The sequence below is a fragment of the Talpa europaea genome, assembly GCF_964194135.1.
Source record: "Talpa europaea genome assembly, chromosome: 1".
Lineage (NCBI taxonomy): Eukaryota > Metazoa > Chordata > Mammalia > Eulipotyphla > Talpidae > Talpa > Talpa europaea.
This window is the reverse complement of record NC_140073.1, coordinates 7,652,839-7,797,017: the sequence shown is the minus strand read 5'-3', so window position 1 is coordinate 7,797,017 and position 144,179 is coordinate 7,652,839. Positions and strand designations below refer to the sequence as shown.

The 144,179-nt window shown below is 45.4% G+C and overlaps 7 protein-coding genes and 1 pseudogene across 8 annotated transcripts; 5 read left to right on the top strand and 3 right to left on the bottom strand.

Annotated features, from left to right (window-relative positions):
* Positions 1 to 5,986: 5,986 nt before the first annotated feature.
* Positions 5,987 to 6,952, bottom strand: LOC311184522 (olfactory receptor 5A2-like; the record flags this gene model as incomplete). Its single annotated transcript, XM_084254612.1, has 1 exon — positions 5,987 to 6,952. One exon carries the CDS (start codon positions 6,950 to 6,952, stop codon positions 5,987 to 5,989), a length of 966 nt encoding a protein of 321 aa, XP_084110738.1.
* Positions 6,953 to 19,354: 12,402 nt separating this feature from the next.
* LOC311184515 (olfactory receptor 5A1-like) lies at positions 19,355 to 20,302 on the top strand (the record flags this gene model as incomplete). Its single annotated transcript, XM_084254598.1, has 1 exon — positions 19,355 to 20,302. One exon carries the CDS (start codon positions 19,355 to 19,357, stop codon positions 20,300 to 20,302), a length of 948 nt encoding a protein of 315 aa, XP_084110724.1.
* Positions 20,303 to 26,446: 6,144 nt separating this feature from the next.
* Positions 26,447 to 27,678, top strand: LOC311184510 (olfactory receptor 4D6-like; the record flags this gene model as incomplete). Its single annotated transcript, XM_084254583.1, has 2 exons — positions 26,447 to 27,387; positions 27,498 to 27,678. The coding sequence occupies 2 exons, from the start codon at positions 26,447 to 26,449 to the stop codon at positions 27,676 to 27,678; spliced, it is 1,122 nt and encodes a 373-aa protein (XP_084110709.1).
* A 5,510-nt stretch (positions 27,679 to 33,188) lies between these two features.
* Positions 33,189 to 33,989, top strand: LOC311184501 (olfactory receptor 4D9-like; the record flags this gene model as incomplete). Its single annotated transcript, XM_084254572.1, has 1 exon — positions 33,189 to 33,989. The coding sequence occupies one exon, from the start codon at positions 33,189 to 33,191 to the stop codon at positions 33,987 to 33,989; it is 801 nt and encodes a 266-aa protein (XP_084110698.1).
* A 6,108-nt stretch (positions 33,990 to 40,097) lies between these two features.
* Positions 40,098 to 41,032, top strand: LOC311184492 (olfactory receptor 4D10-like; annotated as a pseudogene). Its single transcript has one exon. The product of its transcript is annotated as an olfactory receptor 4D10-like (transcript).
* Positions 41,033 to 47,537: 6,505 nt separating this feature from the next.
* Positions 47,538 to 48,473, top strand: LOC311171185 (olfactory receptor 4D11-like; the record flags this gene model as incomplete). Its single annotated transcript, XM_084233857.1, has 1 exon — positions 47,538 to 48,473. The coding sequence occupies one exon, from the start codon at positions 47,538 to 47,540 to the stop codon at positions 48,471 to 48,473; it is 936 nt and encodes a 311-aa protein (XP_084089983.1).
* A 19,706-nt stretch (positions 48,474 to 68,179) lies between these two features.
* OSBP (oxysterol binding protein) lies at positions 68,180 to 97,076 on the bottom strand (the record flags this gene model as incomplete). Its single annotated transcript, XM_084232440.1, has 14 exons — positions 68,180 to 68,322; positions 68,413 to 68,633; positions 69,392 to 69,573; positions 70,266 to 70,361; positions 71,342 to 71,445; positions 77,753 to 77,873; positions 78,137 to 78,382; positions 83,234 to 83,365; positions 83,551 to 83,605; positions 83,902 to 84,004; positions 84,247 to 84,445; positions 89,665 to 89,915; positions 91,903 to 92,111; positions 96,715 to 97,076. 14 exons carry the CDS (start codon positions 97,074 to 97,076, stop codon positions 68,180 to 68,182), a joined length of 2,424 nt encoding a protein of 807 aa, XP_084088566.1.
* A 14,071-nt stretch (positions 97,077 to 111,147) lies between these two features.
* PATL1 (PAT1 homolog 1, processing body mRNA decay factor) lies at positions 111,148 to 140,680 on the bottom strand (the record flags this gene model as incomplete). Its single annotated transcript, XM_084232489.1, has 19 exons — positions 111,148 to 111,169; positions 111,485 to 111,634; positions 111,719 to 111,810; positions 114,361 to 114,516; positions 118,647 to 118,806; positions 120,093 to 120,241; positions 120,745 to 120,804; positions 121,676 to 121,773; positions 122,200 to 122,323; positions 123,092 to 123,272; positions 126,379 to 126,468; positions 127,870 to 128,087; positions 128,267 to 128,356; positions 128,812 to 128,913; positions 129,844 to 130,038; positions 130,572 to 130,652; positions 131,237 to 131,454; positions 138,380 to 138,491; positions 140,666 to 140,680. The coding sequence occupies 19 exons, from the start codon at positions 140,678 to 140,680 to the stop codon at positions 111,148 to 111,150; spliced, it is 2,313 nt and encodes a 770-aa protein (XP_084088615.1).
* Positions 140,681 to 144,179: the final 3,499 nt, after the last annotated feature.

Here is a 144,179-nt window from a genome sequence, read left to right as displayed (position 1 = left end):
TATTTGAAAATGGAAAATCCTCCTGCCAGATTCCTCTCCCCATTCTTCATGGCCCTCTATCTACTGACCACACCATGGATATTCGGGGGGAAGAAGAGATATTTTAGGAAAAAGAAGTCCCCAGGACGACCTATTCTCACAGGTAATAGAGCAACCACCTGTCACTTGGTGCTTAGTATGTCCTGGGAACCAAGGCATTTAGTTACACTCATTGCAGCACAGTAATACAGCCCCACCCTGTATTTTGGATGAGGAATTGAGTCCCAGAAGATTAGCTAGACCTGCCAGCCTCACAGGAAGTGAGGGCAGATCTCCATCCCAAACCAGGCCACTCAGATCCCAGGCTAACTGCTCTGCCTTCCACCTTCAACAACAAACAGCCCTGAAGCTGAACAGCCATCTAACCCTATTACTAGCATGTGGCAGGTCCAGAGCAATACACTAAGTAAAGCCAAGGTCAATTACTGGAAACTGATGTCTAATCCTTTAACACTTTCTCCAACATAACCCTGCTGGACTCCCTCCCCGGCCACTAAATAATCTGCCAAATAAAAACTGAAGGACACTGCCCTTTGCAGCCATTTCTCTTTCAGCTGTGTAGGACCTTCAGAATGTGGGGTCCTTGTACCAATCAGGACTTCTCTTAGTCTCAGTCTCCTGAACTTCCTGCTTAGTGTTGCCCTTGATCTTGGCCACACCAGTCACTCACCACTTCAGTCCCCCTGCATTTCATGGTCAACCTCTCCTGGATCACCACACACTTCCCTCCAGCTCTCTTCTGTCTGAATCAATTGCTCCTATAAAACCCTAGTTTCTCCATCTGAACGGAGTAGCCACTACTACCCCATACAGAGTATTATTTTCCATTGTCTCAGAGAGATTTATCCCTGGATATCATGTGCAAGTCATCACCCCTGCATGGATTGGAGGGCGCCTAGAATGGAGCTGTCCCACATGGTCGTTTCTGCTAAACTTACTCTCAAAGTCAGTGGCCCCTCCCCTTCCAACACACTCACTTTTCCATTAGAGCCGGTCTGTTGGCCATGCAAATAAAAAAAATTTTAATTGATTTCTTCATTCAGGTAAGTAGATGAACTATTTCCCTCATATCTGGACGGTCATAAACCACAGGGGAGGAGAGAACTCTATCTTAGATCTGAGCTCTCAGCCTCCTATGATGGATAGATGGATAGATGGAGAGATGATAGATAGATGGATAAATAGATAGATAGATGATGGACACACAGATGGAATACTAAACCCACATCACCCTAAAAAAAAACCTTCATTTGAACTTTCATATCTTCATTTTTTTCTATATTTCTGTATTTAGCATGAGTCAGCATGAAGTCATGACATACAACACATCCATTCCCAAGAGTCCCCATTCTTTAAATGCCCCTTTAAATGTGCACTCACACTGTGCCCACAACTACATATAAGCTTTCTCAAATTTTTATTGCCTCACCATTGGCTTACAGTGCTCCAAGTTTTGGGGGAGTACAGCTTCACACCTCAAATATAAACTTTATGTACATCCTCTGAACTGGAAGCCTCAATAGCCCCACCAGAAAGACAATAAAATCTCAAGTGAGCAACAGAAACTGAGCTCAAATACAGCAATACAGCATCATGGTAACCGTAAGATGCAAACAAGCAAATGGCAGTTGGAACAAGAAGCAAACACCATCTTAGTATCCAAAGTCCCCTGAACACTAAACTAGTCTCTTTCCATCCCTTTCTGCCAACACGGAGGCCAGGGCAAGGCTGGGCTTCCACCAACCTCCCTTCCCTCTCTCCTTCACTCAGGATCCAGCTTGCATCATGGTCTGACCTCAATCCCAATCTTCCCCTACTCTCTCCATATTTCTCCTCACAGAAATTGCCTTTACTAAAACCTTTGCATATTCAATCCTGTCTTGGTGTCTGCTTCTTGAAATGCCTGGCCTCACACAAATGCATTCTTCATAAACTTCCAAAGAATAAACAATATAAATGTCTATCAAGATGTGGATGAGCAAAGGAGCTATATTCTGCAATGGGCTGGCAGAGTGATAAGTATAACAAATCATAGCTACAAGCAACCGAATGGATTGGCCTTACAAGCATAATGTTCAGCAAAAGATGTCAGACACAAAATAATGGCAATAATGTGGTCTCATGCAAATGAAGTTCAAATCAGGCAACGTACCTATGTTTTTTATGGATGCATAAGTGGTTAAAATATTTTTAAAAGCCAGGGGTGAGCATAAAAGTTGAATTGTGGTTAACTTTAGTGGTCAAAGGACTAGGTGGTCAGGATTTAATGCTCCAGGGCTTCTGAAGTGCTAGCAACATTTTCCTTTCTTCATTTTAGTGATGGTTACACAAAATTGTTCTTCAACTATCACTTACTTTGCTGAAAGTGAGTTTCCATTTACAATGAAAGTTTTCTTGGGGCCTCCCTGGTGGCACTTCATCACACTTCATTACACTTCATCATACTATGAAACAATCCACAGCCTCTGCAGCACAAGTTCAATACCCGGCTGGCCAGGGAGAAACCCACAGGGCACAGCAGACCTCTCCCGTCTTGCCCGCTGCTCCCCTAAGCAGTGTATTTCATCAGTCTGCCTGTTCTGTTCCCTGCTCTGTCTCTGGTGAATCCTCTCACCCTCCGGCGCATCTGGCCTGTTCCCTGGCTCTTGAAAAAATAAAAAAATAAATCTTAAAAATACATATTTTAGCACACCTTTGTCCATTGTAGCATTATTTATAGTAGCTAAGATATTGAAACAACCTAAGCTTCCACTGATAGATGAATGAATAAAGAAGATGTAGTATTCTTGTGCCATGGAATACTATGAAGTCATAAAAAAGAATAACATAAAGCCATTTGCAACACAGGGATGGACCTGGAGGATATTATGCTAAGTGAAATGAGTCAACTGGAAAACTAAAAATTCCATATGATTTATCCATAATTGGAGTCTAAAAACACTAACCAAATAACAGAAATTAAACAAAACTCTTAGATAAAGAGAATAAATTGATTGTTACCAAGGGGAGGGGATGGGAGTAGAGGGCTCGGTGAAATGGTTATTTCATTAACTTCTATAACCTACTGATTACACACAACCATATTTGTAAATGTTTCTAAATTCTTATAATAAATATTTATATGTATAAAATTATATACAGTCAAAATTAATAAAAGCACATTTTGCTTTTATTCCAAAGCTGTACTTACAGCCCAGTTTAAAAATTCAGCCTCACACACAGCAGGGAGGGGAAGAGAGGGTCCATACTGGGGTGGGAAGAACACAGGGGCTGTGGGGGTGGGTCATAGGGGCTGTGAGGGTGGGGGAACTACGGGGACCATGCCTGAGGAGAGAGATCAGATACTGTCCAAAAATGAACAGCAATGTAGAAAATTTAAAAAGTTCAATCAATCAATAAGCAAATAAATAAAATTCAGCCTAAGTATGTAAGAGATGCCTGAAAATCCATACATACACAGAATCCAAAATAAACAGCTTTCCTGATACATTTTAATTTATCTCAAATCTAAATAACTCAGAGAGAAAGAGAAGGAAAGAAATTGGTGAATGTTTCCTACCAGTTCTGCTGAGCTGGAACCCCAACAGCACGCTGAAAACTGGCCAAATGCCAAGAGAGCCCCCAAGGCCCATGTGTCTGGTTATATACCAAACCTGGCTTCTCCACGCCATCTCACTTCCCAGCAACCCTCCCTTCGGTGATGATGACATGATGGTGTTTGTAGTCCTTAGTACTTGGATCTCTTTGGTCTGGAGTCGGCATAGAATCCATGAAACCTGTTTGTGGAGTTCCTTCAGGGCATCGTTTCCCCCTAACACTTTACTTGTAGAAGAGAGGACTCTCATACCTGCACAGTCCCAAGAGCAGTATTACATGTGGAAGGTCTTGGCCAACATTAGAAAGGGAGAGGGAGCATGAGAAGGGAGGATACACTGGCAAAGGGAATTAAACAGCATAATCCACTGAAAAAAATATATTTTTTTAGAGATTTATTTATTTATTTATACAAGCACTGGGTACAGTCAGAAGCATGAGAGGGTGAGAGAATTCACTGAGCCAGAGCGGGGAGCAGAGCAGGCAGACTGACGAAATACACTGCTGAGGGGAGCAGCGGGCGGCAGGAGAGGTCTGCGCCCCATGTGGGACCCTCCTCTGGTGGCCGGGGAGCAGCCGGGGATCGAACCGGCACTACAGAGGCCGCAGGCAGCCTCGAAACCCAGCGCTCAACCGCTGCGCCACCGGGGAGGCCGTGGAAAACATATTTTAAAAGGTGAAGGGGAAATGGTTACTGGTTAATAAAGAGAATGAGGTACCCAGGTAGCTGATGGTGGTGGCATGAGCTATCATTTCCACTTACGACCACCCCCATAAACTGAGTCCTTCCTGTTTCCCTAAGGACTGCTTCTTAAATGCAGAGAAGAGGGAGAGATGGGAGAAAGGGCATGCCTTCCTAGATGTCTCAATCTGAGTAGACTGGCCAGAGCTTCTTGCTCTGACTCCTTTTAGCACAGTAACACTTGACCAATTGATTATGTCAGCCAGCATTTTTTGCCATAAACCAAAAACTGGGCAAAGTCTTCTTCATGCATAGCTTCACTAAATTGTTGTATTAATTCTGAGGGAGACAGAATAAATATCCCCATTTTGCAGATTAGGAAAACAGAGCTTGTAGGTAGCTCAGTTAAGACTAGATAATTACAAAATGGCAGAGATGAGATGAGCATCATGGGTCCGATGGCCAGAGAACAAACAATCTTAAGTATTCTTTGCTTTGGTCTCCACTGATCTGCTTTTCAATGCATCCAAGTTTCTACCACACTAAAGAAATGTCTTTTGTCACTTTGGCTCAAAGAGAAAACATGAACATGTGTAAAGTATTATAGGATAATAATAATGAATAATACTAATACATATCTTGAACACATGCAGCAGACAATGAGGGTTTCTACACCGACTCATTTCATTCTTCCCATTAACACTATGAATTATTAACTCTCAGTATTCCTGTTCTACAGAGGAGGAGATGAGGCACATGACACCAAGTAACTTGCCCTGGACACACAGGTAGATACTTATTTACTCCCTCAATTATGGCCTCCCCAAGACAGGCCACAGCAGAGCAAATTTATTCCAGTATTTAATGCCAGTTCAAGGACACATCAACTTGCAAATAAAGCTGGAGGGAAAACCATTCTCTTCTTCCTTGGCTAAATTCTCTTCTAGAAGTTCACATAAAATGGGTGAATTGTGGGAAACTTTCCAAAGGAAGGTGTGCGCCTCTTCCATCGCTTCCTAAAAAACTTGATGGATTAGGAAACTGTTACTTTGGGTTGAATAATGATTCCTGGTTTCAATCATTTCACTGACTAATTTTTGCAGTTGAGTGAATGGTGTTGGCCCATTTGTTCAGTCACTAATACCATAACCAGAAGATATTCATCTCTGTCCTGCCTTAATATAACTAAATAGTTGGACTCTACCTCTGCAAATCAACACGGCCATGGATCTCACATAGGAGAGTGTGTCTGCCTGTGAAGGGAAGCATTTGCCAAACTTAGAAAAGAAATCAACTCTGTTTAGAAAAAGAACACCTTTCCTGGGTGACTATACTCTCACTCCTGCCCTACCTGAAGAATCACCACGATGAATGCTGGACTAACGTTTCCCCAATGTTTAGCTCTTGTGGACTCAAACTCTATTTCAATGTCCCAAGTTATTCAGTCTTTATCGTGGTGAAGATTTCTGCTACAGTGAGCATTTAAGATCCCAAGAAATACAATGCTAATCATTCCAGAAATTAATTATGGTCAAACTGTTTCCCAGTAGTCAGTACATTAATTGATTGGGGGAATCTGGAAGGGGAGGGAAGAGAAAGCCTGCTCAACACCCATCACTGTGTAGGTCAACCCGTCCAAAACAACCTGAAAATCTTCACAACTGACTCTGCTCAGTGGCAGAAAAATGAGTGCCCGTGAGAAAGAACGTGAACCCTTGCCACAGCTTTCCTCACGGTGCTTTTAATCTCCTTGTTCCTAAGACTGTAGATGATGGGATTCAGCATAGGGATCACCAAGGAATAGATTATGGACACCACCTTGTCCCTGTTTAGGGAGTAGCTGGAACTAGGCCGCATGTACATGAAGAGGCCAGAACCATAGAAGAGAGTCACGGCAGTCAGGTGAGAGGCACAGGTGCTGAAGGCCTTGCTCCTACCTGTAGCTGAGCTGATCTTCAGGACAGCAGAAACGATGTAACCATAAGAGATGAGAATCACAAGGACAGATGCTATTCCGACGATGACGCCCATGATGAAGTTCACCACCTGGCTGATGAAGGTATCAGAGCAGGACAGAATCAGGACTGGAGGGAGGTCACAGAAGAAGTGGTTGATCACATTGGGCCCACAGAAATCATGGTGATAGACAGAGTAGGTTTCAATAAAAGAGCTAAAGAATCCACCCACGTAGGCACCAGCCACCATCTTTAAACAAAGTGTATTGGACACCAGGGCTGTGTAGAGCAATGGGTTACAGATGGCGGCATAGCGGTCATAGGCCATGGCTGCCAAAAGGAAACATTCAGTCAGCCCCATACCACAAACGAAAAAATATTGGGTGGCACAGCCAAGAAAGGAAATGTCTTTCTGCCCTGTGATGATGTCAGAGAGCATCTTGGGAGTCGTGGAGGACACATAGCAAATGTCCAGGAAGGAGAGGTTACCAAGGAAGAAGTACATGGGCGTGTGCAAGTGGGAATCCATCCTGATGAGGGTGATGAGGCTCAGGTTCCAGCCCAGGGTCAGGAGGTAGATGCCCAGAAAGAGCACAAAAAGAAGAATCTTTATTTGAGGCTGATCTGAAAATCCCAGGAGGATGAATTTTGTCACAACTGTGTTATTTCTTCCCACAGCCATAGGCCTGCATCCTGCACGAAGGACAGAAGCAATTCTGTGATCAGTTGGATTTTGTTTGTTACTGTAGTAGTGATCATATGACAGGGAGCAACAAGTTAGGGTCCCAGACATCTGCTAAGCAGTCTTCTCAATGCCTATCAGACTACAATCATCTCTGGTACTTTCTACACTATGTATGCTATATGTGTATTTTTTCATTATTAGAAGATAATTTCATTTTAGACAAGTTTTTATACTAGTCACTATATAAAATGCATTTAAAAATCAACTAAGTTGGCAAAACTGTCCGGAGCCGCATGGAGCATGCGCCGTGTTGCGCATGCTCCGAAGTGAGGTTTCGGGTTCGTTTTCGCCTTCGGAGAAACCACCGCGCATCTGAAGAAGCACGTGGGACAGAGAGGTACGAGAGAGGAGCGAGGGGGGATAAGAAGGAAACCACGGGAGAGACTGGAGAGACGGCGGGGAGAGAGACTGCGTGGAGGAGAAGGAGAGAGACTGCGTAGAGGATGAGGCGAGGAGACCTTGAGAGGGAGACTGTGGAAAGGATGCTGTGTAGAGACTTTGAGAGAGGATACTGAGAAACGTACTGAGAGAGGAGCATAGAGAAAGCCAGGGAAGGTAGTAGGACAGGGAAAGGAAAAACATGGTAAAGTAGGAAAAGGAAAAAGGAAAAATAAAGAAGCAAACGCTAGCGTCAATTTGTCAAGCCCCTCATTTCAATCCTCAGCCCTTCTCTTTTCGTGCCTCCGAATCCCGCGGGTCGGGACACAAAACCATTACAGAAAACAAGGAGTTAAAAACAGAACTACCACCTAAACCCGTAATCCCACATCTTTGCATGTATCCACAGGAAATGAAATCTCTATCTAGAAGAAACGTCTGCACTCCCAAGCTCATTGCAGCATTATTCACAATTACAGAGTCATGGAAACAACTTGGGCCAGTAATAGATGGAAGGATAAAGAATATACAGACACACACAATGAACTGTGATTCTGCCATTAAAAAAGGAGCACGAGCATTTGTAACAACATGGACAAACCTGCTGAGCTTCCTACTAAGTGAAACCGCCTGCACAGACAACCAAATGCTGTGTGGTCTTATATGGACTTTAAAAGGGTTAAACTCATGAAAACAGAGAGTAGAATGGCTGTTGCCAGAAGCTGAGGTCAGGGATACAGAGGTATTAGTCAAGTGTACATAGATTAAGTGTGTGAGATGAAGCAGCTCTGGAGACACAATGAACAATGGGTGACAATCCTCAGCACTTTGGTACTGTGGTTTTCCAAGAGGATCTTAAATCTTCTCACCACACATACAAAAGGGTAACTATGAAGAAGTACTGGATAAGTTATTTAGGTGATCTTTTCACCACATGGAAGCCTATAAGGGTATATATGTGTTACATATCATTTGTTGCCACAAATGACATGCACGTATACAAGTATACATGATATGTGCATATATACATATATTTACATATAGAAACATCAGGTTGTATCACTTAAATGGAGGCAAACATCTACATGTTAGGGCTATCTCAGTGAAATTGTTAACATAAATAAATATGGCTCTTAGATTTGCGTTTCCAAAAATTGTCAGAGATGTGGACAGTAAAAATCAAGAACTGGGACAACCCTGCACTGGGACATCACTGTGTTAAACCTACCAAAAAGGGAAATGAGATGAGCTTGGTGTTTCTTGTACTAAAATTTTCACTACCAGAATGTAAACGGCACAGAGGCAAGAGAGAGTTCTGTCTGTTCTCCTCACTGGTCTAGACTGAGACTATCACAACAGTGACTAGGACAAAGGCACAGCAAATATTTGTTAAATGAATGAATTTTTTCACTGCTTATTGAAGGAGATTAGCAGAGTTTTGGCTGAGTAGTATTACAATGAGCACTCAATTATAATCTATAACACAAAATAGAAACGCATATTTAGCATTCCTTGAGTACCAGATATGCTTTCTAAGGATTTGATGTGTATTAGCTCATTGAATCACCCAAAAGTCCTGGGAATAAATAGAGATTTTATGCCCCTTTTAAAGATAATATGTGGAATAGTTTGTACATTTATCATTGTCATTTTTTGGAGAATGAGGTGGAAGGAAGAAGCTTGACTTACCGGTTTACTTAGGCAAAGTGTCCTGAGGCCACACAATACAGGAAACAAAACTGGCTGGTTTGTCCATCGTGTTTACAATCAATTTTCCTGCATTTCCTGCTGCTTTATGCCGGGTTCCTGCTTCAATTTTTTACACTTTGGGCTCTGTAATATCTGCTTCTGGAATCCCTGTTCCTTTGTTACCAACTCTTAAAAATGGCCTGAGGGAGTTCATTATTTCAGGGGGTAGGAAGACTCACACGTGTCTTGCATGGGGCTGCTGTGGGTCCCTCGAGCTGGGTCCAAAGTGAAAAGCCCAACAGCCATTAGAGCCCACCCTTTCTGCAGGCTGATTGTTCCCTGGGGTGTGGTGAGAGGGGCCAGCCACCCACCGCCCAAGTCTTATTCCCAGTCCCTTGTCTCGTTCTCCCCTGGGTGTTCCCCACTGGGTGCAGGAGGACTCCCCTTGGAGTAGGTGGGCAATCTTCCACTTTGTTAGATACACATCACCATGAATCCTGTGCTAAAGATCTTGTGTTTAAATCTTGTGTTTAAAAATGCATTACCGACTCCTTGCCCTCCTGCCCCTGTCCTGTCAGAAGCGACTTAACTGCAGAAGCTGCAGCCAAGACATCTGCGTGGACAACACTATGTTTCCGGAGAAGATGAGTAATGGGATGCTGAGAGACAAGGAGGCGGTGGCAGTGCCTGAGGAAGGCTCAGCCCAGCAGGGGAGCAGCCCCACCTTCATTCTCCAGGAGACCTCCCTGTGATCTGGACCTGAGGCTCAGGCCCAGAGGCCACCCTTGGTGCAGCGATGAGTTACTTGACATGTTTTGCAAGTGCAGGACTGGATGACTTAACCCACACCAGAAGACCTTGTTCTTAGGGGTTCTCACTGCCATAGAAACTGTCATGTCTTGGGAAATGCAAGGGTCCAAGGTTTTTCTTGCCCAATGTCAGTCTAGTCTAGAAGACTAGGCCTGGAGGGGGCAAGATTTTGCCAGAAGAGGGGACAGAAGTGAATCTTCTGGGAAAAGGAAAAGGAAAATGGCTTCTTACTCAAATGAATAGAAACAGCATTACAGGCTTTAACTGCTCTGGGGCCCAATTTGGCAAGTGTGACTTTCTCGAAGCTGCCTTGGCCAGCTATTGCTTCCCTTGCGGTTAGCAGGAAAGCACAGATTCTATCAGCCACAGAGGGTCCCTGGGACTCCTTTCTGGTTGTCTGTGACACCCAGACCCCCCTCATTCCTATCTGTCTACCTCTATTCTTGAGAGGGAGGTTTTGGTATTTCCAAGAGGCCTCCTCAAATAGACAGGTACGTTGTACATTTATCTCCTTTGTGTCAGTTTCAGAAGCTTTCCACCCACTGCTGCACCCCGCCTCCCCTTGGGGCACAGGGCAGGTATTAATCCAAGAAACCAGGGCATGACCGGTCCACTGTGGAGTGTGTCATCCATCCGATTCCTGAGCCACGCCACCCTGGTGTCATTCTATCACTTGTGGTCCTGATTCCCTTTGGAGTTTCTTTCCCACATGTCTTTGTTCCTAGGGAATAAAAACCTTTGGATGTACAGTCTGAAAAAAATAAAAAATAAAAAAATAAAAATGCATTACTGATGGGGCCTCCCCTGGTGGCACAGCGGTTGAGCGCTGGGCTGTGAGGCTGCACGTAGCCTCTGCAGTGCCGGTTCGTTGCCCAGCCGCCAGCGAGGGTACCACAAAAAAAAAAAAAAAAGTGCATTACCAATGGGATATTACTCAGCAATTGAAAAAGGAAAAACTCATGCCATTTGCAGCAACATAGATATAGCTGGAAGGGATCGTGCTCAGTGAAATTAGCCAGAAAGAAAAAGAAAAATATTGGATGGTTCACTTATAGGAGGAATGTAGAGGATCCAAATAAGGGATCAGGGAGAAAAAGTAATTAAAATAAAGCAAAAATCAAAATCAACAGGCAACTATAAACCAGAGACATTCTGCAGGGGGAAGAAGGGAGTAGGATAAAAAAGGGGTGGGAAGAGCACAAGGGACTGTGGTGATGGTCCGCGGGTGAGAGGGTGGAGGGAATTTCACAGGGACTATAACCGAGCTGAGAAAGCATACATTGTACAGAATAAAGAATGATTGTAGGGCAAGTGAAAAGGATCAGGCTTATCCACCCTCCCACCATGAGTATGAATGATGGATCGCTGTGGTCCTGCATGCATGCCTGATGGCTGGCCCCTGGAGTGGGTGTGGCCATGCATAGGTGGGCACACCTGGGCTAAGACTGGGCTTATAGGGAGGCATCATGGAACAGAGGCAGCAGAAGAGAGCAGAGAATGTGAGCAGAACCAGCAGAGAAGCAGAGACCACGAGAGAACGCCAGAGAGCCCAGAAAGAGTAAAGACTCACGGGGTCTGGGAAGCCTGCCACCCTCCCCGGCCCCCTGCACTCCTGCCTGCTGTGAACCTGGTAAAAGCTCAATAAAAACTAGAAAAAGCCACAAGGTCTCCAGGACTCTCCTTTACCCATCTGCCCAGATCATAGAGATCCTGCTCTGTGCCCTTCCTGCCCCTACATGATATAAAAAATATAAAAAATAAAAAATATAATAAAAAAAAAGTGTTACCAACACCAAGAATCAAGGTTGAATTCTGGCTCTGCCATTTAAAGATAATGAAAAGGTTTAAGCCTCTTCAATGTTGCTTTTCACTTGTAAAACTGGTGCAATGATAACACCTACCTCAAAAGGGTTGCCATGATCATGAAATGGGATGTGAATAAGAAGGTCGGAGCACAGTACCTGATCAACAGAAGTCACCCCTGAGCGCTATATAGTAACGTCACTGACTCGGTCCAGGGTCACGGCCAGAGCGGTCCCTTCTGACTGTTTTTTTTTTTTTGACTCATTTTCATTGCAACATGAACTGCTCCTTTGCTCGCTATTATTTTGGGTGCTGCTCCCACTACTGTCCAGAGTGTGCAGGCGTGACTGTTGGCATGTCAATCAGACCCTCCCCTCCCCTGCTGGGTACAAGATAATTGAGCTTGTTCTCAAAGGACCCATCAGTTCTGAAAATCTGAAATTTTGAGATGTTCATCTTCTATTTGAAGAAGTGTTTTTCTTCAGGAATAAAGTTGATAAGAAGGAGTTCATTCATTTCATGGGGATCAAGTTAAGAATCCTGAGTCCGAAAACAAAAGCTAAATAAGTTATTAAAATGTCTTCTATATGAAGGAATACAATTTTGGGAATTTTGACACACAGGTATTAGGTAGAATTTAGAGAAAGAAAATCAGCAATTGAGATCACTGAAAGAAACAAAGGTAGGTGACTTTCAAAGTTAACTGTGATGAGAAAAAGGAAGGAAGTTCTTCGAGAGAAGCACTCCTAGCAAAGACATTAATTTAAAGGAATACCTGCTCATGTGCTCATGGCAGCACCACTGACAACAATCAGGCTATGGAGACAACCTTAGTGTCAAGAGACTGATGCGCCAACTAGGAAGATGAAGTATATACACACAATGGAATTCTACTCAGCTATAAAAAAAAATTAAGATTAAACTTTTGCCATTTGCTACAACATGGATGGAGCTGGAAAGAATTATGCTAAGTGAAGTAAGTCAGAAGGATAAAGACAATACAAAATGGTGGCACTTATATATGGATATCAAGGAAAAAAAAGGATCAGATAAAGCCAAACCCATAACAAGATCTAGAAATCTGTAGAATTGTTGCTATGGGAGCAAAGCAGTTAGGATAAAAGGGTGAGGGAATATTATCTCAGTAAAAGAAGAGAGTTAGGATTGGGGATAAACTGATCCAGCAGATCTGAGGTTGTGAGAGTCAAATCCAATCAACTATAAGAACTTTCACGCTAACAAGGATCTGGGATAACTTAAGAAGCAAACCCCCTAATACTGACCTTCTCTTGGAATGAGAAAAGGCTGTCCCTAGAGGGTGGTAATAGATTTCACCTGTCATGACTCTTCTGATTAGAGTGATAAAATTATTTACAAAGCAAGACTAAGATGCTCAAGAATAAAGAGCCAATCATAGATGAACAATGTCTGTGTTGGATATGAAAGGGCAGAGTCTCTGTCAACCTAGTCTATAAGAAAGTAGAGAATGAGTGAAAAGACAGGTTTTAGTAAATTCATCGGGACATAGCCATAAACTCTCCAAATCCTAACTCCAAAATATCAAATTTCAAATTGGATTAAACCTAAGAATTTAAGGCAGAATTTAAGTGAACATCAAAAAGCATAAAAACAAGCAGCATATAAAAGCAGATAAACACCATAGAAATTACAGATGTTGGGAAGTCATTGCTGTGAGATTCAACTCAAAAGTTCGCATCTGCTATGCTATGCTTCTCTTTGTGTGTTGACGGCTTCTGCTAACATATGATTAGTTTTCAGGTTTGTTTAACATTTTTGAATACTTCTTTTAATGAGGTTATTTTAATTGCTTCTAAGTAAAGTCCAGGAAAAAATACAAAGGTTCTTAGCATAAAACATGACATTGATTCTCCAACTAGAGTTTGCAGCATTGTCTCAGTTGGTATTTCGTGACTCCTGACGAGTGAAAACTTCAACCTGGTAGACATTCAGTCTGTCACCAGGCGGTAGACACGGAGCTTAGGTACAGGATAGAAATGTTATTTGGAGGTTCCAGGAGTCATTCAAAGACACGTACAAGAGCAAAGCAGGAGGTTAGGTGTCCTAGGAGCTGAATTCAGGCTCTTGCACTCTCCTGACTGCAGATTTGACTCTGAAACAAAGCTCTGAAGAAGACCTCCAGAAACCCACGCAGCAAGATGACTCACAACTGAGATAACTGAACAACCCACCCACATCCCAGACACCCGCGTCTACACTATCCCCCAGCCACTGGACTGTTGCTGCCACCTCGTGGACATCCTGCGTTCTAGGGTCAGTTTTAAGGGGTGATTTGGGGGAATGAAATCCACCTGAGGAGGATGCGTGGCAAGAAGATCCTCCTCAAACTCACTTGCCCTGAGCACCATCCATGTGCTCCACCTGCACTCGTTTCTATCCCGCGTTTAATTCTCTCAAAGAAACCAGCCCTGGGAGATGTGCCAACTCCTGAGTATATTGTCAGTGATGAACGACACCATGAAACAAAAATGTTTAGTAAGGCTAAGAACAGGTAAGTCATGATTTCATAGTTGTGGTGCCATTTTAATAAATCAGATTATTTCATTTTTAATCAATTTTGATTGGCCATCCATTTGCACAACTACATCAGGTGCCATCAAGTTGACTGACCTTACCAGTCCTTCCCCTAAGGGGCTTTTCAGAAAGGGAACACAGTCCCACCCAAGTGTGGGTCCAGCCTCCGACACTGGGAGTTCAAGTCGCCCCTCCCACTCCCAGAAGAATGAGATCTAAGAGTCTTCAGGCAGAGCCTTGCCTAGCTCGGTGATGAGTCCATATTGGGGAAGTACTGGTGACAGAGACCTTCTCACTCCCTCGCAAAGACTTGGTGGGGCTCGTGCTCACAACCACACACCACACATGCTGGATGACGCCAAGAACAACTTTAGCGGAAAGGCTTCTAACATCTCCCTCCTGGAGGAAGGTATCATAGATTTCTATGGGAAGAGAATGAATTTCTGGATTGAAGGTGCTATTGACCATATCCACACAGTTCCGTGTACCTGAGTTCCAAATCATTGCAGGGGCAACACATTCACGGGAGGGCTTAGTGTCTCCTTGTTGATTAAAATATTAGATTGATCCCTTCCTACCTGCAAAATTCTGCACTTGTTTAGCTCCTCCAAATTTCTGTTTGCCCTTCTGCAAGAGGGTTTTGGAGGATTTAGTGAATTAATATATGTAAAGCAGCTTGAGGGCTTAGCATCTAGTAGGTGCTCAATAATGGTGTTCCCATGCATTTCAGTTACTTCATGCAAGAGGTTATGTGGAGGAGTGAGAAACAGTGTGTGTGTCTGTATATATATATGTATATTTCCATATAGAGGTTATATTTATTGTATTACATTTATTCTATTATGTTAATTGTATTGTGTTAGTAATATTATAATGAGCTATAGAGACCCCCTCTGACCTCTGGATGGCTGTTCACCTTGACGTGTGTGTTCCGCTGCTATGCTGACTTTGCTCATCATGTTCTACCCAAAGAGATCGTGATTAGCCTTCAGGGATTGGACGTGCTGGGCATTATGATGGAGTTTAATAAGCATTGTCTTCAGAGCATTTGTATGAGTGTGTTCTCCGTACCACCCCAGAGATCAATTAACAGCAAGTCTGTAATGTTTGGGTAATACATTCCTCTGTCTTTCAAAAAAGACCCACAAGGGCAAGAAACATCTCCAAGGAGAGAGAGGAATCTCCCTCAAATTCACCCCCATCTCTGAAATGCTTTCAAAATAGCCCAATAGCAGATATCAGTGGATACAGAAGAACTCCGTCGAGATTACAGCCTCCCTGATTTCATTGTGTATCATTTCCTTCCAATTTTTGTGTCCACAAACACACATTTTTTGCAATAAGTGGATATTCTGAACTCTGAAGACCCAACCAACCTCCAATTTGCTTTGAAACTCATTAGCACTTCGGTGACTAGACGTGACCCAAGGCCTATTAGACTCCATCCAAAGCAGAATTCAAGACAGATAACAGCTACAGGACAGACAGACGAGGGGGAGAGGGTGAGTGCTGCAGTTCATCGCTCACTTTTTGTCTTCATGCCCATGTTACTGTCCACTTCATTGGGCACTCTAGGGCTGCAAGTTCATAGATGACTGTGGAGTTATGTGGCTCTTCTCTGCTCAATTCTTTTGCTTTTTCCCCCAATCGGTTCCAGTCTTCTTACTTACTGTCCCTTTGATGGGCCTCCTGAACCGTGTTTGAGCTCTGGCAACTAGGAAGAGAATTAAAAAAGGGTGAAACTTCTGGGGGGGATTGCTCTGCCCTTGAACACAGCCTCAGTTACTAGTGAGTAGTCTGATTATACTTTGGAAGGACAGACTTTCCACAGCAGACTTTCCAAACACGTCAGGGACCTTTCACCTCTAAAACCCTCCTTCTCTTTTCTGACTCATGGCTTGACACTGCTTGAATTCTCACCTTGCATTGAGAGGGTTTCTTTCAGTTCCCAGTCATTTGTGCACTCAGATGAAAGAGAGACATGCAAGAATAAGAATTTGTGGACACCAGGCTTCTTCAAAGATGACAGGAGAAAGCATCGTGGGGTGAAGGACAGAGCCTAGGTCAGGAGGGATGGTGGATCACAGAAAACCCACAGCAAATCCAGTTTGATTGAGATTCTCTTTGTCGTTACTCCATTTTTTTCTCTCCCATCACCGACCACATCTGTTAAGCTCAGACTAGGCAAATTCAATTATAAAACTTAACATTTTCTTGCAGATATTTGATGAAAAGTGAGCTGAGTCATAAATCAAGTCCACCAGTTCCTGAGTGTGTAAGGACCTCTTCTAGGTACTTCACTTTGCCTTATTATTCTATCTTCGCCATAACTTTGAAGTCTATAGTTAGTCACAAATATCTATGAATCCAATGAGGACACTGAGCCTCTCAAATCCTCTGGCTTCAGCTCTGTGAGATGAGTGTTGACCAACGTATATCACAGGAGTGCAGGAGTCCAGACTCAGACCAAACCCAGCCTCCCTGAGTTTGCTGAAGAGTGAAGGTTTCCTTTCTCTCTCAAGGGAAGAGGCACCTCTTCATGAGCAGAGTTCAAATGGAGTAGATGTAAGTGCCCCATACACTCCTTAAGATACTTTCCATTTAGTGTTCTAGAGCATTCCATTCCTCAATCTCACTCCTAAACACTACTTACAGAACTTTGTGGTACATGGTTAAGATGTAGTATGTGGTACCTGTCTATGGATAAGCAACTTCAACCTACCACCAGAGGTGGAAGTGTATTCTGTAAGATTCTTTAAGAAATAATTACTGCTTAGAGCAATCATAGTCCCAATTCATGTCCTACCTCAGGGTCTGTGAGGCTTTCACACATGATCTTAAGCAATCTTCAAATGGCTCTGTTAAGTGGTCACTGCCATCCTCCTTTTAGGAGAACTTCAAACTCACAAAGGCTAAATGAGGTGTCTAATACCTCCTAGTTGACAAGAGGCAGAACCAGGCTTGTCCTGAAGCCTACCCAGAATCATAACTCACTTTATCTAGCCCCCCTTTCCATTTTCCTGAGCCCCAATTACCCCAATCCCCAATTACCCTGAGGCTCTCTACTAGACCTCAGTCTCTTCTTCAACAAATAGCCGACCTCACACAGAACGGGGCAAGCAGACTTCTTTGTTTCGGCTCCCAACCTCTCCAGGTGAGTCTACAAAGCAGCAGATGAAGCCAAACTTTGTCCTTTCTTTTCTTCCTTTTATCTGTGAGTAAGAATCCTCCCCTGGTCACGGCTGCATAACCTCTCACATAGGATAAAGCTTAAGTCACATGACCAGCGTGGGAGCGGGGTAAGGTATCCTGAGACACTACACAAGTAAGTGGTGTGGCAGTGGCTGAAAGAGGCTTCCCATTCTCTCATTATTAAATTTGTGGGGTTTAGTGATGAAGAATCTGTAGCAGGAGCTACTGAAAGGGAGAAGCATGGCCCCGAATTCCAAGGGCCTCTCTCTGTGCAAGTTCCAAGAAGAAAGTTTAGAAGTCCATGAGACCTTGGCTGGGAACAGGTATAAAAAATTTCAAAAATTAAGGATATTAAAATGAAGTGGCTCTCTAAATTTGACATTAAAAATTCATAGTAAATAGGGAATGTGTTGCTTCCCAAACTGAAGTTGCAGACTTGGAATGATTTCTGAGATCAATGTCAGCTACTGAGGTATGTTTACTAGGATATGAATACCCACCAGAATGTTAAGAGCTGTTATTTCAAGGGATGCAATGTTGTGATGGTCAGTTTCAAGATTTTTTTCATTGACTGGGAATTGGACTTGGTTATTAGGTTGAATATTTCACAGTTGTGTATTGCTCAAATTACTTTACTGTTCTCACATATTGCTTCGAAATGCATAAAATAACAATTTCTATTTTTGAAACATAAAAAGAATTTGTGAGAATCACTATAACGTAAGAGGTAGATAGAATAGACTGAAAATAGACAAAGATAATGTTGCTGATTTCTCAACTGTTTGGGTAAGACCTGAAGAAAGGTTAGTATATATTCCAGACCTTAAAGGATCATTCGCTGTAAGCCACCAGGAGCAACATTAGCCCTCTGAATAGTGTTACTGTGTTATTGACAGATAATTAATGGATTATTGTTTTATTATTAGATAATTATATATTAGTAGATAATAGATGCTGGATTTATTATTGATGATACAGATCTATTATTTGGCAACTAGCATCCCTATACACATCTGGCTTGATACTCTGGATCAAAGACAGTCTAAATGTGTGATTATTTCACAATATATCCTTGAATTTAGTTCCTTTACTCCAGTATCAAAATTTGAATAAAGTTAAATAAAGAGTTATTTCAGGTATGATGTGGCTTATCTGGAACACACAAAATGGTGCTTATAATACCTTTCACTGGGGGCATTCTAGGTATCACTTTACCTATGTGAAGTGGGTACTGTCACTGTATTAAAAATTAAGCAATTGAAGCCTAGAACAGGTAGCTACCTCACCAGAGGAACACAGCCACTCCATGATGGAGACAGTTGCTGATGGCAAAGATTCTGAATCCCAAGTTTATGCTCATGTCAACCACCCCATGCTGTTTCAAAGAAAATATTTGCAGGCCTCCCCAGTGGCGCAGCGATTGAGCACTGGACTGCAAAGCTTCCCGCAGCCTCTGCAGAACCAGTTCAATACCCGGCCACCAGCAAGGGTCCGACATGGCACACAGACCTCTCCTGCCACGCCCGCTGCTCCCCTCAGCAGTTTACTTCGTCAGTCTGCCTGCTCTGTTCCTTGCTCTGGCTCTGGTGAAATATCGCACCCTCCCGCATTTCTAACTGTACCCAGTGCTTGTATAAATAAATAAATATTTTTTTAAAAAAGCAAATATTTACAACAAGTGGATATTTGCAACAAGTAGATATTTGCAACAAGCAAATATTTGCAATAAGCAGGAAGACAGTCTCTACAATTGCCATCTGCGAGGAAGCGAGAGCAGGAATCAGCATTAAGTCAGTCTCTGCAGTGCCCTGCCCTCCTTCTTGTGCATTTTGTGATTATTTGGTGACCCAACCTGTCATGTAGATTCCATGATGACCCCAAATCTGCCTCTTGTCCTTGTGATCCAGGATAAACATGTCCCCAGCCGGGGCTGGAAACAGCTCCACCGTGACCGTGTTCATCCTCCTGGGATTTTCAGACCATCCAGAACTCCATGTCCCCCTCTTTGTGACCTTCCTGGCCATCTACCTCGTGACCGTGGGCTGGAACCTGACACTCATCTTTCTGATCAGAGGTGACCCCCGTCTGCACACACCCATGTACTTCCTCCTCAGCAACTTGTCCTTCATTGATATCTGCTACTCTTCCTCAGTGGCTCCCAAGATGCTCACTGACTTCTTCCGGGAGCAAAAGACCATCTCCTTCCTGGGCTGTGCAGCCCAGTTCTTTTTCTTTGTGGGCATGGGCCTCACCGAGTGCTTCCTCCTGACGGCCATGGCATATGACCGCTATGCAGCCATCTCCAGCCCCCTGCTCTACACAGCCATCATGTCCCCGGGCCTCTGTACACGTCTGGTGTTTGGGGCGTACGTGGGTGGCTTCCTGAGCTCCCTGACCCAGGCCTGCTCCATATTTCGACTCCACTTCTGTGGACCCAATGTCATCAACCACTTCTTCTGTGACCTCCCACCTGTCCTGGCACTCTCTTGCTCTGACATCTTCCTCAGTCAGGTGGTGAACTTCCTGGTGGTGGTGGCCGTTGGAGGGACGTCATTCCTCATCCTCCTGATCTCCTACAGCTACATCGTAGCTGCCGTCTTGAAGATCCGCTCAGCAGAAGGCCGAATGAAGGCCTTCAACACGTGCGCCTCACACCTGATGGTGGTGACTCTACTGTTCGGGACAGCACTTTTCATGTACTTGCGGCCCAGCTCCAGCTACTCACTGAGCAGGGACAAGGTGGTGTCTGTGTTCTACTCACTGGTGATTCCCATGCTGAACCCCCTCATTTACAGTCTGAGGAACAAAGAGATCAAAGATGCCCTGTGGAAAGTACTAGGGAAGAAGAAAGTGTCTTACTAGCTCATGATGGGAAACCTACTTCTCCAAACCCCCAGAGACTCAAATGACCCATAGCATCTACCTCCACCTCTGGTTTAGGCACAAGAGATCTCCAGTGGGCATATTTGAAAATGGAGAATCCTCCTGCCAGATTCCTCTCCCCATTCTTCATGGCCCTCTGTCTACTGACCACACCACAAATAGTCAGGGGAAAAAGATATTTTAGGAAAAAGAAGTCCCCAGGACGACCTATTCTCACAGGTAATAGAGCAATCACCTGTCATTTGGTACTTAGTATGTCCTGGGAACCAAGGCAATTAGTTACACTCATTGCAGCACAGTGATACAGCCCCACCCTGTACCCAGATGAGGAAGTGAGTCCCAGAAGATTAGCTAGACCTGCCGAGCCTCACAGGAAGTCAGAGCAGATCTCCATCCCAAACCAGGCCACTCAGATCCCAGGCTCCCTGCTCTGCCTTCCACCTTCAACAACAAGCAGCCCTGAAGCTGAACAGCATCTAACTCTATTACTAGCATGTGGCAGGATCCAGAACAATACACTAAGTAGAGCCAATGTCAATTACTGGAAACTGATGTCTACTCCTTTAACACTAAATAATCTGCCAAATAAAAACTGAAGGACACTGCCCTTTGCAGCCATTTCTCTTTCAGCTGTGCAGAAGCTTGAGAATGTGGAGTCCTTGTACCACATCAGGACTCCTCTTAGTCTCAGTCACCTGAACTGCCTGCTTAGTGTTGCCTTTGATCTTGGCCACACCAGTCGCTTACCTCTTCATTCCCCACCTCCATTACATGGTCAGCCTCTCCTGGATCACCACACTCTTTCCTCCAGCTCGCCTCGGTCTGAATCAATTGCTCCTATAAAACCCTTATTTCTCCATCTGAACAGACTAGCCTCTACTTCTCTGTACAGAGTATTATTTTCCATTTTCTCAAAAGGACTTATCCATGGATATGACATGCAAGTCATCACCCCTTCATGGAGGGGAGGGCGCCTAGAATGGAGCTGTCCCACATGGCTATTTCTGCTAAACCTACTCTCAAAGGCAGTGGCCCATCCCCTTCCCAACACATTCACTTTTCCATTAGAGTAGGTCTCTTGGACATGCAAGAAAAACATTTGTAAGTGATTTCATCATTCAGGTAAGTAGATTAACTATTTCCCTCATATCTGGATGGTCATAAACCACAGGGGAGGAGAGATCTCTGTCTTAGATCTGAGCTCTTCAGCCTCCTATGATGGATGGATAGATAGATAGATGATTGATAGATAGGTAGGTAGATAGACAGACAGACAGACAGACAGACAGACAGATAGATAGATAGATAGATAGATAGATAGATAGACAGACAGATAGATAGATGATGGACAGACAGATGGAATACTAAACCCACATCACCTCTAAAACCACCTTCATTTGAACTTTCGTATCTTCATTTTTTTATGTATTTCTGTATTTAGCATGTGTCAGCATGAAGTCATGACATACAACACATCCATTCCCAAGAGTCCCCATTCTTTAAATGCCCCTTTAAATGTGCACTCACACTGTGCCTACAACTACATATAAACTTTTTTAAAATTTTATTGCCTCACCATTGGTTTACAGTGCTCCAAGGTTTTGGGGGGAGTACAGCTTCACACCTCAAATATAACCTTTATGTACATCCTCTGAACCAGAAGCCCACCAGAAAGGCAATAAAATCTTAATTGAGCAACAGGAACTGAACCTCAAATACAACAATATAGCATCATGGTAGCCCTAAGATGCACAACAAGCAAATGGCAGTTGGAACAAGAAGCAAACACCATCTTAGTATCCAAAGTCCCCTGAACACTAAACTAGTCTCTTTCCATCCCTTTCTGCCAACACAGAGGCCAGGGCAAGGCTGGGCTTCCACCAACCTCCCTTCCCTCTCTCCTTCACTCAGGATCCAGCTTGCATCATGGTCTGACATCAATCCCAATCTTCCCCTACTCTCTCCATATTTCTCCTCACAGAAATTGCCTTTACTAAAACCTTTGCATATTCAATCCTGTCTTGGTGTCTGCTTCTTGAAATGCCTGGCCTCACACAAATGCATTCTTCATAAAACTTCCAAAGAATAAACAATATAAATGTCTATCAAGATGTGGATGAGCAAAGGAGCTATATTCTGCAATGGGATGGCAGAGTGATAAGTATAACAAAGCATAGCTACAAGCAACCGAATGGATTGGCCTTACAAGCATAATGTTCAGCAAAAGATGTCAGACACAAAATAATGGCAAAAATGTGATCTCATGCAAATGAAGTTCAATCAGACAAATTATCTATGTTATTTATGGATGCATACGTTGTTAAAATATTTTTAAAAGCCAGGAGTGACCATAAAAGTTGAATTGTGATTAACTTCAGTGGTCAAGGGACAAGGTGGTCAGGGTATAATGCTCCAGGGCTTCTGAAGTGCTAGCAATATTTTCATTTCTTCATTTGAGTGATGGTTACACAGAATTGTTCTATAACTATCACTTACTTTGCTGAAAGTGAGTTTTAATTTACAATAAAATCTTCTTACAGCACCTGATTATATAAATTGCCTAAATAAACTAAGTAAGAGACAAAAACTGCAATAGATTTTTTAAAGACCTAATTATGGGTATTCTAAAAGCATCACTCATATCTGTATGTATGTATGTATGTATGTATGTATGTATGTATGTATGTATAGAGAGACAAAGATAGATTAACAGTAATTCAATGAAGATAATAAACCAAAAGAAATCTGGAGTATATATTAATTTGAGAAAAAATAGAGTTTAGAACAAGGAAAATCATCAAAGATATAAGCAAAGGGCCTCCCCGGTGGCACAGCAGTTGAGCGCTGGGCTGCGAAACTGCCCGCAGCCCCTGCAGCCCCGGTTCGATCCCCGGCTGCTCCCCGGCCACCGGAGGAGGGTCCCGCATGGCGCGCAGACCTCTCCTGCCGCCCGCTGCTCCCCTCAGCAGTGTACTTCTGTCCTTCTGCCTGCTCTGCTTCCCGCTCTGGCTCTGGTGAATTCTCTCGCCCTCCCGTGCTTCTGACTGTACCCAGTGCTTGTATAAATAAATAAATAAATAAATCTTTAAAAAAAAAAAGATATAAGCAAGGTCTTTATAGGCAATCTTTGAAAAGTATTCATGAAGATATTCATGAATCATATATCTGATAAGGGACTAATATTCAAAAAATATAAAGAACTGATAAAATTCAGATACAAAAATAAAATAATACATGATTTTTAAAAATGAGAGGTGGCTCTGAATAGACATTTTTAAAAAAAAAGTTATGTAGATGACTAAGAGGCACATGAAAAGGTGCCCGACATCAGTAATCCTTAGAGAAATGCAAATCAAAACCACAATGAGATATCACCTCACTATGTCAGAATGAATATATATCATCCAAGGAACAAAGAAATTACAAGTGTTGGCCAAAGTTTGGAGACAAATGAACCTTCATGTACTGTTTGTAGGAATGTAAATTGGAAAACAGTGTCAAGGTCCCTCAAATATAAAATAGAACTACCACGATGCAGCTATTTCACTTTGGGTGTTTATCTAAAGAAAACAAAAACATTATTTGAAAAAGATGTTTGCACACCTATGTCCATTGTAGCATTATTTACAGTAGCTAAGATAATGGAAACAACCTAAGCATCCACTGATAGATGAATGAATAAAGAAGATATGGTATTCATGTACCGTGGAATACTATGAAGTTATAAAAAAGAATAAAGTATTGCCATTTGCAACAACAGGGATGGACCTTGAGGATATTATGCTAAGTGAAATGAGTCTAATGGAAAACCAGAAATGCCATATGATTCATCTATAATTGGAGTCTAAAAACCTAAGCAGATAACAGAAACAAAACTCTTAAATAAAGAGAATAAATTGATGATTACCAAAGGGGAGGGGATGGGAGTAGAGAGCTGGGTGAAATGGATAAAGAGCATCAAGAGGTATAAATACCCAATTATAAAATAAGTAAGCTACAGGGATGTAGTATACAGTTTGGGGTCTATAAGCAATTATATGGTATTCAAAAAAATTGCTAAGACTAGATGAGACATAAATTTATTGTAGAGATCATTTTGCATTGTATACAAATGTCAAATCACCTAAAACTAATATAATGTTGCATGACAAAAATAACTTCCAAAAAAGAGAGATGGTCTTAATAATGATAATAAAGAAAGGGGTCAACTCTCTGAAGATTAATGTGTGTGCACTTAACAGAGCATGAAATTGGTAGAGATATGAGGGGAAATAAACAAATTCATTATTATAGTTGGAATCTTCAACACCCCTCCATCAGCCATTGGCAGTTCCAATAGGCAGAAAATCAGGAAGAGTGCAATTGAAGTGAATAATACCATTAATCAACTACATCTAGTTGATATTTATAAAATATTTCACCCAATAACAGAAGAACACACATTGTTCTCAAGTTTACGAACATAGAAAATCCACGAAGTTAGGCCACATTCTAGGCCATCATACACACCTTCACTAATCATACAAAGTATGCTCTCACACCACAGTGGAATTAAACTAGAAAACAACAGACTGATAAATGGAAAAATCCCCAAATATATACATGTTGCTTAGTAACTTTTTAATAACTCCCATTGCATCTGCCCCTGCCAGCTTTCTCCACTGAAAATTGCATTTCCAACAAATATCTGACACTATTCCCTATGCTGATTATTATATTAGACTTGCAGTTTAGCCTTGCAGTGCAGGCTGCACGTGTTTGGTTTAAGAGGAGAGCCGTGAAGATGGGGAACCTGGCACACTCACCTTTATAGCACAAAGGTAGGTGGAAGATGCCATCGCAGGCAACTTCAGTTTAGCACACATGTAATTATATGATTTTTAGGGTATTCACGCTTCAGTCCCAGAAAGGTAAAGTGTACAGTACAGTTCTTGAAGTGTGTGTCTCTTAGAACTAAAAGTTGCTTGAGACTCTGACCTCTCGTGTATTAGGTTTCTCAAGACACTTTCAAATTAGGTGATTCTTTGTATTAAAACTCATTTCATAAACATTTATAGGGGAATAGTTGACAAAGAGATTTGTGAAAAAGAGATTCAAAGCTAGCTAGAAACTTCCAGTTCTAAGACAAATAATGACTACAGTGTAATCACTAGTTAACACTGCTTTGTAATGTATTTGAAAGATGTTAAGAGTAAATGCTGAGTTCTTGTCACAAGGAGAAATTCTTTCCCAGTTTTCTTTTCTTCTTTCCTTCCATTTTATTGTATCTATATGATAAAATAGAAGTTAACAACCTTGTTTTGGTAACCATATGACCACATATATAAGCAGACCCAACATGAGGTATGACTTCTCAACAAAACTGGAAACAATAACATTTTGCATTCAAGGGATAAAAATTAAAAAATAAACTAGCCAGAAGTAAAAAAAGAGAAACACATTCATGTAAAGACATGAGCATTATGAAGATGTTAATACCTTGCTGTAAAATGCTTTAACGTCTACAAGGTGTCTTCATGTGGATTGTCCTTTAATTCACTTACACACAACAAAATGAGTAGGAGGGGATAGTGCAGAGGGAAGTTTAAAGGAGAACAAACACTTGTTGCCAAGTCAGAAAACTCTTTGAATCATGGATTTGCCACTTACCTTTTCAACTGTGGCCAAGTCATTAACTGCTCTAAACTTCAGTCCCCCTACATAAAATGGTGATAATTATAACCACTCTATAATCCCACAGTGACATCACAAGAATCAAAATCAAGTTGAGATGTCTGTAGGTGAAAACCTTGTACACACACACACACACACAAATTACTCTTATAGGACAGAAAATAAATCACAGTCCTCTTACCACAGTCCACAAGCTCTCTCTAGTCTAAGCTGGGACCGAGGATGTGCTGGTTCTTCAACCCATAGTATGTACAACATGAAAGAAGAATCACCAGGGTAAAGAATTTCCAGACCCAAAAGGGAAGAGTCTAACCCAGTTTTTCTAAGTAGTCATGATGATCAGGACACCTGATCATAACAAATACAACAAATGATGCTAACACTTCCTGACACCATCCTCTAACCTTGACATCTTCCCCAAGGTCATCCCGGAAGAGTGTGGTGCCCATCATGAGCCAGAGAAACCACACCAACATCAAGGAGTTCGTCTTCGTGGAACTCACTCACTTCCGGGAGCTGGAGTTCTTCTTGTTTATGGTCTTCCTGGCTGTGTATGTCACAACCGTGCTGGGCAACGCCCTCATCGTGGTGACCATCACCTGCGAGTCTCACCTCCACACTCCCATGTACTTTCTCCTGCGGAACAAATCCGTCCTGGACATTGTTTTCTCATCAGTCACCGTCCCCAAGTTCCTGGTGGATCTTTTATCTGAGAGGAAAGCCATCTCCTACAATGGCTGCATGGCCCAGATTTTCTTCTTCCACTTCGCTGGTGGTGCAGATATTTTTTTCCTCTCTGTGATGGCCTACGACAGATACCTGGCCATCTCCAGACCCCTGCATTATGTGTCTATTATGAGGAGAGAGGTGTGGATGTCCTTGGTCATAGCTTCCTGGATGGGTGGGGCCCTGCATTCATTTGTCCAGATAGTTCTGATGCTTCCTCTCCCGTTCTGTGGGCCCAATATCCTGGATGCCTTCTACTGCGACGTGCCCCAAGTGGTTAAGCTGGCCTGCACCGACACCTTCGTTCTGGAGCTCCTCATGATCTCCAACAACGGGCTGGTGACCCTGCTGTGGTTCCTCCTGCTGCTGGCATCATACACGGCCATCTTGGTGATGCTGAGGTCCCACTCTGGCGAGGGCCAAAAGAAAGCCCTCTCCACGTGCACCTCCCACATCCTGGTGGTGACCCTTCACTTCATGCCCTGTGTCTACATCTACTGCCGGCCCTTCACTACGCTGCCCATGGACACGGCTGTGTCCATCAACAACACGGTCATCACCCCCATGCTGAACCCCATGATCTACTCCCTGAGGAACCAAGAGATGAAGTCGGCCATGAAGAGACTTCAGAGAAAGCTTGGACCTTCTGAGGATAATAAGCTGAGGTGAGGGGTCAGGTGAGGCTGGAAACCTTGTTTGGTTTGCTCAATCTTCTAGAATAAGGTTAAGAGACAAGTGGATCTTCTCTCCACAGTCTTTCCCACTTATCTCCCAGCCACTCAGCTCTACTGGAAGGAAACACAAGAAGGAAAGGAGAAGACGAGACTCAACAACTGGAGCTTTTGGGCAGGAAGGAGTATGGGGATAAATGTGAAGTCAGTGATCTAAATGCTGTTTTGGTATCATCTGTGACTGTCATGCTGACACATCTTACGGCACTTTACCACCTGGCATAGGGAGATGACATGGTCTACTCACAAGGCTGTTGTGGGAATGAAACGTGAGAGACCGATATCTGTGAAGGTCGGCCCCACACCCCCACACCGGCGCCCATCAGGCACAGGATCAGCAAACCTGCCAGATACACCTCCATTCCTAAATGAGCACGTTCACAGAAGGTGGCTGCAGTGATTTCATACCTGCCATCCCTAGTGCCTTTTTGAGTTGATTAATAAAAACACCTGTACATTTTATTATTTGAGTCCAGAATAGTCAATATATTTCACCAGTTAATGGAAGAGAAGGGATAATTTAAGTTGTGTTAAGTCTGATATATACATGGAAAATCTTTCCTAGACCAATTATTTCCTTTTTTTAATTGAATTATTTTTTTATCAAGGTAACATTGATTTATAATGCTATATATCATGCAAAGATTTGTCCTTCTTTGAATGTGTGTTCCTACACCACACCACCACCAAAGCCCCGTGATCCAGCACCATAGACCCCTGTCCCCAGTTTGCTCCTTATCCCCCACCTTTTCCCTCCTACTCATGGGTTCATTCCAGCATTTTCTCACTAAAATGAATCTTGAAAGTATTTGTACAGTGTGAGGTATCTGCACAAGTGTTACCCGAACTTTCTCCTTCCTTCTATCTCCCCATTCTGTTTCATTCCCAGCACTTTTATAGCAGAAGTGAAACTATAGTGTCTGTCTATGTGTGCACAGACAATTCAAGACTAGTCATCGTAGTGTGAAAATATTGCATATTCACACATACAAGACCCATTTTGTGTACCCAGAGAATAAAGGAACATACCCTGAGCAAGACGGGAAACAGCCCCGGGGCTGCACTGTAATCTCCTCTCTCCAAAGACAAGGATTTAGAGCAAGTAGCTCTAGAGAAAGATGATAGATCTCCTATCTCTCTCTCTGCCCACCTCAAATTCCACCATTCAGCACCAAGAGTCATTCAAAAATTAGCAAAGAGGAGTAAAACAGCTTAGGAAATTGCAAAAAAAAGTGAGTAATGTTTTGCAAGTTGTTATGATGCATTAATATTTGGCCAAAAAGGTCCCAGTAGGTGATTCATCTCTGTGACCTTCCCTACGTCCTGCAAGACAGAGACATGGGCCAAGCCTCCTAGGCCAGCGCTTCTCGAATAGTATTAAATGATCATCCTCCTAAGAAGCTTTATTATATACACATATTTATATAGTTTTCCTACTTGTTCCCCCACAAGAAAACTTTATACTAAAGATATACTGTCTATCTTTTTATGTACTGAGACTCTGAAGGGTCACACATTGTGGTAGCTAAGGCTTTGGTCTCTGGGAATCTTTGTCCCATTTAGCATGTTTCTCACATTGAGAATTTATGATCACATAATAGGATCATAAAACCCAGAGCATCACAGAACAGATAGATTTATGTCTTCTGGGGCCTTGCATGAGTTGCAAAAAAATCAAAGAAATGTGGGCTTCTTAATTTGCATTTGTGATTATGGATTTGTTTGCACAGTAATGGCTCAGAAGCTCTTTAATAACTCCCAGTGGAACCCAACGCTGTCACAACAATGTCCATTCTATTTCCAGGCTCACATGCAATAAAACTCCCTTTGCTAATTCACGGGTTGGGCTGACGGACCCATATGCATTGCAGGGACAATGTGGGACAAGGGGACAGTCATAATGATGTGACTCCCTGCGTCTGCCCTTTCCAGTGTGGAGGCAGAAGAGGAGACACTGAGTCTAGCAGAACCAATCTCCAGAAGGCTTTCATCTCCTAACACAGGGACTTCCCCAGAACCCTAAGGACTGAGCTCCAGCCTCCTGGCTTCAGATGGTGAAAATTCCTCACCCGACACTGAAGGACTTAGGTAAGAGCCACGAGCTGTCACAGTGTGAGAGACAGGGGGTTACAAGTGGGGAGGACGAAATGAAAAATGAACTCCAGGTATAAGATACTGCCAAAAAAATAAATAAATAAAGTAGCCAAGCGCTTTAGTGGCAGAAAACAAAGGAGGTGTTAAGCACTGAGAAAGGATGATTGCCTTCATGGACAGGGACGGGGAGGGGGTAGGATGACAAAGGAGAAAGTGGCTTGTATTGGATGGAAAAATGGAGTTGGATAAAGGCAGCATATTGTTCCAGTTTAGGGTTTGTGGGTGGGGATCGCAGCACGGTGCTTTGCCGCGGACCAGCACAGCGATGGACGATGAGGCCGTCTCAGGGTTGAGAGATTGCGCAGGGTGGTCAGGGATTCGATGAATAAATGACACACAGACACACTTCAAGAGAGTGAAAATCTGAGTGCGTCTTTATTAAGCTAGTGGTCAGTATATATATGTTTTTCTAAAAGCATAGGAACAGTGAACATTAAAGAGATCAGTTTGCTCATAGATTTAGCTTAATTGACAGGGCAGTGATTTATGTCCGAAGTTACATCTGGACCTAGCCTCATTCCTAATTGGACAAGCTATAAATTCTTTCTACTGTTCTATATAATTATTTTCTAGTTGCACTAACTATCATAATTAATTGTCATGGGTGAATTTATTTTATAATGCAGTTAATATCAAAGGTACTGGGCCTCCCCGGTGGTGCAGCGGTTGAGCGCTGGGTTGCAAAGCTGCCCGCAGCCTCTGCAGTGCCGGTTTGATCCCCGGCTGCTCCCTGGCCACTGGAGGAGGGTCCCACATGGCGCGCAGACCTCTCCTGCTGCGCCTGCTGCTCCCCTCAGCAGTGTACTTCGGTCCTTCTGCCTGTTCTGCTCCCCGCTCTGGCTCTGGTGAATTCTCTCACCCTCCCGTGCGTCTGACTGTACCCAGTGCTTGTATAAATAAATAAATTCATAAATAAATACATAAATCTTTAAAAAAAAAATCAAAGGTACTAAAGTTAAGCACATAATAGAAAGATTATTAAACTAACAATTCTATTATAACACAGTGTTTAGTAATGTTTCATTTGCATTAACCTAATTATTAAATTAGGTATGTTTTTTTAATTAGCAATCAATGACCAGAAAAAGGAAAGATTTTAGAAAGACAGTTGTAGCAGAATAAAGTTTGTGGGCCTTGAGAAAGCGAGATAAGGTTCCAGGTGGTCAGCATTTCTTTTAATCATCTTTGTGGCAGCTTCTGGTGGTCATTATTTCTTGACAGGCATTCGGCTTCTCTGCATCTTAGGGAGTTTGCTGTTCTCCCCCTGCGCGCATGGTTCCTTGCCCACGCCGGACCTCAGGGACCATGGCAACAGCCATTAGCCCTGAGGGTCACTGCAGGGGGGGGTGCAGCAGTGCTTCCCTCGAAAACATAATTTTAACCCTACACGTCCTTAGTATCTGTGGATTTTTCAAAGGCAGCCCCACATCTGTGCGTTGCCAGCAGCTCTTTGGACTCTGACCCAGAGTCAGCCCTATTCCCAAACCAGGGCCCAGTGCTGCCATCTCTGGCCCATGGGCTTAATTTGCACACGTTCATCGCAAGCAAAGCAAGCAAGTGGCTTCAAAGAGAAGCTGTTCCTACTGAATCGCATTATATTCTGCTAAGGTCTTCATAAATAACCTTCCTGGGATGATGCTAAATGAAACAGTCAGGAGAAAGTCATACCGAATGGTGTCGCTAATGTGCGGAACCTAGAGAAAAACTAAAGTAAGGGTCAGCTAAAGACACGCTTAAAAAACTAACTCTTGAAAGCTGACTGTGGAATGGAAACCTCACAGGGGCGGGTAAGGAGGGGACGGGCAAAACAGACCAGGGTGGTGGACTGTGGGTGATGGGTGACGGGTGCACTAGGGTGACGATACCTGATGGGGGTGTCCTCATATTACCTCAATTAAAGATAAATAAATAAAAGGACAAAGAGGCAGAATTCCCACCCAGGCATGCTCCCCTCCAACATTTGCACCATCCCCTCACACCCACAGCATCACACTACACAGTCCCTACATTTTACAATAGGGAAACTGAGGCACAGAGAGGTTCCACAGCCTGAAAGTCTGACTTGATCACGAGTTTTCTGCGTGGTCTTCTACATGTCAGGAATTTGATTTTTCTGAAATTGATCCTCAAGCAACAAACTGTTGCTCCCTCGTGATTCACAAGGACAAAATAGAATGAACTGAAAATCCTCTGAAGTGGATTTAATCCCTTCCTCCTTAACCAGTGGTCTGTAGTAGGAGAAGCTCTAGTTTTCTTTCTTTCTTTTTTTTTTTTTTTGGTGGGACCCTCGCCACCTGCTGGGGATCGAACCGGTGCTGCAGAGGCTCGGGCAGCCTCGCAGCCCAGCGCTCAACCGCTGCGCCACCAGGGGAGGCCTGGAGAAGCTGTATTTTTCCAAGGCTGTGGACAACCTAGACAGCCATCTTGTGTTTGTACCCCACCCAGAAACACAAGAAACACTGGAAATTGCTTACGTTCTGTAGGAGAAGCACAGGTACCTGCGTCACCTGCAGCACAGTGGGGACCTTGCCTTTATGCCCTTTCTGTACATATGCCTGCCTAGGCCTTTGCTGTCTCTTTTGCACACAGAACCATCTCCATCACCATCTTCCAGTTAAACTCCACTCCTGAGAATCCATGACATGAAGTAAAAAATCGAAGAGACTTGTCATTTCTGAAAGGTAAAGAAGGCAGTGTCTGAAGTTGGGCTGTGATGGAGAGAGGAAAATGAGGGGCCGATGAAACCCACCACGGAGGAAAATTCTATAAAGAGTTTCTTTAACAAATTATTCATTTATACATTCCAAAAGATGTAGTAGAAAGGTTCTGAAGCTAAGAACCAAGAGAAATTTGTGTCACCTCCCCTCTGCCACTATTGTTCTGAATGACCTTTGGAAACTGGTATATGCTGACTGAGCTCATCTTTTGTATCATTAAAGTAAGAATGACAAAAACTTCCCCCCTAATATCAGAGGGATGGTAGGAAAATGTATTGTAATTTTTAAAACTATAATACACTGTGTAAACTGATCCCTGTCATACTGTTGCTGAAAGGCATTTGAAACTTGATGTATTCACTGGTCTTTCAGCCATGGAAACACAATGAAATGTGAATAAAACCTGCCTCTCTGATTCATGAAAGTATAAGGAACTCACAACTCCTTCCAAGAAGTCTTCCTCAGCGATTTGTAAGGGTGGGCCTCAATAGAACATAAAGACCATGATTGTGTACAGTAGGAAAGAAACAATCTAGTCGAAACCATGACTTCTACGAATGACGGAGCCGAGCAATAGAACTGAATGATTTCCTTGGGTAACCTGCAAGTTCATGAAGAATAAGATTGATAACCCCAAAAGAAGCCATAAGTGTGTTTGTTGATTTCATTGCTCATAATATCATTATTTCCTTCAAAGCTTCTTCCAACATGGAAGAAGAAATATCATCTCATGAGCCCCAAAATCATACCAGAGTGTCTGAATTTATTTTTTGTGGAGTCACCCAGTCTCAAGAGCTAAGCTTCCTCTTATTTTTCTTTTTATCTATAGTTTATGTAACAACTGTCTTAGCAAATGTTGCCATCATGGTCACCGTGACCTACGAGGCTCGCCTGCACACCCCCATGTACTTCCTGCTCCGCAATCTCTCTGTCCTGGACATCTGCTTCTCCTCCATCACTGCCCCCAAGGTCCTCGTGGACCTGCTGTCCCGGAGGAAGACCATCTCCTTCCAGGGCTGCATGACCCAAATCTTCTTCTTCCACCTCCTCGGTGGAGCAGACATTTTTTCTCTCTCTGTCATGGCCCTGGACCGCTACATGGCCATCTCCAAGCCCCTGCACTACGTCACCATCATGAGTAGGGGGCGCTGCTCGGCCCTCATTGTGGCCTCCTGGGTGGGGGGCTTTGTCCATTCCATTGTGCAGATTTCCCTGTTGCTTCCGCTTCCCTTCTGTGGACCCAATGTGGTTGACGGCTTCTACTGTGACGTCCCCCAGGTCCTCAAACTCGCCTGCACCGACACCTTTGTTATCGAGCTGCTCATGATTTCCAACAATGGCCTGATCACTACCCTGTGGTTTGTCCTCCTTCTTGTGTCCTACACGGTCATCTTGCTGATGCTGAGATCTCACACCGGGGAGGGCAAGAGGAAAGCCATCTCCACCTGCACCGCTCACATCACAGTGGTCACCCTGCACTTTGTGCCCTGCATCTACGTGTATGCCCGGCCCTTCACTGCCCTCCCCATGGACAGAGCTGTGTCCATCACCTTTACTATCATCATCCCTGTCCTGAATCCCATTATCTACACCCTGAGGAACCAAGAGATGAAGTCAGCCATGAAGAAACTGAAAAGAAGATTTGTGCTTTCTGAAAGGGACTAGCCTCACTGTAAAGTGTGGATAAGCATAAAAGAATATAACTGAAACTTTTTGGTAACTATTAGCTGTCATATATCTGACCTCAATCAGACCTACACAATTAACTATAACAGGATGGCACAGATTCTTGCCATTGTTGTCATTATATATCAGGGACTTACAAGATCAGGCTGAGTAGTTCCCATGTCACACCCAATTCTGATAAAGGTGCAGGGAGTGGAAGGCAATGTTCAGCAATTGGGAACACTGGTATTAAGAAGAAACACCGCGGGAAAATAAGGAGGCAGAACATAGTCCTTTAGGAATAATCAACATCAAGTTAGGTACAAACATGATATATAATAGAAGTTCTTGGTATCCAGGCAATGGGCTGAATGAAAGCTCTGTGATGCCCAGATGTGCAGCAGGCAACAGGGACCTCGATCTCAGCACAGCAGACCTCCAGCATTTAAGTGTCAGTTCAGCCACAGTTACCCTATGACTGTTATTTAAGTAGATGGTGTGTACCAGATGCTGCTTGCAATCCTTCTCTATAACTCCTGGCTTTTCAGCAATGTTGGACCTATGTGTTATATACACTGGTGTGACCTCCCGCAGCTCCCAGTTAGTGGCTATTGTCTTAGCTCTTAAGGCTGTCCATTGACTTCACTCCCCGTGACTTTATCAGAGTTAGATGTGACATGGAAACTACACAGCCTGATCTTGTGAACCCTGATATATAACGACAACAATGGCAAGATTCTGGAGCTTCCTGCCTTATTGCTCACATCACTGCCTTGGGCACAAGCTAGCTTGACTAGATGAACAAAAAAAAGCTATGGCAACCCAATAAATGCTTCTCTATTTTCTTTGTGTACTTCTTTATTGTTTCCTTTACCATGGTGTGTCAAAAACACCCCATAAAACACCCCAAATTTGGAGCTATCATTCTCCTTTATGGTCCCAGTCTATAGAAAAGCGCCTAACCCATAAGGTTATTTGGTTGAATCTTAAGTGTTGGTTGAATCTATCAAATGGAAGGAAATAATTGTATGTAAGCATAAGTTACCAAATTCTACTTAATATTGTTTTTTTATATTTAAAATTGACTTTATTTCCTGAACAGGTATTTCTTCACGGAGGCCAAAGGAAATGGAAAGGACTGAATTCATGCACTATGATTTCATACTCTTTGTGTGTATGACATCAAGTCAAATGTTAGATTAAAATGATTGTTAAGACCCATGCACACTGTAGAAGAGAAACATTCCAGGGAAATGACTGGTTTTGCATATACAAACATCTCTGCAGTGTTCCATTAAGCCGGTATTGTAAGCCTATCCAGACAGATAATTAAGACACCTAAACTAAGCATAATTGTATTCAGGATGAGATTTATTTTTCTCTTTCCTTCTGGAGGAAATCTGAAATGATCCAGCAATACCTCTGCTAGACAGTTACTCAAAGAATATGAAAGGTCTAATGAGAAAAGATGTATGCATACCTGTGTTCAGAGCAGCACTGTCCACAATTGCCAAGTCATTAAACCAAACTAAGTGTCCAACCACAGATGACTGGATAAAGAAAATATGGGATATATACTCGATGGAATACTACACAGCTGTGAAAAAGATGAAACCGTGCTTTTTGGGTGGACTTCCAGGTGAGTATGTTAAATGAAAAAAATCAGAAAGTGAAAGATACTAAATGGTTTCACTTATCTGTAGAGTACAAACAAAAAACATATGCTGGCAAAATAAATCTTAGACGTAGTGAAAATTTTACTGGTTATCAGAGGAAATGGGAAAGAGGAGGGGAAGGGAAAAGGAAGTAGATGAGGCATTGGCATAGGAAGTTTGGTGGAGGGTTATTGGAACAAGTGCACATATGAAAGAGTAAAAATATAACCCAAAATTATAATTAAAAGAAAGTAAAAAGAAAATAAGTACAGACAACTAATGGTGATGGTGATGATGATCTAGGACCACATTTTCTTTTTTTTTGCTTTTATTTATTCATGCATTTATTCATTGAACACACATGACATTGAAGAGATTTGGGCTAGATAATTTAGTCTTTTATTTTATTTTATTTTATTTTTTAGATAATAAATTTTATTGTTATATTCCCCATACAATTGCAGCCCCCCCATTCTGACCCCAATCCCTCCCCTCCCACCCCTGCCCCCCTAAAAGTGTCTCTGGTTCACAGTTTTTGGTTGATTTTGATTTTCACTTTCTTATAGTTATTCATTTTCCTGGTCCCTTATTTAAGTTTTCTAGATTCCTGCTATGAGTGAGACCATCCGGTATTTTTCTTTTTCTTTCTGGCTTATTTCACTGAGCATGATCCCTTCCAGCGCCATCCATGTTGCTGCAAATTGCATGTGTTTATCTTTTTTGAATGCTGAGTAATATTCCATGGTATATATGTACCACATCTTCTTGATCCAGTCATCTATTTTTGGGCATTTGGGTTGTTTCCAAAGCTTAGCTATTGTAAACAGTGCTGCTATAAACATAGGGGTGCAGGTGTTCTTTGGAATTGATGTTTCTGTGTAGGACCACATTTTCTTATTTTACTTAATTGGGACTAGATAGGTTTTAGAATGTAAAAATTTCTTAGGTTTTAGAAAGATAATACAATGCATGTGTTGCATGTTACCCATCTCACCCAGGAAGAGAATCCAAACACCTTTAGGAAAAAGTGTAAATATTCCCACTAAGTGCAATCCATATAAACTATGCAAGGCCTCACATTAATGCAGATCAAACTTTATCACAAAATTAGTTTAGGTCAGGTCATATTTTACTATCAAATAACTTTCTAAAAATCTTGACATTCAGAGTTTAGAGATTTCAGAATGATTGAAAACATAGAGAAACTAAACAAGAGAGGGGCGTGATAGGCAGATAATCCCCAAGATATTCACATCTTAACCCCAAGAATAGTTGAGTCTCACTAAAATACAAGATTGCACGTAGGATTAAGATGGCTAATGAGCTAAAATTTAAATAGGGATATTATCCTGGTATATCCAGACAGGCCCAGTATAACCACAGGATTCCTTAAAAATGGAAGAGTAGACAGAAGAGAGGTCAGATGAATTTAGTGGAAGAGGACAACTACCAAAAAAAATACATTTAGAATAATAAATAATTTCAGTAAAATTGCTGGTACAAAATCAATGTACAAAAATCAGTGGTGTTTATATACAATCACTATCAGAAAAAGAAATAAAGAAAACAACCACATTTGCAATAGCATCAAAAGTTAAAGTACCTAGGAATAAACTTAAAGCTGTGTATTCCCCAAGCATCACCTAACTCTTGTGTCTGTTGCTGTGGAGACATCTAGCAACATTGTGAGCTTATAGTCACCCTGAGTTTAATTCCAAACTGGAGGAGTAACAAAGAATGTGTCCAGTTCTCTTTTAGGCAATGTAATTGAAACCCACTCATATACAGTGTCCTCTGAGAATTGCAAAGCATGAAAATTGGACCTTGGAGGTCTCTTGGGCACTGAATTTGGCATGTTTTAACAAAATTCTAATTGAGCCATGGGTGCTACTTAATAGTACTACTGCTACTAAGTAATTTGGACACCAATCAAAGTGTGTGTGTGTGTGTGTGTGTACATGTGCATGTCTTGGTAACTTTTTAATAACTCCCATTGAACTCTGTCACCAACAGCAGAATTAGGCACTTGACTTCCAGTTCCTTGTTCAGTATTATTACCTCTGAAATTCATATATTAGTCCTCAGATTAAGGGATTTGTTCATAAGGCAGAGACACTAGAAGATGTGACTCTTTGAGTCTGCCCTTTCTGTCTTGAAGGAGTAGCAAGATCACTAAGATACTTAGTCTTCCAAAGGATTTACCTTCAGAGACAAAATTTTCAAGAATTACTGACACCAGAGTTCTGCTATTCACTGTACATGGTGGGATATAATTTGTAGTTGGAGTTTCCGGTTCACAGAAATGAAGTGGAGACATTAAACTTCGACTTAGGTTACATTTTGTGTGATGAACTGAAGTACCAGTGATTATGTCTAAATGGTCTGCTTTGATGTTTTCCAGATACAGCGAAGGCTTCAGACCCAAGATGGTCTGCTCAGTGACAGAAACAAAGGCGGGTCTGAACAATTAAGAAAAAGGACCTAGCAAGAAGGATCCAAAATGTGGGCTGTGTGGGATGAGACTTGGGCTCAGGGAAGTGTCACAACCCTCAGAAGTGCTTCTTGGTGATGCCGCCTCAGACTGAAGTCAATGAAAACTGAGTTTCCAGAGCTCCATCTGCTGAAGGGTGGGCTTCAGACAGCCCTTTTCAAAATTCTTATATAAAATCAGGCTCTAATATAGGACTGAAAGGGAACAAACAGCTTCTTTCGTCTGTTTCCTTTAGCCAAACATAGATTTATAACATATTTCACATGAAGATAACATTCAAAAGGATGTTGGTGAAAACAAAATAAATCAACTTTTCATTCCTCTTCACACATAGTAAGGACTCAGAAGACAGTAGCTGTTGTTCCTCAGGAATCCTGATGTCTCCTGGCACGCCTCCACCACCCCCCACCAAGCCCACTTCTTCCCTCTCATGACACATTTACAGCTGAACACACCTCCCCTTCACCGATTTCCACAATCATCTACTTTCGTCAGGTCGTGAACACCTGGACGATGGCTCCCTGCATCCTCGTGCAATGGAAGATAACGCTGTTTACTTCTAAGTCTAAGGAGGAAGAAATGATAATTGGAAAATGTCCTAAGAATGGTCAAAAGAGCTTATAAAAAAAGGCATTGTCCAATCGATACCAATGCTTCTCCTCACTGTGTGATCCTTCTATTTTCTTAACTTTGATCCGAAAAGAGGGAGAAGGAGGGTGTGGCTGGTCCATGGATGTGGCACCTTTCAGAAGCAGGACCCCCACACTCGAGCAAGGGTCGCATCTGTGACACCTGATAACCCTGTGCTACAGACTTGCCGCAGTACATTCTGGCTGTAGGTAACAGTGCTGTCCTGTGTTCTTAAAATCTTATGTTGAGGGTAGCTCTTATTTTTATATTCTTAGCATAATTTTTTTTAAAAAAAGGTATTTCTTTGGAAGATGTGGTACATATATACCATGGAATATTACTCAGCATTCAAAAAAGATAAACACATGCAATTTGCAGCAACATGGATGGCGCTGGAAGGGATCATGCTCAGCGAAATAAGCCAGAAAGAAAAAGAAAAATACCGGATGGTCTCACTCATAGCAGGAATCTAGAAAACTTAAATAAGGGACCAGGAAAATGAATAACTATAAGAAAGTGAAAATCAAAATCAACAAAAAACTATGAACCAGAGACAGTTTTTGGGGAGTGGAGGGCGGGAGGGGAGGGATTGGGGTCAGAATGGGGGGGTTGCAAATGTATGGGGAATATAAAAATAAAATTTATTATTTAAAAAAAAAAAAGGTATTTCTTTGGGGTTGGAATTTGCCACCATTTCAATCTGTTCCTCAACAGAAAACTTAAAATTGTCTTTAAAGATTAGTGAACAAATCAAGTGATTAATGTAAACTTTTCACAATGACAAGCTACTTAGACATATTTACAGGCTGCGATTTGAAGAAACTGGAAAAAAAAAAAGACAAACAAGGGAACTGACTCACACCTCAGCGACAGTGTGCTAATAACTGAGAGATCTTTTTAGTAAGACAAGTTCCCTTGAAGGTGCCAGAAGAGTAGCTAACATGAGTATGAAAGTCATAGACTGTGAATCTACAATGGCTAGAACCATCTATGCTTCAGAGCACTTCTGATATTAAAAAAATAAATTTAAATAAAACTTGAAAACTAAAATGAGCTAAACAAAATATACTCTAAATGTCACTACTTCATGTATATGCTCACTCTTTCCAAAAACAGTTTCATAGGAAAAAAATTACTGAATGTCTTTGCATGTGATCATTTGGTTTAATCACTACAGTGGTTGCAATTTCAAAAATCTGAACAACTCAGCTAATTGCAAACACTCAGCTACGTGGCCAAGACTCTGAATTATATCCTTAATGCTTAGGAAAAAATCAATCACCACTGCTCTCAGATGAAGTAGCTTGAAACAAGAGAGGAAAAGATGATTCCATGGAGCTAAGAAACACCACCAGGATAAAAGAATTTATTTTCCTTGGCCTAACCCAGAATGGAGAACTAAGCTTGGTCCTTTTTTTCTTCCTGCTGCTGGTGTGTCTCGTGACTCTGCTGGGAAACATCCTGATCTTGGTCACTGTGAGCTGCGAATCTCGCCTTCACACACCCATGTATTTCTTGTTCCGTAATTTATCCATCGCCGACATCTGCTTCTCCTCCATCACAGCTCCCAAGGCCCTGGTGGACCTGCTGCCCCAGAGAAAGACCATCTCCTTCGATGGCTGCATCACCCAGATGTTCTTCTTCCACCTCGTTGGTGGGGTGGATGTGATTTCCTTGTCGGTGATGGCGTTTGACCGCTACGTGGCCATCTCCAAGCCCCTGCACTACGTCACCATCATGAGCAGGGACCAGTGTCTCAGGCTGATCACCGGCTCCTGGCTGGGGGGGCTTCACCCACTCCATGGTGCAGATTTCCCTTTTGCTGCCTGTCCCCTTCTGTGGCCCCAATGTTCTGGATACTTTCTACTGTGACATCCCCCAGGTCCTCAAACTGGCCTGCACCAACACCTTTGTGCTGGAGATGCTGATGATTTCCAACAACTGTATGCTCACCACGCTCTGGTTTCTCCTCCTCCTGGTGTCCTACATGGTCACCCTCATTACTGAGCTCTGAGGCCAGGGAGGGCAGGAGGAAAGCCATCTCCACCGGCACCACCCACATCATGTTGGTCACCCTGCACTTTGTGCCCTGCATCTACGTGTATGCTCGGCTCTTCACTGCCCTCCCCACTGACAAGGTCATCTCCATCACCTTCACTGTCATCTCCCCGCTGCTTAACCCCTTAATCTACACCCTGAGGACCCAGGAGATGAAGTCGGCCACGAGGAGGCTCTGGAAGCACCTCAGAACTTCTGAGCAGGGCTAGATTGGGGCTTACTCCGTCTCACCACCTTTGCAACTGTTGGTCTGTCCAATGAAATGTGTTAGATCAAGGATTTTAATGAATTTCTCTATTTCTATTATGAGACATGTGTTTTCAAGCGTCTGATCAGCATGTAAAAATAATGTAAAAAGGTTCCATGTGACAAAAGGAAGCAGGGAAATCATTGTCAGTGGACTAGTGGATATTGACAATGCAGCCTTGGAAGAAATACAGAAAATGGAACCAAACTTTACTCAGACAATTTTATCCCAGTGCAGTTGTTTTTTTCTAGGTCTGTTGAGGTTTCTTCCTAGGTCTATTGAGGTCAAATATATGACAAAAGTACTTTTACATATTTAAGATACATATTTTACATATTTAAGGTGTACAGAGATGTTTGGATACATATATATTTTGAAATAATAATTGGGGAATTGGGTTCAAGTACAGTATTTCTGTGTTACTTCATACAACTACCCATGAAAATATCACTGTCTAAATAATATTGTAAATCAAGAAACAAAAATTATATAAACTCAGGTATTCCCACCACACACCTGTTCTGTCGCTTTGAAAAGAGATGAGACTCGTGTTAGATCATATTGGGGCTTGGGTATTGGGATTAAAGCAGTTCTTTCATGAAGTCATCACATATTAATCAAGCAAACACACCCAAAGTAAGTGCCCCTGATTCTATAATGGGAATAATTTAAATAATTACCACCTGAAGATTTTCCCATCTAAAGTTCACACCCCAATGGTGGAGAGCAGGTGCTGAAGATAGAATAGGGATCTTGCCAATTACAAGTTCCATGAGGTTGGCGTGAGCAACAACCAAGTAAGATTATCTATAGATCTATGGCACCAGATGAGGCTTCATGTATGACATTGAAGGAGAAAATGGATTTCTTTGTTTTGAGGGCCTCTGACACCATAGTGTCTGGAGCATGGTATGTAAATAGTCTCAAAATATATTTCACAATAATTCATTGGTGAATGCACACTCCCAACACATCCTTTGCTTTCTCATCTCTTCATATGAGAAATTTGGTTAAAAACAAGAAAAAAAGTGCATTTCCTGGTCTACCATGCTTCTGATTATGTCAATTACTAACACAATAAACAAACCATCTGTTTAAGAAAATAATAATGCAAAGGGATGAACTATCCCACTGGGAATTCTATGCCTTTTCCCTGAGTTCCTACCTCTTCAGGAGACAGACTCCTGCTTGTCCCCTATGAGCTCTTCCAGCAGAGTGGGCTCAGATCACAAGGTCTATGAGGATTCAGCTCCTCCCTTTTACGTTAGGAGAATTTGAAAACCAAAATGTGCGTTCTTGCACATGGCTTCAGTGCACGTTTGACATGTTAATAACACTCAAGGGAGCTTCATCCCAACAGGAAACCCTGGCTACTCAAGTCAACAATCACAACCAAAAGTATTCCCCTTAGTGATCCTGCCATCAGATCCGGGGCTGAGGCTAGATGCTCCCGGCAGGGGCACTGGGGCAGCGTGGTAGGAGGACAGCAGCCATGGTGGAGCCTGCCCGGTGCCCCCAGTGCTAGGAGAGAGGCGACTGATCCAGCCAACCCTCACTTGTGTGTCTGCCTTAAAGGGGTACATCCTTACAACGAGTGACGCTTGAGGTCAGTATGTGCAACCAAATGGCCAGCCCTACTTCTTGGGTAGGGATTTGAACTGCGGGACTTGAAGCGAGATCACTTGGTCATGTTGTCGATTGTTGGTGTGTGTTGCATGTCTGACCGTGTGAGCCCCTGCACCACCGATGCTGACCACGCGGCTTTCAGAAAGGTTTTGAATGTTAACAGTGTTCCTGAAAGGTTGAGGGCGATGTCTACTAAAAGGAAAGTCTTTAATGATGCAAAATGGAGCCCTTACTTCTTCAAAATTAAGAAGGTGACTTGAAGGACATTGAAAGAAGGTCATTTTCTTTGCAAGATGGGGCAACATTGGGGCACAATTACATTGGAGTCCCCTCAAATTGGAGACTATAAATATCAATAAACCTGTTTTATTGATGGCTTTCCCTGTGCGTATTTAAAAAGAAGCACTTGGGGTCTTGAGTTTGGTCTTGCCAAAAAAACAAAAACAAACTTATAAACACTGTCTCTGTATTCTTCTTTTTTGTTCCAAACATACACACACAGGCAGTCTCACTGGCCTGGTCTCCCTCTCCTGTGTCCTGGCTCTGCATGCATCATGTGCACGGAAGAACACAAGCACAGCGTTTTCAGTAGAATTGGCAATTTGATCACTTTCACAGCCAAGGCTGTCCAGAACCTCATCCATTTGGGTTCTGAAGCCTCTTCTTAACCACTACCCTAAACTGCCCCCTGGAAACCCTGTTCTCAACTTCTCTTCCTGCCACCACTAACCAACTTACAGTTAACTATCAGGAAACAATGAGCTTGATGGTGGGCTGAGGGGTGACTGTTGGAAATGGACAGAACACAATCTTAAGACTAGTCACAAGGTCATTGAGGTCAAACGTTATTTAAAATAATCGAGTGAGCTCCATAAGCCTATAAATCACCCAAATCACTGGGTCCATTTGTTTTTTGAGAGTTCAACAAATATTTATTTTCTTTTAGTTTAATAATTAAAAATTTTTAAGTAAACAAAATATGCATCTGGGTAATCAAAACTATTTTTTTTCTTGATGAGTCCACTTAATATTGTTATTGTGCTGAGTGAAACTTTCCTACTCTCAAAAAGGCTTGACATAATGAATGTTCCCATTTCACTAATGAAAAGACTGAACTTCCTGGAGTTTAGATGCTTTTAAAATTTCCACTGTGCATGGAGCAGCTGACCTCTCCTGTCTCGCCTGCTGCTCCCCTCCACAGTGTATTTCCGTCGATCTGCCTGTTCTACTCCCCACTCTGTCTCTGGTGAATCCTCTCACACCCCTTGCATCTCTGGCCCGTACCACAGCTCTTGTATGCATAAATAAATAATAAAAAAATAAAAAATAAAAATAAAATTTCCGCTGTGGTTCCACGAAGGCATGGAAGCTCACACTTCCCCAGCTGCTTTATCCTACATCACTTCTGACCATGGTTTAAACATAAATTCTCTAGGCATTATGTAACAAATTGCCTGTGTTCTAATAATCTTTTAACAATTAATATATACTTTAAAGAAAGTACCTGTCCCTTTCAAAGGCTAAAAACATTTGAAAATAATGAAATCTTCTAAGTGTGATTGATGGACTCATAAATCATTGGGAGTTCGTCGAAAAAAATAGCTTTAAGTTGCTTGGACCTCGACAGAGAGAGACTAGGAGGAAAGCTAGGAAAGGAGCTGTTCTGTTCCATGCGAAGGTGAGGCACTCCATGAGCTGGGGAGCTCTGTGTGAACAGAGGGACCCAGGGCTGCTCCCTTTGGACAGAGTGTGGAGGGCAGACATACAAAGGGGAGTCGAAGAGAAGCACAGGTGGGCGTGAGTGAAAGCCGTGAAAAAGACTGTTCAGTAACTCTGGGGCTTGCTCAGAAATGACAGGGTATTTTAAAAGGGAATCCGGGCCTCCCTGGTGGTGCAGGGGTTAAAGTCTCAGTGCTATCAAGCTATTGGCAGCCACCGCAGCCTGAGTTCCATCCTTGGCCAGGGAGCTGACCCACATGGCACAGCAGACCTCTCCTGTCTCTCCCGCTGCTCCCCTCAGCAGTGTATTTCAGTCAATCCGTCTGTTCTGCTCCCCACTCTGTCTCTGGTAAATCCTCTCACCCCCACACACACCTCTGACCTGTACCCCAGCTCTTGTATGCATAAATAAATCTTTTTAAATAAGTAAATAAATAAATAAATAAGGGAGCCTGAGGGAGCGGGGAGAGCAGGGACTCTGCAGACAGAGAAATGAAAATCTGCCAAGAGCTGGTGTAAGGCAGTGGGGCTGTTACGTCCTCCTGCTGGAGTGACTGAAGTCAAAGTTCGATCCTCCCACAAAGCCTGGGAGCAGAGACCCTTCCTTGTGACTAAATTCAAAGGAATGGCTCCTGGGTGCTTGAGAGAGACATCTGGGTTGCAGAGATGCTGCTCACCATCGCAAGACCATTTCAGAAATGCTCAGGCCTCTCCCAAAGAAGGGACAGGTTCACAGCTCCAGATGCACGTCACCCGCCGCCCTTCACCCTAGAACACTGAGCCCCCTCTTCACTATACTCCCCACTCCCCACCCCCCTCCCTCTCTAGTGGCCTCCTTTCTGCAGTCTTATTTCTAAGGTTTGTTCTGGTTTAGTTTTGTTCTTTTGCTTTGTTTTCTCTCTATTCCACATATGAATGAAACCATCTGTCTTTCTTCTTCTGACTTATTCCACTTAGCATCATCCCCTCCAGCTCCACCCATGTTGTTGCAATGGTAAGATTTCATCTTTTGTATGGCTGAGTCGTATTCCAGTGTGTTCATGTACCTCGTCTTCTTAACCCACTGCTCATTCATTGGGTTTTTCGGTTGTTTCCATACAAGTTGATTTATTTTATTTTTTGTTTTGTGTTTTTTTTTGTTTTTCAAAGTTGATTTTTTAAAAAGCTGCAGAGGGTAATTTCATTATAAGAAGCTTGGCAAAACCACAATACCCAGATGCCTGCTAATGCTCAGGTAGCAATTACTGTAAATGGTCTCCTTTAAAAAGGTGGACAGCAGGAGGAAAGCATTGAACTAGGATTTATCAAAAATGAAGTTTCATAATCCAAATAAGGGGAAAATGTTCTTAACTGTTTTTTCCTTTGGTGCACCTGCTTTTTATTTGGGGAGTGGGTTTGGAGTTGCTGAGTGGTTTTGCTGGGGAATGTATTTTTATTTGTATCTATTAAAGTTGGAAAATGCCAGTCTATAAATTAATGGCATTAGGACCTCTATTAGGAGAGCATTGTAATGATCCAGAATGTTGATCATTATTTTTGGTATAGCTGCTTTTAAAAAAAAAAATGAATAGATTTGATTTCTTGGAGCAATTTTATATTTACAGAAAAATTAAACAGAAAATGCAGAAAAGTTATATATATCCCCTCTCCCCCTATCATCGCCAGTTTCCAATATTGTTAACATCTTGCATTAATCAATTAATTGACGGACTAACAAAGACACATTATTATTAACTAAAGTCCGTACTTAGCATTAGGGCTGAGTCTTGTATATTCCATAGGTATTGACAAATTATTAGGGTATCACTGCTGTAAAAATCCCCCTAACCTTACTTAGTCACCTCTCCCCACCTCTACACCCCAGTCTCTGGCAACCACTCAGCTTTTTACAATAGTTTTGTCTTTTCCAGAGTATCCCATAGTCAGAATCATACAGTAAGTGCCTTCCCCACTTGGTAACATGCAAGTAAGATGCCTCCCCTCTGTCATGCCTTAAGAGCTCATTTCTTTTTATCTCCAAATAATATTCCATTGTATGTAACACATCTATTTTTTAAATGCTAGATTGGATAACAGCTGCAATCATTTCAAAGGATGCTATGTTGTGGGAACAGAGTAAACTGTGAATTTTTGCCAATCTTTCCAAAATAATTTTGTACGGAAGATGGGTTCTGTGCAAAATATCAGTTGGCATCATGGGGGGGGGGGGGTGTGGTCTGCAGTGAACTCAGACCAAATAGATGAAACAAGCCTGTTCAAACTTCACAGTCTTGGAAGCAAACACGATCACACACATTTTTACTCGTGACAAACTGAGACTGTGAAGTAACAGATGTTAATGGAGGGGAAGGCAAGGAAGGAGGCCGAGAGAAGAAACCCACTGTGAGTGGCCTGAGTGATAAAACCCCAGCTAAGAGCGTGTTAAGGAGCAGGGACCATAGAGAAGTTGCCACGCCCGTCTTGGACCATGTTGAAAAGGGAACGAGACATCAAAGAGAAGAGAGAAAGTAGAAACAGTGATGGGCTCGATTGATCTCAGCTGCTGCAAAGCTGTTAGTCCAGGGAGGAAATAAACTGTAAACTCTTTGGTTGGCTGTTTTCCTTGACTTAATGTCAGCCACCTGGAATCATCAAGCTCTGGCCAGACTATGGCAAGTGGGGAATCTATGACAGCAAATGAGGACAGGGAAGTTTCAGGCTTCCAGAAACTATAGAGCGTTTTATAATTTCCCCCGCTGTTTCCACTTCCTAACAATTAGACACATGAATATGCATTCGTTGAAAGAAAATCTAGTCTCTTCACTTGCCAGGGCACTCTGGATTTTCAAGGAAGGTATAGCGCATGTCAAATTATGTAAATGTAAAATGTTTTAGGAAGAATTTTATGAACGCACTGATTTAGGTGCATCTGTTCATTGCACCTGTGGAAACTCACCTGGATGGGCTCTAGGAACTAGGGTAACTCGCTGACTTGCAGGCATTCTTGCCCAAAAAGAAAACACCGACTGAAATAACCTCCGAAGCACCCAAAACCATCTAACTCACACGTCTCTGGTTTTGATATGTTTTCTCTAACAAGAGTATTTTCTCCCCAGGTACTTGAAGAGAAAGAACTTGACTCAATGGAGCTGGCAAATGACACAAGGGTGAAAGAATTTATTTTTCAAGGGCTAACCCAGTCCCGGGAGCTGAGCTTGGTCTTATTTCTTTTCCTATTCCTGGTGTACGCGGCAATCGTGATGGGAAACCTCCTCATCATGGTCACCGTGATCTACGAGGCTCGCCTGCACACGCCCATGTACTTCCTGCTCCGCAATCTCTCTGTCCTGGACATCTGCTTCTCCTCCATCACTGCCCCCAAGGTCCTCGTGGACCTGCTGTCCAGGAGGAAGACCATCTCCTTCCAGGGCTGCATGACCCAGATCTTCTTCTTCCACCTCCTCGGTGGAGCAGATGTTTTTTCTCTCTCTGTCATGGCCCTGGACCGCTACATGGCCATCTCCAAGCCCCTGCACTATGTCACCATCATGAGTAGGGGGCGCTGCTTGGCCCTCATTGTGGCCTCCTGGGTGGGGGGCTTTGTCCATTCCATTGTGCAGATTTCCCTGATGCTTCCGCTTCCCTTCTGTGGACCCAACGTGGTTGACAGCTTCTACTGTGACGTCCCCCAGGTCCTCAAACTCGCCTGCACCGACACTTTTGTTATCGAGCTGCTCATGATTTCCAACAACGGCCTGATCTCCACCCTGTGGTTCATTTTCCTGCTGTTGTCCTACACGTTCATCCTAAGGATGCTGAGGTCTCAGGCCGGGGAGGGCAGGAGGAAAGCCATCTCCACCTGCACCGCCCACATCACAGTGGTCACCCTGCACTTTGTGCCCTGCATCTACGTGTATGCCCGGCCCTTCACTGCCCTCCCCACTGACAAGGTCATCTCCGTCATCTTCACCGTCATCTCCCCGCTGCTGAACCCCTTAATCTACACCCTGAGGAACCAGGAGATGAAGTCAGCCATGAGGAGACTGAAGCAAAGACTCGGGCCTTCCAAGAAGGAATAGATGCTGGGAACCCCCATTGGAGGTCAAAGATGAAAAACATTCCCTTACTACACGACAGACACGCCCAATGAATAGACATCTAGAATCCCAGATGCTCCTTTCATCCTCTTCCACAGTCCTGTGATGAGAAAACAGTCGTTCCTGTGACATCTTCTCATAGCAAATCCAGAAACTGTCAGCTCCTAAGGGACCCTAGAGCTGCACCCCCAATACCTGTCAGAGGTGAGGAGATGAAGTGAGGGAGCAAACTACCACTCAGTTCTGAGGTCGTGATGACCCTCAGTGGAGCCTCAGCCGAAACTGGTAAAATGGCCTCCAGGGACCGAGAATCAAGGCTTGAAAATCCATCCTCTCTCTGAGTGAAAATCTCTCTCCATGGCATCCTTGCAGGATCCAGGGTCACCCCTCCCACCATCACTGCACCCACTGTCACTACCAGGTTTTCGTAAGTTGAGATAAGTGTCATGTTTTCTCAAAGGTTCCCTGGCTCATTAAGGGCAGAACAAAGCTAGACCAGAGACACCAACCTCGGCTAAGTAGTACATGCACCCCTGCTCTGCTCCCGCCACCTCCTGCAGGACTCGATGGGCTGTGAAGCAACCTCCCCTACAAAATTCCCTCCTTACTATAGTATTATGAAAAGTCCTTGGTCATCCCCTCACCCCCTTCCCTCAGGAGTAACTACTATAAGACTACCCCCCTCGAAGAATTCCAACATCAGTCTCCAGAGAGGAAGGAATCCTATCCTGTTTCATTGCCAGGATGGCTCGACTCACTTGTACACGTGTCACAAAGGCTCAAGAATAAACATTGTCAAGGCCCTGATTAGAAACTCCCCAGCCAGCCCATTCCACATTCCTCTTCCATGTTCTTTCTAGCATGTTCTTTAGCAACCCTCTTCAAGAGATTCAATTCCGTTGGTCTTCTGACAACCCATTAGATGAAATAGACCCAATGGGTGGTCGCCTAAAATTTGGGCGGGATGTGCTGGCTGGCCTATAACACCCCAGTCTTGTCTCCCACGCACTCTCTGATGTTTGTGCGACCAGACTGGGGTAACAGGCCATTTGCTTCATGCGATTTAGGAGGGAAACAAAAGCCAAGAAAATCTGCCCCAAACATAGTTCGTCCCAACCAGCCCTATCACTGCTCCCCACTGTCCTTCCATTGGCCCCTGCCTGAAATTCTTGTTTTGGGGTTATTTTCTAAGTTAGACACAGTTCGGGGGGGACAAGCCTGGTATCATGCCACCACTTCTCAAGTCAGACCCCTCTCTGGAAGGCCACAAAACCAGAATCCCATCCTGCCCTAACCAGTGTGATTCGTTAACTATCAAGAATGGCAGGTGGGCCTCCCCGGTGGCGCAGGCGGTTGAGCGCAGCGCTATGAAGCTGTCCACGGACTGTGCAGTGCTGGTTCGATCCCCGCCGGCCACGGAGCAACCCACATGGCAAGGCAGACCTCTCCTGTCTCTCCTGCTGCTCCCCTCAGCAGTGTATTTCAGTCAGTCTGCCTGTTCTGTCCCCACTCTGTCTCTGGTGAATCCTCTCACCCTCCTGCACATCTGGCCTGTACCCCAGCTCTTGTATAAATAAATAAATCTTTAAAAAAAGAAAAAAAAAAAGAGTGGCAGGTATTTCCCTCTTTGTTAATCATTTTTATTACCAAAATGCCATGCTTTCCTTCAAAACTAAACTCCCCTTCCTGATACCTTTTTTGTTTTAGCATTTAATCTTTACTTTCTAGAAGCAAAGAATGAATGGAGTATTCATAAGAGACTAGTTCAAGAAGAAAACCTGTGCGTGTGTGTGATATCTGTGTATTTATGAGCTGTGTTTACACTTGTGTATTTGCATGTAAGCTGCTCAATTTAGAAAAAGATGTGACATGTAGATAATTTTAAAACAAACATGTACTTTTTACTTGGAGACTATCCCAGAATTTGCAGAGTGAGGTGGCGACCTCTAAGTAGAGGGGGCGCTGAGGCACGAGAAGTCAGAATACTACAAAGGAACTATTCTTCCTTTGCGGGCTTGTTCTTTAGAGATATAGTGAGCAGAAATCACCAGAAAAGGCTCCAAGGACTAAGCACCAGGGCCACGAGGGCAGGGACCGGCTGGAGAGGGAGGCCAAGCATCAGAGGGCTTCTCTTTGAAGGGGTGGGGAGCATTTGCGTATCAGATCAGTCAGCCCTGGACTGGACAGGTGCCGGCCCAGAGATAGGGACACCACGGGTGTCCATGGAGGACATGGAAGAGAGCTGCAGTCATCAGCAGAGCGGAGGATGATCACAGAGGAAAGACTCTGCGGGCTTAGCCGACGGGATGAGGGAGGCAGAAAGGATCACTGTTTGGTGTCTCTCTGGGGTGCTGGGTAGATGGTTCCCCAAGAAGGGACCAGCTTCCTATGGAAAAATCGTGGGTTCTGTTCTCAAAGGAGGGTGAGCCATCTCCTCCCTGTATGTTCAGTCTTAACTCCACGCCTCCTCACATGACCTTGCTCGGATATGGGGTCTCTGTGGTGGTGACGGAGTGAAAATGAGGTCATTGGGGTGGGCCCTGGTCCAATACCGCTGAGGACCTTATTAAAAGGGGACACTTGGGCACAGAGGTGCACACAGAGGGCAGATGTGCGAAGAGACAGAGGCAGAAGCCGGCACCCACGGAACATGGAAGGGGCCCAGCAAAGGCAGGGCTGGTGTGCTCAGCACTTAGTGTTTTCTAAAAATTTCCCTTCGGGAAAACTTGATCTACCCCAACCGCACCAAATTCACCTCCCAAGTCATAACACTCATAACAACGGCGTTCACTCAGCATTTCCTAGGGCAGATCGTGAATTATTCCCCGAGCCCCCATTTTGCAGAGCGTGGGTCTGCTACTCCTAAGTGGCCTGTTCGGCCACCATTTTGTTAAATCCTAAACAAGATCAGAATGGCCCGGTCAGTTAGGCACAGGAGCCAAAACCTGCAAAGTCCCTGTCAAATCAAACAAGACCACAAAGCTGGATCACGCTGGGAAGGCTATGCATCACGAGGTATGACCAGGAACGCCAGGGGGGCTGACGATGGGTGTAAAACAAGGGACCCCAGAAGCTGATCAGTGGAAAGCCTTGTTGGTAAGATTAGAACGTGGCTGGGGAATTAGGGCGTGACCTCAATGACAATACCGATTCATCAAGCATATGAGAAGTGCCTGGAGGGCAGACTCACAAGGCCTGATCTTCTACATTCTTCCCCTTTCTTTAATCTCCTCCCCCTTTCCTTTTTCTAGCCCCCCCCCCCCATGCTGTATATCAATAACAAGGCCAGGATCTTGCTCTTCAGCAGCAGCCTGCATCATGTAGCCTGCTCCACCAGTCCCTTTTTTTTAATCAGTGTGGTGTTGCCCCAAGCAACAGCAGAGGAGAAAAGGTGGCACAGAGCAGTTAAGCCACCAGTCCAAGGGCCCAGAAGGTCCCAGATTTCTCAGGCAGGATTTTGGGGACTGCACCTGGGGTGGGGGAAAGTGCCAGGGCCGCTGTCTGTCCTGGTCTTTAGAGGCCAAGGTGGACCAGCCCAGAGGACAGGAGGACTCAGCCGGGCCTGGCTGGAGATTGGTCCAGGAGAAAAACTCTGCCAGATGGAGAATTCACTGTAAAACATGTGGCACTGTTGGAACTCTGTACCAGGTACAGATAATTAAGTTCTCAAAAAATACTTAAAATTTAGCAAAGTATGAGGTTAGAGGACTTGGAAATAATCATGAAAGGAAAGGCGGGGGTGGCCTTTAAGATGTCCCTCTCTCCCTCTCCTGAGAGGCATCAGCAGCTTTTACAGACAACCCAAGCAGGGTGCAGGGGAGGAGCCAGAAGGCCCAGGACCCTGGCCTGGGCAACCTCGGGCAGAGCGCGCACGCACAGCGCAGGCGCAGAGGCCCGAGCCGGCAGAGCCGCCTGCACCGACCCGGAGTGGCCACACGGGGGCAGCCTCGGGGGCGGCGCCTCCCGGTCGGTCAGACTCCGGCCCGCGCGGCGGGGAGACTGGAGCGCCGCGGCGCCCTAAGAGAACACGGTCCCTTCCCCCTTCTCGGAGAAATACGCAAGATCAAGCTCGCAAAAATTAAACCTGACCTACTACTTCGTATAAAACGTAAAAGAGAGGGGGCGCCCTCGTGGTTCCACTGGGGCTCGAACCCAGGACCTTCTGCGTGTAAAGCAGACGTGATAACCGCTACACTATGGAACCCGACGCTGACGGAGGGCGCCGGGCCGCCATAACTCCACACCAAGGCGCCGCCCCCACACGTGGGGCGAGGCGGCGCCGTGAGTCGCGGCGCCGGCCCGCAGAGGAGCGTGGACCCGCCTCCCCGCCCCGCCATGGGGGCGCGGCGCCCTGCGCGGCCGGCGTCGCGGGCTGCGGCCGCTCCCGGAGGAGGCGGCGCACACGCAGGCGCTGCCTTGATGTAAGCGGCGCGGAGGGCGGCTGGCGCCGGGCTCTGTGGCGCAATGGATAGCGCATTGGACTTCTAGACCGTTGGAGGCATTCAAAGGTTGTGGGTTCGAGTCCCACCAGAGTCGCTTTTTGTTTTGTGAGGGGAACGGACGGGCCCCCCTACCCCAGGGAGGACGCTCTGGGCGGCGCGCTCGCCACGGGACGCGGGCAGCTCCGTCCTGCGCCCGGGGGCTCCTCTCGCGGGGGCGCTGGGAGCCCCGCTGCGTGGGTCGTGTGGAGGCCGGGTGGCCCCGGAGGGCGCGGGGGCGAGATGAGGAGGTTTGGGCGCGCACGGACGGACGGAGCTTTCCGTCCATGGTGTTCTTGCACTGCGTGAAGAGAAGCGAGTTTCAATTGTCATGAAACTCGGGTAGCTCCGGGTCGCGCGGGTGCACGAGATGCTCAGGGCGAGGCCCAGCGTCGGGCGGCGGGTGACTAAGGCTCTGGACTCCGGCCCGGGGGGCCTGCGCCCGCTGGGTTCGGACCCGCCTCTGCCGGGGTGCGCGCCGCTCGTCCAAAGCGGCGTCATTCCGTCCGGTTTCCGAGGATTCCACGACCTTCAGCGGCGCTGAAGCCTCAATTTTTTTTTTAAGATTGATTTATTTATGCATACAAGAGCTGGGGTACAGGCCAGAGGTGTGGGGGGTGAGAGGACTCACCAGAGACAGAGTGGGGAACAGGACAGGCAGCTGAGGGGAGCAGCAGGCGCGTCAGGAGAGGTCTGCCGCACCCTGTGGGTAGCTCCCTGGCGGGCCAGGGATCGAGCTCTGCCGCACCCTGTGGGTAGCTCCCTGGCGGGCCAGGGATCGAGCTCGTGCTGCAGATCCTGCGGACAGCTTCATAGGTTGCATCTTAACCCCTTGCGCCACCAGGGACGCCCCTGAAGGTTCAAGTTTTAATTTGAAATTGAACACCTTTTGCCAGATTTTGAAAATGTAGCAACAGGTGCAGATCCATGCTTTGTAGGAAGAAGTTCGTGGGGGTGAAAACTTGGGCGTTGTAGGGGGGAGCGGGGGCAACTGGTTAAAATGCCCCCCTGACCTGAGGCCACATCCCAGTTCCCTTCTAAAAGCAAGGGCTGTGGGAATGCACAGATTTAGTATTTGTATTACTTAAATTTTATAAAAGCAAAAGTTACCCTCCAGCAACAGAAAACAAGACATGGGCTTCCCTAGATGGCAGCCCGGAGGCGCTCGCACGCCGGAGTTCCTGCGGGAAGAGGGGAATTACAGAAAGCAAACGACCAGGATGTCAGCTGTGGAAAAGGGACATGAGAAGAGCAGGGCGGCGGGAGGGCGGGGCGGCGCTCTCTCAGGACAGTTGTCCCCGGGACTAGGGAAGCCGTTCGCCCTCGAATGCTGTCTCCCCTCTCGCTGCCGAACAAAACCTTCCCGGCACCGGCTCTGCCCGCCTTCGCCAGCGCAGGCTCCGTGACCCCCGGGGCTCCCTGCACGCCCCGTTCGTTGCCGGGAGTTGCTGCCCGGGGCCCAGGCAGCTCTAGCGCCTCCGCTGGAGCCTGGCGTCAGCTTTCTCGCTGTTTTCAGGTCTCAGGTTTTTAGTTTTAGTGTTTTTAGTTTTCAGCAAACTCGTCTGACATGCCCGTGTTTCCATATGTGAAAACTAGACCCAGAAATCTTAAAAGTTAAAAAAACAAAAAAACAAAAACCCACTGCACTGCTGCGTGATGTTTCTATACAAACATCTCCCCTGCAAAGCCGGGGGGCCTCGAGGGGACCCTACAGCGAAGGGAGTTGTTCTTGTCCTCTCCGTGCTGGGAAAGTGGGGGTGCGGGGCTCTGCCTATGGGACCCCGCAGAGCAGAATCACCTAACAGACTAGGTTTTTTGTCTTTTTTTTTTATTTCATCATGAAGAGAAGCCAAGCTCGTCGTCTTTAATCCAAGAAACCCCGGGCAGGCCTCAGGGAGAGGAGCTCGCGTCCTCTCGCGCACCGCAGCGTCCTTCCCCAAGGCGCCGTGTCAGTCCCGTTGTCTTCTGTTCCCAAACACCCCAAACACCCCTCCGGGGTCGGCGAGCACCTGACAGCCCGGTGGACATCGCTCGAGGAGGCACAGTCATAGATCTCCAATTTTTTCGCAAATAAGCGTTGCACCAAACATCCCGTTTAGCTCCAGCTCCTCGTGTGGGTTTGCCTGACGTGACATGGCTCGTTCCATAATGGATTTTTTTTTTCTTTTTGACGTCGTCCTTCGCTCCCGCTTCATCTCTCCAGGAAAGAGACCGCGCTGCGGGCGCCCACCCGCCGGCTCTCCCCCGCCCAGGCTCTTTCCCCAGGACAACCCGAGCCTCCTCCGCCGGGGCCGGGCTGGCGGGACAAGGGGATTTCCCGGCACAGCAACCCCCGCCCGCGGCCTGCAGGGTCAAAACCTTGCACATGGAAGCTTCGAGAAACATTCAGAGCCCCGCTCGGCTGCCCGGGGCGCGGGGGCGCCTCCTCTCGGGCGCGGGCGCGGCTCCCCGCGCGCGCAGGCCTCACCCCCGCGGAGGGCCGGGGCGACCCTGAGGCCGGGGGTCCTGCCGGGCCCGGGGGGCGGGCCGGGCGGGCCTCGCGGGGTCCTGGAGCCCGCGCCCCTCCGCAGCCGCGCCTGTGGGGTGAGGACGCGACCCCGGCGCGGACTCCTGACGCGGCGCGCTCGGGACGCCCCGGGCGCTGACGATGAAGGACTCCCCGGGCCCCACAGCCGGACGGCGCCGGCGGGGCGCGCCCTCGGGGGCGCCGGGCTGGGGGGACAGCCGGGGTGCGGGCGGGGCAGGCGGGCGGCCTTGTCTCGAGGGCGGATCTCTACACCGGAAAAGGGGGAAACGGAGACAGGCCCGTCCACGCCGGCTCGAGTTCGATCCCGCGGCTTCACCTCAGCGAGTCCACGGGAAGCCGCAGGCTCCGGTCCTGAGGGCCAAGGGCGGCCGCGCCCGTTCGCGCCGAGAGGCGCCTGCCTCGAGGGCCCGGGTAGCTCAGTCCGCAGCGCATCAGACTTTTAACCTGAGGGTCCGGGGTTCAAGTCCCTGTTCCGGCGCGGGTTCTTTTACATCCCAAAGCGCCCTGGAGAACGCTTCTCAACGCCCGCGGAGCGGCAGGGGTCGCCCACGCGCGCCCGGGGAGGGCGCCGGCCTCTCCCCGGCCTTCATGCACGGCCCCGCCTGCGGCGTCCTGCCCAAAACTCGCAGGGGTTCCTTGTGTGGCCAAAACACCATGAAGCACAGTCAGGAGAAGTGCCCCCCGTCAGCCGCGTCCTGGCAGTGGCGCTCCCGGCAGGTTGCGGAGCGCGCGGCCTTGAGCGACGCTTGCACTGAGCGCGCGAAGGAAGGGTGAGGGCCCCCCGCCGGGTCGCGGGCGCTCTGGGGGAACCCTGAGTGGCGAGTCTTGCTGTGTAGACATGTCTTTGGAGACTGCCTACCACTGCAGTCCGTGTCGTCTGTGGCTGCCAAAAGACTCCGGGCTCGTGGGTCTGGGCGGGCAGAAGCGCAAGCAAAAGCCCTGCCGAAACCCGGGATCGAACCAGGGACCTTTAGATCTTCAGTCTAACGCTCTCCCAACTGAGCTATTTCGGCGAGCACAGGAACCTCCTTTAACCTATTTGGGAAATAAAAAAAAAAAAAAAAAAAAGACTGGTCTCTACTGGTTTCCTTTCTAATTTCACCTTCTCACTTTCTAAATTATTCTGTATTTAACTCTGAAGTTTTGAGGGCGGGAAATGAGAAAGTCCATTCCTGCCAGTAAGAAAAAGTGGGCGTTCTTCCTTCCCAGGTTCCCTTTTATCGTCTTCCTAAGGCTTTTCTGCCTCTCCCCGGGTTCCTAGTCAAAGTAAAGACAGTCACGTGCCTACTGTGTGCCTCAGTGCTGTGTGCCTACTGTGTGCCCTGAGTGCTATGTGTCTGTGTGCCCTCAGCTCAGCCCTATGCAGGCCTGGTTGGCTTGTTGGGACACAAGCTGGCCAGATGCAGGATGCTGTGTGCCTGAGTGCCTACTGTGTGCCTGAGTGCTGTGCTGTGCTCCTGCTGTGTGCCCTGAGTGCTGTGTGCCTACTGTGTGCCTGAGTGCCTACTGTGTGCCTGAGTGCTGTGCTGTGCGCCTGCTGTGTGCCCTGAGTGCTGTGTGCCTACTGTGTGCACTGGCTTGTCTACCTGAGTGCATTCAGCCCCTACCCCACCCCCAACTCGCCTGACACATGGTAACTTTTTCTGCCCCCACACGGTCCAGAAAAGAACCAGAGACTGGCAGCTCCGAAGCTGGCAACACCTGGAGGGTCACAGACCACTTTAGACCTTTGGTGAAAGAGAGCGAGCGTGGGCTTGAGGAGCGGGCGCAGGGAAGCAGGAGGGGGCTCATTGCTGTTGGCCTCACCTGCCCGGTCTGGTCCGTGCGGCTCGCTCAGGAGGCGATCAGAGCAGACACCCCACTTGTGAGGGTGGCCTGAAGTGGGCCCGGCCATTTCCCAGGGTCCCCTCCGGAAGGAGACGATTAGAGAGTTTCCATGGCTCTTCATGCGGCTTCTCGCCCGGGAAGGCCCTCTGGGCGCCCTGAATCACTTTGTTCTGGAAAGATGGCGCAGCAGCCGGACAGCCTGACCCCAGGCGCCGCCCGCACAAGCCACAGGCCCTGGCCTTAGCATCTTGGCATGTTGGGGTGTATTTTGAATATACTTTCAAAAATGTATTAGGAAGAGTTCCCTGCTTGTTTCAGTATGTATCTTTTTGTCCTCTTTCATGAGGAAAATAATACTCATGGCGTCGATGTCTCAGGATGCGAACTGGGCAGACTCGGCTCCGCCCTGTGCAGGCCCTGTTGGCTCGTGCGTCACAAGCTGGCCACATGCAGGCTAGAAAGAAGTGTCCATCCCCTCCTCCCGACGAGGAAGCCGCGCTTTGGGGAGAGGGGGATTTCGGGTGAGGGAGGGATGGAGGCCCTGACTCACCCTGGAGTCTCCCCTGGGCCCGGCCCCCTCACCCGCGCACCGGGTGCCCAGCCCATGAGCAATGCCAGGAGCTGCCTCCTCCACCCACCTCATGCTGTTAATGAGGCCAAGGTCGACTTTCTTCCCTTCTCTTGGCAGAGGCGAGGTAGGGGTCCCGCCCTCGCCCCCTTGACCTCACAGGGAAAGTCACTTTAGTTTCTTTGAATCCAAGCCTGAGCAGCTCCTTGCGCCCCCAACCCAAACCTCTCAGGCGCCGAACCATCCCTTATTCATTTATAGTCCGTGGAAACTAGTTTTGGTTTTTCCTTTTTAAAAAAAAAAAAATTTTTTTCAAAAAAAGCTTGTTTATTTGAAAATAAAATTTTAGACCATATATTTTTTTAAAGATTTATTTATTTATTTTAAAGATATTTATTTATGCAAGAACCGGGGTACAGGCCAGATGCGCGGGAGGGTGAGAGGATCCACCAGAGACAGAGCGGGGAACAGAACAGGCAGACTGATGAAATACACCGCTGAGGGGAGCAGCGAGGAGACAGGAGAGGTCTGCCGCGCCATGTGGGTATCTCCCTGGCCGGCGGGGAATCGAACCGGCGCTGCAGAGGCTGCAGACAGCTTCACAGCTCGGCGCTCAACCCCCTGCGCCACCGGGGAGGCCCTAGACCATATTTTTAAGTGATAAAGGTTTTTATAATTTTTTATTTTTCCTTTAAATTTGGGGCTACGTTTTCGCTCCCCCATAGGTGCACCCTGCACCAGGCCAGCCGCGCCCACACCCGCTCCGCCTGCCTCCCCTCCCCGCCCTCTGCCCCTGCGCCCCGGGGAGCGGTAAGTCCCTGCGCTGCGCCCCGCCTGTCCGCTCCGGCGCCGGGCGTGGGGTCTGGGCGTTCCTGTCCTTCCCGGGCGCTGAACACGTGCCCGAGCCCCCGCCCGCGACGGCCTCTCGGCGCGCACGTTCCTCCTCCCCGCCACAGAGGTTCCGTCTCGACCGCGGCTTCTCCCTGTTTTCGGGGTCCCAGGGAGCGAAGAGAGACCCCACCGCGCGTGGGGCGGGGTGGCTGCAGCGGAGGGGAGGGGAGGGGGAGGAAAGGGGGAGGAGGGGAGGGGAGGGGGAGGGGAGGGGAGGATCCGCGCCGCGCCCCGGGCCTCTTGGAGGAGGGAACCCCAGAGTCGGCAGGGGGCGCCCACACTCAGCGAGGGAGGCGGCGACCTGGGGCGTCCCAGGGGCTCCAAGGAGGCGTCCGCCCCTCATTTTTCAATTCCAGCAGCCCTGGGCCAGCAGCCGGGCGGGGAGCTGCGGCTTAAACCAGTCTGGAGCGCCCCCCAAGCGGCCCGGACCCCGCTTCCCCGGCCCAGCCGGCCGCGCCCCGACGGGCTCCGGGGTTCCGCTCCGGCCCCCGGGCGGCCGGCACACGCCGCCCCGAAGCTGGTCCTTACTGCGTAATTATCGTGGAAAAGAAAAGGATACGCCCGAACAGGGACTTGAACCCTGGACCCTCAGATTAAAAGTCTGATGCTCTACCGACTGAGCTATCCGGGCTCGCGGGGCTGCCCCGCCGCGGGGACTGAACTGCGTCCCGCGGCGCCGCGCGCAGGCGCCCTGGGCAGGCGGGACCCGGGCCCGGAGCCGCGGGCGCGCGGGGAGTTCAAGGAAAATAAAGCGCTGGGGCGGGGGAAGCAAAGATTGCCTGAAAATGAACAATGATGTCAAAAAAATAAATAAATAAAAATGCAAATGAAATAAAATAAACCATCCGTGAGTCCTTGGGATAAATCTCAAAAAAATAAAATAAAATAAAATAAAGTGAATAAACCCGGTCCGTGGGCAGGTGCGCCCCGGCGCGGGGTCTCCTGGGACCCGCCAACCCAGCCTGGGGGGCGGGACGCCCCGCTGCTGTCCCGACCCCAGAGCGCAGCCTCCCAGCCCATCGCGTGTCCCGGTCTCGGGGTGCCCCGGTCTCGGGGTGCCCCTGCTCCCGAGGAGGCGCCCCGCGCAGCCGCTCGCCCGCCCCGGCTGCCGAGTCCGAGGAGGCGCGCGCGGACGGGCGGGAGGACCCCCCTCCCGGGCCCCGAGAGGGCCCCGCCGCCGCCCCAGCGCCCCAACCCCCAGCCGCCCCCCAGCACCCTCCGGCCCACTCGCCCCAGTCCCCAGGGGCCGGCCTCGGCGCCCGCGGCCCTGCGGCCAGGGGGGGCGGCACCCCTGTCCCTGCCCGGAGCGCGCCTCCTCCCGTCGGACCCCCCGACTGCAGCTCCGGGCGCCGCCCCCCCGCACCCCGACAACGACCGCTTCCCCAGGGGAGGTCGAACCCCTCCAGACGCCCGGGAGCGCCGCCCGCGAGAGGAGCCCGAGGGGGGCCGGGGCGGCGCCGCGGGCGCCCCTGGGAGCTGCATCCGAGAGAACCCCAAGACCCAGGCTCGGGAAGCCAGAGGGACTTACTCCGGGGGACTCGGAGAGCTGTCGGCAGCGGGGAGTCTCCTCTAGGTGCCTCGGCTTTGGTCTGGCTCGCCCTGGGACCCCGTGTGAAAGTGGGGGTGCGGGAAGCCCCTGGGCTGCAGTACAGAGAGTCGACGCTGCTCTGAGAGCAGCGGGGGGCGGGGGGCTCATTCTGGAGAGGGAAGAGCAGAAGGTGCCGGTTCTGCGCGGCCTCCTCCCGGCCCGGCCCGGCCCGGCCCGCCGCAGCCCCGGGCCCGCGGGCGCAAGGGGACACGGCCTCGCCCCCGGCTGGGGAGCTCCTCCTGCTGCCCGAGACCCGCGGTTGCACAGACCGGGCATTAGCCCCAGACCTCGAGGAAGCCCGGAGGCGCGCGGCCTGGCCAAGCCGGCCGAGCAGACAGGCCGTCCAGGGAAAGCACCTTGGTCTCCTGGACCTGGAGACTAAGAGTTGGGCCTGGCTGAGCTCCAGACTGAGAACTGGAAAGCCCTGAGATCCAGCCTACACCACCCCCCCTAGAGCCTCAGCCCCCCACCCCACAGCCTCATCTACCTGCGGACAAAGACCTCTCACTGTCTCAGAGCACAGCCCAAGGGACAGGCTGCAGAGGAGCCACAATCCAGAAGCCCCAGGTGAGAAGAGTCTGCCCCTGGCCTCCACCCAGCCGCAGAGAGGAGCTTGAAAACGAGTCCTGGGCCCAGGTTCTGGAACTGATGCCCCACAGACAAGTCCACTCTCCAGGCCTGGAGGCCGAGGGGGTTAGGACTCAGCCCCAGTGAGCTTCAGGGGCTCTGTATGTGGGCACTTTCAAAGCCAGGGCCTCAGTCAGCCTGCAAATCCTCCCCTAGGAACACAGGCTGAATCTCTCAACAAGGAGCCATCAGGAACAAATCAGGCTACTTAGACAAACACAAAGGCATGGGCCGCAGCCTAGAGCCTGGGCAGGTTAAATGATTAGGTTCCACACCCACACCAACTCCAGGCCTCTCCTTCAAGGTTGGCAGAAGTAGGGCTTTGTCTAATAAATACATAGACACAAACAGAGAGTCTAACAAGATGAGGAAACAGGAATATGTTCCAGGAAATTCCAGAATGTTCCAAAGGAAAGCGCCTTCAGAAAAAGGCCTTCATACACCAGACATAAGGAATCTGATTTTTAATACACCCAAAATAACGGTCATAAAGATTCTCACCCAAGAGAGAACTTCAACAGGGAAAAAATATAAGGAAGTTCCAGAAAGACGTAATAATGCAATGAGTGAACTTTAAAATATGCCAAAGTTTCGAGCAGAAGCATGGAGAAAGCCTGATGGGTGTTACTACTTTTTAATCATTCTATGACGCTAAATAATGTCTATTTCCAAGAGTATATTACAGGATAAAGCTTTCCACAAACAGCAATAAATAAGGGTTGATTCTGTGGGAAAGAAACAGCATTTTTATTAAATTAGAGAGGACTCCCACATCTGGCCATACAGTGGGTGCCACACAGTTTGTTGAATGACTGTATGAAGGGCCTTAACAATGTGGTATCCCTTGAGATGCTAGACGGCCCTCCTCCAGCTTGAAGCCAGCTAACACAATGACACAGTGGGAAGCAATTCTCAGATCCATTTAGAGCAAACTGAGCCCAAATCCCAGAGGGGCAGGGAATGAGGACTTTTTCACTTAGCTCCCTTTCAGAGACCTCCAGGTTTTTTTAAAGATTCAGGGTCCACTCGTGTGACTCCAGTAAGGGAAGGCTGATCAAGTCAGCGTCCTCCAGGGCTTTCCCAGTGAGAAATGGACCACGGGGGCTTCCTCAGCCCTGGATGTTCCTTGGGGACCCAGGCCAAGATGGTTAGAGTTAGTTCTGGGCTAAACCAAATCCCTAAACCAACCCGAATCAGAAATTTTTAGAGACACTGCAAGCAAAATCTCAGGACACCGCCAGAACACGCTGTTTCTCTGGTCCCCTGAAGTTCAGGCTCCTGACCACATCTCGAGACAGCCCGCAGCATGAAGACTGGTGATGGCTTAGGACTTTAATCTGATATATTTTACAATAGAAAAAGTGAAATCAGTCATTATTTCCCAATTTCATACAAATTCAACTTCTCACTAAGAGGTGCGCCACCTCCTGGCATTATTGAAACTAGGTCACTCCATTTCAAAGTCAGAAGAGGCTTCGGAAGATCAACTTACTATCTCCTTTTACTTCAAAGAAAAAGCAATATTTCTCCATTTTGCCTTTTATCACAAGGCAGGGGGTTGGGAACATGAGCAGTGGGTCTCCTTCATGTCCCCCCAAAGCCCAGTATGGCGCCAAACCCAGGAGGGGCCATGCCTTGCGCGTGCACCCCCACCTTGCACTCACCACGTTGAAGCCCAAGGGGCGGTGAGAGCCCCCAGATTCCCCTCCCCCTCCGCACCCCAGGCCGGGCGCACAGCCCTGGAAGCCCGGGCGCGGGGGGGGGGGGGGGGGGGGCGGCGCGTGCCCGAGGGGTCCCCTGGGGATCCCCACCGCGGTCCCCCGGTCTGTGAGGAATGCGGTTCTCACCATCATTTCTGGGTATCTCGGTGGGGGTGGGTGGAGCGCGCCCCGAGTTGAGAGGGGCGCAAGGACCGGTGTCCCCGAGTGGCCTGCGAATTAGCAAATAAAAACACAACTACACTTGAATGTCAGAGCAAATGACAGCAAGCAGCAGGCACGCCCCACGCGTGTCTAGAGCGCGCGTCTGCTGAGAAAGGCCCTTGATTCCCTGAGATGCAGCCGGGCGCCTGGGTCAGGCCGGGAGCGCGGTGTAGACAGACGCCCCTGCGCGAGGACCCCCCGCCCCGGCGCCCGGGCCGAGAGCTGTCCTTGGTCCTCGTCGTGACACCAGCAGGGCGAAGGCGAAACGAGGGGTTCGTCGCGCCCCGCGAGCCCGCACGTGGCCGCCGACCTGCGCGCCCCTGGCCCATGCAGGTGCGCCCCGGCGGGGACCCCGAGTGGGGCGAGGAGGCGCGGGGGGCCTGGAGGAGAGCGCGGGGTGGGGGGCGCTGGGAGGCCCGGGGCGGGGCGGGGCGGGGAGGCAGACGGGCTGCAGGTGCAGGGAGGCTGTAAAGGAACAAACTCGGAGCCTTTTCTGCGTTTCCAGTTTCCTCCTCCACCCAGAAAAAAAGCAGATTCCGGGGCTCAAGGGAGAGGGCGAAGGACCCCGCGGGCTGCCAGCCCCGGATTCTTCCCCACTAGGGGATGGGCCGTGGCCACCTGCAAAACCTTTGCCGAAACCCGGGATCGAACCAGGGACCTTTAGATCTTCAGTCTAACGCTCTCCCAACTGAGCTATTTCGGCTGCTTTTGCGCGGCGCGCTCTCGGAGCTGCCATGAAGAACCTCGGTCCAGCGCAGCGAGGGTCATGGCCAGGCCAGCGGGAGGCGGGCGCTGAGCGAATTCTTTTTTTTTAGAAAAATTAAAAATATATATTTTTATAATCACTTATAAAATTATTTTAAAATCATTATTCTTCTATCCCTTCTTAATCATTTCCAGTAACATTGACATTTTTCAAATGTTAATGCTTACATTGAAAAATGTTGACATTTTCTTTGCTTAATGTTTCAATGGGATTCTTATTTCTCTTTTGCTAAATCATGAGCTTCTTATGGAGGCATCAGAACCTTTCTTTTTCTTGCTTCATTTCTTGAGCGAATTCTTACGTCGGGAGTGACAAACCAGATGACCTCAGGTGATAAACTAGATGCGCTCATTTCATTGTTCTCGGTTGTTTGTTTTTTGAGTCGCCCGTAATCTGCATTACTCATTGAAAAGCAAATCATAGGCTGTTTTCCGTGTCCGGCTTGCAGACCGTGCACGGCATTGAGAGCAGGATAGGACGGGGTACATGCACCCCAGTTGCTAATGATGGATGTTTTGATTCACCCCTGGTTTTCATTATTAAAAACAATACTGGAATGATGAGCCTTTTGGATTTGTTTTTCTTGTGAGAAGGCAAATGTAGCCAGGTGAAGAGATGTGAACATTTTCAAGTGTTCAGATATTGTCACATTGGGCTCAAGGTCATGCCCCGGGGAAGGCCGCACATGAACTTGCACCTCCAGATGTGATATATATACAGTCACTGTAGCTGTATGTTGACAGCATTGACTTGCTAAACCCAGAATTTCAAATATGCCTCGTTTTCTAATCTCATCTTGGTGCTTTAAATTTTTTAAGTATCTGGACATTGTTAAAAAGTGGAATTAGCTCAGACATCTCTCAAACTCTTGTGATGCAAGCTGGGTCTAATAATATCACATCATATGCTGATTTTATTCCACCCCCACCCTCCATTTCAAATTTTTGAATCCCTTGCTTTCATATAGACACACACATAGGAGTTGCTCTGGCCCTAATGGAAACAGAATCTCTGCAGATGGGGCTCGGGATTATATATTTATTTATAAGGCGAGCTGGCAATTCATGAGCACCGTCTCTTGGCCTCCCATTCCTTATTCTCACAAAAAGGGAGTTATCCCATCGGGTCCATGCTTTAAACTGCCTAATCAACCTCTCCATAGCACCTCCAAAAATAAACCTATCTTTCCCTATCAACTTGTTTATCTTACCACCTTCCATCTAAGTTTTGTGAGCCAGAAAAATACCAAAATTCTTCCTCCCTCTCCCCCTCCCTCCCTCTGCCATCATCATACCCAAGTGCTGTTCATGCCGGTTCATTATTCTGGAACCCTCCACTTCTCTTCAATCTCACCTCATCGCCAACATGTCTTTTTAAAAAATATTTATTCATGCATACAAGATCCGCTGTGGACTTCCAGCTATGCCTCCCTTCAGGACACCCCAATGGTACTTGCCACAGTGACCCCCTCAAAACAAATGTGCACTGCAGTGTGGAGTAATCTAAGTAGGAAACTACTTGTCAGCGGCCTCCCAACCCCGTTTTTCCAGAACACAAGGCTGTAGAGGTCACAGACTCTGGGGTTAAACAAACCCAGCTTTGAATTCCAACACTGTGACTAACCACTCAGCTACGTGACCTGGAGTGGATTTACATTTTTTTCAGTGCCTTTATCTTCAAAATTACTGTAACATTTACCTCTTAAAATTGTTCTAAGCCAGACAATGTTCAGTTCCTATCTGAGTTCACTGAACGCAGCTAATGTACAGGCCTCCCCGTGGGGCGGCGGCTGGGCCTGCTCTCATCTGCGGCCTCTCCAAGGCCCTTTGGTCATCTCCTCCCCTCCCTGAGCCTAAAGAAGCATGTTAGGTTTTCAAGTTACTTCCCTCCAAGGTCTTCAGCACTCAATTGCTTTTATTTCAAAATATACCAGTACTGAATACCCAGTATAAATCCATTTCCCTGGATCCTCTGAGGACCCACACCGGCAGAGACTCAGCTGTTGAGGGAATCCCTACACCAAGCAGCTAAAAAAAATCTGAGAACCTAAACGGGCAAGGGAAAGGAAATTCAAGAAAACTTTTAATTTTTGAGTTGCCACAGGACCAGTATCAAAAGCACTAGAAACTGCTCCCCGTGTCAAAGCGGGGAGTTGACAATTATATGATATCGAAGGGACAACTGCCAGCCTGCGGCCCCTCCGCAATGCCAGGAAACAGCCGAGACTTCTGGAAACCCACGCCCAGTTGTCCTTTTGGTTTCTCAAGATCAGGCGTCCGACTCCCGGGAAGAGCAAATGCCCCCGGGACCAGCTCCCACCACCACTTCCTGCCTAGTGGGAGCAAAAGTGAATCAGACAACCAATATCACTTTTTAAAAATTATTTAATTTAGTATTTTCTTGGAAAAAAAACAATAAGGCAAAAAAACCGAAAATATATATAGTTTTGTTTTCAAGTGACTTTATTTCACCCGAAGGACTCAAAGCTTCTTCCGTTAGCAGGAATCTGACGGGGTGTCAGGCCAGAAATGTAGTGCAGGTGGCAGAGCAAGATGGGGGCGAAAGCAGTGACGTTCAACGGAGCCGAGGATGCCCACTTCAGCTAAACTCTGCCCAGGTCACACTGGAGGGGCCTCCTTGGAGGAAGCTCTGGCATAACCCCTCGCTCACGCTGGCTCTCTGGTTCTCAGGAAACCCCGACCGCGGCCCCGCTGGTGTGGCATCCCAGCTGGAAGGGCGGGGCGGTGGGGAAGGAGTAAGAGCACTGATTTACCAGGTACAAATCCAGTTTCCCTGGAGGGATGGCTTCCTCTGGAATGATATCTTCCCCTAGGACCCACGCCGGCTGAGGCTCAGCAGTTAAGGAACAGAAACAAAAATACTAACAAAACGCATACAAGGAAGGCACCTCAATTTGTGATCCTCAACCACGGGTGGGCGGCACAGGGTGAGATTCCTGAACGAGACAACTAAAACAAGAACAGAACAGAAACGGCGGAAGCCAGAGCCCAACAGGAGTCGTCCTCGCCCCTCCCCACAGCCTAGGAAGCAGGTTGTTTGGGCATCAGCTGCATGTGCTGTGGTTTGGGTAGAGGCAGAATCAAAGTGGAAATGACCCAACTCTTGACCCATCCCTTCCTAACAAAGAAGGAAAACGGGCAGGAGAGGGCAGGAGTTCCGAACGTCAGGCCATGAGGCGTGCAGGGTTCAGATAGCAGCGCGCCCTCATGAGACACACCTCAGGGGAAGCCCCTGCTCCTAACTGCCTGACGCCCTCCTACTCCAGTTTCAGATTCATCTGCCCCCAAAAGGTGGACATCAGAGGAGTCTCCGATCCAAATCAAAGTGTCTAAGAGAGTCCCAGGGAGACAAGTGATATCAAAACACAAGATTCTTAATGGGAAGAAGGAAAATCAAACCAAAAAATTAGATTTTTCTCTACATATATATAATATACAGATATTTAACACATTATTCCAGAGGTGGCTCCAGTCCATGGGCTTGAGAGATGGTGAAAACTCTTATTTGATGAACTCCTCTCAAATTCTGAAGTGTATCAAAACGGAACAAGTGACGTTTTGCTCCACACTGGGGCACAGACCCAAACTGGTATGGGGGGAGGGGGCTGCGGAGGAGGTGGGAGAGGGAGGGAGTCAGGCAGGGAGGGAGGGAGGGCAGAGAGAAGCCAGAAAGGAGATGAAGGGTGGGGGGTGAGCAGAAAGCAGGAATGGCGAGCAGTCCTTCCATCCTGCCCTGTGTTCCCACAAGTTCTCGGCCGGGAAGTCTGTCCAGCCCCTCTGTGAGGATAGCGGCCCTCCTACCAATCACCAAAGTGGCCTCCGGTGCCGTCAAAGAAGATGAAGAACAGCGGGAGGAAGTTTTAGCAAGTGAAGACAGAGGCTTCCCAGGATGCAACTAATATTCCAAACAAGCTCTCTCACGAGTGTTCGGGTCCCTCAGCTGTCTGTGCACGAACGCCCCACGGGACGGCCCCGCTGGCGCACACGCTTCGGAAGGCTAGGCCTCCGCCTCGCCGCACCCGCTCACTAAGCCTCCGCTGCTGAGTCTCTCATGTTTCTTTTTAAAGGAGCTTCTAAAATCAGCTCTTGCTCTGAACAGCACCAAAATGCCCCTGAATCACACTGACGCAGGTCTTGGCTGAGCAGGAAACGACAGGGGCGGGGGAGCGCCGGCATCGCGCACGGGGGCAGAGGGAGAAGAACACTGGGCTGTGCAGCAGTGGAGCAGCACTGCCACCGGCCTCTGGCGCGCTCCTCACAAACACAGGTATCTAGTATTTCGATTTCAGTTTCAATCAGCTAAGGCAACCAGCCAATCACCACCACTGGTGTCTGCTTCTGGTGATTGATTTGGAAAATGATTGGTTAAGACAGACAAACTTGAGGAAAGCACTCGGTGAGAGGCACAGCGCCTGCTTCCCTCACATCCTCTGTCCTCTTCGCCTTTGGATCCTCCTCCTTTTGTCCCGCTGTCTCAGAAAATGTCTGGGCATGAGTTCCAGTCCTGCTTTTCTTTACTCTCCCAGTATCCGCCCCGATAAATATGAGTCAACTCCTTGGTAACCGGGTCCTTCTTCCGCTCAAACCACAGCGCCTTATAGGGGTCGTAGGGCGTGCCTAGAGGGGAAAGAGGGCAGAGACAGACCCAGTGAGAGCCGAGAACACCCGATCCCCCGCCTCTGAGAGTGAAAAGAGACAGGCCTGTACCATCTTCTGTGGCTTTCATAGCTTCTGCTTCTCTCTTCTTCCTGGAGAGTCTCTGCTTTTCCTCCAGGCGCTGCTTCTCAGCGTTGGCTTCATCCCAGCGTCCGTTCTCCATCAGCCTCTGGTCAGGCCGCAGCCGGCTGTCTGTGGGGGCAGTGCCACCTTCCCAGGCATTGAGAGTTAGAGCAAGCTCCGAGAAGTAGTACATGTTCTCGGCATTCTTCCTAAAAGGGAAGGACGGGAAGAGACGGGTGATGGCAGGGCTAGGGGGCCACAACTGCGAGCCGGCCCAGAGACCCTATCCGCAGGGCTGTTCTACAAGCGGGAAGAATCTAGAACCAAGTCAGGATCCCCTTACTGGACTACCCCCATCCCCACCCCGGATCATTCCACAGGATCCTTTTCTCAACTTGAGATGTGCTCCGCTGAAATAGGAAATTCCTTCGAAGAGAGACACATTCTCCTAAATGAATACTCCTTATGGCTGTTTTCGTTTAAGCCTCTTTCTGGGATAACCTTGGCTACTGCCACAGACTAAAGGCTCGAGATGATGAGAGCAGACAAATGGCTGCATCTTAATCTGTGCCCGAGGCCTCTATATTATCTGAGTGGCCTTCACATCGCTGTTGGGCCCGTGGGCGAAACTGTTAACAGGCGGTAGCCCCTTTCTCCCCCAGCTGCTTCTGAACACTTTTACTCTAAATCACAGAAAAGCATGTTTGAACCACAATCCAAAGGACCTTCAGAAACCATCACATTTTTTTTTTTAGCAGAGGTGGTTTGATTCATTTAACTCTCTCAGAACAAGGCAGCTACCCCTCACGTCAGACAGTGCCGACCTCCAAGCATCTCCCTGGAGATTGGGATTTCCTGTGCTCGATCCCACAGAGGCGCCAGGAGGAAGGCAGGCAGAAGGGCCACTGTCCACGCGCCAAGGCCGAGCTCAAGGTGGTGTCTGGGCAGCACGGCCACTGATACTCACGGCAAAGGATTCCTCTTCCACAGCACGACCCTGCTGTCCTCTGCTTCGTGGCCTCTCTGGCGGGCATCACCCCCGTTCTCCCCAGCGACCGGCTGTACTTTGAAACAATCCATTTTCTCATCCCACGTTCCCAGAAGGGCGAAGTGAACTTTCCCCGATGGATCTGTCACCTCCCCTGTCACCTACAGGAATGGGAGCAGGACACACATTCACCGTGGGTTACCATGCCTCTTCTGGAAACAAATCTAATTCACAGTCAGACAAACACCATGGTGTGTGACCTTTCTGTCATATTTTCTTGAGCTGCTCAAAATAACCGAGGCATGTGTTGGGGGTTTCATTACCATTTTATTGTACAGGGAGTTTTGTTGCAGTGATAATATGTAGGAAAAGCTCTGACCGGTACTCAGAATTATGGCATTTCCTTCTCTCCAGACATCAGAGAGAACCACAAACAGATTTAAATGCCCGACTATTCCTTCCTCTCCCCAGCGACTCGGGGTGCGCGTTCACAGTGGTACGCATCCACAGCTGGATTCCAGCACTGCTCTCACTCCAGCCCCTCAGGCCTCCTTTGGGGATCCCAATTTCCATTTCTCATTGCTCTTGACTTTTCACTTTCTTACCTGTTGTCCTTCCCAGAAAAGAGGATTTGGGTTAATCATACAGCAAATACCCTTTCCTGCTGATTTTCTCCTTTACCTCTCCTTTGTGAATCACCATGTTTATGTACACATATATATTATGTACATATATATTTAGATATCTGTCCTTCTGTCCGTCCATCTGTCCAGCCAGCCAGCCTCCATCTCACCAGACCCTTACTAAGGAATACACACTGAATTAAATAACTTTAAATTCCATTTTCTCTTACCTTTCTTGCTACATCTCGAGAGAAGTAGCTGTAAGGAACAAATTTGAGATTGCACTTGTCTCCTGTCTTGTGATTCACAATATCAATTTCACCAGACTATAAAATGAAAAGAATCTTGAATTAGTTTTAAGACTGGATGACCTGAATATGTGTGATGCCCCAAGACTCAATTCCTTACTTTTCAATCAAATATGCTAGCACTGGGGTTCGGGTCCAGGCCACCCCTGAGATGCTGTGGAATCCCACGACAACTCTGGTGTTCAGATTGGGATCAAGACCAGATGACCTTCTGGCTTTTTTAAAATGATGTGTCACATGTCAGGGGCATGATCTGACCTTCAGCACATGTACTGAGATTCACATATAATTACTTTTCTAAACCAATCCCCATTTGTGCCCTTTGAAAACCCTACACTTAAAAGTACTCAACTCATAATACAGTGGGACCGTCTACAGATCCATTTATTTCATTTTCTCTTCCTTTCAAACTTTCAAATCCAATACTGCTCGGTAAGACTCAACTTAATTCTCACACCTACTGTGACATATTTCCTGACTGTTCAGAGAGTATTCCCTCTTTTCTGAATTTACCGCAACCATTATCTTAAGAGCAAACTGACAATTAATTGGATGTTATCTTATGCTAGTGTATTTTGTTAAATACTTTTCAGCCTACATATATTCATTATAATCTCCCATGACATAACGCCACTCTCTGAAGCACAATGTCTCATCTGACTTTGAACCCCCAGGACCTAGCACTCTGCCTGACAATGAGTGACTGATGGATAAGGGGAAGAAAGAGAGGGGCAGCCATGTTGGTTATGCTCTTGCATCCTTCACAGGCCAATCCAGGTCCAGGGAGCTGCTACTGAATGACTGTTACTACTCAAGAAATGATAACTTGTCGTCGCTCAGTGGAGCTGGGGGTAAGGCTATTGCCTGAGAGAAATTCATTAGAAGTGATAAAAGAGTGACACTTGTTTGGGGCCAGTTCTCTTGTCCTAAATACTACAGAACTGCACCTAAGGAAGGATTCTTCTGAACTGCCAAGCACTCTGGCCACCTTTACTCACCTGGTCTATCCACAACTTGCCCACAATAATGTTGTGCACCGTTGTAGTAACCTTTTTCCAGGTGTAGTGGTGCCCAGTTGCATGGAAAATACAGTGGATGCTACCTGGACGGAGAGAGAAGTACACAAATTAAGACAAACACAAGACAAACAGCACCATGCTAGCTAGAAATAACAATGCATTGATTCTCTTCTATTGAGAGATCTTAATTTTCAAAAGGAAACAATAAATCAAAAAAAAGATTTGTAACCTGCCTAAATGCTGGGAGCACTGATTGAATATTTTTACTTGATTTTTAAGTTTATGATAAAATATAACAACATGAAGACAAACACTGACAACTAATACAATTCTATTAGTCGTACTGCTAGAAAGAAATAGTCCACAATTGTGCAATTGTAGAAATGAAGACAAAAGCAAAAACCCTAACCCTGTTACCAACGTTGCCTGCCATACCAGCTGCCCCACCAAGGAAAAATAAAATTGCATTTGAAAGCAGCACACACTGGCAGTCAGTACAGAGTGTGTGTGCATGTGCGTGCGTGTGTGCATGATCACAGAGTAAGCAGCTATGTGACCTTAAGCAAACCACTTATCTAAGGGTCTTAAAAGTGAAAGAGGAGGAGGAGATGGAGCAGGGGCTTTGGAACAGGGAGGAAGGGATTCAATCCTGGCTCCATCACTTGTTGATGTGTGACCCTGTGATATATAATAGTTTGTCTGGTCTTTGTCCATGATTCCTGGGAGGAAACCTCTGAACCCTTAGAATTTCCCACATGATAACTGTTTTTGTTATTCGGTCAATGATCTAATCAATCACGCAAATACAGTGAGCCTGAACAACAAAGGCTGAAGGAGTCTCCCGGCTGGTGAGCACGTCAATGAGCTGGAAGGAAAGGCACCCCGAGCCCGGGAGAGAGCCACGCGGGGCGCTCTGTTCAGGGCTCTTGAGACCTCACCCGCCGTGTGACTTCATGTGTTGGAACAGTAAATGTCTATTTACCCAGTGAAATGCATGAAACACAGTAAGCACTCAGTAAACACACTTTTCTATACCAGTGAGTTCATGTCAAATTAATACCAAACCAAAGCCAGTGGTTTGAACAGAAGTGACTGGAGAAAAGAAGTAATCAAAAAATTTAAAAGTAACATCTATATCTACATAGGTACAGATACATAGGTAAATTCTAGTAACAGTGCAACTCTAAGCTCCCTCAGCAAACATTAAGGAAAAGAACCCCTGAGTCTTGTTTATACAAAAGACTAAGCTATGCTGGTGGGCACAGCCATGATGCTGGTGGGCACGGCCAAGATGCCAGCGGCACCAGACACAGCAAGGCAAGCTGCGGGCACCACAGCCACATGCTCTCTCAGCACAATCTCCTTCACCTGCACAACCCTCTTCAAAGTAGCTGCTCTACTGAACACATCCACAATCTCTTGCTCACCTCTCCACTGCCACCACAGCCTCAGCTAAGTCACCATCATCCCTGGCCTGAACCTCTGTAACAACCTCTTTTTAGCCTTCCAGCTTCCACTTTTGCCCCATTAGTCTCACGTCGAAATCAGCTTGATAACATGTTTTATCAAGTTATCACACTGCCATGCAAAATGTCTCCATTACCTCCCACTGCAATTAGAACAAAGTCCACCTTATCACAGTACCCCAAACCTGGCACCTACGCACCCCTCAACTAGTCCACCACTTCCCTCTTGCTCACGAGGAGCCAGAGAAGTGGCTTCAGTTTCTCAGCTGCCATGCTGCGCCCCCAGCCAGGGGGCACTCTGCTGCAGCACCTTCCCCAAGCCATCTTTTGGTTGGTCTCTTGTTATCTAGGTCTCTGCTCAAATGTAACCTTTTCCAAGAATTTCCTTCAAGGCTCTACCCAAGGAAACACACACACAACTCATTTCTCCACTAACCTCTATCTTCATTTTTTTAACAGAATTACCACTATATAAAATTAAATCATGTGTTCACTTTTTTGTTCACTTAAAAAAAACCCCACAAACTATTGATCAATGAGGGCAAAGTGGTTTTTGTTCACCACTGCATTCAGTGCACCTAGAAGCATCTTTGGGCTATAGTGGACATTCAACACCTGTTGCTCTCAGCTATGGGCAGTCCTGCCCCCTACATCCACTTGCTACTACTGCTGAAACCAACTGCCACACACCTAGTGGCTTAAAGCAACACAGCTTACTCTCTTCAACTCTGTAGGTCAGAGTCTAAAATCAAGGTGAGCTCCTTCTAAGGCGTCTAGGGGAAAATCTTTGGTCTTGCCTTTTCCAACTACTAGAGGTCATCTGCATTCTTCGGCCCGGGGTCCCTTCCTATTATCACTTAAGCTTCTTGCTTTGGTAATCAATGACTGATCCTCCAGTTTTCCCCTGTGACTATACTGGGTCCATAAAATAATCCCAAAAAGTGGGAGAGTCTCCCCATTTCAACATCCTTAACCACACCTGCAAAATTCCTTTCACTGTGTAAAGTGACGTATTCACCAGTGCCAAGGGCTAGGATGGAGACATATTCGGGGGGGTGAGGCACTGTTCAGCCTACCATATCCCCCACGTCACCAGTGAAGATTCTGAGCTCAGGTCAGTGAGTGTGCGTCAGCACTGAAGTTTAAAACAAGATTCAAACACCAATACAGGCCAGCTCATGACCCTGCACCTCACCGTGATGTCACGCTGGTTGTCCTGTGGAATGTCTCTGTTCACAGGGATAGTAAAGAACAAAGACTGCCCTGTGACTGTTCTCCTTTATATAATATTTGTGTTTTGAAAACTTGACAGTAAGTTAAAGGTTACCAACGGAACTATTTAAAATATATGAAGGTCCCTAAATCATAAAGTGTTGTAAACCTACTGCAATAAAAAATTACGTAATTTAAAAAATGATAATAAAAAATGAGATGCATGAAGGGAAAGACAGGCAATTCCAGAATGGTCATATATCTCAATAAAACCAGTACACACACTAGGCAAAGATGATCAGAATCAACTTTTCTGTAAAAATTAGTGAAAGGCTTGCAGTAATCCATAGAGCATGTATTAAGAGAAATGGCTAAATCTCAGTAAGAAAAGTGAGCTTTTTGACATTTTCACTGGAAAGCTGTCAACTGGCCTGTGTGGTGGTTCCTGGTAACTCCCACTCACCAGGCTTATCTTTATTTGCCCTGACTCAGCACCTCAAACAGCCTTGCCCTGGGGCAATTATCACAATAATACGGCAGCTGTCTAAGGTGGTGATAACAGCTGAGGCAGTTAAATAAATAATGGTCAGAAATTTCCCAAGTTTGAAGAAAAACATTAATCCAAGAGGCTTAATGGACTCCAAGTAGGATAAACTCAAAAGAGCAACACACCAAATACAGTCTACTCAGAATATTGCAAGACAATGAGAGAAAACAATGAGAGAAAGTGATGCTTTCAAAAACAAGGACCCTCAGCAAGACTGCCAGCAACTACCTGGGCCAGAGGCAGTGGGTGCCACGTTCAAAATACTGAAAAAGATGATCAAACCACAAATTCTATAATCAGGAAAACTACCCCTCACAAACAAAAGAAAACTTAACATATTCCCAGATAAACAATCTAAATCATAACTAGTGGATCAGCCCTCCAAGAAATACTAAAGGGAAATAATAAAAATTTGCAAAGAAAGAAAGAAATATAAAAGAAAGTTCTTCAGAAGAAATGAAAGGACACTAGACAGCCTCAATCTATATGAAGAAATAAAGACACCAGTAGGGGCAAATATAATTAAACTATAATAAAAGCATGAATGTATTTTTTGCTTGCAACTTTCTTATTTCCATATAGCAACCACACACAGTAACAGTTATAAAACTATGTTGAATGTTACAATGTAAAAAAAAAAAGATAGTTTGTAAGAAAATAAAAGCACAAAGGAAGGTCATATAGGTGGCAGTTTGTGTATACTACAGAAATTAAATTGGTATTAATCTGATCTAGATTAATAGAAGTTGATTACAATACCCTGAGAAACCATGCAAAAATACTTTTAAAATATAGTAAAAGAAACAACAAAGAAATTACAATGGTAAACCAGAAAAATATTTAACAAAAAAGGCAGCATTAGTTGATGAGTAGAGGAGAAAAGAAACATAATTATAAAGAAAACAAATACTAAATAGCAGAGATAAAGCCCACCTACCAGGAATGGTAAGTGTAAATGGATTGAATGTGCTAATGAAAACACTTAGAAGAAGGGATAAAATATACAAAGGGAATCTTTTTACTAATTTTTCAGGCATAGTTCAAAGTCCACGGATCCCAGCAATATCATCAATACAGAAACCAACAGGCTAAATGATGCTTATTTTCACATTGTGATTCTCTTAGTGAGCAAACACCAGAACTACAGAACGCTCTTAAATGCATCTCTTTAAACTTCAACACTACCTACTAGTTCAAATACCTTGACGCTTGCTGAGAAAATTTCTGTTTATCCTCTACCATAGTTTTCATCATTTTGCAAACTTCAATCACATTTTCTAGCATTCTTCTCTCCAGATTGCAAGAATTCTAACCCTTTTAATCTATTTTACGAGAAGACTCAGACTCACTGCCACGATCTCAAAAAGCAAAAAGCCAAGGACTTGTCTACTAACAACTCCATCCATCTGTCTTTTCTTAGTGACAACTACTGGCTTAGCAACTTTACCCACAAGAACTGAGTGCCAGCACTCAATGAAATGTGCACATTTCACAACGTGATTCTCCTTCCAAGTCACTGAATCAAAAAATACTAAATAGAGTCATTCCCAGGACCAATGTCTGGAAATTCCATTCTTTATACTTTTGTGTGCAGTTTTCTGTCACTGTGACAATCCTTTGATCTCCCTAAAGAGGCTGGGCTCTTGGTTTTGTTCACTCAGGTTTCCCAAGCACCAGGAGCCACGTCTGGCACACAGCAGGTGCCCAGGATCTAACAGATGACGGGACTTAAGACAACATATCCTAGTGACCTGGGTCCTTAGACAGCCACAGGGATGGAACCCCAGCAAAGACGCTTCTTAACACTAAAAAGTTAGATACACCACTTACATCACATACATATATTTACTGCTCAAAGAAGTCTAAATTAATGAAATTATAGAGAAAATATACAGCATATCACTGGTAAGTCAGGTTTATTGTTTTAAATGTATACAACCCTCCATAAAGTTAAAGATATAATCTGTTTCTTTAGAGACCCCCTGGTGGCTTCTGAAACTCTTCTCCACGTGTTGCGTCAGAGTGGGCAGCGCCACTGTCACCCCAGCTCTGTAAATCAGGTGTGAACATCCAGGCGTTTAATACTCTTTAACATTTCTGAAATAATTAGCTTCAAAGACAATTAAGGAAGTAGAACCTTTTATAATGGTCCTCAGAAAAGATCAAGACCAAAATCACCGAGTTTCCCTTTCTTCTAGGATTCATATTAGCCATGAGTCGACAGAGTTAACACTCTAGTTTCTGATTACTTTTACTATATTGCAAACATTCCTAGAACTTTTCTGGCTAATTTCTAGTTTGTACTCCACCTGATACATTTAGTGTTTCTCAGAGGAAAAGGAATTTATTAAAAGTGAAGACTATACTAACCAAGAATGACAATTACAGCTCATGAAGAACCAGAATCAGGAGCTGGAAGCCCCCAGGAGCCGGGCAGCTCCAGGGTCTCTCCACGCACTTCGCACTTCGGTCTTTGAGATCCGCACCTGCCGCTCGGCACATACATGGTTGCGTGTGGCTGTTCTCACTCAAAAGCGAGAATCTCTGCTACCCTTTGTGAACAATCTCATGTGCCTTACAGTACAGACTCTCTAACATTATGTATTAGGATTCCTATTCCCAGGCCCGATCTTTTTGATCTTGGTGCAAAATTAACTTGTAATCCAATAAGATCTTTGAAAATAAGTTTCACCTTACCTGGAATCCAGCCATTACATAAAGGATACCTAACCCATCTGGTAGATGAAGAGAAAGGGGAGAAAGGAGAGGAGAAGGGGGAGGGACACAGTGAGAAACCTAACCTTGCAGTCACAAGAGTTCAGACTTACAGACAGAACCTGACTGCTAGTGCAATGGGGGAAACAACACTAGTTAAGAGACAGAATTTTTAAAATGCATGCTAGGATTCAGATTCTAAAATGGTACCAGAAAATGCAGTAAATACAGCTAAGACAAAGAGTCTAGGACTGGGCAGGTCCTTAAAGAATCTCCTGCCTCCTCACTCATCCCATGGCCGAGTGGCTAGGTGGCCTGCCCTCCACTATCAAGTAGGGTTCAAGCCCAAGCAGACTCCGGTCTCCTGACTCCGAGGCCAGTGGCCTCCTTTGTCATACCAGAAAATCTTTCATTCCTGGTGCACGAATTATCACAAAGATGGGACCTTACCGAGGGGCATAATGGAGAGGTATTTGCCTCGGAACTTGCTGGTGATTTTGATCTCCTGACGCAATGTCCAGCCATTTTTGGACTCAGCATGGTGCGCAGCAGCAGGGGGGTGGTGACTCACCTTGAAAAGTGAAGGAGGAAAAAAGAAGGGAAGGAAACTGTCTATTAATTGGTGACAAACACCCCAAATTCACACTTAACATTTTATACCCACAACACAGGGAATGCCGCAGTCCGGGGGGGGGGGGGGGCAGGTCCTGCAGGAAAGCTGGAAGCCTGGGATGATAGCGAGCGGATTTCTGCAAAGTGAACACCCTGGAGGATCAGCAAAAACTCATCCCTTTCTTCAAAAAGATGTGCTAACAGCCCCAAGCCCCCCCTTACCTGCTCACAGAGGGACCGGTACCCACTGTCCTCTAATCGGTCCAGCTCGAAAGTCTCCCCGAGGAGCGGGTTGAATGGCTTGCTGGTACGGAAGACGGTGGTGGAGTAGGAGGACACGGTGAAAGCCGCCACGTAGCAGAGCTGTTCTAGAGAGTTCTCACATTTTGCAGCTCTGTCTAACAGTTCATGGTATTCCAGATCTTCAGTGAGGCGCTGAAGCATGGATAAGGGCTCATTAAAGTTCACCTGTCAAGAAGAGAAGAGATGTAAAAACTTTGCCCACACATCCACAAGAGACCAGTTCAATTTTTTTGCCTGTGGAGAAACAGATACCAAGATGTCAAAACAATCAAGCAAAACACTGGGAAGAGACAAGGCCTTTGTCAGTAGAGCAAAGCCGCATACAAGGCTGTCTCCCTGGTCAGCTGTCTGTACAGGGGGGCAGACATCACCCACCCATCGCTGTCAGCCTTTGAGACAGGAACCACGTCGTTCGTCTGCTCCACTCACCAGTGCCTGTCCACTGATGCCCGGCCCGAGGAGCCCGGCATCCATAGGCATTGAAACAGATAAATCAAAGAGACAGTGTAATTTAGCACACATATACCCAGAGAGGAAGCTAAGTACTTAAAATCCTTAAGGGAGGAAAGAAAGGAAAGTCAGTTTTCAGCTAAGGTGTGTCCTAACTAGTGGAAAGATCACATTCCACAGGTTTACTCCACTCCTGAGCAGAGGACAGCCTGGCCTCCCGCTGCGCTCCACCAGACGGGACTGTGCCCACTTCTCGGGGGCTGGACAGCTCTTTCTGGAGCTGGCACACCTACCGGGGGCTGTATTTCCACCTCCCAGGCCTCGGAGCCCACTGAGGGGGCTCAACCACTGGATGAAGCAAGTGTGTGACTGCGGCTTCGGTGGGGGATTGTTTATTCATTCATTTATTCATTCATTCACTTATTCACGTCACACACACGCACTGAGCCCTCATGTGCGCCAGATCCATGCTAGCCGCTGGGTACAGAGAAGTAAGCAAGAGACACCTTGTCCCCAACACTCCCTCCACCTCCAAAAAGAGTCAGTTTCTAAACTGACTACTTGGAATTTAAGGTGAATTGACTTAAATAAATTACTATGAAAAGGGGTTAGGTCCACAATATATGGAACTCACTAGCCTGAGTTCTGAGTCCAGAGAGCAAAGGAAGGAAGAAAAACAATTTCCTTTCTGTTGAATGGCAGAAAGCAACATTTCAGTTAAATAATTAAAAAAAGTTAATACTTTTTCTCGGAGACTATAGTCCCACCAATTTTTCTGCATGTTTGTCAAACCTACCTGTCAATCTACCCTAACACTGTCTACCCTAACACTGACTTCCTCCCAAATACAAAATATTTTGCAACTTCCACTATAACAAATGTTGAGAACAAAGTATAAAGGAAAAAATGTGCTTGACATGCCATCATCCAAAAATAACCATTATCAATATCTCGTGTTTGTTTCTATACATTTTTAAAAATTAATGATACACCAGACCTGCCTGACCTCTGAGAAACAGACCAAGCATTTCTCTGTGCAGACCTCCCAGTGGACACGGAGCTGCAGGGCTGACACCAGGCCCTCCTTTAGGAAGCCTCAGCTGGAACACGCCCCTCCAAAGCCTCCTCCTCAGCACTGAGAAACAGTAGCACAAAAAGTGTGCACTGAGGGACAATGGACTGATACGACTTGAGCCCTCATGAGTCTTTTCTAAAGAGGGTGCTTATTAATGACACCAACAAAATGTCCCACTGGCAGATTTTCAGGCAACATGAAGAAACACTTCCATACATTTTGAGGAAAACGGAGGCTAGATCGTGTCCTCCACAGGTGGCTGTAAAACCTATCTGCACTGCCTGGGACCAGAGTTGGAACATCCAGCTTTATGTGCATGTGCACGAGAGACACAGACACACAAACACACACACACACACACACACACACACCCCACCCTCACCCACACACCCCTCCTCTCCCTCCCTGCCAACTGACACCTCTTGTCCCAGAAACTGTGCCAGGAACTACAGTTTCTCTCAAAGTGCCAAGCTTCTCATATTGATCACTTTTATCACTCAGAGGCCTTTTAGGGATGCAAATGAATCTACAAATCTTAAATGAAAGGAAACAGGAAACTAGTTATATGGCAGAGTTGAGCACCCAAAAAAGACAACCTAGAGACGCAACAGCAGGAAGCTACAACCACTGCAGGGGGCAGGGACAAGACCAACAGTGGTATTGCTGTAGCCCAGAGGGTGCAAGTAGCTGGCAGAAGCGAAAACCTTGGGGGGCCATGCGCAGTGAAAACTAGAGGCACACAGCTGCTGCCAGAGCCCTGCCCCAAAGAACCTAGTGGAGGGAAGGACCCTGGGGTTCCTGGCTCCCTCGGGTTCCAAACTGCTACTGACCCCTTGCACTGGAGGAGCCCAGCACCCTGTGCCAGCAATGCGGAGCCGGAGAAACAGCCTAGAGGGATCAGCTTTCCTGTGACACAGCACAGAGCAGGGCAGCATCAGGACTGCCAGCAAACAGGTCCAGGGCCGCACATTCTGAATGGCAATGTCAACAAGGAACTAATGGTAGAGGAGGACAGAAAGGTCACCGATTCAGGTGCTACTGTTCAACGGGAACTATATTCCTGAGGCTACGAGGCCACCTCCCCTCCACTCCCTCAAGGCATTACGCAGGCACGGCTGCTTTGCAGGCTCCCCGTGAGCCAGTTTCCCCAGTGTGCTTACTCACAGCCTGTATGCGTCCGGAAGTCAAGATTTTTCTAACAAAATCCTACACACTAACATAGAAATCTATTTGTTATCCAAGTCCCAGTTAATGACTTACTTCAACATCTGCCGGATGGCATGCATGGCCCAGCTACTGCTCAAGCATCAAGGATACAAAGACCAGGACATAGCTCTGCCTGCCAGGGACAGTCACTGGGAGGGAGAAGCCACACTCTGGTCCTCATGTCCCAAGAGGGTAGGGGTGCTTGCTGTGCTTCTGTGACCAAGCACCTGGCTGTGGCAGGACTTGTAGCCACCCTGTCTATGTGCTTCTGCTGCACATAACAGAACTTCCAGTGTTTAACCAGGCCATGCCACCCAGAATAGAAGGCCTCATTTCTACCCCCTTCTCCAGCTACCTGTGACTATCCATCTAAGTTCTGGCTAAAGAGACTGAAGTGGACGGAAGCATCCCTGCAAGGCAGCACGTGACGTTCTTCACGTGCCTTATTCCTACTAACTGGAGTGAGGCGCTGGCGGCCCCAGTGGAGCAACCACTTCAAACCTAGTAATTGAGACCATAGGGAGCAAAGCAACAGGACAGAAAGGAACCCAGTCCTGACACTGTAGGATCCCAAGCCAGCCTTGGACCACCTACTTCTGGACTTGATTACAAGAATGAGAATGAACATTTGTTTAAGGCAGGGTTTGGGCAGCTTCTGTAAAAGGCTAAACAGTAAGTATTTAGGCTTTGAGAGCCCATATGGCCTCTGTCCCAGCTACTGAATGCAGCTGTTGAGGCTGAATACAAAAAATAAATGCATGAACATCTGTATGTTCCAATAAAACTTTATGGACACAGGGCCTCCCCTGGTGGCGCAGGCAGCTGAGAGCCACGCTGTGAAGCTGTCCGCAGCCTGCAGCGCTAATTTGATCCCTCCTGGCCGGCCGGCCAGCAAGGATCCCACATGGCGTGGCAGACCTCTCCTGTCTCACCTGCTGCTCCCTTCAGCAGTGTATTTCGTCAGTCTACCTGTTCTGTTCCCTTCCCCACTCTGTCTCTGGTGAATCCTCTCACCCCCCCGCACATCTGGCCTGTACCCCAGCTCTTGTATAAAATAAATAAATCTTTAAAAAAAAACTTTAAAAGGACACAAACATCTAAATTTCGTATGGATTTTCACTATTTCATGAAATAGTATCCTCCCTTTGATTTTTCCCCCAAACATTTGAAAATGGAAAACTTAGTCTACGCTTGTAGACTGTACACATGGCAGTCAAATTTGACCTAAGGCCCTTAGTTTGCTAACCAGGGTTACTGAGAATGTCTCTTTAAATTGAACCCATCTCTGACAGATACACACAACACCAGGCAGAGAGCGGGTGCTCAGCAAAGGCCTGTGGAGTGAACGGCAAGTGATCTCCCACACCCGGCCAGCAACAAGGGAACATAAGGGGAGCGACATCTCATGACATCTCACCCTGATCAAATACATGGGTGAAGGTTTGCTCAGAGATGACACCAGAGCTGACTCCTGAGGAAAAGGGTGTTAGCCACAGCAAATGCAAAGTGGCAAGGGTGGGTGAGAAGTTCAAAGTTCAGGCAGAAAGAGCAGGTTGCACAAATGCAGAGGAAGACAGTGAGATGCCTCTGAGGACCTGAAGGTGACTCCCAGGGACCACGCTGGTGTGTGAGGGTAGAGCCTCGCCCATGGGGAGGAAATGCCAAGTCCACTAAGGAACCTGGACTACTTTCTAAGCAATACAGATCCAGGAGAGAATTTGAAGCTAGCAGGTGACATGACCACATTTTCAATTTTAAAAATCACTTTGCCAACAGTACAGACAGATTGGAAGAACACGACTAGAGACAGGGAAGCCGGCATCTTCACTGTGAAGAGGGCCCTCATCTTCCTGGATGATGGTTTCTTGCTTCTGTGCCCCCAAACTTCTGTATGCACTACTCTCATCACACCGTCACAGAAAATAATGTTTTCTCCCTGTTTCATGTATTCGTATTTACATATTTCATGTACATGTATTCATGTTTCTTTTACATTACATGCGTCTTAAAAACAGAAACTCTAATGTATTAATTAACTCTGCAGCCCCCAGCATAGCCAGCTCAGGAATTTGCTGTTATTGAGCAAATGCACCTAATTCCAAGTGATCTGGAAACATATCAGATCCAGTCAACGTTAAAGCAGCTGATTTTCAAGGACAGCCTAAGGGTAACAAAAACCAAGCCACAAACTGCCAGACAAGTAGGAGGGGCTGTCCCGGTGGCCCCCCCTCCCTGCTGAGGCCGGAGAGCCCTCCCGCAGTAGCCCAGGTGTGCAAGAACCTCACCGGCATGGGTATCTTAGAGAGCTCTTTGCCAATGCAGTTCTTCATGATGCTCCATAAATTGAGACTATAGTTCGGCTTGTATGGTATTCTAGTTCTCTTTTCTTTCTTGGTCTCTTCCAGCTGATGTTTGTACTAGGAATAAGAACAAAGCCATTTAATGACCCACAAAGAACACAAAACCCAGTATTTGTAACCTTCCCTTAGGCCCCCAAGCTAAAAAGCTCAGAATTTTCTGTTTCTCTTAGCACTTTTCAAGCAGACTCTAGAGAATCATATGCAAAGCCCCTCACTGCTGATAACTCCCAAATAAGAATTACCTGTTCATCGAGGCTGATGTCGCTGCTGGCTCCACTGATGTTGCTGCCAGTGCGTCTACATGGATGGGAAACAGAGCAATCAGGATGAAGACCAGAACCAAGTCTGGTCTCAGCATATCTTTACAAAGCGGAGCTAAGCAGACTGCACGCACTTATCAATGGTGCCTGAAAGACAACGCTCAGGACAGAGCACCCATGGATGTAAACATCACTGGGGAAACGTGTGGGCAGAAAGCTGACAGAGAGCCCCAATCTCCGTCCAGCTCAGTAACTGTGATACTCCCTCTGAAATAGGTCTAATCTTTTGAGTGTCAGGTATGTTTATCTGGGGAGGAGACAAGAATAACTTACTTGTGGCCCAGATTTTCAGGCATGGTGATGATCTCGGGAGCATCAAAAAATTCATTCTCATCATCCTCATCGCTCATGTCGCCTTTGCCCGAGCAGCACTGATCTATAAGGAGAAAAGCCCATTCATGTACTGTGGCCACATTAACCAAAGCTTGGCTCAGGGGGACCTTTTAAATACTAACCACAAACAGCAACAAATGTTAGAAGGGAAAGCCAGAAGAAATAAACAGTGCCAATTTCACGTCACACAAATCATTGATTCTGGAGAATATGGAGTCTTCTATCAATTTCAGGAAACCACCTGGCTCACACCAGAATAGGCCACCCAAGAACCACGCCTCTTACCTTTACCCGAGCCAGCACTGCCCGGAGTGTTTGCAGGCAGGACCGTGGCTCCTCGGAAGGCCCTCTCCAGGTGATTGTGCTGCTTTGCCAGCTGCTCAAGGGTCTCTTCCAGTCGGATACGCTGGTCTCTTTCATACTGTAGTGACTTCTGCCATTTTTTACTATGGGTCTGAGCTAACATGAGGAAATCTCTGCAGGCCTGTACGGAGAAGATTTAATAAGTGTCACATCAACTCAACCAGTCAGAGAGTCCCCTCAAGCCTCTGTACGGCCATTCATAACCTTATTCTGGGAACTTTAAGGGGCAAGTTACAATGAAAGACTTTCCCTGTTATCCCACAGTATCAGGGACAGCCAGCTCCGTGATGCAATCAAGGTCAAACCCAGGAGAAAAAATGGAACATTTTTTTCCCTATGGTTGTCACGTCTCTTTCCTATTTTCCTGGTCATGAGGACCAAACAAATGCCAAGCGAGCAGTAAACCTAGACAAAGTATTTGTGGCAACATCACAAAGGGCAGGTAATGTGAACAGAATGTGGAAAAGCATAGGGTAACTACTTTTGATAAATTCCCCCAGTAAACTCAAGTCACCTAAAGTTGAGGAATTCAGGCACTAAGAAGAGAGAATCTGCACTGAATTAGACCAAATATGGGAAACTTAATTTTTTATTTTGATCTCTCTGAGAAACAATTGACCTTAAAATTAGAGGCCTCCCAAGGAATCAAAGAAGGGATCTGGAGACGACACACACATCCAGTCAGATCAGTCTCTCCCCGGGCCTGGCGGAGAGCAGGACCACAGCCCACCTACCGCTCCAGAACATCCAGGGCCCTTCACAGCAGAGCCACCACCCATCTTGAATCTCCCTCTCTGGGCAGCTGCCGCCGCCCCTGCACCCTCCATGCCTTGGAACTGCTCTCACCATTGCTCAGGCACACATTTCTGTCAGGCCTGCCCACCACAGGAGGCGCTATCTGCTCTGCCCATTCCTACCCCTCTTTCTCCACTTTAGCCAAGCCCTCTTCATTCTTTAAGCTCTATGGCAGTTGTTAATCCCTTTGACTTTCCCCCAGTCTGTTCTCTCACCCCCACAGCACTCTACACCACTGCCATGTCCACAGCAGCACCGTGACTGAGTTTCTGCCTCTCTACACAGATTATGAACAACCTGAAAACCAGCTTATCGCTTACTTGTATACATATTTCAGCTCCTGACTTAGTTGCCTTGTACATTCTATGGGCCTGGTAAAGTCTGCCCAATAAACAAATGAAGGAAGGAAAGTAAGCTTGACACCTACGCCCTGTTACAGAAAAACTCTGAGGGAATGTCTCCTCCCAAGACTGCCGGTCAGTGCCTACCAAGTCAGTACTTCCAGCCCTGGGCTCATGGAGCTTCAGGTCAGAGAAATGCCTAACCAACAGTGTACAGTACTCTCAGCAGCAGTAGGTACCAGCCTGGACTCACTATGCTCCCCTTCTGACTCGATAGCTCCCCTTGGTGTCCCCATCCCAAGAAGCACTCCAGGGCCCTTCCACCTGCTCAAGCCAGAAACCTAAGGGGCCTCCTCAAGTCTGAGTTTTTCTTCCCTCCCCCAAATCTAATTACTAAGTGCGACTGAATCTTCTCTGATGTGATAATTCATTCTTTAATAATTTCTGAAATCTAGGGCCTCCCTGGTCGTGCAGGGGTTAAAGTCTCAGTGCTGTCAAGCTATCGCCAGCCAATGCAGCCTGAGTTTGATCCCCAGCCAGGAGATGGCCTGCATGGTGCAGCAGACCTCTCCTGACTCCCCGCTGCTCCCCTCAGCAGTGTATTTCAGTAGAACTGCCTGTTTTGTTCCCCACTCTGTTTCTGGTGAATCCGCTCACCCCCCACACCTCTGGCCTGTACCCCAGTTCTTATATGCATAAGTAAAATTAATCTTTAAAAAGAATAATTTCTGAAATCTACTTCTCTTTCCTTTCTCCATACTCAGAGGCAGTGCAGAGTACATACTCCACAGCTGGAGTGTTAGGGCTCAAATCCCAGCTCCATCTACCCACTCTTTAGTTATTAATTAAGTTATTAATTTTTCCATACCTCCTCTTCATCTGTAAACAGAGCAACAATAGTAACCATCTCACAGAGTTAAGGCTTTATATGTAAACCACCCAGAACCCTGTCAGGCACAATAAGGAGTAACAACAGTTCAGTCTGCATCAAAACCAGTCTTCTCCTCCTCTAACCCGCTATTACCAAGCTCACTTCGCACAGTCTGCATCCTGTCCCCCCCCACACACTTAACTCCTCTCCAGTCACCTTCAGTTACTTCCTTGCTCTACTAATAGTCAATAACAAGCAGTTTCCAGACTTAGTGGGGGAGTGGGAGGGGGCGCACTATGCCACACTTCTACCTGGATCAACTCTTCTCCCGTACTTTATTTTAATAATACTGACCGTAACTAAAATCCAGTGAGAGACAACTATATGCCAGACACTTTGCTGAGCACTTTGTATCAACTACGCAATAAAAGCCTTTCAACAACCTTGTAAGCCACCACTGGTATCACCACCATTTACAGCAAGGAATTGAGGTCACAGAGGAAGCAGGGTGCCCCGGTGACATAGATTGTGAACCGGGCAGCTGGCCTTCAGGACACCAGGTTCCACACTGCTTGTCTGCGCAGGAAGATTCCTGCAATCTTTGAGAAATTCCAGGTGTTTCCTTCTGCATCAGAGCTGACAGCCTCCAGGCTTCTGTGCCACAGCAGCCCTGCTCACGTCCACCCTGGCACTTGGCACATGCCATGCTGACCTGTTCCCATCTCACCCCTCCCTAGAGACTTACCCTCTGAGGGCAGGGACCACGTCTACATTTGATTTTTTTTTTTTTTTTTTTTTTTTTTTGCCTTTGTTGTGTGTCCTTAACCTAGGCTAGAAACAGAGAAGGTACTCAGCAGGTGTTCACCGGATTAGCAAATGCATACACTGCAGGGTCAAATTACTCCCCTGGTTAGACTCACTTCAGTAGTAAGGAAAGCTATGCCCTGAGAAGCAAGAAATCAAGTGAAATGTGGTCTCCCTTTGACAGAACTTAGTCCACACAGAGATGTGACGCCCTAGTATGTGCATTTCTAAGCTCCATATTACACTTGAGGCCTCACCATCATCACTTACCTGCAAGGTAGAAAGGAAACAAGAGACAAAAACCATCTTTCCAGCCATACCCACTGACGAGAGTGGCAGACAGCTTACCAAGGGAGAACAGAGCGAGAAAGTGGCCTCCCGAGGGGCTGTCCCTTTGACACAAACTCCAGACACATAGAACTTGGGGAAGAATTGCCTCAAGGAATAAAACTAAGCATATTTTCAAAAGAAAATTCCAAATGAAAGTTTCAGTTTTATGAGAAAGTTTCAAATCAAAAGAGGTTTTATTTAGTAAAATTTTCACATCAGAGTAGAAATAAACTGTCAGAGGGTAGGGTGTTCATCTGACATGGATAAAAGGCGACATTCACTATCAGGAGGCCATTGTGTCCTGAGTTGTTCTATTTAAAAAGTACATTTACTTGCTATTGGTTATCTGACCAGTTTGATTTCTGAGGTTTTGCTGATCACAAGAGGACCAGAAAAACAGGCTCCAGTCACTGAGAAGTGAGACAGTTTGGAAACAGAGCACATGACTAGACATCAGAAACACAGGCACAGGGGTGATTTGTAGGGTGGTCTTGGGAGACAGCAGGTCGTCCCGCAATCCTGAGATGGACAAAAGGTGTCTCTATCTTGTATGAATTGAGCATCAAAGGCGTTCAAACTTCAGACAATATGAAAATAACAGTTATCATGACTCTGTATTAAGCAACAAAAGGGTTTCAATTAAGAAAAATTAAATTTTCCTTTGTTCGCAGGAAAGGACCTTCGCTCTCCAGAATAGCTAGCTCTCAGCAAATAGACTAGCTCTCAGCAAATATCTTAGTATCCCTCCCTAAACAAGGAAAAATCTGGCCGGAGTAAAGTAAAACTAAACATAGAGCTTCCATATGATCCAGCAATTCCACTCCTAGGTATTTACCCAAAGGACACAGAAACATCAATTCCAAAGAGCACCCGCACCCCTATGTTTATAGCAGCACTGTTTACAATAGCTAAGCTTTGGAAACAGCCCAGATGCCCAAAAATAGATGACTGGATCAAGAAGATGTAGTCCATATACACCATGGAATATTACTCAGCATTCAAAAAAGATAAACACATGCAATTTGCAGCAACATGGATGGCGCTGGAAGGGATCATGCTCAGCGAAATAAGCCAAAAAGAAAAAGAAAAATACCAGATGGTCTCACTCATAGCAGGAATCTAGAAAACTTAAATAAGGGACCAGGAAAAAGAGTAACTATAAGAAAGTAAAAATCAAAATCAACAAACAACTATGAACCAGAGACATTCTATGGGGGGTGGGGGGCGGGGAGGGGAGGAATTGGGGTCAAAATAAGGTGGTCGCAATTGTATGGGGAATATAAAAATAAAATTTATTTTAAAAAAAAGTAATTTTATCCCACTTAGATAGGAAAAAAGCCCCTACATAAGCCTGTTCCTCTAGAGCACTCTTCTCACCTCCCTTATGAAACACCCTCGAGAGCCCTTCCATGGAAGCTGACAGAAACAGCCCTCCAGGCGATGCTCAGTCGGGAGCAGAGGACACACGGCAGATTTAAACCCTGCACTCAGTTCACACCTACCAGCCATGTCTGAGCTGCCTCACTAATGTCAGCCTGGCTTGGGTTTATCTTGAGCTTTGCACCCAAACAGCAGGTTTCCACCAACCACACCCATTATTCCACAACGGCACCCAAAGCAGCAGTCATAAGGAGGCACAAATATTGGCCCCCATTTTTTCTTACCACCCAGATTCCTCCCTAAAGTCAAGGACTAATAACTGGGCCAATTTGATGGGCTTCTCAGCCTCTCTGATACGGATGATCCCACCCCCCACTGCCACTTGGTGGGCCAAAATATATCAGCAATTAGGGATAAGATTCCAACCTACAGCTCAAAGAACATGACAGCAGAAGGGACCCACAGAGACCTTTCTGTTCCCACAGATAAAGTTAGATAAAAATAGATAAACCCACAACACAGAGGAGTTAAGGGGTTCAACTAGCATCATCTTCTGAGGTCCTGCCAGTGGCAGAGCTGAACTCTGGACTCCTAACTCACTCCCTGGAGCAATGTCCCGGACCCTTTCAGCAGAGCATGAAAGTCCCTCTATGGGTGCAGCCTGTTCTGTTCCATGCAACGAACAGCGTAAGTGCAATCTCTTGACCAGTGAAGGAGGACCTGATGTTCTGTGCTTTGTCAGTTACAATTTCCCCACACTTGGAGAATTACATTTCAAGAAGGAACAAATCAAAAGCAGCAGACGCTGTCTGCACTTACATTGATCATGGCATTGGACGTTATCCTGAAGAGTGTGGCCCGCTCATTGACCTGCTTGATCTTCTCGTTGCTCTCCGCAGGCAACCTCAGGGACTCGAGCTCACTGAGGGAGCGCTGCAGCGCCGTGCCGTGCTTGGCTATCAGGTCATTGCACGTGCTCAGGTCCTCCACTTTGCTGGAGAGGGTCCGGAGGGTATTCTGCAGCTCTGTCTTGTCAGTTTGTGAGACAGACTCTTCATCTCCAGACTCGTCTGTAGGGTGGAAAAAGAAGTTACATAACTTCAGGCTCAGCACTCAGTCAGAACCCTAATAACCAAACTGGCACTGGCCACACTGGGCATTCTGACCACAGGAGGGCCTGTATTACCAGACCTCTGTCGAAAGTGTGGCCCCCAGTCCACTGTTGGACAAGCATCACCTTTTTCCCCTGGGGCACACGATTGAATTTATTTTGCTCGTGCTTCCCTCCGCCCCCCCACACCAGTTTTATTGGAATGTAACTGACATACAGGAAGTACTGTGTAAGGTTCAGGTATAGCATAATGAAGTGACTTACATATATTGTGAAAGGATTGCTGCAAGCTTAGTTAACATCCAACATTTCACAGAGATATTAAAAACAACAATGGATTTTTTTTCCTTGTGATGTAAACATTTTGAATCTGTTCTCTTAGCAATTTTCAAATATACCACACAGAGGTGTTAACCACGGTACCATGCTGTACTTGACATCCCCAGGGTTCATATATCATATCACTAGAAGTTTATGCCCTTTGGTCACCTTTGGACAATTCCCCCACCCCCCATCTCCTGGCCCTGGATTCTTCTTATAGGTGCAGTCTCTGACCACACCCCCAAAGGCTGATTTAGCTAGTGAGAGGCAAAGGCCAGGAATCTGCAATTCAAATAAGCTGCCCAGGTAATTCTGATGACCCTGAAGTTTGACAACCAATGACCAGGAGGACAGAATGAAGACGCTAAGTGGCTCTGGATTGGGAATCAGTGAATGAGCATTTTAACTCTAGCTTGAAGGTGTCACTCCATCTGAGCTCTGTGGGAGATCAGTGGGCCCTGTATGAAATGTGCTAGGAATCTAGCTCTTTGCAAACAAAACCCACATCACTAAAAAAAAACCTCATTATTTATCTTCTCTGAAGGAGAACTCAGGAACTTCATGACATGCTAACTTGACACTAAAGTCACCGCTGCATCCAAAGCAGTGCAAGGCCTTCTGCTGAGCGACTCTCTAGTGCAAAGTCAAGCAGCGAACGAAGCTGTGCCTCCCACTATCACTTGCACTTAACGTTTTGTAACTGCAAAGTGCTTTTCCAGCAGTGTCACTTCCTTTAGGGGAGCTAACATCAGCACTAAAATCAAAACAAAAGACCTGCATGATCTGCTAGACAGCGCAGCAGGTCTGGAGTAAAAATATAACCTGTTACCCAAAAATTATAAAGCAGTGAATCTTCCTTTCACTGTTTACTAGATATGAAGTACAGTATGGGAATGACCAGTGATAAGAAAAACTAGATTAACAGGGGACTCTCCTGGTCAGCTCTCAGTGAGCAAATGCAGTATGATTTAAATTATCGATATTGGGGGTGGGGGGAAAATCTCATCATTTTCCTTTAGGAAAAATAAAAATATAATTAGGTTGTTCTTGATTCTTGAAACTAAGAGGGCAAAAATGTCATAGAAAATACCACACATGATGTTTCTGGTAGTCTTTAGTCTTTCAACTCAACTAATAAATAATTGAGAAAATGTGTCAGAAGAAATAAGCAAGGACAGATATAGTTCAAGACTGAACTAGCAATAAATAATTATTTCTCAAAATTTTAAGTCATCAACTGGCTACTATCAAAAATCGAACGACAAATATTTTGCTTCTAGGAGAGTCTTTGAACTTCAGCATTACTGACATTTTGGGTCCAATAACTCTTTGTTGTGGGGGTTGTCCTGTGCATCCTGTCACAATAGTTTAAAGTAGCATTCCTGGTCTCTACTTGCAAGACCCCAAAATCATCACCACCCCTTAGCTGTGGCCACACAATTTGGCAACAGACACTGCCAAATGCCCCCTGTGAAGGAGCACCGACCCCAGCTGAGTACCACCAGTCTAGGAGAAGCACAGAGAAGCCTGAGACAGTTGATAATTAAGGACAATAGGGATAAAATAAGATTAATGCATGAGGGGCAAACAGAAAGTTCCCCAGCATGGCATTCTTTGCTCCATACCTGATTCTGCCAGCATCTTCACAGCCTTGGCCTTGGCCAGCTCAAGGGCTGTCACCCAGCGCTGCCGCTCCACTTCAGAGCTAGCCTTCAGGTGGTAGGTCTGCGCCCCCCCATTGGAAATGATGAAGTTACAGGAGTCCTCCACCGTGATGTTGGCTGTGGCGAGGTTGATGGTTCCGCGGCAGGTGTGTCTCATTTCTGCCTTTGACCTGCAATTACAAGAAAAAAACAAGCTAAGTACAAAGCCGAAGGCTGGGTTATCCTTACCCGTTCTCCACTTCTTTTCATAGGTCTAAGCTTTCTGAAAACACAGGAGCTTCAGGAATCATCAAATTCCAATATTTCCTTTAAATGGCTCCCTCTAATCAGTCAGTAGGCTTTCCTTTCTGAGCCTGCAAGTGCTTTTTTTCTGAGTCAGATTTTATGGCTCTGCTGTTCCTCTTACCTTTCGTATTTTAAAAAGAGGCTTCAGTGAGGTGTAACGACATACAATATAAATTCAGCAATTTAAACTGTACAAATTCAGTGAGTTCTGACAAATAAAAACAATTGTGTAACCACCTCCACCATCCCAGTGGAAAACATCCCCATCACCCCCAAAACTTCCTCATGCTCTCTTGCAGTCAGGAATCACTTTTCAGCTAGCAAGTTATAATTATAAAGCACTTTACAAACTCATGCAACAAAGCTTCGTACAACAACTCCAGTCCCCCAAAGAACAGCCCCATCTTACATATGCTGCAGGCGCACCCGCTCAAGTGTAACTCAGTGGAATGGAACTGTCACGCTGTGTCAGTGTCAGCTGCAGAAGCTGGAGGACGCTTGGATGTTTAGTGCTACACACTGACCACTGCATGAGTGATATGGGATAGGAACAACTAGCTTTCTTTGGGAGCAAGGAAAGAATCCCCAAGTGGTATACTCTTTCTGGAATATGTTTTTTCCTAAGGTCCACAGACCTCTTTGGGTGGGAACTCCTAAGCCAACCTATTAATAGCTAGGGAAGATTCAGCAAATCTGTTCTCAGAGGACTGGGTGTAAAAATTTTCCCCACCTCTAGTGACTGACAGTTCTATTAATAAACTCACTTTTGAACCCTGCAGCACTCCTTGGTGACAACAGCTACTAAAATATCAATCTTCTAGCACAATAGGGTGTTCCGTGCAAAGGGTGCGAATTTCCCTATCACCCGTGGGTTATGCCCAGGGACCATATGTTGAGACCACAGATTTTGCTGACCAACTTGGAACATAAAGAGGTCAAAGTCCTTTGCCAACTACCACAGTACAAAGCAGGGCCATTTCCCTTTCACTGGTGCCAAGCAGCCAAACACACCTGGCACGTCCAGAATTCCTGCGTGCCAGAAATGACACACACCCCATCTCCAGGAGCTAAGATTTAGTGTGTTTGACAAAGTCTATTTACTGTGCCTAGGAAAACAAATTTGCTATTGTTCAGTTTGTCACATGAAACTGGTTTTTCTTCCTCAGATATCCAAACGAGCAGTATGGGATGACCAGGGGGTCTCAAAGGACTGGGCCATTTTCCATCCCTGCACCTGCCGCACTGTAACGTGAACCCCTGTTTTTTCTATTCTTATCTCCCTTCCTCCGCCCTTAGCTTCACTTACATTATGAATAATGCAAACTCAATTACCCACTTGCCCCTGGCAGGCCAGTTCTCCCTTATTTTCTCCTCCAAAGGCCCTACTTCTTACAATGTGTTGGTACCTTTCACACACCACTGCCTAGGAATCCCTTCTCCCTGGCTCATCCTCATGAACAAAGAAGTTTCTCAAATCACATGATGTCTGTAGCAGTTTTAAAAATACCAAGGAGGGCCTCCCCTGGTGGCGCAGCGGTTGAGCACTGGGCTGCGAAGCTGCCCACAGCCTCTGCAGTGCCAGTTCGATCCCCAGCCACCAGCGAAGGTCCCACATGGCGCGACAGACCTCTGTACCCAGTGCTTGTATAAATAAATAAATAAATAAATAAATAAATAAATAAATAAATAATTCTTTAACCAAAAAAAAAAAAAAAAAAAAAAACCCAAGGAACCCCAGGAGTAAGGCAGGCTTGGCCTCAGAGCTCCTGGATTTGGCCAGGTGTTCCTATGGCCATAATTGACATGTGCAGAGGCTGGAAAGACACAATTTCTAGGGTACAAGGTCAGTTCTTCAGGCACTACAGTACTAGGTGGTATTTTCAGGCTACAAAGTTCCTCCTCCCTGGAAGGCCAGCTGAAACAGTAACTCAACCTCTAGAGGGTAGGCAGAAATGTAATACTGTGGGCCTGTCATGATGTGTCTGGGATGCTACATATGGTTTAAAGTAACTGGACATTGTGTAACGGGGTATGTAAGGAAGAATAGGAAAGGCGGAAAAGAGAAGCGGCTTGCTGAAGTCCTTTAGAACAGGTCAGCAGAGGATGGTCTAGTTAGCACACGATCTCAGTTAAAAACAGCATTTTGTAGAAGGCATACACAGGAGATGGCAGCTTTGGAAGCCTGAAAAGCAGAAGGAGTGGGGCCTCCCTGGTGGCGCAAGGGGTTAAAACACAACCTATGATGCCATCTACAGCCACTGCAGCACGAGTTCCATCCCCGGCCAGGGAGCTACCCACATGGCGCAGCAGACCTCTCCTGACTCGCCCGCTGCTCCCCTCTTGCTGTTTGTTCCCCACTCTGTCTCTGGCGAATCCTCTCACCACCTCCCCATACCTCTGGCCTGTACCCCAGTTCTTGAATGCATAAATAAATATTTAAAAAAAAAAAAAAAAGCAGAAGGAGTGACAATTTGACTCTTTCCAAGAAGATGGGGAACCGAAGAACCCTGGAGGGAAGAAAAACTACCAATATACCTATAGAAGTACTTCTATGATTTTGAGGGTAGTGCATAGATTTGATAACTCAGAATCCTGCTGTTTTGTTGGCTTGTGGGAAAGATCATCTTAGTGGGCAAGGGCAAGTCTATGGTATATTTCCCAATATATGGTTTGGTATGTTTTGGAAGGAGTTTTCTCTGTAGTCAGCTAGGTGCCGACCACTAGCTCTTGTAAGAGAGAAATCAGAAGTGGTGACAAGTCCTTGAAGAGAAAATATACAAACTATTATACCCAACCAAGATCAGTAATGGTCAAGACTGGTACTAATCAAGAGTCAAAAGGCCCTCAGAGTGGATCTAGAAATAACCTGGATGAGGAAAAATGATCATACATTAAGGATCTCAGCTGATACACAACTTCAGCTTTTGAAAATGGTGAGCTAAGTTAGGACATGAATCAACTGAACATTAGAACAACAGTCAATGACAACAGGAAAGCATGGTCTTGAGCAGGGGGGAAAGTTCAGAGCAAACTAAAACTTTAAATTTGTGATCTAACCTTAAACAGAGAGTCCAGGCTGAGTAATTAGAAAGGGTCACACTTAAAATCAATTCTGAATAACGCCAACGACATACACAACCATCACAAGTCATGTAGCTTAAGCGCTGAAGATGAGTTCCCCAAGGCAGTTTCCATGGTTAGAGGCTACTCAAAAATGGGTTCTTACTTCAACGACCTCCAACTCCCACCTTCCATTTCCTCTCAAAATTCTTTAAGAGTCAATATAATGGAGTTGACGCAAAAGGTTCTCCCGGTGCCAGACTCTGGCAGAGGAAAAGAAACGGAGTGAGTTCATCTTACCAACAATGTTTCATTAAAAAAAAAAAAAAAAATTTCAATTAGAAATGTCATTCCATTAAGCAAGGTCTCCCTGAAAGGAGACTTTTATACATTCTGTATAAAATATACATAGTAATCATGACCTGTAAGCTTACTTGCTACATGTAAGTAATCACCTCCGTATCTGACTGACACATGCAACAGTAGCCTGGGCTTTAGGTGATGTTGGTGTGAAAAGTAGCTTCAAATCCTGCCTCCAGCCCCTTGGGAAATCTGCCCAAGAGAAGTCTCAGTTTCCTCGTTAGCAAAATGGGAATATCGCTTACTCCCAGGGTCGTTGCTGGCGTCAACAAAATACTGTCTGTTAACACCCAGCCAGGCTCCAGCTCTCAGGAAATGCTTCTGTTCAGTCTCCAAATCCTGGATCCTAACCCCTTAATCTATAGGAACAGGAGCAGCCAAACGCATATTGTTAGGGCAAGGCCGTGAGTCACCATAAACGCATATTAAACCCTCCAAAACAAACACTGCACAGAGGAAACCCTACCGGCGAGATGCCTTCTCTCACTGAAACTTCAGCCTCACCCACCAGAGACCCCAGAAACACCGGGGCGGCCTCATCACGTCTCCTTCTCACGGGAGGCGGCGGGACCAGCAAGCAGCGAAGCGACACCGGACGCCCCTCTCCACCCCGAGCCCGTCGGGGGGCCGGGGGCAGACCCCGCCTGAATGTGGGGGCACACGCAGGGTGGGGTACACCCAGGGCCACTAATAACCTTGAACTCTGGAGACCGGGCGAAGGCAGCTGAGACTCGGGACTTTCCTGGGAGTTCCTCGGGAGCGGCGTCTGGGCTTCGCTCCCCGAGGGGCGCCCCCGGGCGCCCCCCGCAGCGCCCGCCGCGCAGACGGCATCGCCGCCCCACGGGCCGCGGACACCCCGGCGGAGGCCGCGGGCGGGCGCCGAGCGGGGCCGGGGCGGGAGCTGGCTCCGCGGCGGGCGGGCGGGCGGGCGGCCCGGGGGAGGGGCGCGCCGGGCTTCCCCGCGGGCGCGGGCTGTCAGCGCGCGCGGGCGACGGGAAGGGGCCCGGGGCGACCTTGGGGGCCGCGCGGGGGCGGCGGCGGCGGGGCCGGCGCCCCGGAAGCAGTTACCTGTAGTAGCTCAGGAGCCCGTTGCTCAGCACGAACCACCGGCGCTGGTAGCCCTTGATGTAGTTGGTCCACTTGAAGAGCCAGCCCTCCCGCGCCGAGCCCGAGCCCCCGGCGCCCGCGCCGCCCGAGCCCCCCGCCGGCGGCGCCGGGGCCGGGCCCGCCGCCGCCACTCCCCCGGCGCCCGGGCCCGGGCCGCCCGCCGCCGCCGCCGCGGCCACGGCGCCCGGCACGGCCCCGGCGCCCGGCCCGGAGTCTCCGCGGCCGCCGCCTCCCCCCGCCGGGGGCCCGGTGCCGCCGCCGCCCGGAGCCGCGATGGCCGCCGGCCCGGGGCCCACCACTCCTCTCAGCTCCGTCGCCGCCATGAGCCGCCGCCGCCGCCCCGAGATACGCGACCGGAACCGCCTACGAGGGCCGCCGTCGCCGCCCCGAGCGCCCCACTCGGCTAGCGCATCAGCCGCCGCCGCGCCGCGTCCCCGCCCCGCCAGGCCCGCGCGGGGAGGCGGGCTCGGCCGCCAGGAAGGAAGACGTCGATTGGCGCCGCCGAGCGTCACTCGCGGGAGGCCCCCAGGACACTGGCGTTTCTCTCGGGCCTGTCATTCCGCGCCGCCCCGTGAGGGGCCGGGTGGGACGCGGCCGCCAGGCTCGCCGTTGACTGGTGCTAGCGAAGGCCAATCAGACGCGCGGGCGAGCTCATTGGTGGTTTCTCGCAGTCCCCGGCGCTGGGGCGGGCTCCAGAGTGCAGAATGCCCGGCCAAGTTGATCGCCGATTGGCTAGGGTTTCCGCCACTCATTTCCGTGGCTGCTCCCGTCACCGCCACGTCACCCCCTCCCATCACGCTTCTCCGCGTCCCGCTTCCGCCCTTAAGGATTGGTGGTTGGTAGCAGCAGCCCCACATTTTTCTGCCACAGACTGAGCGAAGAGAGAGAAAAGGGGAGGAGTCTTCGCGGCACGTCCTCATTTTCTTTTTTTATTGGTTGTCATGAATGTCACTCATATGTCGGCATCGAGGGGGCGGTGATTGGAGGTGATTGGTTTAGGGAATTGTCTGTGAAAGCCTGCTGACCAATGACAGAGACGTACTGAGAGAGGGGCAGGCCGGGGCAACCAATACAAATTGGGAAGAGCGCTTGGGGGCGTGCCGGCTGGGGGGCGGGGGGGAGTCTGTGCAAGGCAAGTGCCAGTCAGCGTCTCGAAAGCGTTTTTGATGTGGGCGTGATTTGCCTTTCCCTCTGCTTGAATTAAGGCCAGAGCGTCTCCTTGGGAAGAGTGACTGTCAGCTGTCAGCCCCCCGCCCCGGTCTCTCCCCCGAGGGCCACCTTCCCAGCAGCTGCCTGGGAGCTGGAGGCCTGGGTTCCCGGGCAGCCCCGAAACAGCCTCCCCAGGCTCTCCAGGTCCCCCCCGTGGCCGGGTCCACATCGCACCAGCCCCTCAGCTCTTGCTTCTGGGCCGTCCTCTGCTTCTCCTCCTCCTGTCCCTGGAGCTGCTGACCCAGCTGTGAGAAGAGAATAGATTCGCCGCGAGGACCTGACATGTGTCTGCTCCCACCCCTGCCCCTTGCAGAGCCCAGGGCCGTCCTAAGCGCACGTGTGTGCTACACCCTGCACAAGAAGTGGTTGTTTTTGACTATTTGACTTTTTTCGTGGATTTGTGGAAGCCACGAGTAATTCACTTAACATTCCGATGTTGTCAACAACGGTTGCGAATAGTCAAAAGCCCCATGCTTTGGGGTATCCTGCACCTGTTAGGTTTTGCCCGTTTAAACAGGCAGTGGAAATACCTGTTAGATACTGTAAAACAAATTGCTTTTCCTGGGCAGTGTTGTGAAGCCCCCCAAGTCTCAGCTTTCACTTCTGTTAAGTAGGAACAAAACTTTACAGGGATGCTATGGTGATGAAATGCACTTGAACGTGTTTGCTAAACTGTAAATAGCTACAGAATGTGAGTTGTATTACCAATCAAGCAATGGACGACTAGCCAATCGCGAAGAAGAAACACATACTTCTACAATGGAAAAAGCTGGCTGTTCCCTCCTTCACCCAGTTATTCAACTTAGCATCAGTAACCCTGGGGCAATCAAGTGTTAGGAAGTCCCTGGTGTGCTGCAGCAGGAAGTATACAGCCTTGCTTTGTGGTATTTTCTTGCCCAAAAAGTCAAACCTGAATCTAATCAAATTTTCCATCTCACCTCTAGTTTACAGGGGCTGGAGGAACCAGCTAAACGACAGCCTGAAGGTGACAATCAGATAAATCTAGAACATAAGGCATTCTATAAGACAACTGGTTTTGCAGAAGATAAGGCATAAAGATTAAGGAACGCTGGTGTTATAAAAAGGCATCACAGAGGGATTTAAATTTAAAAACTCAAAAGATACCACCAAAATGCTTGATTCTGGTTCTGAAAAATAGTTTTGTGGACATTAGTTCAATATAATATTAGTATGACAGGTGGGGGAAAAGTCTTTAAAATTGGGAGAAGTATTTACTGAAGTATTTAGGAGTGAAGAATCAGTGTCTGCTATTTCTTTTGAATTGATTCAGAAATAGAAGTAGAAGGAATCAGCCAGGCAAGAAAAAGTAATACTACTTTGAAATGCACACACACACGTATCTATACATATATTAGTACACAAAGCAAATTGGGGAAATGCTAGTGATTGAATGTAGGTGAGTGTTTTGGTGTTGAGTGTAATATCATTTCTACTGTTATTATGTCTCTGAATTTTTCTAAATGTTCTCAAAGACTGAATTGAGTTGTTACCCACAACTGCCTTCAGATTACAGCCCAAATTTCTTCATCTGGCCCCTGAGGCCCTTAACAATCTGGTGTCACCTCTCCAACCTTTCTCTTACTCTTTTGCCTTGATGTGCTTTATGCTCCAATTAAAGGGATGCGTCTATAATTTCCTTGGAACACATCTTTATCACATTTGCTCTGCACTTTCCCAGACTGACTTCTTTGCCCATGCTTTCCCTCCTTTCAGTGCCCAGCCCAATCAATACTCTCCTGCAATGGTTTCCTCTCATTTCCCTGCCTAGAAGTAATACCCTTCCTCGGACGCTTAGAATTTCCCATGACACTGTCTTGCCTCAGAGTTACTTATGTTCCCTCCATAACACCCTGACAGGGTGAGCCACATCTGTTTCCTCTTAGTTCCCTGAGGACAGCACACAGCCTGGTGTGTTCATCCATTTAACAAATATTTACTAAGCCTATGCTTTATCATCTCTGGGCTTGTGTCAAGTGTTGGAGACAGAGTAGTGAATGCAGAGAGGCTCTAATTTCTCATAGAACATAAAGGATCTTGGGGACAGACAGGTATTAAACAAGAAGCAGACCAAGGAAAATACACAGTATTTGCATAGAATATGTACAGTAATTACATACATATATACCACAAAACAGAGGACAATCAACCAGCTATGAAAGAGAATAACAGGTGTAGCCTGTTTCAAACAGGTATAGAGCCTTCTGGGGGCTGGGGAGGAGTTAGAAAAGACAAGAACAGAGAGTCATATTGGAGGAGTCGCTGAGGCAGAGGGCTAAGAGTGGGGAGAGCAGATGTAAAAGGCACACAAGTCCTCCGGAGGAGCTTGGGTTTTATTCCAAGTGGAAGCAATGGAAGGGACTAGGGTAAGTGACCCAATTTTTGTTTAAAATTATCCCTGGCTGATGTATGGAATCACAAGAACAGGAGAGGAGATGGCAATTAGGAAGCTTCTGTAGCATTTTAGAAGATAACTACTGGTGATTTGATTGAATGGGGTGTTAACAGAGATGGAGGGAAGTGGACAGACTCCAGATGGGCGGGCAAAACTGAATGGGCATGTGACACTGATTCAGTGAGTGCTTGACGTTGGCATTTGATTTTATCACGACTCATCACCCTCATCTTCAACTCCAGGCACTAGCCCAAAGCTGGGTGATCTCTATGCTTTCCTTTCTTTGTTTTCCAAGTTTCCCAGTTTTATTGAGATATAAGGCAAACAGCATCATGTAAGGCTTAGTGGAGGGCAAGTGTAACATGTACACCTATGGGAGAACAAACATTAAAATAAAAATTTTTTTAAAGATTTATTTATTTATGCATACAAGAGCTGGGGTACAGGCCAGAGATGCAGGGGGGTGAGAAGATCCACCAGAGACAGAGTGGGGAGCAGAACAGGCAGACTGACTGAAATACACTGCTGAGGGGAGCAGCAGGCGAGACAGGAGAGGTCCGCCTTGCCATGTGGATGTCTCCCTGGCCAGCCGGGGATCAAACTCATGCTACAGAGGTTGTGGATTGCTTCATAGTGTGGTGCTTAACCCTTTGCGCCACCAGGGAGGCCCCCAAATTTTTTTAAATTATGTAAATGTAAGGTGTATACATGATGATCTAATACACATAAATATTACAAAATGATTAGCACAATAGGGTTAGAAACACTTCCATCACCTCATAATAACCTTTTCTTTTAAATGGTGAGACTATTCAAGATCTACTCTCTTAGAAACTTTCAAGTATATAATAAGAGTATTGTTAGCTATAGTCACCATGCTGGGCAGATGATCCCCAGAGTTTATTCATCTTATAACTGAAAAGTTGTAGCCTTTGATCAACACTTTCAAGCCCCACCCTCTCCCCCACCCCCTGGTAACCACCATTCTACTGTCTGCTTCTCTGATTCACTGTTTCTTTGATTCCACTTACAAGTGAGATTATACAGTATTTACCTTTCTCTGTCTGACTTATTTCACCTAGCAAGATGCCCACAGATCCATCCATGCTATCTCAAATGGCAGGCTTTCCTCCTTTTTCATTGCTGAATAATGTTTCACATTTTCTCTACCCATTCATCCGTCAGTGGAAACTTAGGCTGTTTCCACATGTTGATTACTGTGAATAATGCTGCCATGAACATGGGGGTGATTTCATTTCCTCTGGATTTATACCTGGAAGTGGATGTGCCTGATCATATGGTGGCTCCATTTTTTATTTTTTGAGGACCTGCCATACTTTATGCACCCTTCTTTACTGACCAAGGCATTTGTGCTTTGTAACTAGTCTCTTTGCTTCCAGAACTTTCCTCGCAGAAGAGAAGTCAGACTTCCTAAACTGTGTGTTGTATTTGATTTCCCTGCTCAGTAATCCTCAGCAGTTCCCTTTGGTCTACAAGACACAAGTCCCACTAAGTCATCTGACCATCTAAGACCCTTCCTCACCTGCATTTCCTATCCCGTTTTTTACTGCTATGTTCATTTTGAGAGGGTTACCTGCCAATCTCCAATGCTATGGATATTTTGCTTTCATGCTTTTTAAACACAAACCTGAGCAATATGGGTACAGAATGTGGGTACAGAGAGCTTCCACAAACCACTTGCCCCTACCCATGAGGAGCTTCCCCCACTGTCAACATCCAGAGCAGAGCATCTGCTGTTTAATCTCTACCCATCGTGGACACTGGGCTTAGTCTTTGTGTTAATATGCTCTGTGGGTTCTATAAATGGATAATTACTTGTATCCTCCATTACAATATCATGCAGAATAGTCTCACGGCCCTAAAAATCCTAAAAATCCTCTGTGCTTTGACTATTCAGCCTCCGACTGTCTGCCTGGCAACCTCTGTCTGACCTTCTTACTGTCTCCCCAGCTTTACCTTTTCCCCGAATGTCATGTAGTCAGAATCATACACCCTGCAGCCTTTTTATATTGGCTTCTTTCACTTAGTAATACCCATGAACGTTTCCTGTGTAACTTGCCATGGCTTGAGAACTCATTTCTTTTTGGTGTCTTACAATATTCCATTGCTTAAATGTACCCCAGTGTTTATATCCCCTACTAAAAGGCATCTTGGTGGCTTCCAAGTTTTGGCAATTAAAAGTAAACTGCTTTACAAACCAGTGGGCAGGTTTTGCATGGACATACATCTGTCTCCCTTGAGTAACTCTCATGACTTTTTTCTATTGTTTCCCGCGTTGCCATTGACTCACTTCTAGTTTTAATAGTGAACGGCAGGTTCACTTTTACCTTAACTTTGTGTAGTTCATACAAAAAAATTCTTTTTTTTTTAAAGGGTTTTTTATTTATGCATACAAGAGCTGGGGTGCAGGCCAGAGGTGGAGGGGGTGGTTTAGAGGATTCACCAGAGACAGAGTGGGGAGCAGAACAGGCAGATCTACTGTAATACACTGCTGAGGGGAGCAGCGGGTGAGTCAGGAGAGGTCTGCTGGCCATGTGGGTCAGCACCCTGGCTGGGGGATGGAATTCGTGCTGCTGTGGCTGCAGAGAGCTTCATAGTGCTGAGGCTTAACCCCTTGCACCACCAGGGAGGCCCCAACAAAAAATTCTTATTGAAAAAGGCAATTTGTGATTTCAAAGGACAAAAAATGCATCCCCTTAAGAATGAAACAGAAATTCAAGTTTGTCTGAAGTCAGGTCCCCCCAGAAGTTTGTGGGGGGTGCTCTCAGGAATAACCCTTGTGGGGAGGTGAAGGAAACAGGCTCAGAGGGAGAAGCTGAACTGAGGCCTCTGCTGTGGAGAGTTCTGGGGTAGCCAGTCTTGAGGCCAGGTGGCATCAGAGGCAGGTGTGTTCAAGGAGGGGCGGAATGCAAGGCCTTTCCTTTTGGAGGCACAGAGGGAGCCGGCCCAGCTGTGTCAGCCAAGGCCATCAGCCACCAGGGTATGAGTACCTGGTTCTTGACAGGATCTTGAGCATCTAGAACATCCACTGCATTAAACAATTGATATTTTTTCCTCCTCGGTCAGGATTTATGTCTCTGCTTCCCTTAACCTACATGAAAGAAAAATCAGACTGAACACCTGGCAGAGACTGTACTTGGTGGTAAGCCTGTTATTACATTTGCCCGAGAGGCTCTGCGGTCAGCATCACTCATTCATGCTCTCTCCAGAGAGTTCCCAAAGCCTCCTAATTCCAGGCCCAGCAGGGAGCAGTGCAAAAGGGCGGGATTGTTTTCTCTGGTTAAGGGTGGTCCGTGGCTCCCTTGCTTGCTGTCTCGGTTCTGCTCTACTGGGGCCATCTCTAGCCTTGTGGTCTTCTGTTCACATGTGTGCAAGCGGGTGATGAAATTGCTGAAACCAGGGAGACAGTGTCCCCCCACACAATGGAGGGAACTGCCAGCAAATCAGAACAGGTGCTCTCCCTGTCTCAGGGGAGGGCATTCAACCTTTGCTTTTGGGCTGACAGGAATGGTTGTTCCTAGAGAGCAAGAGCCACCTGCCTGTGCGCAGATGTAGACAGTCACTTGTCGGCCCCTCCAGCCCCATGCGGGCTACACTGTGGCTACGTGAGCTCTGGGGTGCAGTGCCTGATGATGGTCTCAGGACCCCGGCCTCTGGGGTCCAGTCCCGCCCTTGCTAAGGAAGTGTAATCTTGGCCTGTTTACTTAACCTCTCACCAGTTTCCTTGTGACCACGTTAATGGTAATTATTTCTCAAGGTTTTAAGGAAGGATGAAATAGACATATATGAAATGTGCCTGGCATCTAGCCATAAAAGCAGGTTGTAATTGTTAGTGATGTAAGTTGGTCTTTGCAACACAACAAAACTGACCCAAGTAGGACCTGCAGGATCTTCCTTAGGGGTGTTACACGTACCATATAGAAAAGGCTAGGGGTACAGGGACTTCCTTTGGAGGTAGAAATGGATGATCGGCTTTGACTGTTACACACTCACACAAGTATTAATTTCACTTTCTGTCACAATCCCAGTTGTCTTAGCTCTCCCCCCTTTACTGATGGGGAAACTGAGACTCCGCCAAGTCAAATAACCTGCAAAGGCAGTCAGCATTCACACACAAGGAGGCCTCGGCTGGCCGGCTGGCCATTCTACACTCATGCATTGGAATCTTTCATTCCCCTTTGTAACAGAAACAATTCAAATAGTTAAATCAACTGTCATCAAGACAATGGAGTGACTTTTGGTTTAATTTTGGTTACGGGAGAGGAAGACAATTAGTTGCTTTTATTAGAAAAAAGCATCCCTCCCTGGCCCTGCTGTTACTCCCAGTGCGGCTCCCAGCTTTTCTTACCCTCACCAGGCTCCACACACCCTCTGGTTTCACACCAGATAATAGTGTATTGTGCTTCAGAGAAAATGGAGAATTCCCTCAAATTTGTAATCGTTTGAAAAAAATATGATTCAAAGTTGTTTTTTCCCCCAATAGCAATTAATGAACTTTCAGACCAAACAACTGAACAAGTCCTTTGTAATCATTCAGATTAGGTCTATTTGCAAGTAACAGAGGCCCAATCTATGTTGGTTTTTTTTTTTTTTAAAGATTTGTTTATGCATACAAGAGCTGGGGTACAGGCCAGAGATGCCGGGGGTGAGAGGATTCACTGGAGACAGAGTGGGGAACAGAACAGGCAGACTGACTGAGATACACTGCTGAAGGGAGCAGCAGGGAGACAGGAGAGGTCCGCTGTGCCCTGTGGGCTGCTCCCTGGCAGGAAAGGGATCAAAATTATGCTGCAGAGGCTGTGGATTGCTTCATAGCGTGGTGCTTAACCCCTTGCGCCACCAGGGAGGCCCCTCTATGTTGCTTTAAACACATCAAGAGTTTATTGTTCAGTGGAAGACAGCCCAGAGTCTGTAGGGTAACACACTGAGGTCTTCAGAAACAGACCTTTTCCTCCACTGTGCCTAGTTTCATTGCTGAGATTACCTTTTGCCCCAAGGTGGCTGATGAAGCACCAGTCATTACAACTACATCCTAGGCAGCAAAAGAAAAGGGAAGGAAGGAGGACCAAAAGATATTCCCTCCCTTCTCGGGAGAGGTTTTTAGGAAATTGTTTCTGACTTAGGTGTGATAAAATGAGTGACAATGTATTTTAAAACAGGCTGTGTACAGGCACACTCATGTATCATGTTACAGTGTGTCTTCTTAACAACCCTGTTAAGCTCTGTTTTGTTTTTTTAAAGATTTATTATTTATTTATACAAGCACTGTGTACAGTCAGAAGCACAGGAGGGTGAGAGAATTCACCAGAGCAGAGCCAGAGCAGAGAGCAGAACAGGCAGAGTGATGAAGTACACTGCTGAGGGGAGCAGCGGGTAGCAGGAGAGGTCTGCACGCCATGTGGGACCCTCGCCCAGCAGCTGGGGATTGAACCGGCGCTGCGGAGGCTGCGGGCAGCTTCCCAACCCAGCATTCAACCGCTGCGCCACCAGGGAGGCCCTTAAGCTCTGGTTTTTTTTTTTTTTTTTTTTTTTTTCAAAAAATCTCTTTCTTTATAACATAACTACTTCATGAACAGACATGTGTTGGTGCCTGCTAGGTGGTGCCCCTCTGCTGGGTCTTGGGGTACAGTTGTGAATAATTCCTGCATATGTGGAGCTCACACAGCAATGTAGTGAATGAATGAATGAACGAGTCACCTGGGATTGAATTTATCTAACATAAAAAATGCTTTTCGGGCCTCCCCGGTGGCGCAGCGGTTGAGCGCTGGGTTGCGAAGCTGCCCGCAGCCTCCGCGGCTGTTCCCCAGCCAACGGAGGAGGGTCCCACATGGGGCGCAGACCTCTCCTGCCGCCCGCTGCTCCCCTCAGCAGTGTACTTCGGTCCTTCTGCCTGCTCTGCTCCCCTCTCCAGCTCTGCTGAATTCTCTCACCCTCTCGTGCTTCTGACTGTACCCAGTGCATGTATAAACAAACAAACAAATAAATAAATAAAACATGCCTTAAAAAAAAAAATGCTTTTCAAAATGCTGGGGTAGAAGAGGAAGGGTGGAGTCTTATTTTTTTTCTCCTTTTCAAAATGCTTAAAGTGAAAGGATCACACAGATGCCTGACAGCTGCCTGCCCGTAACTCTGATCTGTACATATCCCAGTTGCTCCTTTTTTGACATTACTGAGAGGCAATTGCTTAATTTGCGTACTGAAAATCAAGACATGACAATCCAACCAGAAGACTTTGCAGACATGTCCTTAAGTGCTGGCAGCTGTTTGCTTGCTCCCAAAAGCAGCGTGGAGCTTAAAACTTACGGTTTTCAAATGCCAGGTGATCTTCAAATCTATAATTTTGATACAATTATAGTTGCCCATTCAATTTCAGAAGGTTATAGAGAAGAATGAATTAGAAAACCAATGAATATTCTTTGTACACTAAAAACAGGGTAGCCTTTTATAAACTGACATAAGACATTCTCTCCATGATGCAGAGAAAAAAATAAAAATACCCCTAATTCTATGTATACACTTGCACAGAGAATCATTTGGAGGACAATACACTAAACTGTTAGCAGTGGTTTTTCTTGGGGTGCAAGTGGTGATACTTCCCCATGGTGAGTTATATGCAGGTTTCTCTCTCTCTGGTTCTTTAGGTTGTACAGAATTTAAGCAATTTAAGAGATCCTGTATTCACAATTGGCCAAGTACACACACACTGATTACCTAGTTCTCGTCTAGTTGTTTCCCAGTCCTTGGATCTGATTTAGGTTAATATCACCTTGGAGAATAAATTTGGCTAAGGTAGGGAGCTGGAGAATCACACTGTATAAGTGACAAGCTCCTTGGAACAACCTCAAGTGCACTATTTGCAAAATGAAAAGCAAAGCAGAGGCTGTAATGAGACCTGCAATCTACTCGCAAGTGTACCTCTCCTGCAAGACAGAAAAAGGTCAAAACAAACCTATTAGGTGAATGTAAGATGCTGATTCCTCAGTTTTAAAAGACTCAATTCCCCAAACCCTGCATATTCATCTATGTACAATATTAAAAGTTTGAAATGTACTTGGGTAGAGATGTAAAGATTCCTTCAACCTTCCCACTTCTACCCACACAGGGACTTCATTACCCTCTAAAAGCAAATGGCAGATGGCATCCAACTCTCAGTGTCAAACTCAGTCATGTCTTGGCCTTCTTAATGATTGAGAGGGTAACTTTGGTGAAAGCCAAACCTTAGGCCATAACCGACTTGAACGATCTTTCTAGACATGGAGCTAGGATCCACCTTGATACAACTGTCAGTTTGGAACTAATGCAACTTAATGTGACCATGGAAGCTTACTGGGTCAAACAGCATGGACCTCCCAAGTGGCTCTTTGATCCCTCAACTGATCTATCACCTATGTCCAATAATGGAACACCTGATCACACCTCTTAGGACCCTGCCCTGCTTTCATGTGACTTTTCAGGTTCCTACCATGTTCATCTGCTCTAAAGTCAAATGTGCAGGTTCTGAAGTCAAGCACATCTAGATGAGACCCTTTTGCCCTGACAGAAATTACTGCTCAGTAGATAAAGAGTGCTAGCACTCTCAGCAGGTCTTAGCGGATACCCCCACCCCCTCTGGTTCTAACAGTACAATTGCCTATGTCATAAAAAACCCTCCATGACTGCTCTCTTTAAAGGTCACCACTCGGGGCCTCCCTGGTGGCACAGGTGGTTGAGCGCAGCGCTGTGAAGCTGTCCGCAGCCTCTTCAGTGCCCATTCGATCCCCGCTGGCTGCAGAGCAACCCACGTAGAATAGCAGACCTCTCTTGTCTCGCCTGTTGCTCCCCTCAGCAGTGTATTTCAGTCAGTCTGCCTGTTCTATTCCCCTCTCTGCCTCTGGTGAATCCTCTCACCCTCCCGTGCATCTGGCCTGTACCCCGGTTGTTGTATAAATAAATCTTAAAAAAAATAAAAATAAAGGCCACCTCTAACTGGCTCCCCCTCCACACAGAATATGTCATGTACATATATAGATACTATATTATACTTATATTCTTAATATTTTTCATTTAACTAAATTCCTCAAAAACAATCTCTCTTTAAAGTATTACTTCTAAGAATATAAGCAGTGCATTTCCTTTATAGAAAATTTAGAAAATACTACAAAGCAAAAACGTTCCTCTTAATACCACTAGAGACACCAGTAACCTGTAGGTGAAAATCCTCCCAATATTTCTTTCTGCCACATAAGCATTTTCTTAAAAAAAAAAAAAAAAATTAACATTCAAAGCCTATATACTTTGTATTTTTCCACCTTACTGTATAACCACTTTCTATGACTAAAAATTCTGCCTTTCTGTCCATGACACATAGGTTATCATTTATCTAAGATTACTGGAATCTTAGACATTTAGATTATCTCTAATTTTTAAACTTTAAAGAATGCTTACGTTGATCGTTTTTGGAATTTTTCCTTACAATATTCTTAAAGTGAAACACATTAGCCAAAAGCTATGACTATTTTTGAAGTTCTCACATTTCTAAGCACTTTCCAAATGAAGAAATTTACTGTTTAGCATGAGAGGTGGCCCCAAATTCTCAGTAGCATCATTTTAAGCTTATTTAGTAAGTAAACACATTTTTCATTTCTTTGTTAACTAGTGGAGATGAACTTCTTATAAACACTTTACTTGCATTTTTCTTTTGTGAAATTATTCAGTCTGTTTGCTATCACTTATCAGGGTCTTTTTCTTATGTAAGATTACAAGATGTCTGTTTTTAACTGTGCCATATTGTTATCAATTATTTTAGTGCATAACCTAATTTCATTATTTTTGATATACCTAAGCAGGAAGGTTAATATTGTTCACTGGTTACTAAGTATTTTTATTTTTAATTGAGGTAGTGTATGTTCAAACCTCTGCAAATGAATGTTGCTGCACAGTGCCCACCAACACAGTACCAACAATCCTCCACCCCTTGCAACAAAAGAAAAAAGGTAAAAATTAGATAATAATACCCTCACCAACGCCCACATCAAAAGTTTTGCCAGTCTATCTAAATATGCTAGAAACACAAAAGATCATATTCAAAAGGTAACAATAAAACAGAAATGTAAGCACACTTTTTTTTTCAAGTATACAATTTGTTTTTATTTACAATACCCTATAAAAATGTAAATTTAGAAACTTTAATTTTTATTAATTAAACCAAACAACAAAGATAAAGCACGGAAAGGAGGAAATAATAATCAAGTTTTCACTTGATCATTTGTGAAGGAAAGGCTGGGAGGTGTGTGGGGTCAGTCGGCAGGTAGCAGCAGAGGGAAGTGGGGTGACATTACTGGGGAACAGCTGGTGGAGTCTGGGGTTACAGAGGGGGAAGAAATGGAGAACTGGGACAGCTGGTGATAACGGAGGCTTTTACTGTTGTACAATACATGTATGTGCAAAATGTTTATTCTCTTTAAATATGACTTGTCCCCCTACTACATTCGAGAAAGTGAGAACAGCAAAAAGTCTATCAGGACAGTCATGTAAAATTAATTCAGATCTAATTTGCTTAAGGGCTATAATCACTAGGGATCAAAACCCCTGATCTTGGTTGATTGCTGAATGAAAGAGGGGTGAGTGAGAAGGGTCAGGGCAGGCTGTCCCTGCTGGGATTCAATCCCAGGCCCCTTGCTGCCTGGGAATGCGATTTGGGAGAGACAAAGTAGCAAGGACAGCAGTTCTGTCCACGGTGTGGAGGAGACTGAAGAACAAAGCACGCCAAACTCAGCTTCCATGGTTATAACTGGAGGTTTCTACCCATGACAACAAATAAAAATGGGGAAAGATAAGTAAAAGCATGGCTTACTGAAGTAGTCTCAGGAAGACAGAGTGAGTGCACGAGAGCTACACTGTGGAAGCAGGCTGTAAGAAAGGATCATCTTGGACAATCTTGCATGCACTTGAGGAGAGAGACTCAAGTGCACCGTAGTCGCAGCAAGGAAAAGACTTAACCGTGTGTTGTCTCCATTAGGTGGACAGAAATAAAGGAAATATAAGTTGGGAGTAAAAAAGGGCCTTCTCAGCCTAGAGCTGGGCATCAGCCAGTTAAGAGTTCTGATTTTATTAAAAAATGCTGCATACCCTGTATTTATATTAAAACAAGTAGAGCCCACCAAATTAATTAAAGATGGACTAGAAACATTAAAAATATGTAAGTTGGTTTGTGTTTAGAGGGGGGCTGTGTCAACTAAATATTTTTCAATCTAAAACTTGTTCTTTAAGGATCTCTGGAGACCACATAAACTTATGTATGGGGGTGTCTCTGTGCATATATATATGTGTGTATATTGATTCCTACTTAATTGCCTCTCCTATAATCATATTAATACGGGGCAATAAGACTTCAATAGAATGAGGGAGGGACTCCTCTGGCAGGCTACAATCTATTCTGAACTGGAGTAGTGGTGGGAGGATAAAGGGAGAGATTATATTATGTCTCTAGGGCAAAGAAAATGCAAAATTGAGAAGAATTGAGTAAAAGTAGGGCATGCAGAATTGTAACATAGAAGGTAAGAAGAAACCAGCACAAGTATCACCCAGCCGCATTTCACAGAGCAGTAGGGAAACACCTGGCATTTAGAGACAGCCCCTGTGAACAGGAATCGGTCCCACAAGATGCTTTGGGGAATACGCTACCTTCCCTCCCTCACTAAAAACACTCCATTGGTGATGGCAGCAGTGCGGGTGATGGCCGAAAGGAGGTACAGGACACATCTGGAGACCGTTTACCGTATCCCCTGAACTAGCCTGTGGGTACAAAGAAAGAGAGGAAACGTGTTTATATAAATGAATTAAAACAGAAGGTAATGTGTGGCATTAAAACTGTATCTCTGTATGAATTCTCTTAATGAAACATCTGAGCTATCACTCTACCCTTAGCATTTAGACAAGCTTGAGGGCAATGGCTGCACCTAACACAATGTTTTGTATCTAGTAGATACTCAAATATTTGATAGAAGTCTTTATTTCTTCCACCAATACAGTTTTAGTCCCTGCCCCCACCCCCCTAACCTCTAAAGCGCCAACCGTAGCGAGATGGGGAACTCTCCTGTGCAAACTTACTGCAGTTTTGTCTCCAGCAAGTTCAGTTTCTGTCGGTCAACATAGCGAGAAAAGAGGGACACTAGGTTTGTGGGGATGGAGATTGGCTTAGCCAGGGCTGCTTGGGGAATCCGTAGAAGTTCTCGTGTTGCCATGAACATCACCTCCGTCCTGATAGGGAAAACCGACAACACCAATGTGAGAAAAAGAATGAAGACTGCCTAAAAGAAAATAAAAGAAGAAACACATACTGACCACTGGTTGTTCTGCATTGATTCTGCAGCAGGATCTGAACTCTGCAGGTCTTCCCCACGGCTCAGGACGACAAGAAGCAGCGATAGGCCAAACTGTAAAAGGAGACGGGGAGACATTAGCACCCTATCTAAGCTTCCTCTGCTACTGCTGAGGGGACTCCAGCATTAAAGGGGGGATAGCACTAAATCAAAATGACCCCAGTGCTATATTTTGTTGTGAAAGTAGGCAAAGGCCAGACAGCCCTGAGCTGAAAGGCTCTGCCTTACTCCGCCCTCACTTCTGGCACAGCAGCGACAAGCACTGTCACTGGAAACAAAGCCCCAGTGCCCAGCGTCCTCTCTGCTCTCCCACCCCACCTGGGACAAAAAGGTGGTTTTTTTCCAGCCACGGATAATGTAGGATTTAGCTTTTCTTTTATTCTACAACAGAAATAGATTAAAAAAGAAAGCCAGATGAAGAAAACTTAAGACAGAAATTAAAACTCATGGAAAAAAATAAACAAAAACATTAGAGTAAGATACTTTGACTTAAGAAAAAAGGTGTTAAGACCTGTGGGGAAATATACAAAGAGAAGTAACTGAAATGATCAGGAGGAGAAAATTTCCTTAAAAAAAGGGCATATTTATCTGGAAAACAAAGCCTTAGATAGGATGTTAATAAAAGTCTAAAAAATAAAGGATAAACAGGTAAGTTCACTTGGATTACTACAAAGCAGAAACATACTTTACAGAAACAGAACTACAGAGAGGCTAGTTCTGTTAGGTTTGTTCTATTCAGCGGGCAGTGAAAGCAGGAAACACACGGTCACGGGGCACAGAATGAGAACATAAGTAGGGACAAGAGGCCCCAGGTTAGATCCATGAGCCACGGCGCCATGGATCAGAGTGGGAGGCGGGGGGTGCTGTGGACCCCATCTCACCTTTCTCAGCTCGCCTCACAGGGACAATCTTGCCTTTCCACAAATTCCAGCCCACAGTCAAGTTGGTGTCATTGCTATGAACGTGTGTTAAGAATGGGCTAGAGATCCTTTTGTTTATCAAAATCAAAACACAAGAGACTAAACAATGCAAGAGGCAACAGCTGATCACTCCAGACCCCAGCCCGGGACGTGCTGTCTGCAGGTCACACTCTGGCACCTCTTTCAGGTGCAAGGAGGAAAGAGGTCTTGAGACTTTTTCATCTAATGGAATGGATGGCCCTAACAAGTGCCCTCTGCGTGGCGGGCATTACATTAGTCCTCACTCTGGTCCTTAACACATGCTCATGGCAACGAAACCAACTTGGCTATAGGCTAGTTGATAAAATGAAGAGTTTAGCTCCTATGGCAGATTTCTGGTCACAAAACATCACCAAACTTCTAAATAAAGACCCAAACATTTCTAATAGTAAACAACCATTTGTATTCATTCTTCAAACTGCTTATTCCAGTTCACGGCTGTGGGTGGCCGGAGCCTCTCCTGGGAGCTCAGGGAGCAAGGCAGGAAGCCACAGCAGATAGGCAAGCCTTCCACCGCAGGGTGCACACACACCCCCCGCCCCCCCACTCACTCCAACTGGAGAATCAGTGAACTTCGCACACCTTTGGCGTGTGGCAAGAAACCAGAATACCCAGAAGAAACCCACGCAGACATGGGGAGAATGTGCAATCACTACAAATGCAGTGGCCCTGGCTGGGAATCAGTTGTTTCCCTTTCAACATTAGAATGAAATGATGTCGAACAAAATGACATTTGTGGAACTGCTGTGCATTGAGCCATCACAGCTGTTCTCTCATGTAAAGACTGGGCCAACTCTGACACTGATACCATCCCCTCCAATTAACAGACCAGGAAATGGTTTTCAGAAAGGGACAGAATAGGTTCAGGGCCCTAAAACTAGAAAGTGGCAGGCAAGATAGAGAAACCTGCCCTGGAAACATCAGGCTTCCTTCTGCACTGTGCATTCTCTCTGGGTCTCTGGCTCTTTACTCTGATATGATACATGACATGGGATATTCTACTTCTTATAGCCTTATGACAGAAGCTGCTACTACTTAATATCCTTTTCTTATCAGAACTCTGATTTTATTTGTGATGAAAATGGTGTGAACGGAGAGATGTCCTCCAATTCTTCCCTGTGGTTGGTTATTGCCTGTGATGAAATTTGGCCATAAGATTAAGAAGTTACTGGAGATATTATCGCACTAACAGCTAATCTACACCTTTTGGCCCTGGCATATACCCCTCTTCTTGATGCAAAGTGAAGCCTTGAATCCTTTAACTTTGGGTCACTGCTAAGGACAGCAGAGAAGGCAACCAAAGGAGCCTGGATCCCTGCTGACTCTGTGGAGCCACTATGCCAGATTTATTTATTGATTGATTGATTGATTGATTGATTGATTGATTGAGGGGCACTCGCCGGCGGCCAGGGACTAAGCAGCCTCGCAACCCAGCGCTCAACCACTGCGCCACCAGGGGAGGTCCCACTATGCCAGATTTATTCTACCCACACACTTATTTTGAGTCTCTGTTACTAGAGACTTCATTAACTCTCAGCTGAAAGAAGCCTTTTTTCCTAAAGTTGCCACACCCACAACAGTCACTACTTTATAAGGCAAATTTAGAAGACCCCCAAAGTTCAGGGACATAAAATGGCAAGACCACCTTGTTCTGAAGCACAGCGGTGAGGTGAGGGTTGGAGGGTGCTGGTGCAGCTGCACTCTGAGGTAGGTTCATTAGCTGTTGCAGAAGGCTGGTGACAGTCACTGATGGAAGATGATAGAGGAGGAGAGAGAAGGGACTCAGTAAGCATGGCAGCACCTACAAAATACAAGTGAGAACATCAGGTCCTGGGAACTGCTCTTCACCCTGCTCAGTTACCCCCCCATCAGGGGTCACGGGTAGATGTTCAGTCATAAACTCAACTTCCCCAGGCAGATCTAACAAAAAAGGCCTGACAAGTCTAGCAGACACTGCTGTGTTTTAAGAATGGATTCTAAGGTATCTACTGAACACTTTTCAAGTTGTACAGGAAATGCCACGACTTGTGTGAACCACAGTTGTGAAATCACTTCAGAAATACATAGCAAGGTTCATGATAAAATATCAGTATTCTAATTCATTCTACAAACACTTAAAGACCTACAATGTGCCAGACACCATGGACTAAAAACAAACAGTAATCAGGACACAGATTCTCAGATCTAAAGACTAGTAGGGAAGAGATCAGTAAGTTGGCAACTCCAATATATTATAGTGAGAAATATTCTAAGCTAGGTAAATTCTGAGTGCTAGAGAATGATTAACTATTTTCAGACCTAATTTTATCTTGTTTTAGCTTTATATAAGCTCATTGAGGAAGTGGAGAAATAACATAATTTTTATAAATTAGTAGAGAAGCTCAGTGACCAGAAACTTAGTACTGAGCTATATAGCTAGTAGTTAATAGAGACTCCAAAGCCATTGAACTACAGTCTGCTAGTCATTCATTCTGTTTTGCCGTATGACTGGGAAGTTAAAATACAGTGCTACCAATAAAACTAGTTCAAAGACATGAAAGTATATCAAGGATTCTTCCAGGCACTCAGTGCCTACTGGAGGAAAAGTGATGGCTGTCAAGTAGACTAGTTTTTGTTATCTGCTAAACAAACAAAGCTTTAAAAAAATGAAGGCAGGGCCTCCTCTGGTGGCGCAGGCAGTTGAGCGCCACGCTGTGAGGCTGTCCGCAGCCTCTGCAGCACAGGTTAGTTCCTGGCCAGCTGGTGAGGGTCCCACATGGCGTGGCAGACCTCTCCTGTCACACCCGCTGCTCCCCTCAGCAGTGTATTTTGTCAGTCTGCCTGTTCTGTTTCCTGCTCTGTCTCTGGTGAATTCTATCACCCTCCCGCGCATCGAGCCCGTACCCTGGTTCTTGTATAAATAAATAAAATAAATCTTTGAAAAAAAAAAAAGCATTTTAAACATGCACAAAAGCACAAAAAAGAGCATAACAGTGTAATGATGACCATGTAGGCATCACTGAACAATTAAATCATCATCTTGCTACTCCTACTAAATCTATGTTCCTCCTTTGTAGCATTTCACCCAAATACTTCACTTTATATATCTAGCAAAAGCCCTGTTACCATACCTAACAAAATTAACAATTCCTTAATGTTATTTAATATATACAGGAAATTCACATTTTTTCCAATTGTCTCAAAAATGCCTTAGAGCAGCTGATTTATTCTGTTTCAAACTAGATGCACATACTGCATTTGATGCTTTTAAATTTTGCAAACAGGCCCTTTGTCACTGCCCATTCATGTGACTTTTATCTGTTAGAAACTGTCATTCATCCCAGTCTGAATCTGGCCAAATGCACTTTTAAAAAAAATTATTTACTTATGTATATAAGAACTGGGGTGTAGTCCAAAGGCATGGGGGCGAAAGGGGGTAAGAAGACCAATCAGAAATAGAGTGGGGAGCAGAACAGGCAGATCTACTGAAATATACAGCTGCGAGGAGCAGTGGGCCAGACAGGAGAGGTCTGCTGTGCCATGTGGGTCAGCTCCCTGGCTGGGGATAGAACTCATGCTGCTGTGGCTGCCAGGTAGCTTGATAGTGCTGAGATTTAACCCTTGTGGCACCAGGGAGGCCCCCTAATGCACTTTTGTGGTGTAACTTAACAGGTTCCACTATTCTATTTTCCGCCCCCCATAAAAACTGATACTTAGAATTATAGGCTTGCTTAGCTCCAAGCTCGGTGGGGTGAGGTGGGTTAAAAGTGCTGTGCGCCTTCTTCTGTGCACACGAGGCATATGGTGTCTGGCTGTTCCCCTTCATCTGGTAAATGACCTGTGTGTACAGGTGCTGTCAGCCTGTGTCAACCTAAGCTTAAGTTCCCCATCCATATTTTACCTAATGCTTTTACCACTAGTAATTTTGTCCAGATAGAATGTTTTCCTCTTAGGAAATGTAAAATGACAATTTTCTGATTTTATCATTTTTGCACTTACTTAGCTGAAATTCTTCGATAAAGAAGAATTTTCTACCAACTTTCCAGTTAGCAAGATATTTGGCTGTAGTGAAAAGGCAGGAGAAATGCTTGATTCTTCTACTTTATTTACCAATTAATGAGCTGATAGCCTAGCAATTTCTGAAGGTGATTAATGTGTTTAATATCATTACAAACTCGTTAAAATAAAATACATTTGATATATTTCAATCTGCTGTATTTTCTTCCTGATGCCAAGTGTGCCCATGCGGGATCAGTAAGGAGCCCCTGGGTTGACCTGTGCATCTTTTACACAGGACCTAGTGCTCTTCCACTTCTTTGCTTTCTGGCACAAGGAGTATTCAGACTGGAACCAGCTATTACTTCAAGGAAATATTATTTAGAAATGTGGCCTATTACCCTTCACCAAATATATTTAATCAAATTTTGCTTACTAGCAGTAAGCTCCATGAAGATAGGCATTTTTGAATTCCCAGCTCCTAGCAACTAAAACTAGGTGCTACAGTTACAAGACCGTGCCTGGTACAAAGAAGTGCTCACTAAGTAGTTGTTAAGTGAACAAAGCACTCCTGAACTGGTTCCCAAGGATCACTTCCTCTGAGATTGAGCTCCCACTTACTGCTTATAATTTATAGGCTGGAAAGGTAGCTCTGACTTCTTAGTCTTGCCTTCTGTTTTCAAGGATAAACCTCAAATCTTTACTTTCCTGCCATTAATTTTTCATTCTTGAAATCTTTATAAACTTGTCTTATGCCGCCTTCACATTTCCTGATGAGACCTAAACTTTGTATTCATTTCTTCTGCAGATGCTAAAATTTCAAGAAGGAATTTTTCAACTTTTATTTCAGACTAAACCATGTCATACTACTTAGAAGGTCTTTGGTACCATTTTATTTTCTGGGGAGTATTACTAGATGGTTAGCAATCAACTAGTAATCAGCTAGTAACTAACCAGTGAACCTACAGGTTGACTCTCATAAATTCTATTATTCTGAATCTTATGCTTAGTGATACTGGTGCTCTGGGCCATCCTTATCAAGACTATTCTAAAATTCGCTCATCTTTTGAACATTATGACAGGGATAAGCAGAAAGCAACTCTAACCAAGAGTTAACTTGTAAACCTGTTAATCAGGCTTCCAATTCTAGTTTAGTTTAGATCATAATGAAAGTTACTTAAAAGCACCAGCCAGGGCCTCCCTGGTGGCGCAGCGGTTGAGCGCTGGGCTATGAAGCTGCCCGTGGCCTCTGCAGCGCCGGTTCAATCCCCGGCCGCTCCCCGGCCACCGGAGGAGGGTCCCACATGGCGCGCAGACCTCTCCTGCCGCCCGCTGCTCCCCTCAGCAGTGGACTTCAGTCCTTCTGCCTGCTCTGCGCCCCGCTCTGGCTCTGGTGAATTCTCTCACCCTCCCATGCTTCTGACTGTACCCAGTGCTTGTATAAATAAATAAATCTTAAAAAAAAAAAAAAAAGGACCAGCCAGATTTCTGCGACATCATTCAACTTAGCCTGCAGGTAGATGTTAAGCCCAGTGAGAAGTGATATTTTATATATCAGGCACAGCAACTAAAACCAGAAGTTTGCAAACTTTAGTCAGCAACAGATTCAGCTGGGGACATTTTTATACAGAAACCCTGATCTTCGGTAAATTCTGATTCAGTCTCTTTGGGATAGGGCCAAACAATTTACTTTTAAGTAATTCTGATAAGACCATAGCTTTGCAATTATGTCAAATAAGAGAGAATTGCGTTCTTCATGCTTAGAAATATAGTCTTTTGGACCAAAGATGGGATTAAAAATAGCCTGGAAAATTTTGTTTTTAAGTGATCAAATCACGCTGCCAAAGGTTATACAAATCAACACAGAGGGGAAGAGGAGAGGAAAGCAAGTCTGAATTCTAGAAATCTTATCAATTATGAAGGCCCAAAAGAAAGATGTCCCATATGGTAGATCACCTCATCTTGTGCATCCTTCTTGATAAGGAAAGGAAGGTTCCTGGCTGTTGTCATAAGAATGTCAGCTGCTTGCTCTGTGGAGAGGAAAGGAAGAATACGGGCAACCATTCTCTTCCCTTTTCGGATACACATGATCTGTACAAAGTGGTCATCACTTGGCCTGTGGGGGAAAAAGAACACTAACTTAGGTCAACAAGAGCTATATATAAAAAAAATCTTCCTCTTTTCCCCTTTTTACATGCTACAAATGATTATCCCACATTCATTTCCACTCTACACTTACTGTACTACGAAACAGTGAGATATACTTAACTCCTAACCAAATCATAAAAATCTGTTTTACAAATGCAAAAAAAAATCATTTAAATCAAATTGCCTAAGTCCTTAAGAAAGATGGCCCAACTACATGCATTAACTTCCTTTGTTAATTAATTACACAAGTAACATGGTTAATGCCACACAAATAAATAAAAGCAAAAAAGAGATAAAAACACATCCTCAGTGTCAACTTATTGATGCTCCCTTTTTGCAGAAACTTGTGCTGTGTTTATTTTTTTTCCTTCATAAAAAGGGTGGAGGGGAGCAACAGAATTAATATGGCTTTCTAATAAGACTTTTTTCAGTCAACTTTTTGTGAATACCTTCCCATGTCAACAAATAAATTTCAACTACATTTAAGGGCTGCATACTATTGCTATCTCAGATAAACCCACTTTTATTCAACCAGCTCCCTATATCCCAAAACCAGAAAAGGTGTGTGGCAAACGTGTTCATCTATGCTCTGTTTTGTCTATGTCCTGATGTAGAATTATCAGTTTTCTTGAGTGGGTAAAGGTATTGGGACCTGTTAAGAGACATAGGTTTTCTGCACTCAATGAATTAGTATTGGAGATTTACAGAGCATTTACCATCAAGTTTCTGCTGCAGACCTGAAAGTAGGAGAGAGACACTAGCAATGCACAGAAAGAGAAACATGAAGAAACTTAGTCTCCACTGGAAGACTGGTTTTCACAGACTATAAGTATACTAAGGAAATCCCAAAGAAGTATGCATTTATACTTCCCATCTACTAAGAAAGAAAATACACAGAGATTACAAGGTTGAACATGTTAGTAAGCATAAGCCAGATACAATCTGTAGGTTCGAAAACTGAAGCCAAATAATGTTCTCCACTCTCTCACCAGCATCTAGCACAGTCCCTCACAGATACTGAGTGTTTGCTGACTAAATGAATTCAGGGTAGAGAGATTTTTTCCCCCTTGGCTGAGGAGGATGATGGGAAATGTTTTATAAGAAGTGGTATTTGAGTTAGGCTAATAGAACAGTCTTTGAGCTTACTAGAGTGGTAAGGAACAGTAGCCAAAAGCAGAACACGTATAAAGCTCAGTTTGGTAAAGGATTTCATCTAGTTAATCTCATGTTTTTCTCAAAATGCACAATTATTACCTCTCTTGTCCAGGCAATTTCCCCCTTAAGTTGTCATACATGCTACAAATTTTGTGCTTTCTTTCTTCCATCAAGGCAGGTCGCTCTTCTTCTAGACTGAGGACATAACGCCTTTCATAATCCTCCACATCAAGGAGTAAACTATAGGTCTGAGGGAGACACAAAGCAAGCCACAGGGTGTGAGGTCAGGGTCATACAATGCTCCCAGAGTCTGTGCTCCTGGTTACCAAGCTCAATGGCCTGGCAACATGGTATTTATGTTTTACAGACAATTCGCTAGCACCGTATTGTAACACTCTGCATAACACAGCACAGCGCATAGCACCAGGGAGAAAGATGACAACAGTACAGAGGAAAAACCATTAAGGATCTTAGTTTCCACTGGAAGACTGGTTTCCATAGCATATGGGTATTCTGTGAGAATACCAAGAAGTAAAATGCTTGTATTTTCCATTTTAGCAAAAAAAAATTACATATTCAAGGTTGAATGTGCTAATAAGCACAAACACAAAAGCACAGGTGAACCAACTAATTAATTCATAGGCATAACAAGGTGATTTTCATTTTCTTAGAAAGACAAGCTGTTAACTGAACATGCTTGGATAAAGCCAGTGCATATTATTTGAAACTATATCAACAAACCTAAACTTACTTTCTCAATTATGACAAGGGTTTTTCGTCTCTTGTCCCGAACCTGTTTTTCTTTTGTCTCCTAAAAAGAGATAAGAGAGTGCAATATGAACTTTCTACTGCTGTTAAAAATAATTCACTAAATATGCACATTTGTTTCCACCTGTGACAATACTTTAAGGGAATCCTGACTCTATGAAAATTCATAACCTAAAACAACACTAATGTGGACAAAGGCCACAGAGTTGATGGAATCAACCCACACACAAACTATCAAACTGAATTCGTAGATAGGCAAAAGATAACTGTAGAATGCAGAAAATGAAGATACCATAGGAAAACTTTAAAACACAGGGAAAATGGTAATTTTTTTTTAAAGTTTTCTTTTGAGATTTCTTTTTTGATCTATTTGTTTTTTTTTTAAAGATTTATTTATTCATGCATACAAGAACCGGGGTACAGGCCAGATGTGCGGGAGGGTGAGAGGATTCACCAGAGACAGAGTGGGGAACAGAACAGACAGACTCACGAAATACTCTACCGAGAGGAGCAGCACGCGAGACAGCAGAGGTCTGCTGTGCCATGTGGGATTATCGCCGGCCAGCCGGCCGGGATCAAACCCCCATGCTGCAGAGGCTGCGGACAGCTTCACAGTGCTGCGCTCAACCACCTGTGCTACCAGGGGAGGCCCGAAAATGGTAATTTTTACAACAAGAGTAAATAGTTGATGTTGTTTGCACTTACAGCTACCCCAAAGACCCCTGTCACCCGAAGTCCTGCCTGGCTGCCTCAGAGTGACGTGTTAATATCTCAGCACATCTGCAGATGCCAGAATGCCAGGTGGGAAGCTCCACAGCAGACTGTGAGCAACACTGCCTGAGTCCATTCACAGCACTCTCATAAATAGTGTATTGACCAGACTTTCTTATATAAACAGTTCTGCTGGGACTTACATCATCTTCGCTCCGAGACGTCACAACAGCATCAATCATTTTTCGGGGATTATTCACACTAGAGACAGTAAGTTTTCCCAAAGACCCTTCAAACTGCACTGCAAGGACAAAAAATTTTCAAGAAATAAAACTCACTAATGCAGGCAGGCATTTCAAAGATCTTTATATTCTCTATTTTTCACTCATGATTTAATAATTTACTACAAAAATCTATGTGTTATCTAAAACAATCTCTTATTGAAACTAATCTTTCTGATTTTTATTTTTGGTTAATAAACAAAAACTCTAAGTAATTCTCCCTTACCTATTTTAGGAGCACAAGAAATTATAACAGGTTTAAAAAATAGTTATGGGATTTTAAGTAGAAGGGATCTAAAAGACTGTCTGCCACACTGTTCACTCTAGGATGGAATAAAAAATGGCACTTTATAAGTCAGTTTTAAACATTGCTATCCAATCATCTATTCAGTTACTACCGTATCAACAGCTTATCAAGTTTCCTTACTATGGCTCTGGGACCTTACCAGGTTTATAGGCATGCTCGAGTTTGGCCACCTGAGGTGTAATGAGCTTGGTGCGTTCCTTTTTAGGGCCATCACCTTGCACTTCTTCAGCAGCTGACAATTTCTCCAGTTTTTCGAAGTAATTCTATCACAATACAAGCACAGAACAGGGATGCTCTTTATCATCAAATAATTTATACTAATGGCTGTCATACAACTGACTCCTATAAATGTATCAATCTAATTCTTGTTAAGATTGTTAGAAATTTGCTTTATCAAATCCCAGCCTTCAAAAGCTAATCTTTTTTTTTTTAAGATATATCTATTTATGCATACAAGAGCTGGGGTACAGGTCAGAAAGGCGGTGGGTGAGAGGATTCACCAGAAACAGAGCAGGGAACAAAACAGGCAGACTGACTGAAATACACCGCTGAGGGGATCAGCGGGTGAGACAGGAGAGGTCCACCTCGCCATGTGGGTAGCTCTCTGGCCGGCCGGGGATTGAACTTGTGCTACAGAGGTTGCGGATTGCTTCATAATGTGGTGCTCAACCCCTTGCACCACCAGGGAGGCCCGTGAAAACTAATCATTAATGGAATACTTTTAAAGTTAGAATGTCAATATTCACAATGGAAAGAACCAGATTATTGATGCCAAAGGAATTTGAGAACATTGGCCTGAGAGTGGTTATACACAAGAAATAAAAGGCATGTATGTAAACATTTTAGTGAATAGTATAAGAGGTTCTCCAGCTTGAAAAGAGGACAGAATTTGCTTGGTCAATTATTACCCACTTGAAGAGAATGCTATTAATGTTTAAGTCTACCAATACTTAAATGAGTGAGTGTCTTCACTCATTTAGTCCCTGCATAAGGGACTAAACGGTTATTCTCAAAACTAGCAGAGCATTTACCTGGTAATAAAAATCATCCAGGTAGGGATCAGTGCTTTGTAGTTGCATCATCTGGATTTTAGAGACCCAGTCCTTTTCCCGCTGTAACATGAGATTGGCATAGGGATCCTTTCGGAGATGATCCTGATGACTGCTTCGGTGACTGCCTCTGTCTCCAGCACCATTGAGATTCCGATGCTGACTAAAACGGAAACACATGCCACACTCACTCCAAGTGGGTACATTCATTATGCTGTTTAACAATGCAGAAACAGACCAGGCCAACAACAAAAAAAAATTCCCCATTGCTTATGTTAAAAGAGGAGTGGGAAATAACTGAATCTTAACAGAATTTGAGAGAACCATGCAACATAATTGAGGAAATAAACAAAGACCTAAGTGCCTTATCAGACAGATGTTAAGCAATTTTACCAGTGGACTTTTAAAGATTTATTTATACAAGCACTGGGTACAGTCAAAAGCGCGGGAGGGTGAGGGAATTCACCAGAGCCAGAGCGGAGAGCAGAACAGGCAGACTCACGAGGTACACTGCTGAGGGGAGCAGCGGGCGGCAGGAGAAGTCTGCACGCCATGTGGGACCCAAGCCAGCGGCCCAGGATTGAACCAGAGCTGCAGAGGCTGTGGGCAGCCTTGCAACCCAGTGCTTAACCACTGCACCACCAGGGAGGCCCTCACCAGTGGACTTTTATATATATCCTACCAAAGCCCCATGAGATCAGCAGCTTTATTTTCCCCACTTAAGACAACAAACAGAAGCCAAAAAAGATCAAGTGACTTGTCCAAAGCAGTAAACTGAGTGGCAGGGTGATGAGATTTGAACACAGGCCTATTTGACTCCAAGTCCAAACAAAAGTTTTTAATGGGAAAATCATGAAATACTTAAAAGACTAGTAACAGTATAATAAACATTGATTTACTGATTGCCTAAATTTAATGAAAAGAAAATTTTTTGATCATTTTTACCTCAGGTTATTAATAAGTAATGAAATAACAGTGCACCATCTACAGTTCAAAGCCCTCCTGTATCCCTCTGGATTCCAGTGTCCAGCTTTCCTTCCTTCTCAGAAAAACCACTATCCTGTGTCTGGCATATATCCTCCCTGAAATGTTTTTTATATTTAGTTGTATATCCATCTTTAAATGTGGTGCAACATTCTTCTGTATGCTTTTAGGTTTTTTTTTTTTAATATTTATGTATTTATACATATAAGAGCTGGGGTGCAGGCCAGAGGTGTATGGGGTGAGAGGATTCACCAGAGACAGAGTGGAGAGCAGAACAGAAAGATCCACTGAAATACACTGCTGGGGATCAGTGGGGAGACAGGAGACGTCTGCTGCGCCATGTGGGTAGCTCCCTGGCCGGGAATTGAACTTGTGCTGCAGTGGCTGTGGACAGCTTCATAGGTTGTGTCTTAACCCCTTGCACCACCAGGGAGGCCCCTGTATGCTTTTAGGTTTTACATGAACTGTATTAGACATGTAACCCTGCTCGTGGCTTGTTGTTCAACCTATGCCTTTCGTAGTTATTCATGATGATAATGTATAGTGTAAATTACCAGGTACATAGTGAAGAGCAGAACTGCTAGAAGGTGGTATAACCACATTGTTTGCCTTATTATTTACTGCCAAATTCTCTCTCAAAAGTCTGTACACTCCATTCTTGCAAAGAATGTCAGTGTTAAGACACTTCAGGTTTTGCCTGTCTGTGTTACCACGTAGAGCAGTGATCCCATTTTAATCTTCATTTCTCTGATTACAAGTGATCTTGAAAATCTTTTCATTTTCATGAGCCCTGTCGTTTTCCTCTACTGGAATTGCATATGAGTATCATGCCTTTTGTTATACAGAAGTTAAAATATTTTTAAAATTGCATCAAAAAATTCAAAAACTTTATTGAAATATAACTGATATACAAAGATCTGCACACATACAGTATGATATGTACGAACTTGGGCGACACTTGCAATACCATCACCATAGTCAAGGTAAGAGACACATCCAATGCCCATCAGTGCTTCCTTTTGTCCTGTTTTTTTTTTTTTTTTGCAGTAAGAACACCTAACATGAGAGCTCCCTTTCTAACAAATTCTGAAGTGCACAACAAAATATTGTTAACTACAGGCATTAAAAGTTTCATACTTTAACACAAATATATTTTTAGTTTTTCCCTTTGTGGGTTATACTTTTGTGTCTTGAGAGCTTACATTGTTTTTTATCCCCTGTAAAAAATATTATAGAAATTCTATGAAAGTGAGAAAAAAGAAATACACAGAGAACTTTAAGATTTCAAGGTTCAAAAAACCTGCTTAACTTTCTTATTTTATATATGAATGATTAAAAAATATAACCCAAGGGCCTCCTTGGTGGCACAAAGGGTTAAGTTTCAGCACTATGAAGTTATCAGCAGCCACTGCAGCACGATCCCTGGCCAGGGAGCTGACCCACGTGGTGCAGCAGACCTTTCCTATCTCGCCCACTGCTCCCCTCAGCAGTGTATTTTGGTCAATCCACCTATTCTGCTCCCACTCTGTCTCTGGTGATTCCTCTCAACCCCTCTGCCCCCCGCACCTCTGGTCTACACCCCAGCTCTTAGATACATAAATAAATAAATCTTAAAATACATATATACACATATATATATAAATATAAACACAAATATAAATATATAAATATAAATAAATATAAACATATAAATAAAAAATATATAAATATATAAATACACACACACACACACACACACACACACATATATATTTATCTCCCCCAAATAAAGGCAGGGGTTTTATGATTCTTTTTCCTTTAGTCCATAAAACCTAGCACAGTGTCTATCACACAGCTGAGGTCACATTTGTGAATGAGGATTAAATAATTAGAGGCAAAAATAAAGAGTGACTGTTGACTTTACATAAGACTGAATATAAAGGTAGTCTCTTATTTCAAGATTATCTCCAGGCTGAAATGGTAAATAAAAGGTAGTTAAGAATAGGGCAAAAACTTGTTAAGGAGCAGGTATAAAATGTTGATTTAAACAAATCACATCTAATCTGCATTTCTGACTTAATGATCAATAGAATTACAGTACTGTGTAAATAAGCCGATGAAATATTGTCATCTGAAGCTAGTGTATCCAAAAAATAAATAAAATGGCAAAATATATGATCTGACTTTACCAGTAAATTCAATCCAAACTAAATTTACTAAGAAAAGGAAGCAAGCAGCACTTTGTCACACTGTCAAAATTAAAAGTTGAATTATGCAACCATAAAGGAATGGAAACGAACACTTACCTTTTATTTTGTTGCTGCCTCTGATGTAAGAGTCGACGATGCTGTGGGTGTAGGTGAGTGGTGTCTGGTCTAAATACAGGGGCCTGAGATCTAATAAAGATGAAAAGTTTTTAATTGTCATTTTTATGATTTGAAATTTTAAAGAATATTGACAGTAGAGGGTGACTTCACACAGGTTCACCCAAGAAGATGTTAAAGTCTATTTCTTTTAGAAGGGAAAGATAGCTGTATTTTTATGTATCTCCTACAAAATTTAATTCTCAATTCCAAAGGGACAATCATAAACTTTGAGTGAATTAGCAGTAAAACTGTACAGCTTTTTCTTTTTGCTGTTACACAGGAGTCTCTACATAGATTTCACATACTTAACTTCAGTTACCTGGAAACAACTTTGACAATAATGAAGCTATGTGTGACAGTTAAGTTAATTTATATTTTTAATTTTTATTGCAGTACTATTGTTTACATCCTTGTTAGTATTTTGAAGCTATAGAATCTCCCCTTCAGGTGGAGCCACCACAGCACCCCCACCACCAAAGCACCCATGGTCCTTCACCAGTCACTGTGCTCTCCCCTCACCCTGTCCTCACTATGGATGTCCCAGTTCTATACAGTCACCTTTCAAAGGGTGAAGGTTAACTTTATATGCCAACTTGGGGAGGCTACAGTGCCCAGCTATTTGTCAAGTGCTAGTCTGGATGTTGCTGTGAAGGTATTTTGTAGACATAATTAACATTTACAATTGGATGAATTCAGGAAAAAAGATGGGTGAACCTTATCAAATGGCTGAAGGTCTTAAGAGCAAAAACAGGGGTTCCCAGAAAAAGAATTCCGCTTCAAGACTGAAACATAGAAGTCCAGCCTGAGTGTCCAGATTGCCCAACAAATTTCAAATTCAAGACTGCAGCTTCAACTTTTATTTCTATTTCCAACCTGCTGGCCTGCCCTATGAATTTGGACTTGCCAGTATCCACGGTCACATGTCAATTCCTTAAAATAAATCTCTTTACACACAGAGTTTTCCATTAATTGTTTTTCTGGCTGTGAACACATACGTAATTAAGTACTTGAATCCCTTTGGTTCTATAAGCAGAGCAGATGCAAGCATCTCAGTGAGCACTGAGATTAGCTAATTACGCAGCATCTGTATCTCTGTCCTTAGTGTACACTTATCCTTAAGTGATTAATACTACTTATATATGTAAGTATGAATGTTCATAAAATGGATATGAAATGAGTTAAAAGTTTGGAATGAAAGAGGTGATTAACCAGTAATGTGCAAGTAAATGTACACAGAAAGTATGTAACTCGAGGGAAATATGATTCCCAAGAAACCCAGCAGACTGTCAAACATTTCTGTGCTTGGCAACTTGAAGACTCAACAACACCTCAAAATGTTTCATAAGATGTATGTCTAGATTATAAAACTAAATGTCAACAACCAAGAGGCTTGGCTTGCAGTGGATACACAGTGGCATTTGTTTTGCATACCTTAGGTTTTGCAGGTGAGGTCCGGGGCCAGGGGGGTGCGGCTGTGGAGGTGGTGTGGCAGGAGGCGGAGCACCAAAGAAGGCACGGAAGCCTGGTGCTGGGGGAAGCATCTGCCCCACGCGCCCTGGCAGCAGCTTAGAATTCATGGCAGCAAGTGGACTACCAACAAACCCAGGGACCCGCGCAAACTGGCTGGGAGACATGCGTCCAGGCTGTAGCTACAGAGAGGGACAAGATTTAGTTAATTAGCAAGGCCACTTACTTTTATCCACAGAAAAGTGAATAATGTTTCATCAATGAAACTATTTAAAAAATAGGGGGAGGGAAGGCAGTAGTGATTAACAGCAAAGAAAAAAGCAAAATCTAGGAAAGTGGGTGGAGCTAATCACAGGCTTACCTGTGCTCCTCCAAGAAGCTGTGCTCTCTGGAGGGGGCTGAGAACAGGAGGAACACTAGGGGGGAATGGGTGACCCAGTAGGGAAGAGTTCTAGAGAAAAAAAAAAAAAAAGAAAAAAATTATACTATGAAACAGGCAAATCCACATAATAAGAGGACTCAGTAGAAACGGAGAATAAAGGTGAACACAAAACTTTCAAATTACAATCAATCTGTTCACTAAAGAAATACAAAAGAGAGTAATGATGTTAGGAATTCTGAAGCACTATGATCAGGTAATAGCAAAAAGAAAGCAGATGAACAAGGGACTGAAATTGCAAGAAATGAAACAATCACAGTAGATATTTAGAGGTAAAAGTTGAGATAAGAAACAACTGAACATGACGAACCAGGTCTTCTGACCCGGAAACTATAAGACCCAGAAATTCAAACACGGGACTAACAGAAGTAAGTGTAACTTAGGAGATGTCTGTGTACTAGTAGCGATTGTGCAGGCAGTGGTAAGAAAGCAGAGTGCACATTTTCATCAGGCTGCAAGTGACATACCGGGACACTGCAGAGCTGGTTTGGAGACATCCTCTCACCATAGGGAGCAGGGTAACGCGGCGGCATCGGGGGCCGAACGTGGACAGGCTTCGGACAGAGAATCTATCAGGAAACATACACAACTACACTCAAATGAAGCCAGCTTTTCCTCCATCTATATTCTCTCCCCTCAAGTACTGGTAGAGACACAGAACTCAATGTCAAACCCTACATCTAAGCAAACTGCTACAGCTATGAGTTCACATACAGAACCTTGGTCACTTCCTCTCACAAATATCAAGCATGTGCCATTTTTAACTGAGGAAGATTTAGCTAATTCTCCAGTTATCCCCACCCTTCCATGCTATCTGAGGGAGGTACCAGCAGATACTCTGACTTGCAAATTCTCTCCAAGAGGATATATTTTGGTAGCAGTGAGGGAGAAGGAATGATAAGAAAGCTGGAGGATTAACTAAGTCCTATTCTGAAGCCCCTGTGATATGGCCGCCATGCTCAGCTCTTTTGTGATATATTGTGACTCCACCATTTCATAGGATGTTGAACCTAACTAGGCCATACCAACACCACCCTCCCCCCATACCTTCCAAATTGGCCTTCCTTTTCAGCTGCTGGTTTCAGGTGGAGGGAAGTCTATGGAACAGGACTGCACAGGCTCTAGGGAAAGCAGGGATATCTTAAAGGTAAAAAGGGATGTGGACAGTGCTGTGTCCCCACCCCCCCAGCTTTCAGTTACCTCTCTGCCAATGTTTTGGGCAGCCAGCAAAACACTTTAAAAAGGATATATACACTAAGTGTGGTGAACTACCCTTTTCTCCCCAATTAAAAGGCAGCAGCACCAGGAGCAGTACCAGCAAAGGGCATTAGGGAATGTGTCTCTGATTTGTACTAACTTCTCCTCTAATTAGCTATTTTTCTCTCTAACCTAATGCCTACCCAAAACTCCCATCGCCCCCTCCCAGCATCACCCATTCCCAAAATAATTTTGCCCAGATTCCCAATTTCCTGGGCTGAGTGCCTGATCATGAGAGGTACCTGTTGGTTGAAGCTGGGCACAGCCATCTGCTTAGGCGGAGTGCCAATGGGGACAGCTCTGACAGGAGGGCTCCCGATGATAGGTGAGGTTGACCGCCTTGGTAATGCACGTTCAGAAAGGTCCCGCTCATCTTCTGGGCCCTGTGGGGGCCTCTGAGGCAAGGCATATTCTAAAACAGACACTGTAGGCATTTCCTAATTGACAGAAATAGTGAAAAAGAGAGAGAGATTAGCCAACTTGAAATGTTTTAATAGTCTCTACATAGTGTAACCATCTTAAAAATTTAAAGACTTTAATTTTTATTTCTTATGTACTAAAATTTATCCTCCTTAGTACATAGTTCTGAATTTTGATAAATTCATGGATCTATACCACACTCAAAATACAGAACAGCTTTACCACTCCTCCAAATTCCTCTTTATTGTCTCTTGCAGTTAGTCCATCCTACCACCCCCATATACTGGCAAACTCTGATCTGTTCCCCATTCTATAGTTTTGCCTAGAAATGACTTAAATTTGCGTTTCAATGCCCCTCTTTCAATCTTTCCAAAATGAAGCACAGTCAAGTGAGTACTACCGTGGTGGCTGAGGAAGGGACAAACAGGAGATACAGCTAAGAGTGCTGGCAGGTGAGACACATCTACATACCATCTCAGTAAGGGAAGGATGACCACAGAGTCAACTGAAAATTCTCAGATATTAGGAATTCATGTACATTTTTTCATACCTGAGTAAGCAGCGGTCCTCGGATTCGCCTCAGAACTTCAGATCCATCCCAGATGCTGGAATTGAGACTTCCAGGTTGGGGCTGGGGAAAAAAAAAAGGAAAACACATACACAAAGTCTGGCAGAGTCCAGGCTCTCAGGGTGACTAACTTGCTTTTTTTGGTGAATAAGACTCCAAAAGAGCCTCAACTGCTAGAGAAGAAGAAATCAAAGTGTTCCAGAATATGCATATTCCTCAATGTCATCTCTAGACGTCATCATGAGCAATTGTAATAACAGCTTCCCATGTCCTATGTAATTGTCCTGTTAAATACTGAATAATATAGCAAAGTTCAATATCTTATTTATTTATTTAAAAGATTTATTTATTCATGCATATAAGAACTGGGGTATAGGCCAGATGCGCGGGAGGGTGAGAGGATTCACCAGAGACAGAGCGGGGAACAGAACAGGCAGACTGACTGAAATACACTGCTGAGGGGAGCAGCAGGCCAGACAGGAGAGGCCTGCCATGCCATGTGGGATTCTTGCCAGCCAGCTGGGATCAAACCCACACTGCAGAGGCTGCGGACAGCTTCACAGCGCTGTGCTCAACCTCCTGCGCCAACAGGGGAGGCCCCAATATCTTATTTGATTACTCTGCTCACCCCAGTGTAACTTACTCACTTGCAAAACTGGCCTGGTCTGCACGGCCGTCATAATGGCTGGATCTTCCAGTTCATTTTCAATCACCATCTTACTGAGCCTTTCTGCCAGATTCTCCTCATGGTCACCCAACAAGTCCATTTCATCTCTTTCTCCATTGCCTGTTTTGTCATTAACTGTTGCCGGTAGCTTCTCTTCCAACTCAGCCAACCGCTCATGTGCTTCCTGCCAATCATCATCTGAAGGAAAGCAAAAATAGAAATAGTGTTCACAGTGGAAAATTTTATAAAATTCTTCTGTTAAACAAACAACTTCAACACCAGAAGACAGGTGGGAAGTTCCATTTCCCCTCAGAGACATGAAATAAACTTTAAACCAAGGGGCACCAGTGAAGAGGGTCTTCTCACTATTCAGAAGAAACAGCATACCAGGTGCAAAATTCAAGTGTTTAGAGTAATAGCTTAATATGTTATCACTGGAGTCCAAACTGTGTTCTGAAATTGATTTCTAAACTGGCGCTAGATATGCACACTACAATCCACTGGTTCTGAGATACTATGACATTTCAGACAAAGGCTGTAAGGGAAAGTTAAAACTTATTATGCTAACATACAGCTTTCTTAGGTTATAACTGCCATCCTCTTTATGAGCTCCTGAACCCATTCATTTCATTCAATTACTATCTGCTGACCATCTATTTTGTGACACATTGTTTTAGGGACATTGATATATACACATCAGTGTACAAAACAGACAAGGATCCCTGCCCTCCTGTAGCTTTCCTGTAGCTTTTCTCCAAGCAGGGCAAAGCAAGATGTTAGACAATAAATGCCATAGGAATATAGAGAGAGGCAGATCAAAAAATTTCAACAGGATGGTGAGAGGTACATCTCATCGAGAAGGCAACACCTGAGCAAAAGATTCAAGAAAAAGACAGCCACATGGATATTTGGGAGAACAGTGTTTCAGGCAGAAGTAAGTCCTTCAGAGACTGACAACTGGCAGAAAGAGCAAGGACCCTGTCTGCATTGAAATGTTCAAAGGAAGGCGTGAGAAGAAAATGAGGCTGAAGAGGCAGGAAGAGGGCATTCCTTAGGGTCTCTGGTTCACTCTTAAATGGGCCAGTGGAGTTCTGATGTGGTTTGACTTTCTGAAGGAATCACTCTAGCTACTTTTTTTAAAAAAAGATTTATTTATTTATGCATACAAGAACTGGGGTGTAGGCCAGAGGCACGGGGCTGGGGGTGGGGGGCGGTAAGAGAATTCACCAGACAGAGTGGGGAGCAGAACAGGCAGATCTACTGAAATACATGGCTGAGGGAAGCAGTGGGGAGACAGGAGAGGTCTGCTGCACCATGTGGGTATCTCCCTGGCCAGCCGAGATCGAACCTGCACTGCAGAGGCTGCGGACAGCCTCACAGCGCTGCGCTCAACTGCCTGCACCACCAAGGAGGCGCAAAGAAAACAGTTGTTAAAAAATTAAATGTTAACTTAATATTGAAAGTTCATCATAATTCCACAGCTATGCTATCTTTTTTAAAATGCAAACTATAGGGCCACCCCAGTGGCGCAGCGGTTGAGCGCTGGGTTGCGAAGCTGCCCACAGCCTCTGCAGCACCGGTCCGGTTCAGTTCCATCCCCGACTGGAGGAGGGTCCCACATGGCGCGCAGACCTCTCCTGCCGCCCGCTGCTCCCCTCAGCAGTGTGCTTTGGTCCTTCTGCCTGCTCTGCTCCCCGCTCTGGCTCTGGTGAATTCTCTCACCCTCCCGCGCTTCTGACTGTACCCAGTGCTTGTATAAATAAATAAATAAATCTTTAAAAAAAAAAATAAGATGCAAACTATAAAGTTTAAGATTTTTTTGTTTAAGCAACACACCCTAACATCTTTTCACACATGCACATGTACATATAAACTGTTGACAATATTATCTCATCTTTTTAATACCTATAAAAGTCTATTTTATTTTATTTTTTTTAATTTTCTAGAGGCATGTCTTATTTATTTATTTATTTTGTTTTGTTTGTTTGTTTGTTTTATACATGCACTGGGTACAGTCAGAAGTGCTGGAGGGTAAGAGAATTCACCAGAGCCAGAGCGGGGAGCAGAGCAGGCAGAAGGACTGAAGTACACCGCTGAGGGGAGCAGCGGGCAGCAGGAGAGGTCTGCGCGCCATGTGGGACCCTCCTCCAGTGGGTGGCCGGGGAGCAGCCAGGGATCGAACCGGCGCCGCAGAGGCCGCAGGCAGCTTTGCAACCCAGCGCTCACCGGGGAGGCGCCACCGGGGAGGCCCTGTAAGAGTCTATTTTATTGATAAACAATCTAACTTATTTCCTACTAGTGGAAGTTTGAATTATTAGCAGATTTCCAATATACTAGCAATTAATACTATGACTACTATATCTAAATACATCTTTTTATGCATTATTTTATTTTATATAATTCTTACATCATTTTTCATTTTTGCATAATGTATGCATTTTCATTTTGCTTATATTCCCCATACAATTCCCACCCCTCTTTTCTGATCCTAATCCCTCTTCTCCTCCCCCTGCCCCCCATTGTAGTGTGTCTTTGGTCTATAGTTGCTTGTTGGTTTTTTTTTACTTTATTGCAATTAGTCTTTTTCCTGGTCCCTCATTTAGGTTTTCTAAATTCCTGCTATGAGTGAGACCATTGGGTTAAATACATCTCTTAACATCTTAAACAAATATGTAAGTGGGCTAAGTCTCTTTCAGGACCAGCTTATAAACATTTAAAGTCTGTTACTTTTTTTTTTTTTAAGATTTATTTATTTATACAAGCACTGGGTACAGTCAGAAGCGCGGGAGGGTGAGAGAATGCACCAGAGCTAGAGCCGGGAACAGAGCAGGCAGAAGGACCGAAGTACACTGATAAGGGGAGCAGCGGGCGGCAGGAGAGGTCTGCCCGCCATGTGGGACCCTCCTCCGGTGGCCGGGGAGCTGTTACTTTTTTTTATTATATAACAATGTATCACATAACACTAGTGATTCAAAAAGTAAGAAAACTGAACTTCCAAACTTATAATTTGGTAGACTCAGAACGATGGTCTAGTCTTTGGGCACTGTGGCATATTTGAATGTACTACTTGGAAAAATTCACTTTAGATGAAAATCACGGTATTAATTTATATTACCAGCTATCTGAAAAAAAATATTCTTGAAGAATAGTGTAGTTAAAATGCAACTGTGACATTAATGTATGCCATTTTTCCTAAGTAAGAATAAACAGAGCAAGTTTTTAAAGGACAAATTGCTTTTTGCAATGCCAAAAATTTAATCCTGAATTAAGGGATTTTTTTTTTTTACATTTATTTCCCAAATTTAAGATCTTAACTTGTTAATGGATTAATTCTAATGCAATAGAGCTCTGATTTGCATTGCTTTCGTTTGCCACTTCCCATGTTCATATTTACCAACTTTATCACATTCTATCAAAGATGCATCTTACAAGATAAGATTTGCCTTTAGTAATTACATTTTTTAAATACTGGTTAAACAGCCACATTCTGTGAGAATGGCGGATGTGAACTGTTATTTTTCAAACACGTAAGCAAAGGACTGTGCCACAGAATACCATCATCATTATTTGAGTTTTCCAGTTCTTGAGAAAAATCACCTGAAGCAGTATGCTAGAGATCACATTGCCTTACTATAGCGGATACTTTGTTCTGTATCTTTTTCAAATGACTTCAAAATACAGTTACTTAAATATGACAACACTAACTAAAACCATATTGGTCAAAAAGATAAGGGGTCACCAAAAAAACAGGAAGTGAAGGGAAAGTGATATCTGTGAATCTTCAATTAATTAACTGATACCCTGTTGTGAGTCCTTGGCTGTTTTATAAACTAACTGTAATAATTGCCCTGAAGCCTGTCTCAGGGATACTTCTGAATAAAAACAAAATGAATGGAACTGATTCAATTTGAAGGAAATCTCAGTCCATAAAAATTACAGTAGCTATCAATAGAAGAGAAGCAGAAAGGCTGGGGAGCCCTTCCAAGAGGAAGCAGGAGGTTCCCAAAGACTGTTTTCACAACACTGGTAGTTTACACTGATTGTATTTATAGTTACTTAACCTGTCACTTTCCTTCCTCATTTATTAAAATGTGGATAATAATAGTATCTACTTCACAGAGTTGCTATGAGGATTAATAATATGTGTAGAACATTAGAATGGTGCTTAGCACAAAAGCACCTTGTAAGTGTAAGCTTTTATTTTTAGAGCATGAGTTGCAATTACCATGGTCCATTTATTGCTCTATGATGATGCAAATATTTTTCCATGCAAAAGACAGCACCTACTTTCTTAAGGAAAGGTGACATCAGAGCATTAGTAGCTTTAACTTAAAACAACCACTGTACTAACAAGTATTACTCAAGATGCTCACTCCTTGAGTTAAAAACCACCAAAACACAGGTCACAGGTCTAACATTTTATCTTCTGGTTTAAATTCACTGTGCAACTGTATATGTATTTCCTTTAAAGGTGTATTAAACAGGTCACAAGTTGACTGAGGAAGCAAGTTCCTTTTTATAAGCCCTTCTTATACATCTATCAAGATGTTTAAGGTGAGGACTTTGGTGTTGAGGAGAATAACTACCATGGCTTCCAGTGCTTTGATGAGAACTCAGATGTGTAGCTTTCTGGCCAACTGCCCAGAAGGTCATATTGGTGGAGCATTCATAGTATGCCTGGAGTTACAGTTTTAAGTATGCTGTGGCTGAATTAATAAGAAAGAAGGCACACACAGATCCCTACAGAAATTATGGTTCCATGAAAGATTCTGAGGCAATGAAGAAGGCTGTTATCTTTCAGAGTGCAAAATGATTTTGGAATGTAAAGAATTTCTTTGGGTTTGCGCCACAGAAGTCTATCACTGACCCACGTTCCTGAACTATGAAACGTTGAGTATTTGTTTCATGGGTTAAGGAATGGTTTCTCTTGATAAATAAACAAATACTGTGGGGGCGGGGGGTGAAGGCAGAGAAATTAGGATTTTAATTTTACAATTCAAGTATTTTATACCCTCAATAGAAAGGGCTCACACTGGGAAATCCTTTTTCCATTATAAACTTTGTTGACCAAGAAATCCTTAATTATCCTTATGCCCTAGGTTACAAATTGGGCTCACTGCATTTTATTTCACAGCCTTTACTTTCTACTATCTTTTACTGTAGGTTTTTCAATGTGTGTACTTTTCTTTTTTCCCATCACATTAGATATAGTTCTGCACACTCTAATGTCCTTTTAAGGCAGTAATTTCCCCATCTTGTGAGGAACATAAAAACTCAGGAAAAAAGACTGCCCATAGCAGTCAATAGAAGGCAAGACTATTTCTTCTTGTGTCCAGGCTCAAAACTGAGAGCATATTACTACGTGGTCTCATTTTAATATTAATATATATAAACTATACAAACTTCATTTTGACACTGAGGAATTTGCTTTAAAATGGTAACATTAAGCACAATATTGTAAGTGAAAAAGAATTTTAGAAACACCTTTGTAGCTTCTATGGTATTTTATAGATTAGCTCTTACTTACAAATACAACTTGGAATTTACCTCCATTCCCTGCTTTTAAAATTGTATTACAATGTCCCTTTCCCTGAGATCCCCATGGAGAGAGAGGAGCATATTAGATCAAGTCATCCTTTGAATGATCTCATCTCCTAAACTATGGCTGTGATCCAGGTCTTTGGTTCCCTTCCGTAAGGAGGCTAGCTTCTACCTCACAACATTTCTCTTGCTGTCCCAATGGTAGCAGTTTCAATTCTCTGCTGACTGTTGTAAACCCTAACTGACAATGCATAGCCTTACGTTTTTGCCAGTTCATTCAACTCAGTCTAAGTCTTGATAAATTTAAACTGCTGAGTTACTGCAAAACCAGTAACCTCTATAATATTTTCAGATGTTTTGTTTTTTATATTCAACATATTGCTACTGTTACTTTCCTCTTCTTCCTTATTACTTAACTTTAAATGTATTGCATAGATAAAAATGCTGACTCTAAGAAATTACTTATCTTTACAGCCTAACAAAATTGTTATTGATGCTTTTCAACACTAATAGTCAAAGCAAAGTTATTAGCATTGATTCTTACTCATTTTTTAAAGTACAGTTTAATTTTAACAATTTGTATACTTGTTCTGGAAGCTCTAATTCTCAAATCCTATATATAAACATGCTATATAAATTTCCCATCTCAGTAATTATAACTCTACATATGTCCTCTAGAGTTTAATTTGGCTTGTTAATTTTTTTTTTAAAGACTTATTTATTTATGCATACAAAGCTGGGGTGTAGGCCAGAGGTGTGGTGGGAGAAAAGGGGTAGAGAGAGGGTTTACCAGAGATAGAGTGGGGAGCAGAACAGGTGGATCTACTGAAATATACTTTTGAGGGGAGCAGCGGGTGAGACAGGAGAGGTCTGCTGTATCATGTGGGCTAGTTCTGTGGCCGGGGATTGAATTCATGCTGCAGTGGCTGCTGATAGCTTCACAGTGCTGAGACTTAACCCCTTGCACCACCAGGGAGGCCCCTTGTTATCTTTTTAAACTTTTCCAACTCCTAGAATATTTACCTATATCTAGGAATGGGAAATTTTTACCTGTGAACAGTACTTTTCCAAATTATGAAGACTTTCTAGGATCAAAAGTTAGTTTAAAAGTTTTTCTTTGAAATTAAAGATAATATACATCAACAGCAGGGACATGTAATATATTATTGATCAAACAACTGAATTTTCAAACACATATATATCTGAATCTGAGTTTTCTTCTAGTCAACTAGTTTTCTTTAAGTTACATATTCCACAAGTAAAAATTTCCCTTTTCTAGGATTACTTTAAGGCTTTGTAAAATGTCTACTTCTCTAACTATTTGAATTCTTTATATAGTCAACCTAGAGCCATAGGTCAAATAGCTGGAAGGGACAGGGTTTACAGAACACCCAGTTTATAAGTGGTGTAAAAAGAAGCCCAGAGGAACATCTAGATGCTTCCAGTTAAGTCTGAGACCAAGAACAGAATATTTTGCCCAATCAGTGGCTGAGATTATTCTTACTAAAACATACCACTTATAAAAGAGGACATCTGAAAAAAGCGAGAGACCAAGATGATATAAGAGAAAGATGTTACTTACCAACTGCACCTGACCCAAATGTATCATCATTGAACTGATCAATCTCTTCATCTTCTTCTCCCAGGCCCTGAAAAGCATCTTCATCTTCATCCAGAGGACAATCCTCCAAAGACTAAAAAAAAAAAGAGAAAAGGTTATCTATTCATGATATTCACCACCTCATTTTAAAAAATGTTCTAAAAACGTTCATCTTACCTTCCTAATCAACATAATAGCTTCATTATAACTTCTTGTAAAGATGGCATTTTTTTTAATCCCCCAATTTCCCTGACACTGGAAGATTCAGTACTCTTTCTTTCAGTTCCACTTTCCTATTCCTTACTTTATTTAACCTTCTGCATTTTATCAAGAATCTAATAATAGCATTTCCTCATGCAACCAAGAAACTAGGCCCAGGACTTCCCTGACTTCACTCACTAGAACAGTAGTGTTAACTGAAAATGAACACGATCATTCGCTTGCATTTTGTGTATGTTTTTCAACAAAATTCTCATCTCCCCCACACTGTCATGTTTTCCACTATGCTATTATTTCCTTTTAAAGTTTTCTCATTATTTTCTGTCCTTCTGTTTCCAACACACATAAACTGAAAAGTGTTATATGACAAGTTGAAGTCCTGGCTCCACTCTTGCAAGTGCTAAGAACTTGGACAAGTCACATTCTTTCTAATTAATTACCTATGTCTTGACCACTGACTGTGTGTCAGGTTCTGTATTAGAGCCCAAGCACCAGTCTCTTAAGTGATAATAATGCAGGGACAATACCACCTGCCTCAGGAACTTATGAGGCAAAGACACGGGAAATGATTGCAGATTGCTGAACAAAGCTAGAGATCGCCATAAAAACCAAGGTGTGCTCTATTTTACCATTTTTCTCCTTCATTTCAATGGATTTATTTTCTTTTTTTTAATTTTTTTTTATAGAGGCATGTTTTTTATTTATTTATTATTTATTTGTTTGTTTTTTGTTTCTACATGCACTGGGTACAGTCAGAAGCGCGGGAGGGTGAGAGAATTCACCAGAACCAGAGCGGGGAGCAGAGCAGGCAGAAGGACCGAAGGACACTGCTGAGGGGAGCAGCGGGCGGCAGGAGAGGTCTGCGCGCCATGTGGGACCCTCCTCTGGTGGCCGGGGAGCAGCCGGGGATCGAACCGGCGCCGCAGAGGCCACGGGCAGCTTTGCAACCCAGCGCTCAACCGCTGCGCCACCGGGGAGGCCCTGGATTTATTTTCCAAGTTCTCTTTTCTTTTGGCAATTCTGCCTACTGCACCTCACCACTTTTAGTGATGGCCATCATCAGTAGTTTGGTCTTACATGATTCCTATCAAATACGTATGCGTGGGCCCCTAATTTTCAAAGACTACCAATGGGAATTCCACGCTGTCTAGGTAGGCAGGTCTGTGATACAGCTTGCCTGGCAACCTCTTAGCTATGCAGTTACTGAAGAAAAGGTAAGATCAAAGGGCGAGTCCCTCCTTCGCAGGCCCTCCCAAACTTACACCAAACGGGCATGCAACTGCCTCCACATCAGAGGCAACTTCCAGCGCTCACTTGCAAATCACAAAGACTCACTTAAGCAAGTTACTGCGTTTTGGACTTGAAAAGACTCTTACGGGTCATCCAGACCAGCCCTTTCATTCTAGAAACCCACAAACTTTCTGTCCGGCGACGAGCAGTCGGTCAAGGTCACACAGTCAATCAGTGACAGGGTCGGGGCGCTCGACGATTGCCACATTCCCCGCATAGGCACCAAACCCCCGTCCCCCCCACTCCCGCCGGGCACGCCCCCCCGCCCGGAGTCCTCTTCAGTAAACAGTCCTCGGCCGGGGCCGAAGGGCGAGCCCAGGCCCCGCGCGCCCGGAGCGTGGTGTCTGCGCGCGTGAGGCGAGCGCCGGGAGCCGCGGCGGTTCCGGGTCCAGGGCGGGAAACGCGTCTCGGGGCTTCCCCCGGTCACTCCCCTTCCTCCAGCAGAGCCCCCCGGTGGGTGCGACGCGCCCCCCCAGGCCCCCCTCCCGGGACGGGGGTGGTCGCGTTGGGGCAGTTAACGGGTCCTGCCCACCCCGAAAGCCCCCACTCCCCAGCGGCCCCCGAGCGGACAGCCCCGCCCCTCGCGGCCGGCGCGCAGCCCGCGAGGACGCCCGTGACCCCGGGCCCGACGCGCCGCGCCGCCCGCGGGCGCCCCCGCCCGCCCCCTCCCCCGCCGGCGCGCGGGACGGACGCGCGGGGGGTGAGAGGAAGAGGGGCGCCCGGGGGAGGGAGGAGTCACTTCCGGTCGCAACAGCTCACCTCGTAGCGGAACATTCTTGGGGAGGGGGGGGAGGGAGCGGGGAGGGGAATGGGGGAGGGAGGGAAAAAGCGTTGACTCCCCGGGCTCCTCCGCGCGCGGGTCCTCCACCGGCTCGCGACCCCTGGCCGCCGCCGTACGCCGGAGCGTGCGTGGGAACGTGCGCAAGCGCGCCTGGAGGTGGGCGGCCCCCCGGCTCGGCGCCCGGCGGCGGCGTCTGCGCGGGGACAGATTTGGCGTCCCGCTTCCTAGTCTCAGCGGCGGGAAGGAGGTCCCGTGGCGAGAGACTGCGCACGCGCTGCCCGTCGGGGCGGCCTCGCAGCGGTGCGGGCTGCTCCGCCCCGGTTGCTCTGAGCCCGCCCCGCTCTCGGGTTCCAGTCACGAGTTTTCCGTCACGGGCGGGGCGGGGCGGGGAAAACCCTTGTGATGGTCACAGGGTCTGGCTTTGAAGCGAGCCCGGCTTAGCCGGGGCTGGGGAAAGGGAGTTGCCCGGGCTCCTTTACCTACTGCTGCACGGGCTGCTCGGGGCCCTCGCGATGTGCCCTGTGCGCCCTGTAAAACTTAGGGTCATGGAAAGGGACTGAATTCGCCGGCACTTTGAAGATTTATTTATTTATGCATTCAAGAGCTGGGGTACAGGCCAGAGATGCGGGAGAGTGAGAGGAGCCACCAGAGACAGAGTGGGGAGCAGAACAGGCAGAATGACCGAAGTACACTGCTGAGGGGAGCGGCGGGCGAGACAGAAGTCTGCCGCGCCATGTGGGTATCTCCCTGGCCGGCAGGGGATCGAACTCGTGCTGCAGAAGCTGTGGACTGCCTCATAGTGTGGTGCTTAACTTCTTGCGCCACCTTTGAGCGATGTGCCACCAGTCGAATCAAGGGCAGGTTCAGACTGTGGTTTATGGGTCTCGAAGTGCTAACAGCGCCTTTTTTTTTTTAAAGGCACGTTTTGGGACTGAACCCGCCTATTTTTAGGCGCCCGTGGAGCCAGAAGCACGTGGAGCCAGAAAGGGCCGCGTGGTCGTGGGCAGCGGGCCGGTGCCTGGAGCAGAAATGTCATTGGCGCAAGACCAGGTGATCATGCCGCAGCGAGGCACCCTGGTTCCAGAAATGTGTTTGGTGACTTGCTGCCTCAGCTAGCACCTCCGAGGGCCTTGAAACCTGTGTGAACTCGCAGACCTTTCTCTTTCCCCATAAAGACCCAACTTGCGTAATGAGGATATATTTCTTGTGCGTTTCGCAACTCCTTTCTCCGGGTGTCTTAAAATGCAGCCTCACCTAGTAATGACATCCAGTAAATTCCTTACGAGCCAGTGTGGCTGGATTAATCAGAGCCACTGTACTGGGAATTTAGGAGGTGGAACTACCCGGGTGGCAACCAGTGCTTTGTCACTGACTCTCAACTTTGGGACATGTATTCTAAACATGCCTGTGCCTTGATTACGTGGAAAGGTTGGTATAATCATACCTGCCTCTGAGGCATTGACCGTTCAATGACATCGTGCTGCTGTTGCTACTACTGAGTGAAGCCTGCTAGGCTCTCTGTTAGGTGCTTTATGTGGGTTATCCCCTAGAATCCTTACGCCAGCCCACTGAAGTAGACACTGTTGTCTCCACTTTAAGAAGAGGAATCTGAAAATTAGCGATGTCAAGTAATTTGCCCAACCACCTAATGATAAAGGGGATTGGCTGGTTGCAAAAATGTTGTCTTAATCACTGTGATAATTCAACAAGGCAGATGTTTATATGGACCAGGCCTGAACCTTAAAGAAGTGGATCAGGCTCAGGATATGATGATAACTGGCTTGCAAGCATGCATGGAACATTGCAAATCCTCATGTACTAGCTAACAGCAGGCCTCCACAGTGAGCAGACTTGGTGCCGGCTAAGTCATGGCTGAATCTGTCCAGCTGCTTGTTTTGTAAGTAAAGTTTTATTAGAAAGCAGCCACCACCCCTACTCCTACCCCTCATTTTTAAATACCGTCTTTGTTTCTTTAGCAGAACAAAGGTAGGTTTGAGTACTTTAATAATAGAGGCCACTTGGCCAGGAAAGCCTAAAATATTTATTCATCTCAGCCCTTCAGAATTTTTAGATCCCTAATGTTGCACATCATCTTTTCTGATCATTATGTTAGAAATCAGAAATTTTAAAAAGACCTTGTGAGTGTAGCAGTACAAGGCTGCTTTCAAGTTAGACAAGAGCAGGAGGTGTGATCTCCCTGGGGCAATACTGCTGTGCCTTGCGCCCCAGGGACTGATCAGTGGAACACCTTGTTAATAAGATTAGAGCCATGGGTGAGAGTTGGGTGTGTACTCACCCTCTCTAAAGCCTATAATCCAGTGTTCAGTTTGACCCACCCGTCTCTGTCAATAAAATGGCTGGGATCTTGCTCTTGGGAGGATCCTGCATCTTACAGCCTGCTCCATGACTCTGTGTCTCTTCTATAAAGCTTCGGTGTTGCTGACACAAGACCTTATCCTTTAATTCATGGGCTATCTAAGAAAACATAATGAAAATAGAAAATATTTACAAATCCTAAGATACTAAAAGGTACGACAGTTTATATAAGAAAATAGGAAAGCCCAAATATCAGTGGACTATGGGATATACTCAAAGTAGAAGCAAAGAAATGAGTAAAAACTAGAGAAACAGAAAACAAGGTGGCAGAGAGAGAATCAACAAAATTAAAAATTTTTCAGTTAACACCTGTCTGTAAAGGGAGATTAACAAGAGTCCATTTCAGAGAAAAATATTTGTTTTTTGGGCTGTGTAGTAGTTCTATTAATGTTAGGGGGAAATGATGTCCTGAGCTAATCCCTTAGGCTTTGTGGACTCCACTCCCAGTCCAGACTAAAGCCATCAAGACATTGGGAAAGACAAATCCCATCACCACCAAAGGGAAGGTGGCTGAGACCTGAGGGTGGAGTTGAGCAGCCAGGTTGGGTATAAAAACCAAACATGTGGGTCTTGGGGGGCTCTCTATCGCTAGCCTCCTGGCTTCACGGCTCCTGGCTCGCGGCCAGCTCTCAGAGCGCCATTTGGGATTCCAGATCGGCGGATCATGTAGGACTCATTTAAAACTTTGTCTCCCACTTTTCTCCCTGAGCTGTACATTTCCTCACTTGCCCTTCCCTTGTGAATAAACCTTTTATTAACCTTTCACGTGTGCCTGCAGTAGAGCACTGATAAGTCCTTTTAAGCGCGTGGGTGAGGACCCACAGTCAGGCACCCCGTTTTGTATCGGGGCTGCCCTATAACATAAAGATGGAGAGGGTGCACGTTCTTCCTACAAGTGATTCTTTAGAAATAAGGTGTAATGCTTCTGAAGGGTGTCCCTTAGTGTGTGGAAGAAGTCTCCCCTGAATGCCAGTTAGGTGGAACAGAAGATGTCTTGAGAAAGCACAGAAATTTCTTTGACATTGTCCTTTCTCCAGAAGCTGCAAATAATACATTGTGGTATTTCACAGACTCTATCTTTTTAAATTGTGTTTTAAAAAACATAAACTTGACTTT